The sequence below is a fragment of the Candoia aspera genome, chromosome 4 (genome assembly GCF_035149785.1).
Source record: "Candoia aspera isolate rCanAsp1 chromosome 4, rCanAsp1.hap2, whole genome shotgun sequence".
NCBI classification, from domain to species: domain Eukaryota; kingdom Metazoa; phylum Chordata; class Lepidosauria; order Squamata; family Boidae; genus Candoia; species Candoia aspera.
Genome location: NC_086156.1, coordinates 530079 through 663855, shown reverse-complemented (window position 1 = coordinate 663855; position 133777 = coordinate 530079). Strand labels below are relative to the sequence as shown.

The 133777-nt window shown below is 55.7% G+C and overlaps 12 protein-coding genes across 20 annotated transcripts in view; 5 read left to right on the top strand and 7 right to left on the bottom strand.

Moving 5' to 3' along the window:
* LOC134496115 (uncharacterized) overlaps positions 1-2281 on the top strand; it is a 19101-nt gene extending 16820 nt beyond the window's left edge. The window contains exon 10 of the mRNA XM_063301870.1: positions 169-2281. Within this exon, the coding sequence (XP_063157940.1) occupies positions 169-872 (704 nt within the window). The 3' untranslated portion in view covers positions 873-2281. The remainder of the gene's footprint in view (positions 1-168) is intronic.
* Positions 2282-15356: 13075 nt separating this feature from the next.
* On the bottom strand, positions 15357-26237 carry LOC134496151 (NAD(P)(+)--arginine ADP-ribosyltransferase 2-like). The gene is made up of 4 exons (XM_063301907.1): positions 26214-26237; positions 24511-24588; positions 19547-20231; positions 15357-15524 (listed from the first exon to the last, which is right to left on the bottom strand). The coding sequence occupies exons 2-4, from the start codon at positions 24577-24579 to the stop codon at positions 15427-15429; spliced, it is 852 nt and encodes a 283-aa protein (XP_063157977.1). The 5' UTR covers positions 24580-24588; positions 26214-26237; the 3' UTR covers positions 15357-15426.
* An 18640-nt stretch (positions 26238-44877) lies between these two features.
* LOC134496150 (enkurin-like) lies at positions 44878-48813 on the top strand. Its single transcript, XM_063301906.1, has 4 exons — positions 44878-45029; positions 46772-46998; positions 48109-48255; positions 48589-48813. The coding sequence occupies exons 1-4, from the start codon at positions 44918-44920 to the stop codon at positions 48760-48762; spliced, it is 660 nt and encodes a 219-aa protein (XP_063157976.1). The 5' UTR covers positions 44878-44917; the 3' UTR covers positions 48763-48813.
* A 1319-nt stretch (positions 48814-50132) lies between these two features.
* LOC134496114 (succinate--CoA ligase [ADP-forming] subunit beta, mitochondrial-like) lies at positions 50133-51395 on the bottom strand. Its single transcript, XM_063301869.1, has one exon. The coding sequence runs from the start codon at positions 51342-51344 to the stop codon at positions 50133-50135; it is 1212 nt and encodes a 403-aa protein (XP_063157939.1). The 5' UTR covers positions 51345-51395.
* A 2706-nt stretch (positions 51396-54101) lies between these two features.
* LOC134497512 (succinate--CoA ligase [ADP-forming] subunit beta, mitochondrial-like) lies at positions 54102-55331 on the top strand. Its single transcript, XM_063303200.1, has one exon. The coding sequence runs from the start codon at positions 54132-54134 to the stop codon at positions 55329-55331; it is 1200 nt and encodes a 399-aa protein (XP_063159270.1). The 5' UTR covers positions 54102-54131.
* A 3931-nt stretch (positions 55332-59262) lies between these two features.
* Positions 59263-64462, bottom strand: LOC134497511 (verrucotoxin subunit beta-like). Of its 2 annotated transcripts, XM_063303198.1 has the most exons (3): positions 64318-64462; positions 62133-62267; positions 59263-61332 (listed from the first exon to the last, which is right to left on the bottom strand). In XM_063303198.1, exons 1-3 carry the CDS (start codon positions 64352-64354, stop codon positions 59312-59314), a joined length of 2193 nt encoding a protein of 730 aa, XP_063159268.1. In that variant the 5' UTR covers positions 64355-64462; the 3' UTR covers positions 59263-59311. The 2 variants fall into 2 exon arrangements, with proteins under 2 accessions (XP_063159268.1, XP_063159269.1); XM_063303199.1 differs by lacking the exon at positions 62133-62267 and having other exon boundaries at positions 59264-61332; positions 64318-64461.
* A 6425-nt stretch (positions 64463-70887) lies between these two features.
* LOC134497510 (gastrula zinc finger protein XlCGF57.1-like) lies at positions 70888-78373 on the bottom strand. 2 transcript variants are annotated; one of them, XM_063303196.1, is made up of 7 exons: positions 78245-78373; positions 76374-76574; positions 75984-76089; positions 75612-75737; positions 74199-74312; positions 73957-74058; positions 70888-72695 (listed from the first exon to the last, which is right to left on the bottom strand). In XM_063303196.1, exons 3-7 carry the CDS (start codon positions 76024-76026, stop codon positions 71344-71346), a joined length of 1737 nt encoding a protein of 578 aa, XP_063159266.1. In that variant the 5' UTR covers positions 76027-76089; positions 76374-76574; positions 78245-78373; the 3' UTR covers positions 70888-71343. The 2 variants fall into 2 exon arrangements, with proteins under 2 accessions (XP_063159266.1, XP_063159267.1); XM_063303197.1 differs by lacking the exon at positions 78245-78373 and having other exon boundaries at positions 75984-76084; positions 76374-76704.
* Positions 78374-80267: 1894 nt separating this feature from the next.
* Positions 80268-80939, bottom strand: MRPS12 (mitochondrial ribosomal protein S12). Its single transcript, XM_063301905.1, has 2 exons — positions 80856-80939; positions 80268-80756 (listed from the first exon to the last, which is right to left on the bottom strand). Exons 1-2 carry the CDS (start codon positions 80884-80886, stop codon positions 80410-80412), a joined length of 378 nt encoding a protein of 125 aa, XP_063157975.1. The 5' UTR covers positions 80887-80939; the 3' UTR covers positions 80268-80409.
* A 58-nt stretch (positions 80940-80997) lies between these two features.
* LOC134496113 (uncharacterized) lies at positions 80998-83133 on the top strand. Its single transcript, XM_063301868.1, has 6 exons — positions 80998-81078; positions 81125-81250; positions 81568-81621; positions 81711-81947; positions 82422-82532; positions 82833-83133. The coding sequence occupies exons 1-6, from the start codon at positions 80998-81000 to the stop codon at positions 82917-82919; spliced, it is 696 nt and encodes a 231-aa protein (XP_063157938.1). The 3' UTR covers positions 82920-83133.
* A 2964-nt stretch (positions 83134-86097) lies between these two features.
* ABCB8 (ATP binding cassette subfamily B member 8) lies at positions 86098-97215 on the bottom strand. Of its 2 annotated transcripts, none has more exons than XM_063303189.1 (16): positions 97007-97215; positions 95212-95515; positions 94929-95078; positions 94666-94760; positions 94202-94307; positions 93856-94017; positions 93293-93378; positions 92760-92857; positions 91892-92018; positions 91774-91807; positions 91469-91605; positions 90487-90581; positions 89842-89975; positions 88458-88605; positions 87685-87935; positions 86098-86392 (listed from the first exon to the last, which is right to left on the bottom strand). In XM_063303189.1, the coding sequence occupies exons 1-16, from the start codon at positions 97123-97125 to the stop codon at positions 86315-86317; spliced, it is 2124 nt and encodes a 707-aa protein (XP_063159259.1). In that variant the 5' UTR covers positions 97126-97215; the 3' UTR covers positions 86098-86314. The 2 variants fall into 2 exon arrangements, with proteins under 2 accessions (XP_063159259.1, XP_063159260.1); XM_063303190.1 differs by having other exon boundaries at positions 91892-91997.
* Positions 97216-97410: 195 nt separating this feature from the next.
* Positions 97411-106691, top strand: ATG9B (autophagy related 9B). 4 transcript variants are annotated; one of them, XM_063303186.1, is made up of 15 exons: positions 97411-97510; positions 98436-98758; positions 98846-98891; positions 99369-99431; positions 99859-100041; positions 101127-101268; positions 102202-102950; positions 103598-103751; positions 103846-104025; positions 104258-104497; positions 104577-104794; positions 105189-105291; positions 105471-105525; positions 105934-106077; positions 106317-106691. In XM_063303186.1, the coding sequence occupies exons 2-14, from the start codon at positions 98641-98643 to the stop codon at positions 106044-106046; spliced, it is 2364 nt and encodes a 787-aa protein (XP_063159256.1). In that variant the 5' UTR covers positions 97411-97510; positions 98436-98640; the 3' UTR covers positions 106047-106077; positions 106317-106691. The 4 variants fall into 4 exon arrangements, with proteins under 4 accessions (XP_063159256.1, XP_063159254.1, XP_063159257.1 ...); XM_063303184.1 differs by having other exon boundaries at positions 105186-105291; XM_063303187.1 differs by lacking the exons at positions 97411-97510; positions 98436-98758; positions 98846-98891 and having other exon boundaries at positions 99363-99431; positions 99863-100041; positions 105186-105291; positions 106317-106690.
* Positions 106692-107438: 747 nt separating this feature from the next.
* NOS3 (nitric oxide synthase 3) lies at positions 107439-132655 on the bottom strand. 3 transcript variants are annotated; one of them, XM_063303181.1, is made up of 26 exons: positions 132511-132655; positions 130561-130663; positions 130247-130392; positions 128182-128344; positions 127612-127703; positions 127384-127525; positions 126757-126896; positions 126154-126328; positions 125534-125635; positions 124664-124858; positions 123748-123821; positions 123362-123506; positions 122720-122824; positions 120012-120079; positions 118213-118329; positions 117026-117200; positions 116641-116770; positions 116073-116151; positions 112900-113087; positions 112203-112372; positions 110177-110387; positions 109952-110039; positions 108559-108680; positions 108330-108478; positions 107759-107953; positions 107439-107615 (listed from the first exon to the last, which is right to left on the bottom strand). In XM_063303181.1, exons 1-26 carry the CDS (start codon positions 132621-132623, stop codon positions 107490-107492), a joined length of 3513 nt encoding a protein of 1170 aa, XP_063159251.1. In that variant the 5' UTR covers positions 132624-132655; the 3' UTR covers positions 107439-107489. The 3 variants fall into 3 exon arrangements, with proteins under 3 accessions (XP_063159251.1, XP_063159252.1, XP_063159253.1); XM_063303182.1 differs by lacking the exons at positions 107439-107615; positions 107759-107953; positions 108330-108478; ... (2 more) ...; positions 110177-110387; positions 112203-112372 and having other exon boundaries at positions 113000-113087; positions 116037-116151; XM_063303183.1 differs by lacking the exons at positions 107439-107615; positions 107759-107953; positions 108330-108478; ... (5 more) ...; positions 116073-116151; positions 120012-120079 and having other exon boundaries at positions 116647-116770.
* Positions 132656-133777: the final 1122 nt, after the last annotated feature.

Sequence of the window (133777 nt, the reverse complement as noted above, 5' to 3'; positions counted from 1 at the left end):
CAGCAGGTGAAGTCCTGAATCCCGGCTGATGGGGCTACGTGTGCGTGCTGGGTTGTTGTGTCCGGCTCCCCTTGCGCTCTTGGGCTGCCCCCACTGACGGTGGATGACCAACGGCCTTGCGCTGCTGGACGTGACCCTCCCTCCTCTCCCTTCCCTTCTCTAACGCAGGGCCGGAGCTCAGAGTTGTCCTTGTTGGAAAAACTGGAGATGGGAAAAGTGCCACAGGAAACACAATCTTGGGAAGTGAATGTTTTGCATCTAAGATGGGAGTCCACACAGTAACTAGAAGATGCCAAAGGGGGGGGACGCTGCTGAACGGCAGGAACGTTGTGGTTGTCGATACGCCTGGATTTTTTGACACAGAGCTTTCAGAGCAGGAAACTGCTGCTGAGGTTAAGAAATGTGTGCAGTTGTGTCTGCCGGGCCCCCAGGCCATTATACATGTACTTAGGATAGCTACTTTCACCAAGGAGGAGAAGCAGACCATTCGGTTCATCAAAGACATTTTCCAGAGTAGCGCCAAGGCCTACATAATCATCTTGTTCACCAGGAAAGAGGACCTAGAAGGTGAATCTCTCGCAAGCTTCATGTCTGCCCAAGATAAAGAGCTGATGAACTACGTCGCTGAATGTGGGAACCGGTGCTTGACTTTCAGCAACAGGGCCGAAGGGGCAGAACGAGAGGCTCAGGTGGAGGAACTGATTCAGATGATCGATGGTCTTGTTGAAAAGAACCAAGATGCTCCATATTACTCTGAAGAAACTCAAAAAGGGTCCTCATGGAAGTTTCCCCGTTCTAAGGGAGAAAGCAAAGCCTCTGTAATTAAAAACGTGTTGGAACGTACAAATATTCCCAGCATATTCAAATATTAGAGGAAGACAGATGTCTTAATGAGCATATTGTCCAGCGTGTGGACTGGTGCCTGGCTTTCAAACCCAAAGCCGAAGGAAGGGAGGAAGAAGGGGCTCAGGCCGAGGAACTGTTTCAGTTGAGGAATGGACTTGTGGGAAGAAACCCTGCCTCCTCCTCTCGGGCTTGGAAATCTTTGGGTGGCCCTCTGGAGGGGAATCATCTTCTTCCTTTCAAGTCCTGCGAGCCAGAAAAGCAGCCCACGCATCAGCAAACCTTCAGCCCTCCCACCCCGTCTGTAGCAGCTTCTCCCTTCCTGGGCTCTCTTTTAGGGATCACCCCGAACGGGAGTCCTCTCTCCCCCACCAGGTGAGCATCTTCCAAAATGTGTCTCATGATGGACTTTTGCATTTGGCCAGAGCGCCATCCTCTGCCACTCCTCCCCCCTCCTCCCCCCCCTCCGAACCCATCAAGTCTACCCAAGAGAAATCTTTCTCCATCCATTTTCAGAGCCGGATGCTCAGCTGAGCTACAGTCTTTAAAGCTGCCGTAAGGATTAAGGCAGGGCGGGGATAGCCGCCTTCTCGGACTCACGCTGGCACCGGGCCATGGGTCTCCAGGTTGCTGCTGCCACAGATAGATGCTCCCTTTCTTCTCCCACCCTCTTCCCTGCCTGCCCTGCTGGAACAGAAGAGTCTTGTGAGGCAATGGCCGCATCTCCCCGAGGGGCCTTGCCACAACTCCCAAACACCCTGGAAGTGGCCCTCAAGCGTCTCTGCAGCCCAGGAGGTTGGATGAAGCCAGAAGCCAGCGGGTGCGAAGGCCAAATTCTCAGTCCTGCTTTTGGGGCATGAATGTGTGGATTGATCCTGCAGGAGGAATCCTGTGGAATTTGGGTTCCGTTTTTGGCCTTGCTTACTGGTGGATGTAGGGAAGACCCTGAGGCCGGATTGGACCAGAGACCCAGCCTTCTGGGCCTTGCTTTTGGTTTGCGGGGCGGGGGGGGGGTGCAGTTAGTTGGGAAAAGGGCTTATTCGAGTGACTGGGCTAGGGTGTGACTCCTGTCGGGGAGTTGGACGGAAGGGTCAAGATGGGCTGGGTGAAATGCATTGATGAATCGTCAAAGGCTGGGTTGCACCCCGGGCACGGCCAGAGCAGAGTCGGCAGCATCCTGTCCTGCCCGCCATAAAGAAAGCAACATGGTTCTGCCCTCCAAAATGTGAAAGGAAGTCTTGGCCACTAAATAAAATCGGGGGGGAGGCAAATAGCACCCAGCTTTGCACAGGGCCCGACACTAGACAGTCTAGCTGCAGCTGTGCACAAAGCAGTTGCACATTTGCATCGTGTTGCTTGGAGATGCTGTCGAGCACTCTGTTGATTACCACTAGGCGCTGCTTTGTAAGTAAGATTAAAGATGGCAAATTCAGACAAAGGTGGAGACTTGGACGTTGGTTCAGGCTTCATTAGCTGCATAGAAGCTTACGAGCCTTCATTATATGTTGGTTTACTCACTGAGTGAGCACGAATGCCTGGCTAAATATGCTAATTTCAGAGGCAAAGGTGATGCCAACGCCCCTCAAGACCTCAGCAGGTGATGCCAGCGCCCCGCCTGATGCCCGGGCGGGGGGCCTTGTCTTCAATCACGTGACTTCCAGGCAGCGCAGGCCCCCGAGCCCTTTCGCTTTCCCGTTCCGGCTACAGCGCAGTATTTAAACGCAGCGGGCTGCTCAGTCCCGGGGTGGGAGGATGAGGCGGGGAGTTCCCCCCGGGATCTAGGTACAGGCGGGGAGGTGGGGAAGGGGCGCAGGTGGGGCAGCCCGTAGGCAGGGGACAGAGTGGGGCCCTGGGGAGGACAAGCAGAGCGCTCGCTCTCTTCTTCCCAAGCCCATTGACCCGACTTTCCAGTGGTTGCAGCAGTGCAGGAACCCTTGCTGAGCCCAGCATTTCTCATCCCCTTCCGGTGAGCAAAAGTCTCATGGGCATGCTCAGCCTTCCCTGCCAGCTGTATCCACTCATATAGGGTATCTGGGTCGTCCCTGCCAAGCAACCACCTCAGGACCTCCGTATTCAGACCGTCCTTAAAAAGTTCTATTAGTGTGGATTGGGACCAATCCTCAACCTTCCCAGCCAGAGCCTTGAATTCCAGAGCGTAGTCTGCCACCGACCGTGGACCCTGGCACAGCTCCCTCAATGCCCGTTTTGCTCTTTCTTTAGCTAATGGGTCTTCAAAGTGTAGTTTCAATGCCCACAGGAATTCCTCAAACTCCTCCAGCTCAGGGGCCTCCGATTGACATAACTGCACATACAATCGGCCGCCCGCCCCTTGAGCTTAGTGGCAATGGCATTAATCTTGGCTCTTTCTGAGCAGAAACACTGTTCCCATTCGTCCATATAACTCCTTGCATTGGTAAGGAAGAACGACAGCTTAGTAGGATCTCCATCAAATTTAACGGTAAAGTCCTTAACCCCCGCTCCGGGTGGTCCCTTCGCCACAGCTGGGCGGTTGGGCTTCCTCTTAGCTCCCAGGGATTTCCTCTCTGGAGGAGGGGACCTTGAAATTCTCACCCTCGGCGCTCTTACTTCCTCTCTGTGCCGGGTCCTACTCCTTTCCTCCGGGGAAAGTGGGGGCAAAGAAGGAGTTGAATACCTATTGCTGGACTCCTCTCTCCTCCTCTCCCGGGGACCCCAGTCCATGGACATTTTCCGGAACATAAATTCTAGGGACTCCAATTTGGCCTCCACCAGTTTTATACGATCGGGGGTCTGGGAGTCCTCCTTTCCCTCCTGCCTCACCACGGTTGGGGACATCAGGTATCGTTGCTTCCAAGACATTTTAGATGCCCCTGGTAGGCTTCCGTGTGTTTCATCCCAGGTGATCAGCTCGCCTGGTGACTCACCGGTCGGTTCAGGGGCTCTTTTACCTCCAACCTCCTCTTCTCCTAGGCTGGAGCTCGACCCCTCTCAAACTTCTGAGGACTCTCGAGGAGGGACTCTCCGTTCTTATTACTGTAGAGTCGGGTTCCCCCTCGCTTGATTCCTCGCTTTCCGTGGTTTGGGGATTTGGTTTGCTCATCGCTAGCACTTCCCCTCACAAAATAAATCTGGAAAGGGGCTAACGGAAAAATTTTTGGATTCTCAGCTTTATGTAATGATTGCCTATCCCAATGGACTCAGACTCACAAGCAGGTACTTAATGATATCTGGTTTATTAAAGAATAGTATGCAAATACAGAGAAAGCTGAGAATGAGTAAAAACGCACCAAATACAAACTAAAAACCCTCGGCTCAAACGTAATTCTTCCCCTCGCCCTGCCGTTGCAAACTCCCCCCCCCCCCAGGTGCTGGTAACCGTTTCTGCTGATGTCCTGGGAAAGGAACCTTGAACACACGAGATAACCCAAACACATTCCAATCCAGCTGCCAACATATAACAATCCCACGAGATGGAATCCTCCTCCCTTCCCAGATGAAACATGCATCAGCAAAATGACATGCAAAACGTTACGATGTACCAGCAACATTGGAACGGTGAACATGACACTCCTCTCCTGCCTTTAAGGGGGTCTTGAGGCTGTCCTCCTCTGTACCGGCATCCTGCCCCCCCATGTGAAATTGCAGCCTGGAGGCCGTCAAGGCTCCCGAAGCAGCAGGGAAAAAAATTGGGCACCCCAAGAGGGTCTCCTTCCCGGTGCTCCCACCCGATGGCCCAGGAGCAGAAGACAGCTACTGGGGGGGTTGGCCCCCCCCACACTTTTGCAAAGACTGCTGAAAGCAAGACCATGTAATACACAGGATTGGAGCCAAAATTTTCTCTCCCCCTCCACCAGTGTTCGGAATATTCAGATCAATAGCAAAGGAGTATTTTATGGCATACGGGACACTGCTGTGTTTCCCACCTTAAAATGGCCAGGAATGGTCAAGGCCCAGTTTGAGGGGCAGTCCGGGGATGGCAAAAAAGGGGTTTGGGGTCCACCCTAGATTTAGATCTGCAGTTTGCCTCCCCCACCCCACCCCCCATCTAGGGCAAAGGATGTGCCCAGAGAGCTGGCAAGAGGACAAGGGCAAGCAAGTGCAGCTAACCCCTTTTCCTTTGGGGCGGAGGGTCTCTTGCAATCCATGAATGCTCAGAAGCGGCAGGTCTGGCCTCCTTTTGGCTTCGCCTGCTTAGCCCTTGAGGCTTGAATCTGTCATAGCCTTTTATTTCCTGTTCCTGTTTTTCAGTTCTCTTAGCTGCCTTCAGTTCTGAGCAGAGCAAAGGCCGGGTATCAAAAGGAGGTGGGTGGGCAGGAGGGCGGGTGGGCAGGCAAACTTCCCCTCTGCTCTTCTGCTGCCCCCTCGCTTAAAGTTTCTTGGGCAGCAAAGTGGCACAGGAGGATGGCAGCTTGTCTTGTGGCCCCGGCAGGCCTGGAGGGCACAGAAGCAGGGCGGGCCTGGGCAAGGCCAGGACTCCTGCCAAGAAGGCAACCTTGGCTACCCCCTCCTTGGCCACCCACTCTTTGCCCTGTCCCCCCAAACCCCCCTTCCCCAGAGGGGAAGCCCCAAGAAGGAAACAGAAACATGCCTGCCTGCGACAGGCAGCTCCGGGCACTCCGAACATGGCCCACGGGACGGAGGGGGTGGGAGCTTGCTGGCCCTTTGCAGCGTCTGACCCCGACTGGCTTGTAAAGGTGAGAGGGAGGGGCTGACTCCAGGTGCCCTTGTGGTCATGGTGAGCAGCTGCAGCAGAAGCCCCCCGGGAAAGGAAGGGGAGGCAGGCTGCTTGGTGGCATGGACAGCCGAGAGCCACTCTGGTGCCCCTGAGAGCCCCGGAGCATCTCTTCCCTGGTGGAGATCAACCTGGCACGGTCTAAGCCCTCCGCAGGATCCCGGCCTTCCTTGCACCCGGTCTCTCTTGGGTGCACCTGTCCCCAGAGATCCAAGACAAACCCCTCAGGCCACTGCCTGAAGCGGCATTCCTGAAACATCCAGGGGTGTCCAAGCTAAGCAGTGGGTGGAGCCAGAGGTTTTGGCACCTGAAACAGCCCGTGGGTGCTGCAAGGCCAGGCCAGGGCGAAGTCTGACTCATCCTCATTTGTCTGTTTTTTAATTTTATTTTTAGATTTGAAGACTGCCTGACTCCCGAAGAGCTCTGGGCAGCTGAAAATACCAAGAAAAACCCAGCAGTAAGCAATACATCCATCCAGAGAAATGAAACAACAAGCAAACGTACCCCAAACCAAGAAAATAACAGCCAGTAGCTCCCCCCCACCAACCCAGGCCTGGGAGCAGAGCCACGTTTTTTACTATGTCTGGAACAGCCGCGGGGGAGCTGTCCAGATCTTTGGGGACACGCGTGGGTGAAAATCTCCGGGGGGGGGCAGGACTCCTGCCCCTGCTTTCCCAGAGGTGCCTGTCCTGCTCCCGAGCCCCCCTCCTGGGCTGGGCTGCATGTGGCTCCTGTTGGCCCCAGTCTGGCCGGCCCTGCCACGGCCACGGAGCTGCTGCATTTCCCCCCCCCCCCAAACGACTGAAACGCCTTTTCACCATCTGTATGGAAGGGGGAGTTTGGAAACCTGCTCCTCGATGGTCACCCTCTCCCCCTCAGGGCTGCCCTTTGGTTTGCCAGTGGGGGGTGGCGGGAGAGGAGGCCTTTCCACCGGCTTGCCCTGACCACCCCAAGGAAGAACAACCTCGGCTCTGCTTTATTCCCCAGCTGAGCCCAGAGAACCCGCCCAGACCACCTCGGGTGCCCCCACAAGAGCGGGTTGAGGCGGGTCTCCTTCAAGTCCAGCTCAACCCCGGCCACTTCTATTTATTTATTTGATTTATTTTCTACCCTGCCTTTATTATTTTTATAAATAACTCACGGTGGCGAATATACCTAATACTCCTTCCTCCTATTTTCTCCATAACAGCAACAACCCTGCAAGGTGGGTTGGGCTGAGAAAGAGTGACCCAGCCGGCTTCTGTGCCTAAGGCAGAACTAGAACTCGCAGCCTCCTGGCTTATGGCCTGGTGCTGGAACCACTAGACCAAACTGGCTCTCACGTCCCTCCCGCTTTCCTGGCACGGGGGCGAAAGCGGGCCGCCTCTGCCTTCTTGCAGGATGTCCTTCTGCCTTCCCAGTTGGGCAACAACCCCCAGTTTGTGCTCATCTGCCAGCCACGCGCCCACCGGGCCTGGCCTGGCTTGCCCTCTGAGCCCGGAAAATGTTTCCAAAAAACGGGCGGTGCTTTGACGGCACCATTGCGACTGCCGTCTCGACTTTTTGGACCATACACTGCAGACACCCCAGTTGTGCTGATGCTGCTTCCCACTGAGGTGTTTAACAATGCAAGGCCAGGGGGCATTTACAGTTACTCATAGTTGGCGCCTTGACAGGGCCCTGGGAAGTTTTTATTGAGACCGTTGCTTCGCCATCTTGGATTTTATATTTTATATTTTACATTTTTATGTTTATGTATATTTAATATTTTCATAATGAATCTGTTTTTAGTGATATTTTAATCTTTCATTCTTTTAATTTGCTTGTAAACCGCCCAGAGTCATTTGCACGAGATGACGGGCAGTGAAGAAATATGATAGATAGATAGATAGATAGATAGATAGATAGATAGATAGATAGATAGATAGATAGATAGATAATAGTTACCTCCTTGAAACTGTTGTCCCCAAAAGCTCTGGGTTCGTGGCCTGGCATGCAATTTTGCCTGATGAAACATTCTGCACAGAAGATGCAAAGGGAATAATTTTCCAAAGCCGAGCACAAATTCCACAATTCGGTGGAGTTCCCCAGGCTCATGGTTCTGGGGGATTCGACCTGCCGTCCCTGGGGCGGGCCTCGGAGGCAGCCCGGGAGTTCATGGCCACCATGGCGGCCATGGGCCTGACTCAGATGACAGGGGACCCAACTCGAAGCAGTGGCCTCACTCCAGACTTAGTTTTCTTGTTGGAGCAGCGGCAATGCGATCTGAGGGGAGAGTTACATCTTTCCCCTTTGTCATGGTCAGATCACGCGCTGGTGGCCCTGAGATTCTCATATGCCACCCCCCTCCTCAGGGAGGCAGGACCCATTCGATCGGCCCACCCTGGCAACTAATGGAGCCAGAGTGGTTTCAGAGGGAGCTGGGGGTTATCCCCGAGGGTCTGCTGCACGGTCCAGCGGAGGCCCTGGCTGCGGCCTGGAATAGGGAGACGGCCAGGGCCTTGGACAGGATCGCGCCTGTGCGGCCTCTCTTATCCCATCGAACCTGACACTCCCCGTGGTTCACGGAGGAGCTGAGAGTCCTGAAGAGGGTTAAGAGACGCCTGGAGCGCCGCTGGAGGAAGACGAAGGCCGAACCCGACCGGACACAAGCTAGAGCCGTGATTAAGGCCTACCTTGTGGCGGTAAGAGCGGCGAAACGGCAGTATTTCTCTGCTCTTGTTGCATCTGCAGATTGCTGCCCGGCGGCCCTGTTTAGGATCACCCGATCCTTGTTGGGGAAAGGGGGTCCGGAAAATCATCTACAGGGCCGTGCGGAGGAATTTTCGGAGCATCTGCAGGATAAAATTGCTTGGATTCGCTCTAAGTCGGACTCCAAGCGTGAGACAGGGTCTGTGGAGATGCCTGGGGAATGTATTTACCCAGTTATCTGGGAACAGTTTGGTCCTGTTGGACCTGAGGAAGTGGACAAGATCCTCCGACTGTAAATGCCACCACCTGTCAGTTAGATCCATGTCCCTTCTGGCTGGTGAAGGCAGCCCGGGAGGTGACATGTGGCATGTGGTCCAGGTGATGGTCAATTCATCCTTGAGGGAGGGGGTGTTTCTGACTGCCTTTAAGGAGGCACTGGTGCACCCCCCCTCAAGAAGCCATCCCTGGACCCTACTATACTGTCTCCCACCTTCCTTTTTTGGGAAAGGTGGCTGAGAAAGTGGTTGCATTGCAGCTCCAGAGGGTCCTGGAGGAAATGGATTATCTGGACCCCTTTCAGTCAGGTTTCAGGCCCGGTTATGGGATGGAAACGGCATTGGTCGCACATATGGATGTGGTGGGAGTGGGATGGTGGCAGTGCATCCCTCCTAGCTGTCCTTGACCTCTCAGTGGCCTTTGATACCATCAACCATGGTATCCTGTTGGGTTGGCTCAGGGAGTTGAGGGTGGGTGGCGTAGTTTTATGCTGGTTCACCTCCTTTCTCCAGGGCCAGTCCTGGTCGGTGTTAGTAGGGGAGGAGAGGTCGGGCCCACGGCCCCTCCTCTGTGGGGTGCCGCGGGGCTCGGTTCTCTCTCCCCTCCTATTTAACATCCACATGAAACCGCTGGGCAAGATCCTCCGTCCCTTTGGGGTGAGGTATCATCAGTATGCGGATGATACTCAGTTATACATCTCCATCCCGGGGGAAGTAAGTGATGCTGTGGCTGCCCTTTCCAGGTGCCTAGGGGCTGTTGGGGTCTGGAAGGGGAACAACAGGCTTCAACTGAGCCCTGGTAAGACCGAGTGGCTGTGGGTTAACGGCCCCTCTGCTCCGAGGAATTTGCCACCTTCAGTCTTGGATGGGGTTGCACTGCCCCAGACAGACCCGGTGCGTAACTTGGGGGTCCTCCTGGACTCACGACTCCTGCTCGAAGAGCAGGTGGCAGCCGTGGCCAGAAGGGCCTTTGCACAACTTTGTGTTGTACGCCGGTTACGCCCCTTCCTGGAGCGAGAGGCCCTTCGAACGGTCACTCACGCCCTGGTCATCTCCCGTATAGACTACTGCAATGCGCTCTACATGGGGCTACCCTTGAAGAGTATCCGGAAGCTACAGCTGGTCCAAAATGCAGCCGCGCAGGTGATTTTAGGTGCTTCAAGATCAGCACACGTAACTCCTTTGCTCCGCGGGTTGCATTGGTTGCCAGTTTGCTTCTGGGTCCAATTCAAGGTGTTGGTTATCACCTTTAAAGCCCTGCATGGCATGGGGCCAGGTTACCTATGGGACCATCTCACCCCCATTACATCAGCCCATCCCACCTGATTGTGCAGAGAGGGCATGTTGCGGACCCCGTCTGCAAGATAACTCCATCTGGCGGGGTCCAGGAGGTGGGCCTTCTCTGCAGTAGCTCCCGCCCTTTGGAACATCCTTCCCCCAGAAGTGAGGTTAGCCCCCTCCCTCCTGGACTTCAGAAAACAGCTGAAGACCTCGTTTTGCCACCTTGCCTGGAATAAGGAGGGGAAGAGCCATTCTTGGGGCTGGCTGATTCCCTAGTGCTGCGGGGACCAGTTTCATGCCCTTATGGTTTGAATTAGATCCGCCATGGCTTGGATTTTACTGCATTTTATTCTGATTGATTAATGGCTGTATTTATGATTTTATGGAAAATTTAATTGTTTTTATTGTGAACCGCCCAGGGTCCCCCGTCTGGGGGAGATGGGCAATGATAAAAATTTGATAAATTAAATAAATAAATAAAATAAAAGTTTTTTCTTCCAGACTTCCCCTTGATTTCCCCACCCCCCACCCCACCCTCCATTTTTATTCTGAAGTGTTTAGGTGCTTTTAAAATCTCTTTAGGGTTTTCTGCAGGAAGAAGTGGGGCAGAAATACTTGAAATAAATAAACTTGCGCAAAGCTGCAAAAGGCAGACGGCAGAAGCACTGGAGGCTTTCACACAGGAAAAAGAAAGTTCAAATCGACAAGGGCAACCCCTGCCCCTGATTCAGATTTGGATTAATACTTAATAGGGCATCACATCCTTCAGCTGAAGCTGCCAAAGGCCCGTCCGTTGCAGAAGCTGCCTCCTGCTCCCCAGGGCCTGGGCAGTGGCTAGGCTGCCTGCCCCTGGGAGCTGGCGGCCTCATTGTCAGGGCCAGCCTCGCTTCACAATAAGACACAGACTCACTTAATGGGTATTAAGGATTTCTGGTTTATTGGAATGATAGCTGACAGAACGAAAAACGGGAACGGGGTAGGTAGTGTGGGGGCGCACCTTTTATACCCTCCTATATTGCCCCGGGCTTCCCCACCCCTCAATGCCCCGATCCCTCTTGATGGGACCCTTGATGGCTGCTTGGGCGTTTTCCCCAGTGTCTTCTTTGTCTCCCTGCGACGGTTGTGTCCTCCGGGGCACCATGTGCGTCTTATCTTCATTCCTCTGACGTCTCTCTTTTCAGTTGCTTATGGGTCCATGGGTGTGGGTGCCTTTGGGTGCTTGTGTTAATCCCTGGTTTGATTATCTCCTTCCCCTTTTCCTTAATGATCATGATCACGTTGTGAGGCTCCTTGTGCCTTGCAACGAGGTCATGACACTCATGCCCGGGGAGTCGCCCTCCAACCCGCTGCTCTCCAGGGACGGAGAGGCCATCTCCAGTCCCACCACCCGGGTCCTGGGTCCATGCTACCTGCCACTCTTCTGCATGGGAGTGAGATCAAAAATGGTGTGTCCCGGGTTATGTAGAATTTTAGGCTTTATTGTTGGCATTTAGCGTGGCACCCATACCTCCTTTGGAAGATCAGGAAACCGTGTTTTTCCTTTGAGCCCAAACCATTTCCTTTGATGTGCAGAAACTGCCTTTTCAGAAACCGAACAAGAGGGCTATATTCTGAAGTCCTTGAGTAAAGTTGCAAGTGTTAAGAAAGAAACAAACCCGGGGGGGAAAGGAGGAGATGCACCATACAGGTAGTCCTCGTTTAACAACCATTTGTTTAGTGATGGTTCAGACTTATGATGGTGCTGAAAAAATGGCTTGTGACCGGTCCTCATATTTTCGGCCATCGCAGTGTCCTGTAGTCACATGATCACCATTTTCGACCTTCCCCTCTGGCTTCTGACAAGCAAAATCAGTGGGGAACTGCGTAATTCACTTAACCACCACATGGTTTGCTTAACACCCGTGGTGATTTGCTTAACAACCGCTGGAAAAAAGGTTAAAAAATCGGGTTGGATTTGCTTAATGACCGCTTCGCTTAGCAACCAAAGTTCCAATTCCAATTGTGGTTGTTAAGTGAGGACTACCTGTCTTTTCTCACATCTAACAAAACAAAGCCTTTATTGCACATTGATGACTTTTATTGCTTGATTTGTTGCTTTCTGATACACCCATCATATATCAAATATCTGTAATCATTTGTCTCCGTACCCTGTATAAAGACTTGACCCTCCCTCAATAAATGCCTTTTTGGGTCGCCTGAAGCACTTGTGGTTCATTTTGTCAAGGGGCCAAAAAAACCACTTTTCAAAGGTATTGGGTGTCTCTCTCTCAAATTCAGGGGCTGGGTTCTTGCCAGCTCCATGCCAACTCAGGTGCCTGAGCTTTATGGGCAACGCCAGAGTCCGGCTGTCCCCAAACTCACTGAGTCAGGCCGGTGAAAGGCCTAGTGCAGTAGTCGCATCTGCACAACTGTAGCCACGTTCGGTGGCTGTGCAAAGCTAGCCTTTGCTTACGCTTCAAACACCCCATTTGGGTATCATTGGCAGATACAAAACGTGCATTATCTTCGGCCTGAACTTTACCCAGATGATCTGAAATCATCTTTGCAGAACTGCATCATCTGAGAGCGGAATGTTTGTCCTTTTTACTGCTTTATCCCCAAGAACTTCTCTGCAGGCATCTAACTTTGCTACTTTCCTCAAGGAAGGGTTTTTACTCTTAGCCACCCTACAAGAAACGTAGCAGGACCCTGAATCTGGCAATGGCCCCCCTGGATTGCGGTTGCCCGTTGGCTGAAGCTGCCAGAAGTGCTTCCCATTAATAATCTCTGAGGTCTTCCTGACTGGCATCCCTCAGTTGGATTGGTCCAGCTTTCAGGAAGGAAACTGACCTTTTTTAGTCTGTCCCAACTCTTATTATATGGCAGATAAACAAGGTCACAGTGAAAACAAATATTTGCCTCATACATTCAGTTGAAATTAATAGCCGGATGTTGTTTCTGGTTTGCTTTTGCTTAACAACAGTCTTTTCTTCCGCTCCCTCAGTTTGGAAAATGTAGGACTGTGTGCATTTGCAGAACCCATTCCACGCACACAAACTCACACACATACCCTGTCCCACCATTCTCATCAAAATGAATTTTTTTTTCCATTTTATTTTGTTTGGCTCTTAAAACAGCCCCCCTTTCCCAAATAATGACGGGGAAAAGAACTGGTGTGAAACACTTGCCTGCTAAGCCCAATTTCTCCCACTCCCCCCCACCCCTGACCCATAGATCAGACAAATAAAGAGAGCAAAGTGGTACAAACCATTGCTTTATTTATTTTTTTGGCTCCTAAGTCCAAAATCCAAAATACATGTAAATAATGAGACATTTAATGAGCTGAAAAAAATTGTTTCAGAATCTGGAGTAATGTAATGGAGCTACATTTATTTCAGTCTAATTACATTCAAATCTCTTCTTTTACTGTAGAAATCTGATGGAAGAAAGCAAAGGAGAAATACTAACATGGGGGGGAAGGGCAGACAGTGATTTGTCAGGGATACAATCCTTTGGAATCCTTGGTGCTCTTTGAGCTTGGTGCTTTGCTTGCAGATGTTTCCTTACCTGACTAGGTAGTGTGGGCAGATTGCTTGGAAAGCATTTGGCCCAGGAGAGATCAGAAAAGTCACACACCAGGCATTTCTATGAAAATAATTTTATTTACAGAAAGCAAACATATTTAAAAGCTTCTGCATTCTTACAGGCTCTCAGTGAGAGCTGCTTAACTCTCTCCATGCCTACACAGAAGGGAAACTGAAACTAAAACAAGTCCAGGCAAGTTCTTCCCCCCAGGTGCAAAAATAACATCCGAAAAGGGGACAATTAAATTCAACCTCTTCACCTGGCCAAAATGATTAGTTACCATAGTAACCTTAATCTGTAGTAGAAAACATATTAACAGGTAGCATCATCGGTGCTGGTGAGTGTGGGATATAAGTTGTGGTATATAAACAGGGAGCAAACCCCATAATCACCAGCACTGATGATGTTACCTAGTTGAGTACAGGTGTTGTTGTTTATTCGTTTAGTCGCTTCCGACCCTTCGTGACTTCATGGACCAGCCCACACCAGAGCTTCCTGTCGGTCGTCAACACCCCCAGCTCCCCCAGGGACGGGTCCGTCACCACTAGAATATCATCCATCCACCTTGCCCTTGGTCGGCCCCTCTTCCTTTTGCCTTCCACTCTCCCCGGCATCAGCATCTTCTCCAGGGTGTCCTGTCTTCTCATTATGTGGCCAAAGTATTTCAGTTTTGCCTTTAATATCACTCCCTCAAGTGAGCAGTCTGCCTTTATTTCCTGGAGGATGGACTGGTTTGATCTTCTTGCAGTCCAAGGCACTCTCAGAATTTTCCTCCAACACTGAGTACAGGTAGTCCTTGCTTAACAATGATTCATTTAGTGATGGTTTGGACTTACAACGGTGCTGAAAAAAAAGACTTATAACCTGTCCTCACACTTATGACCATCGCAGCATCCCCTTAGTCAACTGATAGTTGGCAACCAGTTCACATTTACGATCATCACAGCATCCCATGGTCATATGATCACCATTTTTGACCTTCCTGGCTGGCTTCTGACAAGCAAAATCAATGGGGAACCATGTGATTTGCTTAATGATCACATGCTCACTTAATGCCCACCATGTTTCACATAATGACCACTGCAAAAAAGTTTGTAAAATCGGGTTGGATTTGCTTAATGACCACTTTGCTTAGTAGCCGAAATTACGGTCCCAATTGTGGTACTTATGCAAGGACTATAATGAAATGTATGCAAGCAAATCACCAAGCTCAGAGAGCACCAAGGACTCCACAGTTTAACTCTGAGCCACAGAGATTCTCTTCTATTGATACAATTTATTTATTTATTTATGTATGTATATTTATTTATTTATTTATTTAGCACATTTTTCTACCACCCATCTCAAACACGACAATCCCTTTTTAGAAGAGCTTTATCAAAACTGAAAAAGGGACAGAGGAGAAGTGGGCAGCCAGCTGCCTTGCATGAAGAGAGGAAGACCCCACCACGTATGGCATGGAGCTCCAACCTAGAGATCACCCACTTGCTGCTCCATTTGCCAGCATCCCCAACACATTCCTGAAAGCACTGGTGAGATGCCCTTTGGTTTCAACACTGCACCATCCACCTTATCTGCTTTCGACTCTCTTCCTAGGACTTTTGCACCGCTGCTCCACCCAAGCTTTCAATTTTCTTCTGCGATGGGGGGAGGGGGGCAGGAGAAGCTAGCACTGTTTAAACTCAGAAGGAGCCTGATAGCGCCTTTTCTGACTAACAGATGTTATGAAAGGGGATAACCTCACTTCATCAGACGCATAGATCTTAGGCCTTTTCATAACATTTGCTAGTCAGAAAAGGCGCTACCAGACTCCTGATTTTTGGCTATCGTATTTGATACTGATATGTGATCAATTGAACAACTAGATACAGATGAATTGCTGGTAAAAAATTGGACTCTAGTGATTGACGCCATTAATAATTAAAGAAGAAAAGGAATAGCAAATGGCCCTTCAATCCCTGCCAAGGGTGTGCTGGTTCAAGGCTGAAGGAGCAAAAACACATTCAGGTGTCTTATTGTTTTGCACATTAACCCTGTTCTCCTCCCACTATACAAATGCACTATCCCAAGATGGCCTGGTTGTCAGAGGCTTCCTAGAGGCCCAAGGATGCACCAGGTCAGAAGCAGTCCCCACAGAAAGAAAGGCGTCCCCACAGGAGTTAAGAGGCTCTGACCCGCAGCTGTGAAGACAAAAAAATGGGGTGAGGGGTGGAGAGGTTAATGTTGCAACCAGTGTCCCAAAATGCTACCTTTGAGACCTGAGTGTTTTCATCAGCAAATAGCAAAACAGAAGGAGGTACAAGCCAGTTCCTTCCCCAGAAAGGAAAACACAACAGCTTAAGTGACTGCATGTTTGCTTCAGCATGGAAAACGTTGGGGTGTGTGTGTCAGGAAACCAGGCAAGACGAGGGGGTCCTTTGCTGTCCTTTGGCACCATCCACCTTCAAAGCAGAGGTCAGTTTGGGGAGATGTTTGTTAAAGCTTTTCCAGGTGGCCATGGAAAGCAGGCCTGGGCTGATTGTAAAAAGTTAAGCAGAAGAGAGTCAGAATATCTTGCGGGGGAGGCTAGACTGGGCAGTCAAAAAACTCCTGAAGAAGAGAAGGTCAACCTGCTTCTGGACTGCTCTCAAGGAACTGTCCTGGGGACATCTGCAGGGCATGGTGAAAACCTTAAGATGCAATGCACATAAAAAGTGGGTGGGGCGTCGGTCACACTGTTGCAGTCACCATCTTGAATTCTTTGACCGTGCCCTGCAGATACCCTTGAACTGCATGGACATTTTCATGAGGCATCAGGGGCTGAGTTCAGCTTGAGGGAGGCCTTTCCGCCCAGTTCGGAGATCTGCGTATGTGCTGGGATTGCAACTCCCAGAATTTCAGGCCCATTTGACTGGGCAGAGCGCAAGGGTAATCTGAACATGAGCAACACCTTCCACACAGTCACCAAGCATCTCACAGGGATATTGAAAGGAAAGTGCTTTCTACCCCAAACACATGGGTACCTGCCATTCTTCCTCTAGAAATACCTTGGAAAACTGAGTTTTCACAACTGGGTTTGCCTGACCCTCCCAACCTGGGCAGTGTCTGCATGGTGCAAAGCACTAAGCTTGGTTAGTATTGACCTTGGTTTAGCTTCTAGGCAGACTGGTGTGCTGTGCAAACAACCAGTTTAGTCCTCTGAGGATTCCATGTATTGCACAAACCCAGCCAAGGTATGTGCCTGCAGCAACAGCCCAGCCCAGATGGGCTTCAGAAAGAAATGTTTGCATCTCTGTCCTTTCAGTGCTGGCCACTTGGGAGACCGAGGCTTCCTTTATCTTGCAGGAAGAGGCATCTCCAAGCCCAACATTGGCCCTCCCGGACCCAGGAAAAGGGGCAGGGTGTGTGCCTAGCCCAACCTCCCCCAGCCAGGGCCCATCTCTGGCATTTTGGTTTCCCACTGGCCTATGCCAGTCCCAAATCTCTGCCTAGAGGTGGCTTTCGACAGCTAAGGAGTGGTGGGCTAAACGTTCCCTAAAAGAGGAGCCCCAGCTGACTTAGCCAATCTGCACCAAGGTGGCAAAGTCAGGCCTGGTGGGATGGGAGACTATGAGGAAATCCCTGGGCTGCAGGCCAGACTGGGACCCTGAAAGACTGTTTGTTTGTTTGTTTATCTAATTTATCCCCGCCCATCTCCTCCCGTCGGAGGCCTCTGGGCGGTTTACAACAAGTGATTAAAACCATCACAATAATACAAAAAATAAAATACAGTAAAAATACTATAAATAGAAATTAAAAATAAAGAATAAAAAATCCAAGCAATGAAACATCTAAAACAGTCCACGTGTGGGAGGAGTGGTCTATAACAACCATCCCCATGTAACTCTATTCCCCTCTCCACCCCAAGCGAGGCAGCAGAACCAGGTCTTCAGACTCTGCCAAAAGGCCAGGGCCAATCTCACCTCCGGGGGCAGCATGTTCCACAGGGCAGGAGCTACTGCGGAGAAGGCCCACTTCCTGGACCCCACCAGATGGAATTCTCTTACAGACGGGGTCCGTAGCATGCCCTCTCTGCACGATCGGGTGGGACGGGCTGAAGTAGTGGGGAAGGGGCGGTCCCTCAGGTAGCCTGGCCCCATGCCATGTAGGGCTTTAAAGGTGATAACCAACACCTTGAATTGGACCGGAAGCAAACTGGTACGCAATGCAGCTCGCGCAGCAGTGGTGTTACATGTGCCCTTCTGGGGGCGCCAAAAACAGCTCACGCAGCCGCATTCTGGACCAGCTGAAGCTTCCGGATACTTTTCAAGGGTAGCCCCATGTAGAGTGCATTGCAATAGTCTATCTGAGAGATAACAAGGGCATGAGGGACTGTTCGAAGGGCCTCCTGGTCCAGGAAGGGGCATAACTGGCGCACAGCACGTAGCTGCACAAAGGCTCTCCTGGCCACGGCTGCCACCTGCTCTTCGAGCAGGAGCCGTGAGTCCAGGAGGACCCCCAAGTTACGCACCGGGTCTGTCTGGGGCAGTGCAACCCCATCCAGAACCAGAGATGTTAATGTCCCAGATACGGAAGAACCATTAACCCACAGCCACTCGGTCTCACCAGGGTTCAGCTGAAGCCTGTTGTTCCCCATCCAGGCCCCCACAGCCCCCAGACACTCGGAGAGGGTGGCCACGGCATCGCTTACTTCACCCGGGATGGAGATATACAACTGAGTGTCATCAGCATACTGATGATACCTCACCCCCTGGTGACGGATGATCTCGCCCAGCAGTTTCATGTAGATGTTAAAAAGGAGAGGGGAGAGTACTGATCCCTGCGGCACCCCACAAAGAAGGGGCCGCGGGGCCGATCTCTCCTCCCCTATCAACACTGACTGGAGGCCCTGGAGGAAGGAGGTGAACCAGCGTAAGACTACGCCACCCACCCCCAGCTCCCTGAGCCGCCCCAAAAGGATACCACGGTCGATGGTATCAAAAGCTGCTGAGAGGTCAAGGAGAGCCAGGATGGATGCACTGCCCCCATCCCACTCCCACCAGAGGTCATCCATATGTGCGACCAATGCCGTTTCCGTCCCATAACCGGGCCTGAAACCTGACTGAAAGGGGTCTAGATAATCTGTTTCCTCCAGGACCCTCTGGAGCTGCAACGCCACCACTTTCTCAGCCACCTTCCCCAGAAAGAGGAGGTGGGAGACTGGATGAAAATTGTCCAGAACAGTAGGGTCCAGTGATGGCTTTTTGAGGAGGGGGTGCACCAACGCCTCTTTAAAGGTAGCCAGGAACACCCCCTCTCCCAAGGATGTATTAACTATCACATGGACCCAACCACATGTGACCTCCCGGCCTGCTTTTACTAGCCAGGAGGGACACGGGTCTAGATGGCATGTGGTGGCATTTACTGTCTGTAGGATCCTGTCCCTCAGGTCCAACAGGGTCAAACTGCTCCCAGATAACTGGGTAAGCCTGTTCCCCTGGTATCTCTCCAGACCACGCCTCACTCCTGGAGTCCAACTTGGAGTGGATCCCGGAAGGCAACAGCCAGCTCCGGCCAAGACAAGGCAGGGAAACTGCACTGCCTCCTCCGGGGAGGCTCCCCAGCTTGAGCTCCAGGAGTCTTGACGGTCCCCCGTTTGGAGGGAACGGCTGCTGCTGTTGCTGCGGCTACTCGGCAATAAAGGTCGGTTTGCTTATTGTGGAATGTATGCACCACCTTGTTGCTTGCATGAACCTCAAGGCAACAACAGAGCGACATCCAAAGACAAAACCTGCCAGAGAAACCAGTGCTATTCACATCGCCTTCAGATCCTGTGATCACACTGGGCACCCTCGGCTGCCCTAGAGAGGCGCTTGCCCAAAGAGAGTCCTGGCATACTTTCTGCCCACGCATTTTGCCAGTCCTCCCAGCCAGACATGGCGCTCCCTCCAGAATCCCCCAGGGGCAGCCCAAGCAGCTCTAGGGGCCACTCTCCCCACGCCTCCCCCGGGGCAAAGCATCCCCGGTGGCCTCTCTTCTGCTGACCCTTGCCAGGTCGGCCCCCCCAGGTGCACCCCTTCAGCCAGGATGTGGGGGTGCCGACTCAGCATGAGGCAGAGAGACTTGGTCCACCTGGAACTGACGTGGGACCTGCTCCTTCGCTGGCTCTGCAGCAGCCCCAGGAACGGCAGAGTGGCTCCCTGGGACCCCGAGCCCCAAGCCCTTGGCTGCCCCGGCTCCTTACCGCTCCTGACTCCACAGTTGAAGTTGCTGAAACGGCCCTCAGACTCCAGCCTGATGGTGACTCCCCTGGGGCTCTTGCTGTGGTTGGCTACGCTGAACACCTCATAGGGTGGGATGAGGACTTCCTCCTGGTGTGGGTGGAACGAGAGGTCATCGATTTGCACCCCGTGGCAGGTTCTGATAAGGAAGAAGGTGTCTTCGCCGAATTCCTGGGCCACCTTTTTCTCCAGTGATGAGGAAGCGAACTGCCCGAAGCGGACCAACTTTTTGGAGACAGTGAAGTGGACACCGGTTATCCCGCGGAAGACCTCGTAGCAGCTGGGCTTGGTCCCCCTGCTCTGAACAGCCTTGGTTAGGAGGAAGTGGAATTCGCTGAAGGTGAAGGACTGGTAAGAGGATTGGGACTTCCCAGCCTCCCGTACAGCTGCATTGAAATCGCCGTACAGGTTGTCGCCAACTGTATAGGCCACAATTGCAGTCCCGTAGGTCGGATTGAAACTGCCGGCAGCTTGGCCAAGCTGGGCCCAGTGCCGGCTGGCATTTTCCCAGGTCTGCCGATACTTCTCCTCCAAAGGCAGGTATCCCTGCTTCTGCAGCCTGGCCTCCCTCGTGGGGCTGCAGTCAATGTACTGGTCATCCACAGAGTCATCGAACATGGTGAGGGGAACCTCTAGGAGGCAGCACACCTGTCCAGGAAAAGGGAAGGTGAGGAAGGACACAAAGGACGGCGAAAGAGCCCAATGGCAGGGGCAGCCAATCTGGCCCCTGTTGCCTTCTTCAGCCCCCAGAGAGGGCACACGGGGGGAAGACCAATAAGAAAATACAGGTAGTCCTCACTTAACAATCTTTTGTTTAACGATAGTCCGAAGTTACAACGGCCTCATAAAAAGAGCTTTACGGCCTGTACTCACACTTACGACCTTTGCAAACCATTGCACCACCCCCACGGTCATGTGATCACAATTTGGACACTTGGCAGCTGGCTCGCATTTACGATCAGCTGCATGTCCTGAGGTTATGTGATTCTGATTTGCAATCTTTTTTTGCTGGTTTCTGTCAAAAAAAATCCATTGGGGAGCTGGATTTGCTTAACGACTATCATAAAAATGGTCATAAAATCGGGTCTGGTCACATGGTGACTCAGTTAAGGATCACACCACTTAACAACCAATTTTTCGGTCCCTACTGTGGTCATTAAGTGAGGACTACCTGCAATTGTATTTAATATTTTACATGATATAAGCACCCAAGAAACTTTCTGCTCCATCCTTATATCCTGGATTTTGTCCAACGCCCATCTCGAAAACAACTGAAGCTACAGCACGCAACCATTTCCCCCATGAAGTGCAAAGTCAGAAACCCACCTCTCCCAGGACATGTTGTTTTGCTCACTGGACCTTCTGGCTGGGGATTATGGAAGCTGCAGGTGGAGGGAACCGGGGGGGGGGGTAGGGTGGTGAAAATACGGTGGTCAGGGATCACCTCTCTTCCAGTTCCCTGAGGGTGGCGATGAAAAACTGCAGAATTTTGGTTTTGAAAAAGGAAAAGCAGATCCCTGTGTATATATGAAGAAGGACAAACAAGGCTGTATGTATCTGTGCATTTATGTTGATGATTTGCTGCTGTTCACATCAACAGAAAAACAAAGGCTTGATTCTGAAGCCTGCATGAAAAGCCATTTCACATTAAAAGGCCTTGGAAATATAACAAATAACCTAGGTTTGGAAAAACACAGGGAGAAGGATGGTAGCTTTCTGTTAAACCAAAGGGGAGATAATGTTAAAATAATGTGAATGGAAAGACATACAGAGTTGTCAAAGAAGATTGGTTGGCATCTTAATCTGTAGTATAAAAAGGGGAGTGTTAATGTTTCCTACTGCAGATTAAGGTTGCTATAGTAACTAATCATTTTGGCTGGGTGAAGAGGTTGAATTTAATTGTCTCCTTTTACGTGTTAAATGGTTGCATCGCCTGGGGGGGAGGAACTTGCCCGAACTTCTTGTTAATTCCTCTTTTCCTTTTGTGCAGACATGTAGAAAGTCAGGCTGCTCTCACTGAGAGCCAAGTCTTTTAAATATGTTTTGCTTTCTGTAAATAAATTATTTTTATAGAAATGCCTGGTGTGTGACTTTTCTGATCTCTCCTGGGCCAAAGGCTTTCCCAGCAATCTGCCAACACACATGCCTGATGGTTGACTGTCCGGGAACCTGTCCTTGACCTCTCTGGCCTTTGGTTCCATTTTCAGGTGACTTTTGCCCGACCTTCCATCAGATTCTCCCCTCCCGTCACTTAAGTCCAGGAGTCTCTGTAGGTGCCTTGGACCTTCCTTTCGATCTTGCTTTGAATCTTCCTTGTATATGCCTCTGTCTTCTCTTGAGAACAGAAGCTGTGTCCTGCTGGACCGGACCCCTGTCCTCATGCTGCTGGACCAGGTTCAGCCCGGGCTGGGGTCCCCATCCAGCAGGGCACGGCTTACATTGCCCTCTCCAGGCCAAACCTCTGCAGCTCTCTAAATCTCTCTTCAGTCTGTCTGAAGAACAGGAGGAGTGCCAGACGCAGGGAGGAGAGCCCACCTTGCTCCTGTCTTTTAAAAAGGGGGAAAGTGGACCCAGGAAACACAGACCAATCAGCCTGGCACCAATATCTAGGAAAATCCCAGGAAAGATCATCAAGCGGTGGGCTTGCATGCACTTCTTTTCTAAGAACAAGGTGGTCACTAGAAGCCAGCCTGGGTTTGTTAAAAATAGGTCATGCCAGAGATATCTTATTGCTTCTTTTGAGAAAGCGGCTAGGTTAGTAGACCAAGGGAATATTATGGATGGATGTACCTGGACTTCAGTATGGCACTTGATAAAGTTGACCACTGCCTCCTTTGGGATAAATAAACCCATTTGGGACAAAGGTTCCCCCTACCAGAAGGATTCACGGCTGGTTAAACGACCATACCCAACACACGGTCCATAATGGATCTGTGCTATCTGTGCCTGTTATAATTACCTATAACACCGCAGTATTCCAGGTGGGGTCTGACTGCTCTGTTCTACCCGGGTCAGGTCACACCTGGAATACTCTGTCCAGTTCTGGTCACCATGAAGGAACTGGAAACAGTGCAGAGAGGAGCAGCAAAGGTGGTGAGGGGCTTGGAAGCTACACCCTACGAAGACCGGTCAAAGAAACTTGGTGCGTTTAGCCTAAAGAAGAGAAGGTGGAGGGGAGACATGATGGCCGTCTTCCAACACACGAAGGGCTGCCACAGGGAAGAGGGTGGGGATTCATTCTCCAGAGCACCTGAAGGTAAGAGAAGAACCAACACTGGCAGCTTTGTAGCAGAAGATCCAAGCTTGAAATGAGGAGGGATTTCCTGACTGTGAGAGCTATTAAGCTGTGGGACAACCTCCCTCCTGAAGCCATGGGTGCGCCATCCCTGGAAGTTTTCAAGAAAAGACCGGACAGCCATTTCTCGGGGATGTTATGAGGATTCCCGTGGTGGGCAAGGGGTTGGACCAGAAGAACTCCAAGGTCCCTTCCACCCTGGGATTCTAGGGTCCAGTGTTTGTGTGGAGGGAGGGATGCAGTGGGGGAACTCGGGGTTCTGTCCTGAGCCCGCTGCTCTTCAACATTTCCATCAATCACTTCCGGGAGGGGATAGAAGAGATGCGCATCAAATTTGCAGAGAACTCAGAGCTGGGGGTTGGGGGTGGGGAGAGAGGCTCGGGGTTCAAAAGGGTCTTGATAGGCTTAGCCATTGGGCCCTATCCAACAAAAGGCACTTCAGCAGTGAGAAACAGGGGGTTCTTAACCGACAGAGGAGAAGCCAGATGCACCGGTACAAGACGGGTGGTCGTGGTACTTGGGGGAAGGATTTGTGCATCCTGGTAGAGCACAGATTAAGATGCAGCAGGGCGCTGTGGCTGCCAAGAGAGCCAGTGCTATCTTGGGGTACATCAAGAGCCTATGAAGAGCACTTAGAAGAATTGGGTAAAGGAGATGGGCAAGGGGAGGCATGAGGGCAGGCTTCCGATCCTTGAAGGGCTGTCTAGGGAAGGGGGTGGATTTCTTCACGGGGCCTCCAGCTGGGTAGCAGGCCTGCTTTGGTTGTTCCTGTCAATTGCACTGTCGTGGCAGCCATCTTGACTTGTTTGACCATTCCCTGCAGACACCTCTGAATCCTTCTCCCTTTTCTCCTTTCTTCAGCACTAGGCTTAGTTTGATGAAATGAGGGGATAACAGAACCCCTGTGCCTTTTTGGAGAGACCAAAGAGCCTCTGCTGGTAAAGAAAAGCTGAACTCCATTTCTTCGGGCTCCTTAACACGGGGTCTGCTGTGGGGGATGCTCAATCATATCCAAGCCAGGGGGCATCAGCCAATGGCAAAAAGGTTATGGGGCTCTGAGGTTTTCATCTTGATTAGCCCCTCTTTGTTCCTTTCTGTACCGCGGACTTTGATGCTGCTGTGATGGGAAGATCTGGGCAAGGAAATCAAAATGGAAATGTGCCCCGAGGCACCCAAAAGCGGGGGTGGGGTGGGAGGAGGACGAGGAAAGGAGAGGCCGTGCCTTCAACCTGAAATAGCAGGTCAGGCATGAAGAGGGTGGAAGAAAGAAAGTACAAAGTGAGAGGCGAGGTTTTGGAAAAAGCCCTGTGACCTCCTGGACAGATCTAGAAATGTATGACACCAAAAACACTCAGCCCCCTTTGGCGAAATAAACTCAGAGCAGGCGCCATCGCAGCCCGAGAGGAGAGGTGGCCTCGCGGGGAGGAGAAGGAAGGAAGGAAGTTGTGGCCTCGTGGGGCCCCTTCCCGGGCTGTGCCTAGTTTGGAAGGCCTCGCAATGGCCCTTTCCTCTTGTCGTCTCAGGCACAACCGAGACCTTAACAGCAGCAAGTGGCTTTGGGGGGCGCGGTTCTGCAGCCCGCCTGTTTTGGCTCCCCCTCCCCATTTAAAGGGAAGGAAGCTCCCTCTGTACCTGGAAAGGTCCTGTGAATAGTCCCATCAGACACAACAGCAGAGCCATCCAGAGAGGTGGCGTCTTCATGGTCTCTTCCTGAGGAAAGAAATCCACGAAAAAACCTCAGTGGTATCTGAAACCCACCCCTGTCCTTGCAAAAATGTCCACAAATTTGAGTCCTCCAGCCTTTGGGGGAAGAGAGCTGCAGAGGTCGACGGTACCCCCAGTCAGGAGGGGTCTGGAGCTGTTCCGACTCACAAAGGCTATTAAAAGCAGGCGCTTTTGTGAGCAGCAGCCCCTTCCTTGAAGGCGGTGGGTGGCTGAAGAGATGCCAGAAGGGCCTGGGGGGCCCTCCAGGCCAAGGCGGCCATGGGGTCTCCAGTTTTGGCACCGTCTTCCTTCCCCCTCCTGCCCCCACTTCTCCACTGGGACCTGGCCAGAGGTGATTTATCCAAAAGTGGCCAAGCATTTTTGGCATTGTAATCCTGCACTGGGCAAGCCACTCTAGGCATCTGGGAAGTGAGCCATGGCTCACAAAAACTTATGGTTTTTTAATAAAATGTGTCAGTCGGAAAAGGTGCTACCAGACTCTTGATTGTTTGCAGTCAAGACTGGAAATTGGAGAAATATAGGGGCAATTTAGCCAGTTAGCCCATTAATCCAAGATCTGAACATCAGGTTGCTTCATTTTGGTCTGAAACTTCCTCTTTATCCTCCCGCAGCAATAACTGTCAATATATATTATTCTGAACAGTGTGGAACATTTGGTCACACTTTGAGAAGAAGAAGTGACTTTTGCTGGCACCAAAGAAGGGGACTGAGTAACCATTTGGCCAGTCGCATTGACCATTTGGATGTGCCCAAGACTGGCCAGCCCAGAGGAAGAGAGGCGAAGGCCCCGGCCACCCTCATGCCCGCTCCTAGCTTGATGCCCTCCAGGTGTATTGGAGTACCCCTCCCGTCATACCTCCCGGCCCCCGTCTACATGGCCACGCACGGGGAGGGCGTCTGATCCGAGAAGCGTGATGCGAGTCCTCTTGTCCTCTGGGATGAGGACGGTGGCCTGCCCAGGAGGATCAAGAGGGACTTGGGCAAGGGAGAATCGGCAAGCAAACGGAACTACGCCTTCCAACTGAACCAAATGAAATGGTGAAGAACGGAGGGGGGTTCTCCTGTAGAGCTTCAGTTAGAAACTCCACCAGCCTCCCTCAGGCGAAGACCCTCTAGATATGCAGGATGCATGCCCCCCCCCCCAGTTCCCAACCGACATGGCCAGACCTGGGAAGCGCAGTATAGTGGTCCTGCGGGTCACCGGACTGGGGGAGATGGGAGAGGTGGGTATGCAGGGCAGCCTACAGCAAGAGGCCAGGCTGCACCGGATGGATCAAAGAGGGTCCTGCTGTGTGGCTTGGCATCTGCTGGAGGAGGGAAGCAGCCCCATGCCAGCCGTCCTTATTGCCACCTTGGGGCCTTAGTTCAGATCATGCTCCAACCAGTCATGGCCTCTGATCCAGGAGAGCAAAGCTGGGATTCTCTCTGATGGCCACAAACACGAACCCAGATAAAGATAACCTGGGCTTGACTTCTGCCTGCCCACCATTACCGTATTTTGGAAAGCCACCAAGAGCCATTAAAGGTGCCTCAGCATCTTCTAAAGAAAGGAAGAGACAGAATAAAGGTGCAGGGCAGCAGGCAGTCAGATGAGTCTAATGGGCACACACCTCACTTCCTTTAAGCCAGAAGAAAAGTTAAAAGGGGCAGGGTGGAAACAGGCAGAGCTGAAGTCCAGCTGAAGCTCCTCTGAACCAAGCTCACTCTCACAAAAGCTCCTGAAAAGGTAAAACAGGTCCATGCGATTCTGCGACGGTTGGGGAGATGGAAGAAAAGGAAGAGAAGACGGCACAGAGCATGTTCGTGTCTTCTCCTCCATTCCTCACTTTCCTCTGAAGGAGCCCATCCCAGGGGAGCAGCATTCATGCAGGCCTCAGTGAACCCCAAGCCTGACCTTGGTGGTCCCCACTTCCTGACCACTTTTAAGCTTCCATTCCATCGTGCAACATCTGTTTTCAAGCTTCTTGAAAAAAGAGGAGGATGTAACTTCTCGGATCTTTGTGCATTTCACCCACCCCACGCAGGTACCCAACTTACGATGGGGTGCCGCCAAACTGGAGCTCTTTCTAAGGTCCTCGGAGCAACAGGAACTCCCTTCAGCTCTGCAGGGCTGTGGACACCTCCCACAAGGGAGCTGCTAAAAAGGGACTTCAGTGGCCCCTCCCAGGTTGGGTGGCTGCCAATGGCCAAGGAGCCGCTCAGGGCCCTGCCACCCATGCAGGAAGGGCATCATCAGAAGAGTAAGCTGTGGGGCAAGAGGAGGAGGGAAGATGGTGAGCAGACCGTCCTGAGGTGCAACCTCAACGGTGCAGGCAACCGAAAGGGACTGCCAGTGCTTGGAGAAGAAGGGTGCTTTCAAACCAAGCAGGAAGAAAGGTAGAGAGAAGATGTGCAGAAAACCACAGTTGTTGTTGCTTTTTAATTTGGTCTTCACTGTGAAAAGAAATGTGAAGAATAAAGCACACCTCTTGAAGGCAAATGCCAAAGACAAGCGGTGCTTTCGTGAAGCCACCCTGGAAGAGCCCCAGCTGCTCAAAAAGGGCATGTTTCTAAGTGAAATGTGGAACGTTGTAGGAGCAAACACTTCTTTTTAATCTGAGAAGAATGAGAAAATGTTATAAATTAACATTATTATCATCCTAATTAGAACCTTTCTTCCTCTCAGGGCTTGTGAAAGAGCAGGCCAAGCGAAACGTCTGTAGAGCGTTTCTGAGAATCCTCGTGGTGAGAAGGAAAGAGGAAGGAGGGCTGCTCACTCGGCTGCAGCGGAGGAGAACTGGCGGGGGGCGGGGCGGCCCGAAGGTGGTCTCCTCCCCACGCAGGATAGACGGTCCTCCCTTCCCCGCAGGGGACACAGCAATGTTGCAGAGGGGTTGGCTCGTCTCTGGCCGACCTGGTCCCCGTTGCGCTGACCATCCACACGATGTCCGGGCATCTCAGGGAGGTGGGCTTGGTGTGGGGCGTGTATGGCGGGTGGTGGTTAAGCCAACTGGCCAGACCCAGGGCTGCTGAGCAGAAGGCCCAGATGTCTGGACTGGCCAGCTGCTTGAAGGATTATATGATCAGGCCCCTTGACCCAGGGGAAGGAAGGAGAGAGTTGGGGGCCTGGAGGGACAAGCAATAACATTATGATGGTGATGGGCAAGGGGAGAGATGGCCGGAGAGAGGGGCGAGCACCAGCAGGGAAGGCGGCCTCCATGTTTGGTACCCATTCCAGTGCCCTGTGCCCTGCCCCACTGCCCAGTCTTCAGAGCTTCAGTGCCCCAGTTTCTGGTGGCTGCAACTGCTGCTTAATGCCAGGTCGGCCTCCCCCATCCATGACTTAATTATGGATGAGGGCTGACTTGGTATGTGTCACCAGGATCTGGCTGGGCAGAAAAGGCGGGATGTTGTTACACACACGTGCTCCCAGGTTTGGCTTATGGTCAGTCACTCACAGACTCACAGTCTGTTGAGGCACGTGGATCTTGTCAGCCCCCCTGGCTTTCTGCCTGGGTTTTCCAGAGAGGTGTGGCTTGAGCAGACAAGACCCACAGCCCTGGTCAGCAGCCGGGAAGTAATTAGGGACACACACAAATAACTTTCAACCGAACACTGAGTCCCAACAGGTTCTTTGAAATACACGGAGACCCAGTGGATTTAAAGTAACAGCAAAACTTTACTGGTTGCAAGGTACATTTGCTCTTTCTCACACGCACACGCGTGCACACACATGCTCATCCACACTTACCCAAGTCCACCTAAGCTGCCAGGCACTAGCTAGAGGGAGGGAAGCCAAGTCTAGATCCAAAGATGACTCAAGGAGTGGGTGGGCTTTGGGACCCCTTTTATCCCCAGAAGTCCTTGCTTTGAAGATTCACAAATTTGGTAGCTGTAGATGGGATTGGGGGTGTGGTTCTCCATGTGCTCAGGCCCAGCTTCCTTTGTCTGGTTCAGGTGACATTTTTCCTTTGTCTCCTGAAGGACTTGCTTCCTTCTTATCTACCTCCCTGAAGGGATCTTTTAGACAAGATTATTCCTGGCTTTTGTCCTCTCTGTCTGCTCCACCTTTAGGTAATGGCAGCTTCAGCCTAGTCTTAAGTGGCGGCCTGGCGCCGTGGATCCCAGGCAAGGGAGGCGAGCAGCTCTTCGGACCTGGAGGTTCTCTGGCCTTGCTCCATTCTTGAGGTGGGCTTGGGAAAGAGGTGGGGTTGCTGCTGCTGCACCCACCTCCCTGCTGTATCGTGGCCAGCTTGGGCCGCTGCTCAACTCCACGCTTGGAGTGGGGGTCGAGCTCCCCAAAAGTTTTGGCCCCGGGGGCTTAATTGGCCTTCCCTGGGTGCAGACTCAGAGGTGGATGGGGAGTTCGTGGCCACCAAGGCCACCGTGGACTTGGCCTGGGTCCCTGAGGGCTCAACGCAGATTAGATCTGGATTCCGTCTCAGGGCTGTGCGATATGGGGGGGGGCGGGTTTACCATCGGTCCCTTGTGTTGGACCGCTGGGCTGATGGGGTGAGTGGCTAAAAGGGAGCCCTCTCAAACGCCACCAAGGCTGAGAACAGCGGCCAAACTCTTGGTGAAACCATTATTTATGTGGTGCCTTTGAGTCAGCGCTGACTCCTGGCGACTGCCTGGACAGGTCCCTGCAGCTTCCTTGGCAAGGTTTTTCGGAAGTGGTTTGCCATTGCCTCCTTCCTGGGCTGAGCGAGAGTGGCTGGCCCAAGGTCACCCAGCTGGCTTCGTGCCCGAGGTGGGATTAGAACTCACGGCCTCCCGGTTTTTCCCATGCTGGCTGGGGAATTCTGGGAGTTGAAGTCCACACAGCTTAAAGTTGCCAAGGCTGAAAAACGCTGCCCTAAATTATTCAGCCAGTTTAGAGCCTTATAACTCCTTGACTCTCTCACCATTTGAAACTGAGGACCCCAGGAACCAGGCTCCCGGGTGACCCTGAGCCACAATCAGGACCCTCGGTTAAAACAAACCATGGCTTAATGCAGGGTGGGAAGCAGTGCCATGGATCTCAACCATCTTTATGGAGGGCGCTGCTGCCCCCCCAGACTTTACAGGGTAGTCAGGGTGCCTGTCGCCCACGAGAAGAGAAATCTTGCAGCGAAAAGCAGACTGGGTGTTATCCATTTCCTGTTCCGGCAGCCGAGGAGCAGGTAATCGGAAGAGCTGAAGAAGCTGGCATCTCTGGAAGAAGAGGCTGACTGAGAAATGGCTGCAGGCCCTGGGAAGAGCATGTGCCCGGCGCCCGCCTGCCCGCCTGCCCCGGGCATCTTCCCTCCAGGCCCCTCCTGCAGAAATCCTCCCCGCCTCCCCACTACCCTTTCTCTTCAGCGGTGGGCTTAGGCATGCTCTGATGGAGCAAAACCCTCCAATGGGGGCGGGCGTGAGCCCTCTCCCTTCTCCGGAGGGGCCACAAGAAAAGGGGGATCGGAGTGTCATGTTCGCCGTTTCAATGTCTTTCATGCATCGTAACGTTTCGCATGTCATTAATTGGATGCGTGTTTCATCTTTCTCGGGAGGATGGGAACGGTTATCTTTTGGCTTTGCTTTGGAATGTATTTGTATTATCTACTGCGCTCAAGGTTACTTTCCCAGGCTAGCAACTCTGACGATTGCTAGCACCTGTGCCGGGCGGGGCTGTTACGAGGGAGGCGGGATACGTTTGTACCAAGGGTTTAAGTTTGTATTTGGCGCGCTTTTGCTCATTCTCAGCTTTCTCTGTATCTGCCTTTAGTACTCTAAATAAATCAGATTTCATTTAGCAGCATCTTGTGAGTCTGAGTATTTGGGGCTAGGGCAACCATTACATAAAGCTGAGAATGCAGGGGACTTAGCTGGCGGTTTTCCGGGCCGTTCCTCCACCTTTGCCTTCGGGCATGCTGCCACTCTATGCCCCTCCTTACCACATCTCAGGCACAAGCCTTTTGCGTACCGCTTCTCCCGCTCCTCGTCCCAGGGTCGTTGTCCCGGTTTCCCCCCGGTGGTCGATGGGCGGCTGGGCTTCACCTCTCGCCCCGACTTGGCGGTCCTCCGCTGGGCAAAGATCTCCTGGGCATGTTCAGCCCTCCCCGCCAGCAGGATCCACTCATATAGCGTGTATGGGTCGTCCCTCCCCAGGGACCAGCGCAGCACCTCTGTATTCAAGCCATCCTTGAAGAGCTCGATAATGGTGGCTTGGGACCAGTCATCCACCTTCCCAGCTAGCGCTTTAAACTCCAAAGCATAATCGGCCACTGATCTGAACCCCTGCTTGAGTTCCTTCAGGGCTCGCTTTGCTCTCTCCTTTGCTAAGGGGTCCTCGAAGTGTTGCTTCAACGCCCAGAGGAACTCCTCGAGACTGTCCAGTTCGGGCGCCTCCGACTGGCACATCTGGACATACCAGTCTGCCGCCCTCCCCTTCAGTTTGGTGGCAATGGTGATGATCCTTGCCTTTTCCGATTGGAAAAACGCCCCCCATTCTTCCATATAGGCTTTCGCGTTCGTCAGGAAGAACGAGAGTTTGGTCGGGTCCCCATCAAACTTGACAGGGAAGTCTCGCATGCCGCCTCCCGCCGCGCTGCGCCCCACCACCGGTGCTGCCGCGGCTTGTGTTCCTCTAGCTTGGGGCGGCACGGGGCCCCGGGGCGATCGCCCTGGCGATGCTGCGATTTCCATCCGGACCGACTGGTCCCCTTTGCGCCTCCGCACCGCCCGTCGCCGTTCCGGGGACAGCCCCTGGGAAGAGGGGGTTGAATGCCTTTGGCTTGATTCTTCCCGGACCTCTCGCAACGAGGTCACATCCAAGCTCAGCTGTTTCAATATAGCCTCCAACGAATCCATTTTGGACTCCAACACTCGGATCCGATCCGGAGTGGGTGAGCCCTCCGTTGGCTGCACCTGCACCACGTTGGGGGACAATGGGTATCTCTGCCTCCAGGAGGGACCACCCGCTGCCGTGGCATCTCCTTGGGTCGTATCCCAGGTGAGCAGCTCGCCCGGAGAATTTACGGTGGTCTCTGGGGCCGTTTTCAGCCCCCCGGCTTCACTCTCCGACTCGGAGCTCGCCTCCTCTCGGATGGCTGACAGCTCCCCACCTTGGGACGGTCGGCCGGACTGCCTCACGGTCGAGTCCGGTTCCCCTTCCTCCATCATCATGATGTCGGGTTCAGTCATCGCGGGCTCTCTCCCTCACAGGGTTAGACGCTTGTCTTTCCTGGACAGGGGCCAGCGGAGTTAGGAACTTAGATTCTCAAAGAACTGAAAACGGATACTTGGTTGCTTGCAAATAAAGACAATGTTACTTTTGACAGAGGTTTTGCTTGGAAATCCGACCGCCTCTACGTCCCTGAAAGCCTCAGAAAAGATGTCTTACTCCGTTCACACGATGACAAACTTGCAGGTCACTTCGGGTTTGTAAAAACCTTGCACCTCGTTCGGAGGCAATTCTGGTGGCCCACATTACGTAAAGATGTCAAAGACTACATTGCCTCCTGCCCTGTTTGTGCAATGTCCAAGCGCAAGGTGGGCAAGCCCCAAGGACTGCTGCAACCGGTGGCAGCCCCTTCTTCCCCTTGGGAGGAAATCTCCATGGACTTTATTGTCGAGCTCCCGCCCAGCCAACGCAAAACGGTCATTTGGGTGGTCAAAGACTATTTCTCCAAACAGGCTCACTTCATCCCTTGCGTGTCCATTCCGTCGGCCCGTCAATTGGCTCGCCTATTCCTTGTACACGTGTACAGGTTACACGGATGTCCCTCCCGCTTAATTTCGGACAGAGGTACACAATTTACCTCGCAATTTTGGCGGGCGTTTCTCAAGCTGTTGGGCACGAAACAAGCCCTATCCACGGCTTGGCATCCTCAGACGGACGGGGCCACTGAGGCGCTTAACTCGACTCTAGAACAGTACCTTCGAGCTTTTGTGAATTACCAGCAGGACAATTGGGTAGACCTCCTACCATTTGCTGAAGTGGCTTACAACAATGCAGTGCATCAAAGCACTGGCCAAACCCCCTTTCGGGTTGCCCTCGGTAAAGACTTTGTACCTATCTCTGATCTACCACAACCTCCGGCTGGTGCAGTCACTCCAGATGATTGGACAACACAACTGGCTGACTCCTGGCCAATGATTCAAAAGGCATTGGCAGATGCCCAAGCAGATTATAAACTATATGCTGATCGGAAGCGGGCCCCCCAACCGGCATTCCAAGTGGGGGACTCTGTGTACCTTTCAACAAAGTTTATCAAGTCATCCCAACCTTCAAAGAAACTTGCACCTAAGTTTGTGGGTCCTTTCCCGATTGTCGCTCAGATTAACCCTGTGACTTTTAAACTTGACTTGCCTCATAACCTTAAACGCTTACACCCTGTTTTTCATTGCAGCTTACTCAAACCGACTATTCCTTCTGACCGATGGCATCGTCAACCTCCACCTCCCACCCCCATCATGATTGATGGTCAGCAACACTTCGAAGTTAAAGAAATTCTAGACTCTAGACGCCTTCGCAATTCTTTGCAATACTTAGTTCGTTGGAAACATTTCCCTCATCCTGAGTGGGTCGCTGCACCAGATGTGGCTTCCCCTGTTTTGGTAGCCCGCTTCCACTCTGCTTATCCCACAAAACCGGGTCCCTAAGTGTATTTTTAGGAGGGCGGTATGTCATGTTCGCCGTTTCAATGTCTTTCATGCATCGTAACGTTTCGCATGTCATTAATTGGATGCGTGTTTCATCTTTCTCGGGAGGATGGGAACGGTTATCTTTTGGCTTTGCTTTGGAATGTATTTGTATTATCTACTGCGCTCAAGGTTACTTTCCCAGGCTAGCAACTCTGACGATTGCTAGCACCTGTGCCGGGCGGGGCTGTTACGAGGGAGGCGGGATACGTTTGTACCAAGGGTTTAAGTTTGTATTTGGCGCGCTTTTGCTCATTCTCAGCTTTCTCTGTATCTGCCTTTAGTACTCTAAATAAATCAGATTTCATTTAGCAGCATCTTGTGAGTCTGAGTATTTGGGGCTAGGGCAACCATTACACGGAGTCCTGCATCATGGCAGGGGTGCTTTCACTTTCGTGGAGCCGGCTCCCCCCGAGGCGATGACCTCTTCAATCCTCTCCCCCCAGAGCCTCTGCCGTTGCTCAGTCACAGATTTTCCAAGCACAGCAACTCCTCAGGTGTTTCTGCAGCTCCTTCCTGCTTGGGGGTTGTCTGTGTCTGCTTCATGAAAAATTTGCTCAGGTTGAAAATGGAAACTACAGATGCTGCAAATCATGTGGCCATGGTGTGTTTTTTTCGCTTCAAGGTCCATGAGATGCTGTAACGGTTGCCTAATCCCAAATACTCGGTCTCACAAGCCCGGGCTTAAAGATAACTGATTTATTAAAGGAATAGTATGCAAATACAGAGAAAGCTGAGAATGAGCCAAAGTGCGCGAAATACAAACTAAATACCCTCGCTTCAAACCCAATCCCGCCCCTCGCCCCACCATAGTAACCACCCCCTCCCAGGTGTTGGCAACCGTCACACATCGGCCTGGGAAAGCAACCTTGAATACATGTCATAACCCAAACATACATTCCTGCAGAACAGCAAGGAGATTACAGCCTGGCACAGCTGAAATTCCCCTCCCCGCAAATGACAGACACGGAACAGGAAAGTGACATGTGAAACGTTACGATGTATTCAAACCATTGGAACGATGAACATGACAGATGCACTTGCTGGCAAGATGGTGGAAAGTGGGACAGGGATATTCTTGCTGCGCGGATTCCTGGCTGGTTAAGAGATCGTACCCAAAGAGTGTCAGCAGCAACCCTTTGTCACTCCAGGCTCTGGAGAGAAATGGCAACGAAACTCCACGGCTCAGCATTTTAGGAGTGGAAAAGACAGGGGGCCCATTGGCCCTGCGGGTCTGGGGTGTCTGCAGGGGGGTTAAAAGTCAAGATGGCAGCTGGGAGCGTGCAAGCAAAGCCCCGCCCCTCCTTCTGCGTTTGCATCACCTCGTTTTAAAGCACAGGTGCCCTTCTACAAAAAGGCAATGATGGAGCCCCAGCTCTTTGTACAATCTGCACCCAAACAGTCTGAACAGTGGTGAAGGCGCCAGAGACCCAGGGCAGATTCCCCTCTTGCCATGACATCATCTGGCCCTGGAGAGGTGCTCTGCTTCTCAGTCCCCTCCTGGGGAGACCATTACACAAGGCCAGTTGCCCCATGTAATCTCCCCTGCTCTTGAGGAGGCTTCAGAAGGGGTTCTTCAAGAGTCAATCTGAGGATCACTCTAATAAACGGTTGTCGTGAAGATGTCACCTGCATGTGATGCAGGCAGAAAAGGGGCAGGGCCACCATGTTGACTTTTTTGCCCCCCAATGCCCCTGCAGTATCTGAAAGTAACGTTCCTGAAATCAGAAGGAAACAACTCGTCCCAATACCTCCCTTCCAAAAAGGGAGTGAGCATTTAATAATATCCAGATTTGCACCAGCTGGTTGTGGCCATGATGCTCTCCATGGCCTCGTGCCTGGCCATCTCAGGGGCCCGCTCCCTCCCAGGGCTTCTGCCCACCCAGGGGTTTGGGTTGGGGTGAGGGTTGAAGACCAGCTCTTTCTGCTTCTATTCCACCCTTTTATCTATCTATCTATCTATCTATCTATCTATCTATCTATCTATCTATCTATCTATCTATCTATCTATCTATCTATTTATCCATTCATTCATTCATTCATTCATTCAATTTATATTGCCACCCATCTCGAACTAGTGACTCTGGGTGGCTAACAAGACAGTTTAAAAACTTTCTCTGTGATGAGGATCCTGGGGAAAGCCCGATTCACTTAATGTCTGTGGTGATTTGCTTATCCATCGTAGTGATTCATTTAACCACCACCTCACTTAGCAACAGAAGCTCCAGTCCCAATTGCGGTCGTAAGTCGAGGACTACTGTAGTGGAAATGACCAAGGCCTGTGAAGACCAGGACAAGAAAAGGACGGCCACATTCTCCGCTGCACTGCTGCCCCATTGCAGAGAAGCCAAGACAGAGTCTTCATCCGGCCCAGGCAGGAGACTGTTCGGTGACCCCTCGGTCAAGCCAGCTTCCTGGCATCATTACCAGCCCTACTTTCTGTTTCTGCATTTTACTTATTTATTTAATTAATAAATCATTCAAAAAATTAGCACAGGCTTCTCAGAAATGCTCCGCAGAAGATTTGACTGACCTGTTTCTTTGTTTGCAGCTGTTGCCGAAGCTGTTGTTGAAGGGGAGATCTCACTTTCTTTTTCAACTTCTTCTTTTTGCATTCCCCGCATGGAAAGGGAAATGCCAGATGCTCAAGCTGACCTTAGAAAAGGCCACGGAAGAAGAGACGTTGTTGCTGGTGCCTGCTGGATAATTGAGAAAGCCAAAGAATACCAAAAGGAGGTCAATAGAGAGAGAGGCCCTTGACTGTGTTGAGCAGGTCAAGCTCCAGAAGGTCCCCAGGAAAATGGGAATCCCGGAGCTTCTCACTGGAATCTGTGCACAGGGCTGGAAGCCGGGTCTGGACCAAGCACCGAGAAATAGACCGAGACCGAGACGCATGTGTCAGCGGGAAAAACCTCCCTGAAGAATTCCAATCACCCAGGTTCGATGATACAAAGAAAGGAGTTTATTTGTAACGCGTTTGCAAAGGCGGGTCCCTCCGTGCAAGAAGGAACCCTGAACGAAGTTAACCCTATACCTTTATACCCTCCTTGCCTGTCATCCCCCTCATTGGAGGGTTCAGCTCACATTCTTCCTGTTACCTTGAAGTAGCCACTCTGATTTACAAATTTACAATGCCAGCAGGATGTCAGGATGTTCCTACAATCCTTATCTTTGTTTTTGACTCGGATGGCTCACCAGATCCTAGTTTAATTTACATAAGGTCAAGATAACCGTGATTGCCTTTTTGTCAGGAAGAGGAAAAACAGATATGTGATGGAAGTAATCAACACCTCCTTGAGACATGTATGGTTATCGATCACATCCTCAAGAATGTGTTCGACTCCGTGCTAATTTTAACATTTTGATGTATATCAGGGCCTGTATTTCCTCCTTACTTCACCAGAAAGTCTACACAATCCCAACAATTCCTCCCCCGTTGTATAACCTTGCTGGCGCCAGTTATCACCCATTATCATCAGCTACAAATTCTAAACCTAATGACTGTTTTAGCACCCATTTTCCTTCCTCCCCCTCCTTCCTTTCAGGCAGTTCTTTTTCTCTTTTAGATGAGTTTAAGGCACATTCAGGAGTTCTGTGAACCCCTGCTTTTTCCCCCTCTCACACATGTAAACACAGGCAGAGGCTCAAGTGCAGCACTGGGGCCGCCATCTTGACTTTCTGACCACATCCTGCAGACGCTCCTGAACGGCAGGGTACTGTGGACTCCTTGGTGCCCTCTGAGCTGGGTGTTGGCTTGCAGATGTTTCACTATCCGCCTAGGAATGAGACTTAGAGGGCCTGACCAAGACAGGAGTATTGACTCCTGAGATCTGCAAACTCTGTTAATGCTGTCAAAAGTTACACTAAGAGAATAGAATCTCTGCAGCTCAGGGTTGAACTGTGGAGCCCTTGGTGCTCTCTGAGCAACCCCTGAACTAAGTCCCCCTCATACGCTCCTTTTATGCAGTTAAAAGGTGGGGGGGATCTAGCAGACACGCGGCAAGGAGGGCAGAGATCCACCTCCCACCGGGACTCCTGATTCCTCCGCCCAGGTGAGGCCCCCAGAGGTGCCGCCACCCAGGGCTGGCATTTGCTGGGCAGCGGCCTCTCCGCCAGTGCTGCGTGGGGTCGGGCAAGGGCAGGGCTCCTCGGGGGCATCGGGCGGAGAGCGGCTCCCTCTCGGGCCGGGTGGCTCGGCAAAAGCTGCGGGAGCCGCTCCATTTCCACGGCGATGGGGGGATGGCAGGCGGTCCCTCCTCTCTGGGAGCAGCAAATGGAGGGACGGGACAGCTGAGACCCCAGGGAGGAAATGCGACTGGAGGTGGCGGGAGGGGGGGGCTTTTTCGCATGAACAGAAGAGCGGGGTTGTAGCAACAAGGGCGGAAAACGAGCCAGCCTCACCGGGATCAGAGATGCACCTGTGTGGCGGGGTGCGTGTGTGTGTGTTCCAGTTAATTTGGGGAGGGCTGTTCCTCCTTTTCTGGACGCTCCTGAATTGCGCCCCAGCAGCCAAACAAAAAGAGAGCCTCCTGCCAGCCCTCCGTTAAGCCCCTCAATAGAAGATACCTGCAGACCCCTGGCATCCTGGACATAAACTGCTTCAACTTCTACCATCAGAGCAGCGCTACAGAGTACCGTCTGTCAAAACATCTAGACATCGGAACAGTTTTTTCCCTCGTGCCATTGCTCTGTTGAACTCCTAATTAATGTAGCCTGATATAAGGATTGACAATGTATGGTAAGACACGACTGCTGAGATGTGACCAGTTAACCTCTGTTAAATGCGAACATATGTTGGACAACAGATGCAGTATATTGTCCCTTAATTCTCCCTTTAAATATGAGTGCGTGTTAGTTAATAGCCGTAGTATTATTCTCCTTCAATTCTTTTTCTTTCTTGATTGTATAGTTTTGGTAAATAACATTACTTTATTATTGTTTATTTTCTGATGTTATGTAAATATATTGAGAGCCCTCGCACCGAAGTCGAATTCCTTGTATGTCTAATCATACTTGGCCAATAAAGTATTCCATTCTATTCTATTCAATCCCCCCCCGTCGTCCCCCCCCGTACTTTTCCAGTGCGATGCCGAATTCTGGCCCCGAAAGCGGGATCAGGCTGCGCTCTCGGCGCTGGGGTGTGGGTGTTGCTGGGCTGGACCCCGCAGGCTGCAGGCTCCAGGAACCGGCTTTCAAAGAGTAGCCCACCGAGCGCCTGCCGCGCTTTGCCCCTCCTCCCCCGAAGACTCGCGGCGGCTTTGGCGGGAGCTCCTGCGCTAAAGTGCCCGCTCGAGGGGGGGAAAGGAGAAAGTCTGCGTCCGTGTGCTTGCGTGCCCATGCCTGCGTGCGTGCGTTCTCGGGCAGGCTGGGGTAACTCCAAACCGGCTTTTATCGATCCCAAAAGAAAACCTAGACTTTGTATTCCTAGGTGCAAAGATTACTGCAGATGCTGACTGCGGTCAGGAAATCAGAAGACGCTTAATCCTTGGAAGAAGAGCAATGACAAATCTCGATAAAATAGTTAAGAGCAGAGACATCACACTGACAACAAAGGCCCGCATAGTTAAAGCAATGGTGTTCCCTGTAGTAACATATGGCTGTGAGAGCTGGACCATAAGGAAGGCTGAGCGAAGGAAGATCGATGCTTTTGAACTGTGGTGTTGGAGGAAAATTCTGAGTGCCTTGGACTGCAAGAAGATCCAACCAGTCCATCCTCCAGGAAATAAAGCCAGACTGCTCACTTGAGGGAATTATATTAAAGGCAAAACTGAAATACTTTGGCCACATAATGAGAAGACAGGACACCCTGGAGAAGATGCTGATGCTGGGGAGAGTGGAGGGCAAAAGGAAGAGGGGCCGACCAAGGGCAAGGTGGATGGATGATATTCTAGAGGTGATGGACTCGTCCCTGGGGGAGCTGGGGGTGTTGACGACCGACAGGAAGCTCTGGCGTGGGCTGGTCCATGAAGTCACGAAGAGTCGGAAGCGACTAAACGAATAAACAACAAAAGAAAACCTGGAGATGCTGCCTGACCCTCACCAGGGATCCTTATTCTCAGAGGGAAGAAATAAGTTCTCTGGATTCTCTCCCCCCCCCCCCCTGCACCTCCTCCGCACCCGGTTCCAGTCCCCCAAGATTCCCCAATGCCAAAACCCAGGCAGCCTTTGCCCTATCGGGAAACAGTCTCAGCCCTGCACCGCCCTCTCCTGGTGAAGAGAGGAACTGCATCCATTGCAACTCCCACCTAAAAGAGTAAGAAAGGAATGATGAGGCTCTTAAAAGGGCCCAATTAACATAATAAGAACCATCTAAAGGGACGGGGGGCCCCGTCCGCTTTGGGAGGGTGTCCTCAAGGTGCCCCACCAGTCAAGAAGGGAGATAACTTGGAGTTCAAGTTTTGAAGCCACATTCCTGGCCCCGTGGCCCCCAAAGGGGGCTGGCAAGGAAGGGCTGACCGAGCAAGGCTCTCCAGGCCGGCGGGGAGGGCAGAATCTGGATCTGGGTGCCTCTCGAGGTGGCCGTTCTTCGGATCTATTTCCTCCTCCCGCCTCCCATCTGGGCAAATACATCTCTATTGGCTCAAATCCTAGGCCTCAAACCCCAGCCTGACGGTGCCCAGAGTGTGATGAGCTACTCACAGTTCGTCCTTGCCCAGCAACATGGGGCTTGTAGTCCAGACGGCTGCCCCAAGGAGCCTTCCTGTCCCAGAGAGACCGAAGGGATCCGCCTGCAGGTCCTCTTTAGACTCGAATAAAAAGGGAAGCGCCTGCAGGCAGAAAATGCACAGAGGCTTCCAGACTTCTGGCAGGAACAGTCTGGACTCACGCCTGGTATGGAAGATGCTGACCTTTATTCAACGTTATGTGTTTTCCCCCTTTCCATGTACCCTGGAATGGCACCCAGGAAGAGCCTGGCATCTAGATGGTTACAACTCTGAGACCCTGGATCAAGACTTCTACCAGGCCTCCCGCTCAGCCCATAAACAGCAGGGTACGGTCTGTGTATTGCTGACACTGTGCCCAAGCAGGGCTGTCTGCAGGGAGGTCAAAGAAGTCAAGATGGCAGCCACCACCATGCAATACATGAGTTGTGACGTCCTCCCTGTGGACACCCCTGACCCCCAAGCCATCAGTAGCATGTCTTCAGTGGCCTTTGCCCTATCAGGAAACAGTCTCAGCCCTGCACCGCCCTCTCCTGGTGAAGAGAGGAACTGCATCCATTGCAACTCCCACCTAAAAGAGTAAGAAAGGAATGATGAGGCTCTTAAAAGGGCCCAATTAAAATAATAAGAATCATCTAAAGGAACAGGGGGCCCCGTCCGCTTTGGGAGGGTGTCCTCAAGGTGCCCCATGAAGCCCGCGGGGGGGTTCTTGAGCCGACACAAGGGTGCGACCCTGACCAGAACTTGCTCCTGGCCCAAGGGATGCCCATCGAGGGGACCACCGCTCGTCCGCGGAGCTGCCCCTCTGGGGACCCCAGGAAGGCTTCAGCCATGCCGCCAGCTCTGCGCTGCGGCTGCTGCTCCTCCCCGCTGCTTTCTGAGGAGCGGCCCCTGCTCAGCAGACCCAGCACGGGCTGTGCCACCCACACAGCCCTCCCGCTCCAGAGACGGAGTGGCATCGGCGAGGGCAGTCCCGCCGGTGCCTCCAGCCTGCCCCTGCAGGGGCGGGGGCAGCTCTGCCTGCTTGTCCAGCAGCCCTTTCTGCTGCGGTGGAGGTGGCCTGCAGCCTCCTGGGGTCTGGGAGGGACACTGGATCGAGGGCCACCTTCTGCAAGCTCTTTACAGGGTGTGCCATTTGGGAGCAGCGCTGCCCACGGCCCTTGCCTTATTTGGCACAGAGTTCCAAGAGCTGTCGGATGTCGGAGAGGGGGGCGCTCCGGAGGAGGGGTGTTCGGGAAGGGGCACGCGCTGTCCCCCAGCACACTCCACAAGAGCCCCCTGTCCATCCGCTGCCTCCACCAGACAGTTGTTCTCTCTTGCAGGGCAGCGGAAATGTCAGCAACCTGCAGGAGCCAAGAGGCATAGAGCAAGGCAAGCTGGTTGAGGAGCAGGTCAGGGAGTTTTTCTCCGCCCCAGGGGGCGTTGACCACGTTGATGCAGTCTGCTTCGTGGCCCAAGCCTTCTTTGCCCATCCAAATCACACCCAGAAATGCGTGTTTGATTCCATGCTCTCCATTCTGGGAGAAGACATAAAGGATAACATCCAACTCCTGATCACCTTTGCCGATGGGTTGACCCCACCTGTTCTGGAGGCCGTCAAGGAAGCTGGCCTGCCATGTGCTCAGGATGAGTCGGGAATCCCGGCGCACTTCAGTTTTAACCATTCAGCTGTCTTTGCTAGCCATCTTCAGGAAAATGGAGGAACCCATAATGCTGCTGAAATGTTCTGGAAAATGAGTGCTGTGAGCATGAAGAGTTTCTTTGACTCATTAAAGATGCTGGAAACAAAAAGTTTAACCTTGATGGTGGAGGTCCTCAAGGAACCTCAGGAGCTGGAAGCTGCTCTGGAAGGGCTCCAGGCCCCAATCCAAGCCCAGCTGTTGAAGCTGGAAGAACTGAGGGAGATCCAGGGAGCACTAGAGCAATACAAGAACAATGTAGTGGCCAATCAAGACTTTGAGTATGAAGTTGAAAAATCTCCATGGTAAGGGTAGCTTTGTATGGTGTAATACAGCTTGTCACAATAATTGTGGGCTTAATAACTCCACAGAAGTGTATCATTGCAATGTTATGAACAATGCAGGAAACTCCCGTTTGCCCTGGGCACTGTCCTTTGAGTGGTCACCAAATCCAGAATTACTGCACGGACGCCACAATTGTAAAAGAGGGGAAGGCCCATGAAGAGTTGAAGAGAAGGTGTTACTTGGAATTTTAGGCTTCCTTATTAGTTTTTTAATAAAGGTAATATTATCATTTAAGCATGGCATCCATGCCTTCTTTTCAAGTTCAAGAAACCATGTTTTCCTTTTACCCAAAACCCTTTCTTTCTTTTACATGCAAAAAACTAGCTTTTTCAGCAACTAAACAATAGAGAGCATATTCTGAAAGTCGTTGAATACACTTGCAAGTTTTAAGATGATACAAACCTGTTGGTATTTGGTTGTTTGCAAGGAGCAAGCCACTAAGTTACTATGGTAACAAATCACTTTGGCAGGGTGAACAGGTCAAACTTAAGTATCCTCAGGTTGGGGTGTAAAAAAGATGACCATATAAGCTGAAGCTGCTGATTGCCTGGAGGAACTTGCCTGGACTTGTTTAGTTTCCTTTTTTGTTGCCTTCTCTCCAGTCCAGCTCAAGCTTTTGAGCCTATCCATTTCTGGATATGGAAACCTGTTTATGTTTTATGCTTTCTGTAAATACGTTTATTTTTATAGAAATGCCTGGTGTGTGTGTTTTCTGATCTCTTGGGCCAAACGCTTTCCAGCACTCTGCCACAAAACCCGGCTGGGAAAGGGAGTGACATAACCCATACGTTTGCCAGTTGTGGAATGTTATCTAGAATCAATGTTTTCTATTGTTCAATTCTCACATGTAATCCATGTCTTTTACTGTTTGATTACTTGCTTTTGACGCATCACGTATACCAAATGCATGTATCATTTGTCTCTGTACCCTACAAAAGGACCCCCCCCTTAATAGAGGCTTTTGCTTTTGCCTGAATTGCTGTATGTTTCCTGTTTTTGGGTAGGCAAAAAGCCACTTTGCAAAGTTAGTCCCCCTCCCAAATTCAGGGACCAAGTTTTTATCAGCTCCACGCCAAACTCAGGGTGCCTGAGTTTCTAGGCGACAACAATAGTTGTGGGCTTAATAACTCCACAGAAGTGGATCGTTGCGATGTTATGGACAATGGGGGAAACTCCCGTTTGCCCTGGGCATTGTCCTTTGAGTGGTCACCAAATCCAGAATTACTGCACGGACACCACCATCGTAAAAGAGGGGAGGCCCACGAAGAGTTGAAGGGAAGGTGGGAAGAGGCCAGGGCCAGGGAGGAGGCCCTGGAAGAAGAAGTTGGAGGCCATTAGCAAAGCACAGCTCTAACGGCCGTTAAGAACCCTGGGCACAGCCTGGGTTCAATAGGAGGCCAAAGCTGACTTGTGGCCGCCCGGTGGGTGGGTGCAACTCCTGCCCCCCCCCCCAGAGTGTGTGGCCAGCCGGGTGGGTTGTAGTTCTGGCCCCCACCAGGAAGCACCGCAGCCCTGTGGGCGGGGCCACTGCACGCTCCTCCCCCTCCCCTTGGAACCAACTGCCGCTGCAGGGTCGGAGCCACCCCCACCCCGTTCCTTCCAGCAGTGGGGAGGGAAGGGAAGGCACCTCCTTCTCAGAAAGACAGGTCCAGATTGCTCGCCTCACCCCCGATGCACTCTTGCCTCCCCCAGCAAATTCCAGGGTTCTTAATTATGAGAAAACGGAATAATTGGTCCTGTTTGGGGCCCCCCTGAGGCTTCCTCCTGCTTTGAGTCTCGGGGCTTGTTCCCCCCTCAGGAGCTGGAGGGTCTTCAAGCATCCCTAGCAGGGGCCTCACCCCTCCCCCTTTGGAAAGCCCTCCTGCTGATGATTTGAGATGCCCTGATGTGGGGGGGGGAGAGCAGGGCCTTGCCCCCTTTTGCTCTTCCCAAGGGGGGACGGACCCTTCTCCTAAGCCGGCTGCCGCCCCACCATTTCCTGCCCTGGGAAGCCCCAAGCAGGCCCCTTTGCTCCCCTGGCAGTTCACGCCTTCTGCCCTGTCTTTCAGCCTTTCGCACTGCAGGACTGGGCTGTGATGGCAGAGCTCTGCCCCCAGAAGGAGCTGGAGCGGGAGGAGAACATCTACCACTGGCTGCCCACCACTGAGGTGGCAGCACCCCGCAGGCTGCCACTCAAGTAGGGGCCGACAAGGCATCACGGGAAGGGAAGGGCAGGGAAGGGCGCTAGCAGGGCCTGTGGACGTTGCCTTCTGAGAGACATGGGCACCACCTGGGGGCACGTCCTCCAGAGGACTTGGGCCACAGTGCAGCCCTCTTGAGGTCCCTGGGTCCCCCCTGCCAGTTGGGGGAGGGAGATTTGGACCCGGGGGAGGGGCTTCTCCCGCTGGGCCCCCTTCCTCGGCGTTCTGAGCCAGGAAGTGAGTGGGAACAATCCGCTGCTGTGATGCTGCAGCAGATGCCCATTCCAGGGGATGTCCTGGGAGCAACGGGTACTGGGCTGTCTAGTTCCCAAGGCCCCTGTCAGATAGCCATGAGAATGTACATTTCACCCAATTCATGCCCTGCCCCAGGAAGGGAAGGGCCCCAGGCTGAACAGCTGCTCAAGCCAGAGGAAATCTTAGCAGCAGGGACAGAGCGTCTGTCCTCAGTTCAGAAGGGGCCAAATATCTGGGCTAAAGGGACCTAACAAAGCTGACTGGTCTGCACTGCAGGAGCATTGCTGTTAAAAGCCATCTCTCTGGCAGAGGCTGCATCTGATCTGGGCGCAGAGGCCTCAATGTGGACACGTTTGGACCGGCTCAGGCCGGAGGTCAGCCTTCCCCAGCCCCGGCTGAGCCGGGTGCCCTGCAGCAGCCTTGAACGAACCCCGCCCCACCCCCAGGCAGGGTGGGGCCTCCAGAGACCCCTCTCTTTGGAGCTGCACCCATTGCCTCCTTTGTCCTGTGCGGCAGGTACACCTCCACTTTCCACTCCTCTGTCAAGCATGAAATGCAGGAGCAGAGGAAAGCACCGTGCCAGACGATGGGGATTCCGAAGCTCCAGGTCCCCACCCCGAAGGAGTATCTCCGGAAACATTCAAAGGAGCCGAAGCTCCCCAAATGTACGTCAGAACACCCCCTCTCTTCTGCCACACCTCGCCGGCCTCCCCGAGAGGAAACGGGATGGCATCCTTCCTGGAAGCAGGGAGGAACAGGGTTCCCAAAGGCTGCTGAGTGCAAACCTCTTTGTTTGGTCTAGTTGCCGGTGAACTGGGGGATGGGGCGGAGCGAAGCCCTGTCCAGCTTACGCACTTCATCCAGGAAGCAGCCTGGTGGCCGGGGTAGGGGCAGGATGTGGGCTGGCCAGGCCCTGGTCCGGCTTCAGGGCAGCTCTGGCCTTCCTTACCCCCTGGAGCAGTCCAGGATGCTGTTTCTGGCTGGCCTCCCTGTTTTTTTCAGGGAGGATCCAATGACCTCACCACGTTTGGGAGATTTGTTAGATTTATAGCCAGGAACTCAAGACATCTCCCCCTCCAGAGGTGCCCATAATCCTGTGCAGTTGGCTAGGCTGAGAGTAGCCTCCCAACTCCCCCAGGGGGCTTCCATGGCTGAGGTGAACTTGAAACTGGGCGTCCTTGACCCAAGTCCAGCACCTTCACCACTACCCCACACTGGTTCAACACTCAAGGTCTCAGGACATCCGGGCATCTAATGTCCAACCACAGAAGAGGCAGTTGTCCTTGCAAAGAGGCTTCTTCCTGGTGAGAGAGAGAGGGAGAAAGTGGATCTACTTCTTCTGAAGTCCTGAGACCTTTCAGCGAAGTAAGAGAATCTCCTTTTTTGGTACTGAAAAGCAGCTCTTCATTTGAGCCTGGGCCCAGAAACATCTGCTGGCTTGCTTTCAAAGGTTCTGAACCCCACCACATCACCAGCCCCCATTTCCAGGGGGTGGTCACACATGTAGATGAATAAAATAGCATCGGTCAGGGTGGAAGTCACCGCAGCCCTGTATCGCAGCCGTTGGCTCTTAGGGCTAACCTGGCATGTTCCTTGGAAGTAAATTCTCATGACCTCATTTGGGTAAGTGAAGTAAACATCAGTCTGCACTACCTGAAACCAGTCGGTGCACCAGACCTTGTTTAATGGGTGTGTTTATGTCTGCGTACACGCACGAGTGCTCCTTTTAAAAATCATTGAACTCGAATTTTGAAAGTAACTGATCAATTCTGCAAGGATTCACATTACTCTGTTAGAAATAATCTGGAAAGTTAAACCACACCTGAGGCTGCTGGTATCTTCTGCAAGTTTCCCAGGGAAGTCTTCTACAAACAGGGCCCCACCGCTAGAAAAAGACCTCCTCCAGTGTTCACCCAATCACTGGGTGGAATTGGGTATCTGATGGAGGGGACCCCAAAGGAGGTCTGGAAGGCTAACAGGATCCCGTGGAGGGTGGGATTCCCTCGAGTGTATTTGCCCCAAATCTCCAGCGCTTGCAGGTGACAAGGAGCCCGTGGAGCTTGGCCCAGAAACCCAGCAGGGCCCAACGAAGCTGTGAAGAAGAGCTGCCAGGGGATCCCTGCGGGCCCAGGAAAATCACGGCTGCTTTTGACCTGTCCTGTCAATTTTGGAACTGCCCAGAACGGCTCCCCCCTCCCACCGTATGGACGTCCCATCTCCTTCTCTGAGTGCGAGTGCGCATGTGCATGTCAGATGTATCCTACAGCCCACCCACCCCACCCTGCTATTTGGTTCTGGGCATCGGGTGGCTTCCCAACAGGCCCCACCCACTTCCAACCTTCTGACACCGCTCTGAGGCGCCTGGCACTGCACACTTACACACTCACATGTTTTGGGCACACCCCAGGCAAGAAGGTCCGGGACCGGAAGCTGCCATGCAAATCGCCGGTGCCCCTGAAGTCCAACCAGCCCCTCATGGGCATCCAGAGCCAGAAGAACTTCATCACCACCAACATGGCGGAGGCCATCATGGCGGTGGCCAAGAAGCCGCTTCGTGCATGTGTTGACCAGCGCAAGGGAGACAAGTTTCTCCTGGACCAGTCGGGGCTGATCCAGAGGTTCCTCAAGAAGAAGGTGTGTTTCGCCCCTGGCACTGCCAGCGAGGGCGGCCTGGCCTGGCCGACGCAGGGCTCAAGCTGGCTTTGCGGGACACAGGGGGTGATCTCTGCAGAGCTGCTAAGGGGGGTGGGGGGGTGAAGCTATGAAGGGACGGCAAGCGATGCTTTCTTGGCCTACTAGCTGATTGACCGGGGAAGCCTTTGACTCAGTACAGGACGTTTATTCACATGAGAATTAAGGCCCTGTCCCACTGTTGCAACCGCCCCACAAGGCAGGAGGGGCCCACTCTGCTCTCTCTGAACCCTGAACACGGCAGGCAATTCACCCTCTTCCTACTGTTTCCAAATGCGTTGATGGGGGGAGCTGCTGCCCCTTTACTTGTCCATTATTCTTTATGCATTCATTTCCTAGATTTATACCCCACTTTTTGTTCAGGAACCTGAGGTGGGACTCACTTATTTATCCCACTGGCACATTGCCACCTTTGCTTTGTACTTTACCTATTTTATGGTGAGCCACCCAGAATCACATATGTGAGATGGGTGGCCATATAAATTGAATAAATAATAATATAAAAACTATAATAATAAATAATAAATGCATGACCCAAAGTTAAAACCACCATGGTAAAAAAAATGCAGTTTGATAAAGTAGATACAGAATTCAAATTCAAATTATACTGCGCTGATGGAAAACTAGTAACAACAGATCACATCACCTACAGAGCATGGCTTCCTCCTATTTCCTCCCACAACAACAGCCCTGTGAGGTAGGTGGGGCCAAGAGAGAGGACCTGGTCTAAAGTCACCCAGGATCATCCAGGGCCAAGAGGGGGCTTCTGTCTGGGCCTCCCCTCCCCCAGTCCAGCACCTTCCCTGCACTGCCACCCTGGCGATGCTCCTGTGAACACTCCTGTGGGCTCAGTTTGGGGCAGGGCATCCCTGCGGAGCACCCGGCCTTTTGAGGGGCAAGGTGGGAAGGAGCACCCAAAAGGGCCCTGTGCTACTCCCAGGTGGCACCCTCCCTCCCCCACTGAAGGGAGCCAGCTCTGAAAGGGAGGGATGGGGACCGTGTGCACCTCTGCCCCCCCCAGGGGGTTTGGAGCATCAGCCTCCTCCTTTGCAGGACTTTGGGGTTACCCCCAAATACATCAGAAAGCGGAAGAAGGAAGCCAAGCAGGCAAAGAAAGAGCGAGCGCCTGGTCGGCAGGACGGCCTGCAGCAGAAGGGCCTCACCCGCCTCTCTGCCCAGGAGCGGGAGAGCATCTTGGAGGTAAGCCACCAGCCCCACCAGGCACCAAGCTCCATGGGCCGCCTTGTCGGTCGAACCAGGGCAGAGCCAGGATTGATGGGCTCGTCTGGCGCGTTGCTTGCTAAGCATTCTGGCTGTTCGGTGAAATGCACCAGGGGCACCGGGTTGGGAAAGGGGATGTCAGCACCAACGGACCTTTCTGGTACCCTTAAAGCTTACACTTTTATGTCTCTCACTTATTAAAAAAAATGAATTGGTTAATATGACTTTTGTCAACTATTTCTATCCTATATTGCTGAACAGAAAAAAAAGTGTACGAAACCAATGCATGTGCGTTTCATATAATTCACGCAGGGTCTCAAGAAAAATTGGGAAGAAATCAACACGGAATTCCAAAGCCTTTCAATAGCGATAGATACCATTCCCAAGAGACTTCACCAAGAGAAACTGGAGGCGGAGATGAAGCAGCTGGAACACGACATCAGCACTCTCGAGAGCCACCAGTTTGTCTACATCGCAAGCGAATAGGGACGGGGTCGGACCCGGGCGCAGTGAGCCTGTTCCGGAGCGCCCTGGGGCCGGCGGCGGAAGAGGCCAGCTCGGCTCCTGGTTTTCCCGGTAACGGCAGTAATGCCGGGCGCCGGTTTCTTCCCACTTCACAGAGCGGGGCCGGGGGCGCTGTGGCCCTGCGGACGCGGCAGGGCTCCGAGCAGCCGGAGTCGGCCACAGCACCGGGAGCGACAGCCGTTCTCCGCCCTCCTAAACGTGTTCACCCTCAGGGGAAAGAGTTAATTTCTAAGAAGTTGCCCGTAGTTTTAAGAAGGTTCTGCAAAAGTTACATAATGGATCTTATTTTATTATTAAATAAAGTACATTATTTACCAACTGTTATCACTCTGTGTGCGTGTGCGTGTGTGTGTGTGTGTGTGTGTGTGTGGTAGATACGGAGTCTTTTGGAGTGGGGTGGCTGTAACAAATCGTCGTCGTCGTCGTCATGGTTCTCATGAAGCAGAGCCGGCCTCGAAAACGGCCCGGCTCTGGCGGCGCGGCTGCCGTTCCCGGGCTACGAACTCCAGAGGCCACGAGAGGTGTGCGGGCATCTAGCCTTGGCCGGAGTTCTGCAGGGAGGGGGGCAGCCTCGAGGAGACCGTGCCACCCTTGGTCGGTTGCCCTTGACCGGCCAAAGGGACACCCGCCCCACCTCAAAGGGTTAGGGTTGGGGTTGAGGGGCCCGGGGCCCGGGGCCCAGAGCAAGAGCGAGGCTCTCCTGCGGCGCCCCGACGCGCCCTTCCGTCCCGAGGCGGCGAGGCTGGGGCCGGGGCGGCCTCGGGGCCGGTCACACACGCGGCTCAAGGCGGCGCTGAGGGCGGAGTCGAAGGGGCGCTGCGGACTTCCAGAGAGGTCGATCGTCGCCCGCTCCCCCGCCGTTCTCCCGGCAAGCGCCCCACGAGGCAGCGTTGGGCTGGGAGAGAGGGACTGGCCCAAAGTTGCTCGGGGATGGCGGGGGCGAGAAACCGGGCCCTCCCGGTGCAGTCCAGGACCTTCCTCACTAGCCCTCTGCGCCTCTCCCTCGGCGGAGCAAGAGCCCCCTCGGCCGATGGAGCAGGGCTGAGCCACCAGCAGATCAGTGCTCAGCAATCAGGGAGACAAATGAAACTCTCTGTTAAAGTCTTGCTTTATTTTCAGCTTCTAGTTCTTCTGGACAAGAATTTTTCCCTCCACTTTATATGGCAAGACCAAAGGGTGCAAATAAGAATAAGGTTAACCATAGAATACTTTGCACTATTTTGCACCATGTTGAAACTGAGCAGTAGGTTGGGGCAATCTAACCCCCTCCCCCAATATGATGGCCCCAGGGAGGAAGCATTTGAGAAGGCAGTGCCACCTGGGAATGGAAGCTAGGGGGGCAAATGAAACTTAACATCGATCCCCACCTCTTTTGCTAAACTCATGATTTCAGAGATTTTGACAGCCATTTTTGCCGCCTTATCCAAGTCGTCGCAGGCCAGTATCTTCAAGCCGCTCTCTGCAATTAGGATTTTGGCATCGGCCACTCGAGTTCCTTGTAACCGGACCACAATCGGTATTTTGAGCTCCAGGTCTTTGGCTGACATAATGATCCCATGTGCGATGACATCACATCTCATGAGACCTCCAAAGATATTGACCAGGATAGCCTGAACGTTTTCATTGGAGGTTATCAGCTTGAAGGCCTCCGTCACTTGTTCCACCGTGGCCCCCCCACCGACATTGAGGAAGTTGGCCGGGGTGCCCCCGTGGAGCTTAATGATGTCCATGGTGGCCATGGCCAGGCCGGCCCCGTTCACCAGGCAGCCGATGTTCCCGTCCAGAGCGATGTAGTTGAGCTCTGCGTTGGCGGCCTCTCTCTCCTTCTCGTCTACCTGGGTCCAGTCCTGCAGCTCAAAGACCTTCTGCTGACGGAAAGCCGAATTGCTGTCGAAAATGATCTTCGCATCCATGCACATCACCCTCCCCGTGGAGTCTTCCACCATGGGGTTGATCTCCACCATGACGGCATCGTACTTAATAAAGAAGTTGTAGATCTTGATCATGTTGTCAGCTGCTTCTTCGACCACCTGCAAAGGGAATCCCATTTTCTCAGCCAGCTGACGGGCCTTCTTCTTCTGGAGACCCTCCACGATATCCACAGGCTCCTTCAGGATGGTCTCCGGGTGTTCGGCAGCTACGTCTTCAATGCGGACACCGCCCTGAGAACTGGCGATAATCACCGGCCCCTGGAAGGCCCTCTCCATGGTGATGGCAAAGTAGTACTCCTTCCTCAGGTACCTGCGCTCACAGACGAGGACCTGGTTGCAAATCCGGCCCCTTTCCCCCGTCTGCTTGGTGAACAGCTTCTTCCCGATCATCTGGGCAGCCACCTCCCTGGCTTCCTCTGGAGAACACACTATCTGCACGCCTCCCTTCAGGCCCCCTTCAAAGGTCCCCTTTTCCCGCCCGCCGGCTAAAACCTGGGCCTTCACCACAAGGTCGTTGGTCCCAATCTTTCTTGCCACCTTGTAAGCCTCCTCTGGGGTTCTCGCGACCAAGCCATAGGGAACGGGGATGCCGGCTTCCTTCAGCAGCTTCATGCTCAGGTACTCGTGGAGAGATAAGTGACGGAGACGCTGACGCTGCAGCTGCAGTCCCAGACATGTTGTGGAAAGTCTCCGGCTTCCCCCCAGCCCTGGTGCCCCGGTGCCCCACCCTACCCAGCAGACCTTTGTCCCCGTCAGTCTGGCCCCTCTCACTGCCTGTGCCCAGAACATGGGGGCAGCTTGATCCCCTGCTCCCAGGGGTAACCTCCTGGGGTCTCTTCCAACAGACCTTCCAGGTGGCTGTTACTGTTTGAAAAAGTAAACCCGCTGCCCCCTCCTGGCTTCCCATTGGCTGAAGAAAGGGGTTCCATGACCTCACCGACCTCCGCCCTGCCTCCTCTACGCCCCCAGAGGAGCCCCCAGTCATGGAAGCCCTTCTTTCCCACAGGACAAACATTGCCTGATCCTGGAGCTTCTCTTGTTCTGCCATAAAAAGGTTCCCGAGAAACAGATGCTAATTTCCATCTGAAAAGGAGAGAGTGACTGTTGCTATCAGTGCTGTATTTAGTAAAAGGAAGTTGCCCACAGGCATTGTGAAGTGGGTGGGCACAATGCCCACCAGAGTGGAATCCTGCAGGGAAATAGATGTTTCGAGACTCATTTCAACTTTGTAATATTTGTTTGTATTTATAAATAAACAACACAGAGAGACTTGTGTTAAAAGAAAGCTAGCCAAGGGAACCGCTCACCTTGTCTTCATTCATTATCAGCCTGAGCGGTCCAATGCAGGATGAAGACCTCTCCACCTGCTCTCTGAGGGCTTCAGCGTGGCTAACACCCTTGAATGGAGTTACATCGTCTACCTGGTGTTAGTTTGGGCATTTTCTGGGTCTTTTAAGGTCAGTGGGAATCCAGTATGGCCCAGCGTTGATCTGTTCCTTGGGCCATATGGCCAGCCCGTTGCCATTTCTGTGAAGCTCCATTCTGTCACGTGCTCAACAATACAAACCACCAAGTACTTCAGGCAAAGCGAAAAGCATTTTATATGGGGGGGGGGTGTCAAGTCTTTATATAGGGTGCAGGAACAAATGATACACACATTCGATATATGTGATGCATCAGAAAGCAACAAATCAAACAATAAAAGACATCAATTAGGCGTGAGAAAAGACAGACACCCGTAAAATACTGTATGTTGCATCTCCTCCTTGTTTCTTTAACACTTTCAACACTCAAGGACTTCAGAATATAGCCCTATCGCTTGACTGACGTCCCTGGGAGGGCTACTATTTGCACATCAAAGGAAGCGGTTTTGGCTAAAAGGAAAAAACGTAGTTTTCTGAACTCCAAAAGGAGGATGCCATGCTAAAATGCTACTATCACCTTTATTAAGATGCTAATGATGATGATGTTATCCGTTCAATCGTGTCTGATTCTCGGCGATTCTGTAGACCATCTCTCTCCACAAAGCCTAAAATTCCAGGTAACACTGGCAGGTCCAATGGTGCTTTTCCTGTCACGCCTGTCCTGTGTTAAGTGTTGGCTGTTCCATGCTTCTCCGTGGAACTTTCGCCTTCTGAAACTGCTTTTGTGTTCGATGTCCACCCTTTGCCACCTCCAGTGACTCACATCCACCCCATAGATTGCCGAGGAAATGACCCTAGCTTGGCAGCGCTCAGGGCAGATCTTCTTTTTTGGTTATGCACTCACATCAGCCTGGTGCCTGTGTGCAGTAACTTTTAATGCACTAAATGGAGTTTGTCCACCCCAGGTCTCAGTGAGAACCGTCAAGGCGATGAAGGGTGCCTACAAATAAATTTAACTGGAACCAGATAGGAAAAATGGCTGCAGAAAGTAAGTTTGGCAGATTCTTGGGGAGGGAAATGGTTGCTGTTTTCCTAGCAGGATGGGAGAGGTCTGGGGGGATCTTTGGCCTTGAGCGCCAAGAAAACTTGGCTGACTTGACTTGGGAGAGGCATTTCCTGCTCTGCAAAACATTGTGGCCCAGTCTAGCTCCTGTACTTTGCAAAGCCTCTACTCTCCATATTGCATTTCCTTATTGTCAAATTTAAACTTGCACAGTCCTGGCACCCCAGCCCACAGCTGTTTACCACATAACTTCAAAAAATAACAGCAGCTCTATAAAACAGTACAAAAGTAAATACTACTACTTAAACGAGTATACCTAACACAGCCATTGAAAACATACGTCATAAATAATAGTTAGCTAGGTAGAAGTAGCCAGCTGCAAATGTATATCCTCCCGGTACAGATGTTTCCCTTGGTATAGCTAACAAGGACTGAAACCAGCACCAAGTAAGATCAGTGAACAAAGTAGAAAGAAAAAAAAAGGGATTCTGCAGAAGAAGCTGGCTGATACAGTGGATAAGACAAGAACTTGGGGCAGGCATAAGGCTTCCCACAGAACCCGTTGCTTCTGAAGCAGGGTGGCCTTAACCAACCAGTACAGGAGCATCTGGGCATGGAGCCCCATGTCACTGCTGGGGGCAGAGCCTGACCCAGAGCCCCTTTGCCACCTGGCCAGGCCCAGCTGGTGGAACCTTGCCCTGACCAATCGCAGGCCAGGCTGCGGGCAGTTGGGGAAAGAACTCTGGGAAATTGCCTTTTTTTTTCCTGTTCAAAAGGGCAGTTGGAGATCTGGGGAAGGCAAAAAGGCTGGCGAAAGTCAGTGGCAACTTCCCCATGATTGGCCACTGGGCAGCAAGGGTGGCAGGATGGATGGGTGGCAGAAGCGGCCTGGGAGCCCTGAGTGCCGCTGCAGGGCACCTCGGGCTCTCGGGGCCACAGCTAAGGCACTTGTCGCTGCATGAATACCTGAGCATGAGGCTGCTGAAGGAGGCCGGGGTGGCTGTTCCGAACGCGTTGGTTGCAAAGACACCAGAGGAGGTGTACGCTGCTGCCAAAGAAATAGGGACAGAGGACCTAGTGGTCAAGGCCCAGGTTTTGGCAGGCGGGCGTGGAAAAGGGATCTTCGAAGGGGGTCTGAAGGGAGGCGTGCAGATGGTGTGTTCCCCTGAGGAAGCCAGGGAGGTGGCCACCCAGATGATCGGGAAGAAGCTGTTCACCAAGCAGACGGGGGAAAGGGGCCGGATTTGCAACCAGGTCCTCGTCTGTGAGCGCAGGTACCTGAGGAAGGAGTACTACTTTGCCATCACCATGGAGAGGGCCTTCCAGGGGCCGGTGCTCATCGGCAGTTCCCAGGGGGGTGTCAGTATCGAAGACGTCGCTGCCGAGGACCCGGAAGCCATCCTGAAGGAGCCTGTGGATATCGTGGAGGGGATCCAGGAAGAGCAGGCCCTTCGGCTGGCTCAGAAAATGGGCTTTCAGGCTAAGGTGTCGAGCGAAGCTGCCGATACCATGGTCAAGCTTTACAACCTTTTTATTAAGTACGATGCTGTCATGGTGGAGATCAACCCCATGGTGGAAGACTCCACGGGGAGGGTGATGTGCATGGATGCAAAGATAAACTTTGATGACAATTCGGCTTTCCGTCAGAAGCAGATCTTTGAGCTGCAGGACTGGACCCAGGAGGATGAGCGGGACAGGGAGGCCGCCAGCGCCGACCTCAGCTACGTCGGCCTGGACGGGAATATCGGCTGCCTGGTGAACGGGGCTGGCCTGGCCATGGCCACCATGGACATCATTAAGCTCCACGGGGGCACCCCAGCCAACTTCCTGGATGTCGGTGGGGGGGCCACGGCGGAACAGGTGAAGGAGGCCTTCAAGCTGATCACTTCCGATCAACGGGTGCAGTCCATCCTGGTCAATATCTTTGGGGGCATCATGCGATGCGACATTATCGCTGAAGGGATCATCCTGGCGGCCACTGAGCTTGAGCTGAAAATCCCGGTCGTTGTGCGGTTACAAGGCACGCAAGTGGAGCAGGCGAAAGTTTTGATAGCCGAGAGCAGCCTGAAAATCTTGGCCTGCGACGACTTGGACCAAGCGGCCAAGATGGCCGTGACCCTCTCCGACATTGTGACGTTGGCCAGGCAAGCTCACCTGGAGGTGACCTTCTAGTGGCAGACCAGAGGGAGCTGCTTTTCCATGATTCCCTGAAATCCTCCTGAAACCCTCCCTCCTTCCCCCCTGCCCCCACCCACCGTTCTTTGTGGTGCCCGGTGAGGAAGGCTCGTCTTGGGCCTCCACCCCATGGCCGATGGCACAGCAGCCTCCCACAGCAGCCAGGGCCTCTCTTCCTCCCGGTCGCGGCAGCAAAGCAAAGGCATCTGCAGGAAACCTGGAGGTGGGCTTGGCTGGCACCTCCCTGTTCCTTCCATATAAAAGCCTGGCCTGGCATGGACGGTGGTCTTTGCCCCCCTGAATCTTACACTGGGACGTTAGTGGGTGCCATCCCTGGGGGTCTCCCTGACTGTTGCAGAAAAGTCCAGGAGCCGCAAAGGGGATGTAGAAGCCCTAATAAAGCACCAGCCTTCCTTGGCCACCATCGTGCTCATATCCAAGGAAGACTCGTGCGCTCATAACTACCTCGGGGGAGAGGGCATCACAGCTAATGTTCCCCAGTGCTCCACTTCGTTTGTTCTCACAGGGAAGCTGAAGGAGTTGACATTTGTGTCCTGCAGTTATGCCTCAGCTGTTAGCCAACAAGCCGGCTTCCTAGAACCTGCAGAGAGGAAAGGCCCAGCGAAGTCACTGGCTCAGTCCTTTGGTGTCCAGTGGCTGTTTTGTCCTCCCGCTGCCCCTCATCCGTGCTGACATCCACCCCACTGCCCACTCTGGCTGTCTTCAGGCCACTGGCACCCTCAGCCATTTCAGTTACAAACTTAGCAGCTGCATGGGCAGAGTAACCTCAACTTGGTTAGTTTTAACCATGGCTTGCTTGTTTTGTCACTTAGCTTATTATGGTGAGAGCAGCCGGTCTGGGAGGTTCATGGTTCAAAGACTACTAGCATAATGTTTCTGGCCAGTAGCCACGGTTCAAGTGAAATATTATCTTTGTTCCCTTGTCATTGGATCTCAGCTGCTTCATCCTGATGGGCTCACGCTGCCCCAAATCCACCACAGACGCATCAGCATTGGGACAGTGTTGTGGAGGCTGCTCTCAGCAGATAAAACTGGCACTTTCATCCCCGTTGCATGGAGGAATCAGCCTTCAAAAGGGCCCTGGGCATGTCTGAGGTTGACAGGAGGCTGAATGAAGCCACGGCTACTCCTTCCTATCTGTGTCGAATTCGTATTTTGTACCACCCCTTTCTCTCCCCCCCCAATACACATTGCCAGAAAGGTCCTGTAACACTTAACGATTTCTAGTTTTGATTAAAGACAGAAATCAGTCTTGCTTCATGGAGGAACAACGCAAATCTAATTTTTGTAGCCCATGCTTCAAGAACAGGGTAAGAGCCGAAACGGGAAGAAAGGTGGTATTTCCACCTACCCCCAGAACAGACAAGACCCAGTGACCGCTTCTGGGAGCCATGACCTCCCCCGCCACACCAGCATTGCTTTAGCTGCTCTGGTCTTGAAGTAACGTCCATCGGATCCCCAGCGTGATTGTTACTGCAGACACGCTCACTAACTGTCCTGCTGCTGCTGAGGCTGGGTGGTCCCTGGGGCAGGCACAACCTCATCTCTCCAGCCTCCAGGTCCTGTTCTCCAAGGCTTTCCCCCTGCCCCCCACCCCAACCCTGGGTGAACCTGGCTTGAAGATCGGGATTGGCCCAAAGAGAAGCTGACTGGGGTTGGTCACAGGGTGGAAGCTGCGTGGGGCAGGATGGGGCAGGGGAGAGAGCGCGCGCTTTCTTTGCTATTTCACAGCACAACCTTCGGGACGCTTTTGAAGATGGGTCCAGCACTCTTCTAGGAGAGCGGTAAGCCCATGTTTATACGGAGCCTATCAGCTACACAGGCAGCCCGCCACTGAAGGTGGGCTTAACGCTCTTCTGGAAGAGCCCTAAACCTGGGTTCAGCTCATTTCAAACATGGAGTCAGTGTTCTTCTGAAACAGTGCCCAACTGCTGCACAAAGGGAGTTCAACTATCCACTGATAGTTAGATCCCTTTGAATGTGCCAGTAAAAACACCTGCACCAAAGTAGAAAGAGTTTTGATAAGTGGCTAACCCCACCAGTCGAGCCGCCTCCTCATTGCAGGCACATTAAGGAATTATGCTGGCTGGTGTTAACCCACCAGCTGGTGACATTTGGTGAGAGGAGAGGGGAAAAGGCTGGGAAAATCCACCCATCCTGGTCCATAACCTGCCCTGGAAGCTGTAAATAAGGAGAACATCATCTGCTAGCAGCATGCCGGTGGCAGGATCGGGAACTCAGTGGGCGCAGCAGACTGCATGCTTAGCACAGTTTTCTGCAGCACTAACTCCACCACAGGAAGACCCCTGGCAGGGAATCTCAGCAGCCAGGCCGAGGAGGAATCGTACGGGAATTGGCCACTCTTTTCATTGCTGTCTGGCCATTCCTGGCCCTTCAAACTGCTCAGCTGCTGACAGTGCCAAAGGAGGGGGAAGCAGGATATAATGGCTGGCTCCAAAGAGCACTGCCGAGAGAGCTTTATGTCACACAGACACACGCTCAGCTTTACACACACACACAGGGCAAATCCATATTTTCCTCAAAAGGATTTCTGGGTTTCTCTATAATTACACGACTGTACAGTACATCTGGGAAATGTGGCGGGGTGGCGGCAGCATGGACCTTGTGCCGAGCTGGAAGAGGCTCCAGACAAAGTTACTGCTCGCATTTCTACCCAGATGCTTCCTCTTGCTGACCGGCCCATTTTCTGTGTGCCCCACTCGGCCGGCAGCTGCTTTGACGCCCCTCTTCCGGACAGTATTCTGTGTAGCTCTTTGGAAGAAGGACGCCCTGAATTCAGTTGGGGGAACAAACACAGGGCCACGGTGTTCCTGGATACTAAGACTTCTGACCTTTTCCATCAAGGCAATTGCTCAGCCAAGGAAGGTTTCCTTCTGTGAAATCTGGAATGTGGTTCAGTGCCCCCAGTGACTCCCCCTGTGTTTCCTTTCTTGGTGGAGAAGTAAAAGGAGTCCCTCATAAGCTGCCCAGAGTCTAGTTCAAGTGGATGGCCATTGAAATCAGTCAGTCAGTCAGTCAGTCAGTCAAATAAGGGTGTTGCAAATTCACCTGCCAGAAAAGATGACAAGTGTGCTAAACCACCACTGTGAGGCATATTCTGTCTCTGACAAAGTTGCCCAGATCTGCACTCCAGCTGAGCAGGTGGGCCAAGACATTGGGGGTGCCGTCTGGTAGTGGGATCTGGGATGGATTTGAGCTGGCGACTCTTGAGGAAGTAGACAGGGCTCTCTGCGCTGCTAGCTCGGCCGCTTCTTGGTTGGACTCAGGCCCTTCCTCAACTGTCAGGGCGGCCAGGTGGTGACCTGCGGTTGGGTCCATGCGGTGGAGCCGGATGGAGCTCCTCTTGTTAGAGGCATTTGATACACACTGTGTATGTGTCTGGATGGCCGCTTTGTTATTTCCTCTGTTCTATTTTTTATTTCTTCCACTGCATTTGTACTTTGTTCTTCATATTGTGAGCTGCCCAGCTCTCTGCTTCCCTCTGAGACCATCCTCCTCCCTTCCTGAGTTTCGGCCGTTGACCAGGGTGCCCCCCACCTGTCGCCCAGAGCTGGAGTCGTGGCAGCATTTGACTCTGCCGTCTGTCACGCCCCTCATTCTTTCTGCAGACAAGTCACAATGCCTCTGCTTTTCCAAACGTACAAAGCCACCCTCCTTCCTCTCCCTCCCAGGCAAAGACCCTGGAGGGCTGAGTTCAGGTGGTCCCACCAACATTTACCACCCACCAGAGGGAACGATACAGAGTACTCCTAAGCTACTTAGGAGGTCCACTCATTTCCAAGCAAGCATAAAAATCTTTATTTATTCAAAAAGCAAATGCATGAACTCCAGAGGACTCCGGTCTCTCGAGAAATTGGTCTGTCCTAGAGGACCTGAGGCAGAGGATCCACCAGGTCGCAGTGCGCCAAAGCGCAGGAGTGCTACCTGCGTACCTCCTAAAAGTCTCCCCAGAGGGCCTCCTCGCTGGGGTCACTTTCCAATCTGTCTTCATAGACGGCGATCACCTGCAGGGCCACCATGTTCCTTACGATGGCCCTGGACATCCACACGCTCTCGGTTTTTCCCCCGGTCTTGTGTTCGAACCACCCACCTTCGGCTCGTTTCCGGTAGCGGAGCTTGTATTCCTTTATAGCAATGCCATCAGCCACAAAGCTGGGGTTGCTCCAGATAATTTGGACTTGAAAGCCAAAGCAGGAGCCCCCCAACACCAGGGTCGGTTTCCCTGGGGGGCTTGAACGGAGGGTGGTCTCCACCACTCTGCTCCCATCACTGAACTGACTGAGTCCCAGTTTGCTCTCCACGGCATACCGAAATTCGTATTTAGTCTTTGCTTCCAGCCCCGTCACCCAAAACGTTTCCTCTGTCCCTTTTACATAGGCAAACTCCCACGTCTCCTCCCCCAGGACCCTGTGCCGGACGTAGTAACCCGTTATCACCCCTTTCTCTGGCTCGGCTGGCTGGAAGGTCAGCTGGAACCGGTCATAGGACACAGCGTCAATGAGGGGTGGGAGGGGCTTGGACAGGACCTCCAGCTTGGTTCCTTCCAGGGACCCACTGCAGTACCGGAAGATCTCCGCGCCCGGGTTGCTCTCGTCGGGCTTGGAGGTCACGAGGAAGCGGATCTGCACCGGCTGATGGTCCAGGGAGAATCCCGCAAACACCAGGGCTGCGTTCTGGGCTCTCTCCAAGACCTTTTTGTCCTCAAACCAGGGAGTCGGGTCCTCCTCCTTTACCGAAGCCGTGGGCACAGAGCCGGAGGCCTGATCCAGGAGAGCATTCAGCTTTTCCAGGAAGGGTTCCCTCGCTTGCAGAGACGTAAAGGTGTAGGCGATCACAGCATCAATTCTTGGGTCGAGAACCCTTTTCACTAGGTCATCCTGGGAGGAGACCTTACCTTTCGACAGGCCCAGGAAGAATTTGACAAAATACATCTCACGATACTTCAGATCCAGGAATTTGTTGAGCGAGGAGGTGCTGAAGGCCGATTGCTCATTCTTTCTCAAAATGCTCAGCAGGACATCCTCCCTGGCTCCTCCGCCACGGATGGAGGGCAAGACCTCGGCCAGCTGTCTCTGTAGGCCAAGCCGGTACTCCTCACACAAGTCTTTGAAACAGAAGATTTTCTGCAGGATTTCCGGGAAGATGGTTGAAATGCTGTCCCTGAGTAGGTCGTTACACCGCTTGCCAAGTTCCATGAGTTTCTCCAGGGCCTTCTCAGTGTCGGAGATCACTTTGGAACTGACCTCGCGAACCAGCCGGGTGGCCCTTGAATTCAACCGGCTCAGGGGGAAAAGCCACACCGTTATGGGCACAGACTTCTCCCCATCGCTTCCCAACATTTTGGGAAGTTTGGAATATATCCTTAAGGCATCCTCATAGGTTGTTGGGTTGCGGTCAAGGGCAAAATCCCCATAGAAGATGCAGCTGAACTTCTCCACGGCGGTCTTTTCTTGCTCATCCAGGCAGATCTCTCCGCCGTGTCCTGCCTTGGCGAAGGACAGCAAAGGCATCTTGGTCACCATGACGTGGAGCTTGGCTTGAATATTCTGCAAGCTGTCCGAGGAGGACGCCATCTGGTCAAAGATGAAGAAGGCATTGGCTCCATACAGAATCCCAACAACCACGTGGGTGGCAATGCCTTGGTCAAAGACCTCTGGGTACATGATGTGCTGCTGCCCGATTTGGCGCATGGTCATTTGCTTGAAGTGAGTGGTGGCCGAGTACTTGAGGGCCACACGGGCCTGGTAGGTCGATTTTGGGGTGTCACAGAGATATTTGGCTGCTCCATCCACCGTCACCAGCCCTCCAAGAAAGCTTGCCTTGAGGGCGGCTGAGATGTTCAGCGCATGGGCTTTGTCGCTGATCTTATCAAAGGCGATCACCTGGGTTTCTGTAGTGGCTTGCAGCCGGGTGTCGATATTCCTGGTTAAAACTCCGGGGTCCCATAAGGTGATGCCTGCCACCAGACAAGAGAAGGTAAGACAGCCTGTAGCAGAAAAGCATGGCATGCGAAAGGCCAGAGAAAAGGCGCATCCAAGGGGAGAGGAGGGCTCCTGCTTTTTAACACCATTGCTTCCCACAAGGCGGCAACACGCCAGCTTCTGGCCAAGGACTTGGGCTGTCCACGGCTTCAACAGGAATTTCTCCAGCTGCTGACTACTGTGACACTTCCCAGGATTCCTAGCAAAGTGGGTGTGGCTATAGCCCAGGCACACTCCCCAAGGCAGTGTTTCTCAACTTTGGGAACTTGAAGATGTGTGGACTTCAACTCCCAGAATTCCCCAGCCATCATGATCCCAAGGGATCCGCATGGCATCCTGCAATGTTCCAGGGGCTCTTGCAGCAGGCGCCTTCTCTCAAGGGCCGGCCTCAGGACTGTCCAACCCACAGTGCTCTAAGTATGAGATTGGAGTCAGAATTTGTAAGATCAGCTGTGGAAGCGGGAGGCTGCCGGGAGACCATCCAAGGTTCATTTGCTGCAGCTGGACTGGATGACCTTTACAACCCCTTAAAGTCTCCTGCTTCGGTGGGACTTCTGCCGCTGAGAGATTTCGCACGTACAAGGCAAGAAGGGAGGACACGCTTAAGCAGGGAATCAGTACCCACTGCAAAGTGGAGTTAAATAACACGGCAGCCCCACCCCACTTCACATGCACACACACACACACAGCCCTGGTGTTTGCTGCCACCCCCCTGGCCCTGCTGTGGAGAAAGTCACCGGCCTCCTTGGCCTGGCAGGGTGGGGGGGCACCGTACCTGGGACGAGGGCGTCGTTTCGGAGGTCGTACAGCATCCCCAGCTGGAACGGGCGGCCCAGGGTGGCCATCTGGATGGCCTGTTCGGGGACCAGCGTCATTTCGCCCTGGCGAGGTGGGTCCTCTCCTGCCCTGCCTGCAAGAGGGGAGGTGGGAGAAGATGTTTGGGAGGGAAGGCCCACCCCCATTTTCTGGGTGCCCTCGGCAAGCTCAAAGGCTGCTCTGCTCAGAGGTGGAGCGATGGAAGGAAGGGAGGGCCTTGCGGGCTGACCCCAAAGAGCAGAGCAGAGCCAGCGGGCACTGGGCCATTGGCTGCCACCCAGGAAGAGGCCCTGCTGCCCTGACGAGTCCGGGCTAGTTGGCCTCACCGACCCCGACCCCGGGAAGATGGAGCTCTTTTCCAACCCAGAAGCAGGAACCCGGCCAGGTCACCCCGCAAGGGCCTCAGAGAGCAACTCCAGACCACTACCCCCAGCTGCCTTTGGGAGCAAGGCTGAGCAGGGAGCCAGCTGTCTTCCCCATGTAGGTGTGTTGGACTGCAGTTCCCATCATCCCCAGCCAGCCCAATCAAATGGCGTCGATGTCCAGGGCAGCCGGAGGGCCCTGATGGGACGGCAGAGGAAATTTTAGCGAAAACCTGGAGACCCAACTGACTGTCGAGCACCTCCTAGTCCCGGCTGGCCCCGCCTTGAACGGGCTGGACTGCAACTCCCAGGATCCCCCAACTCGGGAAAGATGAAAGGTTAAGGGAGGAAAAGCCGTCTCTTCGGAGGAAAAGAGGCTTCTTCAGCTGGTTTCCCTTCAGGCTCGGCTGGAGCCGGCCTCTCTCCTGGGCACCCTCCGGCCTTCCTGGAAGGCCAGCCGCTCCCTCCCCGCCCCCAGCCCCGGGGCGGAATGCAGGTGTTTGCGGCGGCCGCCGGCAGTTCAGGGGCACCTCCCCCCGCGCCTGCAGGGACTGTGCGGCCCCGGCCGGCCAGACCGCCCTCCGGCCACAGAGACCGACAGACCGGCCTCCAAGCTCCAGCCCAGGCCGGCCGCCCGCCCGCCGGCCGCTTCTCCGCCGGAAGCGGGTATGCAGGACCCGCAGGAGGGGCGCCCCCGCTGGGCCTGGCCTCCGGGACGCGGGCTTCCTGCAGGTGGGGGGCCGCCCGGCGGCGGCGGTAGCAGCGGCCTCTCGGGGAAACCCGCGGGCCCCAGAGGACTCCGGGCTCCCCCGTCCTCGAGCCCAGCCGCGGCGGGAGGGTGGCCCGCTCTGTCGCTAACGAACGGCTCCGGGTCGGATCTGCCGCCTCCCGCCTCTCACCCGGATTCCGGCCTGATCTGGAGCGGCTGGACGATCGGACCGAGGGGGACGGGACGCCCTTTAACGGGGAGGAGGGGAGGGGGCTGCCTTTCAGGGGGATCCATGGAGGGCATCCACGCAGGGCGGGAGATTCGCACGAGGTCAGAAATGGCGCGGGTGTGGTTACCGGCGGCCGGCTGGACGCGCGGCGGCCGTCAGCAGGGCCGAGGCAGCTCCTCCGGGCTGCGTCGAGAAGCGCCGTATCGAAGGCTCGGGAATTCCCCCCCCCCCCGCTTTCCCTGTGTCCAGAGCGACGGGGGCAGGCTGGGGAAGGGGCAGGGCAGGACAGGGCAGGGCAGAAAGAAGGCGGCGGTGGACGGGCCGAGGGACCGGGGCCGCTGAGCGCGGCGGGGAGGCGGGACGGCCGGGCTCGAGGCGCGCAGGGGCGATGGCCGGGGCCGCTGCTCCTGGAGACAGAAGCCAGGATCGGAAACCAGGGCCGGAGCCGCAGCTCCCCGGGTCTCCTTGGAGCGCAAGGAAGTCGCTTCCTACGACCCGCGCAGGAGGGGCGCAGTCGAGGCTGGGGGTTCCCCCTCTCTGCGCGGGTCCGAGAACGGGCCGGACAGCCGCCTCCCGGGGGTGGCTTCGCTGGTTGTCCTGCGCGCTGCGGCGGGCTGGACTAGATGATCCTCGCGGCCTCTTCCGGCTCCACAATTCTGTGACTCCTCCCCTCCCTCCCAGCAGCAGTGGAGGGTCTCTCGGACCCCTCTTCCTCAGGCCTGGACTCCACAGGTCTTGGCCCCCACGCCCAGGCAAAGGGAAAGCAGTCCATGCTAAGGGCCACTAGACCTCGGCCACTTCCACGGATGGAGACATTGAGCTCCTGAGACGCCCCGGCCCTTACCTGGGTGTTTGGGCCTTCCAGCCTGGCCTTCCCACATGAGGAGCCCACAAGGATCCACAGCTAGTGCCAAAGATGCCCGAAATGGGGCTTAGTTGGGTTCTGCTGCAAACACCCTCGGAATGCACCAGCGCAGCGTCACAGCATGGGCTCCACGGTGCTCTGGACTGCCCCGCCCCAAGAGTGTTGCTGCCTGATAAGGCCAGTGGCTCAGCCCAGCTGCTCAGGGCAGGCCCATCGTCCCTTGAACACGGGCGGAGAGCCCTTCGGAGGCCACTCTGAAAGGCAGAGCCCTTAGATTAAGACATTGGCAGACCTCCCTCGCGAAGGCCACGCCAGAAGTCCTCCATGTCTCATCTTGGAGAAATGGGTTGGGGAAGGGCAGCCTTCTGGGGTATAAGCATGGCTCCTACGAAAAGGGGAAGGGCCTGTGGAGGGTCTGTGTGTGTGATGGAAGCCCCTTGTCCCAGGACAAGGTCTGTGTCTGCCGTTCCCTTGTCTGTTCTTCATGGAGAGGCCCGGATCCAGTGACCAGAAGAGAAAGACCATTCCTTTCTTTACTTGCCTGGAAGCTGCTGCAGCATGAAGGAGATCCCCAGCAGATATTGTCAGCCCCAAATCAGCTGATCAACCTCGTTGTGTCATTGAGAATTACCTAGAAGTCAACCTAAATCCCATGACGGGGAGGGGGAAATGGTTGATTCTGGGGTGACTGTGGGCAAGCTGTTAACATCTTGGGCACAAACAACCAATGGCCATCATAGAATAGGCCTGGTTAGATGGGCCACTACTGGCTTGCAATAGTGGTTATCTGCAAGAAGCATGGTATTGGGTCAAGTACACTTTGGGAGATCAGCCTGTAACGTTCTACCCCACGCGTGGGGTACTGGGACTCATCCAGAGGCTCTGTAGCAGATGGGCCTGGCCCAAGGGTCCTCCCTTGCAGATCAATGGGTAAGGTAACAACAAAAACAATGCTCTTGCTTCCCTTGAGGGTAAGTGTAAACTGGGTGGGAATCTTCCTGCGTAGCACAACACATTCTGAACTCTCCTCTTGGGTCAGTGTGCAGCAGGGAGCCATTCTAGGCAATTCACACCTTTCGTGCTCTCTGGAGAGCTTCCTTTCCCTCTGAGAAACTGAAGGTTGGAGCATTTCAGAAAAAGAAACCAGGAAATACGCTGCACTCGGTTAACATTTGCAAAACTATTAAGGCCCTTTCATTCTTTAAAAAAGTCCTGGTTTACGCACCAATAGAATGAAGGGTGCGTTGGAGGAGGATGCAGCCATTACAGAGGAGTTGAAAAAAAAATGTTTGCATCTGGCTTCACCCTGGAAGATGTTGGCAAGATACCCATCTTCTAGAGGCATGGAAGGATTCTCCAAGGTCATTTGGTCCAGGCCCCAGTCACTGAAACAGGTCACAATCCAGCCTTTGCTCTAAAGCCATTAATAAAAAGGAGGCCACCATTTTCCCCGGCAGAAGGCATCCGAGGCCAGCCAGACATGCGCTCCTCCTCTTCCTGCGAAGAAGGCTTGGCCAAGGAATTTGGCACCTCAGCCACAGAATGGGCAGCTGGGCTGCAAAAGACGTTTCTATACCAGGTGCCACGTCCCATCAAAATGTGCCTGCCTTCCGAGGTTCAGTTGAAGTACCTCTTTTTGTAACTGAGTCACTGGATTTGAGTTACCATTTTCTGCGGGAGCAACACAAAAGTTTTTGAACCAGGATTTGAAATATTTGATGATGTTGGTTTTATTTTATTCTGCCTTCCCTAAAGCCTCTTTATTTTCAGACTGGACAGCTAGGCCCCAGCCAGTATGACAATATCCAGGGCCTGAAGAACTATTGTTTAAAAGATACAGATGTTTTAAACTATTGTTTAAAAGGTACAGCCTGATCAAGGTGTCTTGCACGTGTGCGTGCGTGTGTGTACACAGACATGGTTATTCCCCTTCCTCGTGAAATAGTGCATAAACCTGCTGTTGGCACATCACTACACCATTGTTCCACCTCAAGATCCATCATTCCACCTCAACCTGCATACAGAAGCGAAGGAAGGATGCTGGAGAAAGGGTGAATGGAGGATAAATCATTCATCAAAACCTGATATTGTTTTTGAATACTGGGAAGCCCTGAACTGTCTGCGTTTAATTTTGTAAGCTGCCTGGAGTCACCATGTGTATGTTGGGTGGCCATATCAATTTGTTAAATAAATAAAATAAAAAATTAGAAACTAAAAGTACCAATGTTATACTCCTTACCTTGCACAGAGTTGAAAACTGTCCCATTGAGGGAGCACAGATTGCCCAATTTATGGGGCTGTTTTTATGTGGAGGGAGGATCTGATCTCCCTGGAGAAGACATGCTTTGCCTGAGGTGGTCCTGGGTTCCACCTCAGTTAAAATCACAGAAGAGGCAGAGGGCTGCTAAGAATCGATACCGACTTGAGGGCACATCAGCAGCATCTCCACCACCATCGCGACCATCATCAGGCAGTGCTGGAAAAATGGGCTGAGGCCAGGGTGCTGTACTGGTGCAGGCATCAGGCTCCCTGCATCAGGGAGACCCAGGTTCCCTGGGGGACTTTGGGCCAGGCCCTCTTTTCAGCCGAACCCACTTTGCATGGGTGTGGCTTTGGGGAGAATTGGAGGCAAGCGTGCCAGGGAGGAAAAGTGGGATATAACTGCACCAATAAAAGAATAGTAATTGGCTTTGACCCCCCACAGTCCTGTTGTCCAGCCTCATTGTGGTGTGTGTGTGTGTGTGTGTGTTCCTGGCAGGGATGAGCAAAGAATGTGGGGAGAGTAGGTCAAGAGAATATATTCCCAGCAGGGTCACCCAAGGTGTGGAGGTCATCCCAGCTGCCCAGCTAAAGCCAGCAGGCACCTCTGTTGGGCAGCAGCGATAGGGGAAGATGCTGGAGGCAGAGGATCCTTTTAATGGCAATGGCAAAGCCATCAATTCATGCTGTGCAGGAGAAATAAATGGCAAACCACTCCTGTATTTTACCAAGAAAAACACATGGATAGAAGATACAGTGCCAAACGATGCCCTTCAGGTCAGATGGCACTCATGCTACTGAGGAAGAGCTGAAGATCTTTCGGGATCCTAATTGTGTTTACAATGTCGCTAGATTAAAGCCTTTGGGATGTCTACTTGCTGATGTTGCCATGCAGGAAAAGAAAATCTGAACCTGCAAAGGTGGAATTACTATGGGAACATGGAACGTAAGAAATGAACAAAGGAAAGTTCAACACACTCAAAGATGAAACGAAATGACTACAATTGACATCTTAGGCATCAGCAAATTGAGATGACTGGGATCGGACACTTTCAGTCAGAAGATCACACTCAGGACATGAAAAACGAAGAAACGGTGTTGCTTTTGTAGTTAGGAAGGGTATAGCAAGAACAGGACTTGGCTACAATGCAATCAGTGACCAAATAATATTGATTAGACTTTGTGGACAGCCCTTTAATATGACGATCATTCAAGCTTATGCTCCAACCACCAACGCAGAAGAAGAGGAGGTCGATGAATTTTATGGTCAAGTTCAATTTGAAATCAACAGAACATGCAAGCAAGGTGTGCTGCGTGTGTTTGGAGACTGGAATGCCAATGTTGGAAACCTAGTATCTGCCTGGCCGATTCAATCTGGCAGGGTTGGCGCATTCCAGGTTCCTTCAGTTAAGCAACGCCATCCATCGGGACCCCAGAGGTGGAGGAACTCAATCACAGCACCAAAGACACGGCTGGGGCTGACTGTGGAACCGGACAAGAACTGCTCATGGGCGAGCTCCACGTTAAGCTGAAGAAGAAGAGAGCCAGTCAGTTTCCATGATAAGATCTTGAGCATATACCCACCATTCTCAGGGAGAATATCAGGAATTGAAGTCCTCGACTTCACTGATAGAGGACCGGAGGAATTATGGAATGAATGTAAAGAAATAATTAAGGATGAATATGAAAAGAAACTGCCGAAGATGAAGAAAAAGAAGAAAGCAAACTGGATGTCAGAACAAACCGTGGAAATTGCCAAGAAGAGAAGAGAAGCCAAAGCCAAGAAAGACAAAAATCTCAGGAAGGAACTTAACAAAAGAGTTTCAGAGAGCTGTTAGAAGAGACAAAAAGCAGCTTACAACATCTGTAAAGACAATGAAGATGGAAACAGACATGGAAAAACAAAGTCTTTCAAAAGATTTCTGAACTCAGAAGGAAGTTCCAACCTTGAACTGGTATGCTAAAGGACGCCAACAGGTAGACATTAACCAATTCAAAGGAGATCCAAGGAAGATGGAAGGAGTATATTGAAACACTCTACAGTAGAGCTGTCAACATCCAAGATGCCTTAGTTGCTATTTCCTACTTACAAGAATCTCTAGTCCTAGAAGAAGTTAGGTCAGCACTCCAGCCATTGCCAAGTCAGAAGGCTACGGGAGGCTGACTGAGGGAATAGCCACAGAACTATGGTACGGAACAGAAAAAGACTCAGTCAAGCTTCTAATCAAACTACACCAGCGAATCTAGAGAACGTCACAGAGGCCAACCGACTGGAAGAGTCAACCTACATTCCAATACCAAAAAAAGAGACTTAACAGAAGATGCAAACTACCATACAGTATCCTTAATTTCACATGCTAGCAAAATAAGCTTAGGCTCATCCAACGCAGCTTAGAGCCCTACGTGGAAAAAGAGATGCCAGATGTTCAAGCTGGCTTTAGAACACGAGACATCATTGCTGATGCTCACTGGATAATTGAGAAAGCCAAAGAATACTAAAAAGAATTCAGGATGTGCTTCATTGATTATAGAAAGGCCTTTGGTTATATCGATCACGTCAAGCTGTGGAACGCGCTCAGAAAAAGGGGAATCCCAGAACATCCCCTTGTCCTCGTGAGAAACTTATGTACAGGCCAGGAAGCCACAGCACAGACAGAACACGGCGAAACAGTCTGGCTCCAGGCTGGCACAGGAGTGCCCTTATTTACTCAACCTATACGCTGAATATATACTAAGGGAAGTTGGATTGGAAGAAGATGAGCGTGGTTTTAAAATTGGAGGAAGTAACACCCATAACCTGCGCTATGCTGATGACACAGCCCTGATAGCTGAAAATGCAGAGGATCTGCAAGCCCTGGTAATAAAACTCAAGGAGCACAGTGAAAAAATGGGACTAAAATTAGACATAAAGAAGACCAATAATGACAACAGGTAGAATAACCAGCCTTGGAATTGGCAGTGAAGGCATCCGAGTGGGGGAGAGCTTCTGCCTTTTAGGATCAACCATCAGCAGTCAAGGAACAAGCAGTCAAGGAACGCAACACAGACTGGCACTCGGTAGAGCAGCCATGAAGGCCTCAGGGAAGGTATTTAGATGCTGTGGTGTGTCTTTACCTACAAAGATCAGAATCGTGCAAGCCGTGGTGTTCCCTGTGAGCCTCTATGGAAGTGAAAGTTGGACTTTGAAGAAGCAGGAGAGGAAGAGTACGGATGCCTTTGAACTTGGTGTTGGGGAAGACTCCTGAGGATACCACGGACAGCCAAGAAAACAAACTGATGGGTCATCAAACAAGTCAACCCTAGCCCCTCAAGGCACAAATAACCATGCTCAAATTATCTTACTTTGGACACCTTATGCAAAGATCTAACTCTCTGGAAAAGTTTCTAATGCTGGGAAAGGTAGAAAGAAAGAGGATGACCAGCATCAAGGTGGATGGATTCAGTTATCGTGGTGACAAGTACAACACTGAAAGACCTGGAAGACCAGGTTAGGGTCATCATGGAAAAAATCTATGTGGTTACTAAGAGTCGACAATGACTTGATGGCACATCATCAGTCAATAAATCAATAGGTGTTGAGAAGATGCTGAGCAACAGAGCTTGTGAAAGGAACATCAGTGGTTCCAAATACTGCAGAAGAATTGGTGGGCAACCATAGGAGCCTTCAACAGAAAGCAAGGCTGGGGAGAGAGCTCCCCCACTTAAACGAATGGGAACATGGATCCACCTGGAGGTTGGGGTCCTATCTGCGGGGGGGGGGGCATAGAAGACCCAGGAAACTATTTTTTATTTATTTTTTAAATTTCTATCACCACCCATCTCCCCCAAAAAGGGGGACTCTAGAATTTTTTCACAACTAGAACTCTAGAAAACTAGAATTGTGAAAAAACTAATGCTGTCAAGGAGAAGGGGGTGTCCTAAAGTAGTCAAGCTGAGCTTTGCTGTGGATCCCAGCAACACAGCTGGAATCCAGAGAGAAGTGCCAAGGACTGTCCTCTTGACTCTTCCATCCAGCTGTAAGGGGTCTACATCCCAGGTGGGGGTTGACCAATGCTAACCCCACAGAAGAGCTCGATCAGAACTCCCAGCGTCTCCCCTCTTCTCAGCATGGCCCCCTCCTCCCCTGAGTGACCCCCAGGGCCCACAGATTCAGCGTGCCCCTGAGAACACCCCTCCCTGCTGCCAGACTTGCACCTCAAGGAGCAACACCAGCCGCTTGCTCTTTAGCCACTGGACTTTATTGGATTTTGGCTAGCCTAACAGTTGCACCCGGAGGGCACACCCCAGCCTCCCTTTCGGGAAGGCTGCTCCATACTTGGCTACGTTTGTTGTATGTTGCTTCCCCCTATTCCTGTTTCTTTCAGGGGCTCAAGCCCCCCCCCCCTTGAGATGGGTAGGGTAAAAAAGAAACGTTCCTGATAACAATACGGCCTTTACTCTTTCAGAAGATTAGTCTCATCTGGATTTTGAGCTACAGTGGCAGGTTGTCCTTCCCGCTGTTAAGAGCCCTTCCCCTCAGGGACACCTAACGCCAGCTTGCTACACTAAGGATCTGGAAACTGCCCCTCTGAAATGCTCGGACGGCTCCCTTTGCAAGAGGGGCTGCCGTCTTGTGGCAGAGAATCCCCCAAGCAGCGTCCTGCTCCTCTGCTTCTCCGGAGTGGAAGAGCCTTGTTCCCCACAAAAACAGAGTCCCGGAGATAAATCGCACAGCACCCCCCCGGCCCCCAAGTCTGACCCCGGGGCCTAGGCATCAGCATCCTCGACTTTGAGGCCTTTGCAGCCGGCTTCCTGCTTGAACTTGCTCAGGGCCTCCAGAGGCATCGGAAGTGGGGGGCAGGAGAGGAGGAGGGGGCGCACCTGGAGGAGGGGGTTCACGTTCTCTCCATCGTCCCTGTAGCAGGGCAGCAACTGGTTCCCCGCGTGGGCCGCCTGGTGACCCTTCAGCTCTTTCCGCTGGCTGAAGATGACGCCGCACTCCGTGCATGGGTACACGCGCGCCACCGTGTGCGTCAGGCGGTGTGTCCGCAGGTTCCCCTTATACTTGAAGCGCTTCCCGCACTCTGGACAGGCAAAGGGCCGCTCCCCAGTGTGGATGCGCCGGTGCTTCATCAGGGTGGTCTTCAGGTTGAAGGTCTTGCTGCACTCGCCGCAGACAAAGGGCCGCTCGCCTGTGTGGATGCGCCGGTGGGTGACGAGGGTGCCCTTGCGGTTGAAGCTCTTCCCACACTCGGAGCAGGCGAAGGGCCTCTCCCCCGTGTGAATGCGCTGGTGCTTGATCAGCTCCCCATTGTGGCTGAAGCGCTTCCCGCAGTCGGCGCAGGCAAAGGGCCGCTCGCCAGTGTGGATGCGCCGGTGCCGGGTTAGGTCCCCGTTGCGGCTGAAGCTCTTGCCGCAGTCGGGGCAGCCGAAGGGCCGGTCCCCCACGTGGATCTTCTGGTGTAGGACGAAGGTCTTCCTGGCACAGAAGCCCTTGCCGCACTCGCTGCAGACGAAGGGCCGCTCGCCCCGGTGGATCTTCTGGTGGGTGACAAAGTTGGCCTTGCGGTTGAAGGCCTTGCCGCACTCGGCGCAGGAGAAGGGCCTTTCCCCCGTGTGGATGCGCTGGTGGAGCACAAAGGTCTGCTTGGAGCAGAAGCTCTTGCTGCAGACGGTGCACTCGAAGGGCTTCTCCCCTGTGTGGATGCGCAGGTGGCGCATCAGGTCCCCCTTCTGGCTGAAGCTCTTCCCGCACTCCACGCAGGGGAAGGGCTTCTCCCCCGTGTGCACTCGCAGGTGGGTGACCAGGTTGCCCCGGTGCTGGAACCGCTTCCCGCACACGCTGCAGGCAAAGGGCCGCTCAGCAGCATGAGTCTTGGGGCGCCCGCAGGACTCCGCCGCACCAGAGACTAACAGAGCCGGCTTTTCCGCAGCGCCGCTGGATCCTCCGGGAGCAGGCGCCGCATCTTGAACCCCAGGAGTGCTCATCTGCACCCACTGAGCTGCGCTGCATTTCCTCTTGGAGGCACCCTGGGAAGGACTTCCTTCTGGTCTCCTTCTGCCTGGTTCCCGGCCCACCTTCCCGTGCGGCACATTGGGACGCAGCTCCGAGCAGCCAACTAGCAGAGAAGAGAGAAGAATTAGCAGGATGACCTTGGGTGTGAATGCAACATCGCATTCTGCTGCTGGCTGGTAAAGTTGCCAACAAGATGTCCAGATAGGGAAAAAAGCAAATGCAAATGGTCAACGGCAGGAGCATCGTGGGAAAGACCAACCGTAAGTTTGACGGTGCTGAGGAATCCTGCTGGGGAAGATAATTTGATGTTCTTACTGACAAAGGAGAATTCAAACGCCACTCTGTGAGCCATGTTGGTCCCAGACTGTGAGAAGCAAATGGGGAGGGGGTGTCTTTGCAAAGGGCCCTGGTGGCAGAAAAGAGGGCAGAAAGTGGAACAGGATCCCCGCCCACCAGCCAGACAGCCTGGTTCCACACAGTGCCTGCTCCTCGGGGGGGGGGGGCTTTGCTTTAGATTGAGGGATCCGCAGACAGTGGGGTCTTCTTGTGGTCAGCAACCCAAAGTCTTGACAACTAAGCAACATCCACCCCACCACCTGTCCCCTCCCAATGGCTCATGCCCCAGGCGTCTCCAGGCAGGGGCCCACAGCAGCATCTCATTTATCCCACCCTCCGCCAGTTTCCGCTTCTCTGACAGAGAGCTTTACTTTCATAGGCTCATTATCAAAACGTGCATGCTAGACTAGTGCTTACGCTGATTAAAGTAATCTGATCTTTTACTCAACATCTCTTTTTACTCCCTGTTCATCTTTTCTATTACGGGCGCATCATTAGAATTTACTTCGCTTCTGTACTTGCTCTCTCTTCGCAACCGCTGGCCCTTACCTGAGGGGAAAAGGAGAACGCTCAAGCCCCCTCCTTGGGCCAGAAAGAGGAATCTCTTTTTCTGGGCTATGATCAGCGCTGAACGTGCACGCTATCTTTAACCAGGCTGTGAGCAGAGAGGGGAAGGGACTTGAGAGGAGCCTTGAAACTCGGGGGGGCTTGGGAGCTGGACCAAGGGAGGCCTCCCAACGCCCGCTGCACGTCTTCCGTCTGGACTACCGGTAGCAGGGCAACAGAGCCTTCCCCTTCGGTACGGCCGTGCGTTTGGTCCATGCCGTTTTAAACAAAGTAATCTGCATTGATTGGGAGTGTCCACACGGTAGGGCGAAAAAGTCAAGATGGCAGGTGCCGGAGTGCAGTTGAAGCTCCGGCTGTTCTTGATGCGCAGCGCCTCTGGACTGACCCCGCTTTCAGCAGCTACTTGCAGGGCAGAGGCACTCACAAGGACCCCCTGGTCTCCAAGAGAGGGGCACACTCACCCAGAGGAGCAGGCCCAGGGGCTGGGGAGCAGCCGAAGCCCCCCTTCTCCTCCTCGTCCTCCTCCGGCTCCATCTTCACAATCACCTCAGGCTTGGTGTCAGCTGGGTGCGGGAGCAGAGCAGTCAGTCAGCAGGGGAGGGGGAACGGGGGCAACCCCAGGCAGCCCTGCTCCTCCCCCAGCCCTGCCTGGGGAGAGTCTGGTCCCAGCCTCTTCAGAAGGAGAGCCAGCCAGCCAACTCACAGGAACCCGCGCTGTCCCTGCTGGACTCCCCATCACTGTCACTGTCCCCCAAGGGGCCTGCGCTGTACGAGGTGTCCTCCGGCTCCTCCTTGATCACCATCTCTGGCCTGGTCCCTGAAATGAGAGGCACAAGTGGGCTCCTGCTGCTGTGCCCTCACTTGCAGTGGCAGCAGCCTCCCCCTGAGTCCCAGGGGCCACCTTTCCAAGAGAACTGGGGCCACCCCTGGGGCAAGCACCAGGTGCCAATCTGGCATCTCTGGAAGGTGGCGCCCAGCCACCAGGCGCCACCTTCCAGAGGGGACTGTCTCCCATCTCTCTAGGCAGTGATGCTGCTTCACCAGCCCGGGGCTCCCAGGGTGTGCACTCTGCCAGGAATGAGCAGTTCCCCAATCCCACTCGGGCACTACATGGGGCAGCCAGTGCAGTTGAGTTTCCTCCAGCTGAAAGCTTCTGGGATCCGAGCGTCACAGGGCCAAGGGCAATTATTTGCCCTGAGAAACGCTAACCGTGGAGTCAGGGAGTTGTGGAGAGGGAAGGTCACCCCATCCCGCCCCCACAACGCACAGGGGACACACTTAAACCAGCCCTGGGGGTGGCTGTCTAGCCTCTTCCTACGGAGGACCAAGCTTCTGTCGGCAGCTGGTTCCACCAGTCTTATTCTCAGGAGTGGCCCTGTTTCTAAGGCCTTGGGACCCATATGAAGGATGCTGTTCTGGGGGCAGGTGCAGCAAAGGAGCATTTCCAGGGCCTACCAGGTGCAATTGTGGAATAGGGGGAACCCGGAGTGCTCCCCCACCCTCTGCCTGATCATACCGAGCAGGCAGAATGATTGGAGATGGGCAGTCCTGCAGATAACTTGGCCCTATGCCGTGCAAGGCTTTATAGGCTGAGCGTGGGCAGCTTCGGGGGGGGAGGGGCAGCAGTGCAGCTTCTCCATGCGTTCAGGAGGGCAGGAGGCCAAGGATCCCCACTGGGGCTGAGTGGGAGGGAGCAGGAGGAGCAGTGCTGAAGTGCAGCCTTCTCTGGTCTCCCCAAGGCCCTGCCCCAATGCACCCCTGGAGCTGCCAGGGTGGAAGACCAATCTGGATCCCAGGACGACTTTCCCACCCAGAGGCTCTGCAACAGCCTTGACTCAACGCACAAGGGCATCGCTTCAGATGGTCTCTAGAATTTGGGGGCCACACAAGAGGCCACGAGGGTGACTCTCACGAACCATTAAGGTCTACAACCATGAAACGGGGGGAACACAGACCAGCCAGACCTTGGGGCTGAAACCTAGAAGGCAGATGGGGGTCCCTTCTCATTAACCACCATACGCCTCCCTGGGGAAAAGGAGCTTTGTGGTGCAAATTGGGGACTCTGGCAAGCTCCTGGGCTCTCCACTGCCCAAGGGAGCAGGCCGGATCCTCTTACCTGCTCGGGTACCAGAGGGCGACAGCCTCCCTGCCTCTGCCAGGCCTTGCGGGCATCCGATGCACAGCTCCTCCCCTGGCTCCTCTTTCACCACCACCTCCTGCCCAGGACAAGCCCATTTGGCTCCTGGAGGGAGGGAGCGAGCCACAGTCAAGGGCACTGGGGCCACACCTACATTCCTTGTCTCCCCCACTCCCACTTTGAGGCCAGGGGTGCCACAACCATGCAGCACCCAGCAAAGCAAATGGCCCCATTCCGCCTCCTTTGAGGGACCTCAGAACAAAACCAGTGGAGTCAGGCTGTCAGTGGCCAGGCAGGAAGCAAGTGCCCCACGGATCAAATTGCCCAAATGGTGATCCGGCAGTCGCTCACCTGGGCTGGCAGGGTTGGGCTCCGGCCCCGTGGTCTTCATCATCTTGCCGTCAGGTGTCCCGCCTCTCTGACGAAGACCTGGAACTTTACATCAGCACAACCTGTCCTGGGCAGGGGAGATGGCATGAAATGAAGGAGGACAAAGCCCCCCGCAGAGCCAAGGAGAGGGCCCCCATCTCACCTTTCCCCCTAGAGACCTCCCAACCCACCAGCATGCTCTGCATGAAGGCCCAGGGCATCAGAGCCCAGAAGTTGGAGCTGTCCTTGCGCTGGACGGATTCTGAGCTGGAGCAGGCCTTGCAGGATCTCTGAGCAGGCCTGGCCTCCCCCGGCCTTCACTGGCAGAGGGCGCCAGTGGCACGACTTGCGGCAGGCCCACGCTGCACTCACCAGGGAGGGCAGAGGAGAGGGCAACCCAATGGTTGCGGGACCACTTCCCAGGGATGCAGCAGTGGCCAAGGGCCTTTCTCATGAGGGCGCTGCCAAGGAGGGAGCCATGACCCACTCTCTTGACCAAGGTGCTGGTGCCCAGGAGGTGGCACCTCCACACGGCTCTGCTCTGGCGACTTCTGGGATTCCAGACTTTCATACCTGCCAGGAGAGAAGCAGAGGCCTTGAGCATCACGGCTGCCAGTGCAAGGGGAGGGGGGAAGGGAGTTGATCAAAGAGAGAACTGACTTGGGAAGACAGCAGCACCCCAACCCTCCTCCCTGTGCAAGGTCATGGAAGTGTCCTCTTCCAGAAGAGAGTCACAAGCACAGGGAGGTCCAAGCTGCCAGTGTCAGGCCTGGGTCTGCTGTGCTTCCGCTGGGGGCCTGTGTGGCCTCGGCCCTTTGCAACTGGGCTAAGGGCAGGGGACTCAAGGAGGCATCCGAGTATTCCACGCTTGCTCGAGAACCTTTCTGGCCCCTGCAAGTTCATCTGAAGGTCCTCCTGGCCTCAAACTGTTGAAGAAATCGACTTTCCAGGAGAATACGCCGCCACCTCCTTTGCTTTAACGTGCCTCTCCCGGCCAGTTCAGAATGTGGAATTTATAGAGAAAAGAAGGGGCAGACGCAAAGTGAAATGGCCTAGATCTGAGGCATCTCTGAGCTTCCCAAGCACAGCCACAGCTCTGGGCTTCTCATCCTCCAGAGCATCTCTGGGCGAGGACGCGGAAAGACATGGACAGGATCAGGACCCGCCTAATGTTTGCAGGACAGCGTGACTGGAAGAATATCTAGACTTTGGGGGTTCTGAGAGTGGCTCGTGAACAGGGAGTCTGGGCCTTTGAAACAGCCGGTGGAATTTGCCTCTGGGGGCTCAGGACCACCGTGGAACAGACCAGGCCACCGCACTGACTGACAGGTCAAAGACAACTGAGAAGCAGCAGCTGCCCAGCCTCAGGACCACCAACAGCACTTGGAAATCTCAGCATTTTATCGTTCCTGGGCAGTGCCCAATGCCCAAACCCTGGCTGGGTGGGATCCCACCTGGCCCATTTCTTCCCCCTGCCTCTGGCTTTAATTTCAGGGCTTAGCAATCAAAGGTTCCGAAATGATGGATTCTGTAAACAGCCACCAACCACAAAATGGGAGGGACTTGGGAGGAGGTGAACCCAAGCGTGGGGGGGGGGGATCAGGAAGGCCCCTCCCCTCCCCTCCCGGCCCCAGCCGCAGAAGGGGGCTCCGCTGGAGAGAAAGGAGAGCCACCACCGCAATGCTTCAGGCGGGAGTCCTGCTGGGGCCGCGCAGAAGCCGCCGCCCGGGGTCCGCTCCAGGGGCGCGGCCAGCCTCGCCTTCCCGGGGTTCGTTCCGACCGACCTCCGCGCCCTCGAAGCGGCACAAGCGCCGCCTGCACCCCATCCCGCTTCTCCCCGAGCCCTCCGGAATACGACCGCGCTCGCTCATGCGCGGGGGCGGGGGGAGAGCCAGCGGGGAGCCCGCTCGGGGCAGAGGCGCGAAGCCTGCCTGTCCGCATGCCCGGCGCGTGTCCGGCGAGTCCTCGCGGGGCGCTGCAGCCCGGAGCCTGGAGGCGCCAAGGGGGCAGCGGGAGGAGCAGGTGCCCCCTGCGGGCGGCGTTCCGGGTGGCGCCCCTTCAGACGCCTTTCAGGCCCCGGGCTGCGCCCGCGGGGCTCCCCGGCAGCCGGCCCCGCGCTCGCACCGGCCCCGGAGCGGCTTCGGGGTGGAAGGCCGCCGCCAGGGCGCGCGACGCAGGCGGACAGGCGCCTCCCCGCGCCGCGCGGCGCCCTCTCCGTCCCCTCCGCCGCGCGAGATGCCTACCTGGCCGGCCGGCCGGGCCCCACTGCGCCCGACGGGGAGGGAGGGAGGGAGCGAAGCGAGGCCGCCTCGCGGGAGGACACCGGGCGGGCAGGGCGCTCCGGGGCCGGTGCCCGCTCTCCCCGCCCGCCGCCTTTGTTGCGGGAGGGAGTGGGACTACGACTCCCAGAAGCGCCCTCGCCGCTCCGCCTGGCCCCTGCGCCGGCCTCCGGGGCCGAGCGCCCCCCGCCTGGCAGGCGGCAGCGCCGAGCATCGCGACTGCCCTCCCCAAAAGCAGCTCCGCCCCGGGCCGCGGGAAGGAACCCGGGCCACGCGCCCCCCGTCCGGCCGCCTCCCCTCCGGCAGGAGGACCTCGGGCCGCCGACCCCGGCAAGGGCGCCCCAGCTCTCCCGCGCAGAATGCGGGAAGGGGCGGGGCGCCGGGCATCGCCAGCCCAGCCGAAAGGGAAGGCGAAGAGCGAGCAAGATGCGCCCTAGCCCAGCGCTTGCTTCGCCCGGTGGAGCACCTCGGGGTGAGAAAGGGCCAGACTGCCACCTCCAGCACAGTGGCCCCGGGGCTTCGCTCCCGAGAGGAACAGCAGCAGGAGAGAAGGCATGATGCTCCTAGGCTGTCTGTTGCCACGTTCCCCCCGGACGCCTGCCGTCCTGCCGAGGGCAGCCCACCCTGAGAATCAGGCCTTCCCCAGGGAGGCAGCGCCCCCTCCTGTTTCTGGAACGGGATGCCCCAGAGTGGGGCTGTTGCCTAACAGGAGGGACCCAGAGCCCTAGGATTTCCAGCCTTGAAACCCCACTTCCTCTAAAAAATCTGTAATTTTTTTATTATCCCACCTTTATTATTTTTATAAATAACTCAAGGCAGTGAACATACCTAGTACTCCTTCCTCCTCCTATTTTCCCCACAACCCCCCTGTGAGGTGGGTTGGGCTGAGAGAGCATGACTGGCCCCTGGTCACCCAGCTGGCTTTCGTGCCTCAGGCAGGACTAGAATTCTCCGCCTCCTGGATTCTGGCCCCGTGCCTTAACCACTAGACCAAACTGGCTTTTTTTTGTCTTCCCCATTGCTTGGGGTTCCTCTTTCTTGTAAAGCAGGCACCCAACCATTATTGAATAGAGTTGGCTGTTTTCCCCCCATGTTGTGCTCCTTCAGACTTTTCCACAACACCAAGAACCAGGTGCCCCTTCCAACCCTTCCCAGAGAGCTGCTTACAGTCAGGGTGAAAACCAAACCTGCTTTGCACATAGAGGCTCGAGTGACTCTTGTGGCATTTCCAGATTGGCCTGACAAACTGGCTGGAAACTCTGGAGAGTAGTGGCTGCTGCCATTGCCGCTGCCTGTTGAGGTCCATCACCGGGCCACGTGGACCAGCTGTCAGGCACAGCACATGCCTAACTTTAAACACAGCTGCTGTGTTTACATGCCCAAATCCATCAACCTTGCCACTGTAATTCAGAGTACTGGATACATGAAGATGAGGGCTGCTTCACACAACAAGGTTAACCAATAGCCTGTGCACACACACACACACACTCCACACAGCAATTTCCTGGCTCGCCGTGCCCCTCCAGCTCTCCAGTCCTCAACAGCAGAAGCCAAGCCACTGCCCCCACCCCCAGCCAAGGGAAGGATGGAGAGTAAGGAAATTGCTTGCCGGGGCTTTGGAACTGCATCCTGGCGCCATGCGTCCTGGCTGGATCCTTTTCTTTAGCGGCTGGGCAAGGATCAAGGATTTACGAAAATCTCAAGTGTGGCTGCTGCTCGTTTGGCAGGCAAACTTCCCTGCAGCTGTGACTCATGGCCCAAATGGAAAAGAGGCTTGTTCTAGGAAGGAAAGTCGATCCTTTCCAGATGTTTGGGCCACAGCTGCCTTAATCTGTTACTCTTGGCCACGATGGCTGTGGCTGACAGGAGCTGAGGTCCAAAATATCTGGGAGGTTTCCTGCCCACATTTTACCCCTAAAACCAAGAGGGGTTTAAATAGGGCCCAAAGGCATGCTCCCTTTCCTTTCAAGAATCAGAGAGATAAATATGGGACTGACATCCACACTGTTTAATGTTCATCTCCAAATTCTGTAGAAGCGGACGTCCGGGGCAGTCGTTTCTTTAGGCAGCCTGGTGGATTTCCACCCGCTGCCAACAGCCTGCCCCAGCCGGCCCGATGCAGCCCTCGGCTAGGCCTGCTTCTTCTTGACGTGGGCGCAGTCGTACTTGCCCCGCACGATGCGCACCTTGACGCCGGGCAGGTCCTGCTTGCGGCCGCCCTCCACCAGCACGGCCAGGTGCTCCTGCAGGTTGTGGCCCTCGCCCGGGATGAAGCAGACCAGCTCCTTGCCGGTGCTCAGCCGCACCAGGGCGCACTTGCGGTTGGCCGAGTTGGGCTTCTTCGGCTTGCGAATCAGCGTCTTCAGCACCACGCCCTTCACCTGCGGGCGCCCCTCCAGCGGGCCCGGCGGCGGCGGCGTGCGGCGCGGGCGGCCCAGGCGGTGCATCTGCGTCAGCGTCGCCATCCACCGGGCGCCTGCGGGGACAAGCGGCCGAGTGACGGGACGGGACGGGGCCCGGCTGCCCCCGGCCCTTCCCCGGCCCCTCCCCCCGCCCCCCCCCGGCCCCCACGCACCTCGGCCCAGCAGCAGCCCCGCCAGCGCCATCCGCTCCCGAAACCGCGGGGCTCACGCGCGGCCGGAAACGAGGGGCGGCTCCCCGCGCGCCGCCACGCCGTGCCGGAAGTGCGAGTCCGTCCCGCTGGTTGGCCCGCGCAGATGCTGCCCAGGAAGGCGGGTCCGGAGCGTCGAGACGTGATTGGAAACCGGCTTCCGGCCTCCCGGGCGGGCGTCTCGCTGGTAGCGCGGCGACGGCGCCGTCTCGCCGGAAGCGGCCTGAACGCAGGGAGCCCGGAGCCTGCCTGGAGCTGTGTGCGTCGGCCTCGGCCTGGTCTTGAGCCTCCAGGAGATCGAGGCCTACTATTTCTACTTCGAGCAGAGAAATGGAGCTCCTTTCTGGATGGGCAGCCTGGTGAGCAGGGGAGGGGAGGGGAGGGGAGGGGAGGGGGGACAGCCACCCTGAGTCTCAGCTTGCTGCCCAGGAAGCTGCAGCGGAGGACGTGGCAGGGGAGGGGAGCAAGGGTGGCAGGACGCCCTAATGCCTGCAGAACCTGGGCCCCATTTGAGGCGTCGGGCTGCAGCCTTGCAGACTTCCCCAGGAGTCAGTCCAGGGCATCAGGGAGGTCCAGACGACGAGGCCGGGGGCAGCGGGGCAGAAGGGGCTTGCTTCCTGCTGGCGGGGAGGCCCAGCTAGGCGCCACTCAGCAGGCTGTTTCCCCCCCTCTCCAGTTCATCCTCTCCGGCACCTTCTCTGTGGTGGGCGAGCGACGTGGCAGCAAGTGGGTAAGTGGGGGGGCCCTCGGCCCCAACCGGCCGCAAAGACCCGGTGCCCCGGTGCCAATTCTCAGCTGTGCCCCGCCCCTGCCCCTCAGGTCCACCTGGCCACATTCCTCAACCTGGCTAGCGTCGTGGCGGGCTCGCTGGCCTTGGCGGTGGGCGTGGCAGACATCCCATCCCTGACTTACCAGCCCTACTTCATTGGGGAGCTGTGCAAGCACAGAGAGGAGGACCTGCCTTACCGACCGTGGGAGGCAACAACCCATCCTCCGTACGACGAGAGGGACCAAGAGCAGGCCAAGCGGTGCCAGGAGGTTCTGTGGGCGCTCGTGGTGAGTAGTGCGTCTTCCTCCGGCACAGCCAGAGAGGGAGGAGGGAGGCCGTGCCCCTTAGAAGGTCCCCTCCTGGGATGGCCGTCTTCGAAGGAACCAGCCCCCCCTTGCCTGCGGGCCTCTCTCTGGCACAGGGACTGGGCACGTCCTGAATGTCTCGCTCAGGGGGACTCACCCCCCCCCCGCCATCAGGCGGCTTCAGCACTGGGAGGAAGGGGACGTACACGACTGTGTACCGGTCCCGATAGAAAGGGCACCCTCCCTCCACGCCACCCACCCTCTTCCTCTTCCTGCCTCCTCGCTGAGGAACTGGCCTGAGTACCCGGCTGGTCCAGACAGAGGATGGGGTCCCGGTGCCGGGAGGCTTTGGCAGCGGAGGGTGGGGGGGGGTGGGCCCTCCGGGGGAGAAGGCTTGGCAGGCCGGCCAGCCTCTCGCCTCCCTCTCCTGCTGATTCGAAACCTGCTCCCCCCCAGCGCGTGTTCAACAGCGCCCGGATCCTCCTGCTGACCGTGTCCATCGCCGCTCTCAGCATCGCCCTCTTCTGCTTCGGATACGGCCTCCGCCTCCTGTGCTGCTGCTGCTGGGTAGGTCAAGGGGAAAACTGCCGACATCCAGAGACACAACGGGGTTGGGCACTGGCAGTCAGGGTCAGCGTGGTGATCCAAGGGAGGGCTGTGTGTGCCTGGTGTGTCGGGTGCTCTCCAGGTGACCCCCCCCCCAAACACAAAGGGTCAAATGTTCAGTTTTGCTGGTGGTAAGAAGCCAGTGCCCCTCTCTTGCCACTGGGCACCTTCCCTCTAGAGGAAACCGCAGAGGGCTTGCTGGCTGCCAGCCAGTCCTAGGGAAGCCGCTGCAAGCCAGGCCCACCTTTCTTTTTCTCACAGGAGGGGTGGCAGGAGTACGTGGCCCTGGGGGACCCTGACACCTCTCCTGCCCCTGAAGAGCCAGGCAAAGAGGAGAACCTTACCTGAAGTTGCAGAGGAAAGCCCCCTCCCCCACCCTTGGCTCTTCCCAGGGGCCGAATGCCAGCTGTCCTGCAGTGGGCGACGCTTTGCGGGGCCCCAGCACTTCCCTGCCACGACTACCAAACTGAAATGCTCCTTACTTACGCATCACATCGCCTCTCAGGCCAGCTAACTGTTCTCTTGCACACGGGATTAATTAAAGTGGCTTTTCTGCAATTCACGTTTCATCTTCCGTCCAACTGCTGGCTCAGCCAAAGCAAAGGGCCTGTGGCGTGCGCATGGGTCTGCTGTGTGGACCAGAGGGACCTGGCTGCCCAGAGAAGGGTTCTTTCCCAAGATGTCAAAAAGGAGCCTGAGGAATCCCGGCCTCCTGGCCCTGCTTCCCCTGGCCAGTCCATTGCCTCGAGAAGGCCTTGCCCGATGCCCAGCCCTGCCTGTTTCCAGAACAGGCAGACAATCCCGCCAGCAGAGCTTCCCAGAGGCAACCTGCCATGCTGGCTTCCCCCGACTGCCTGGCCTAGCGTGGCATCTTGCCTATGGGGAGACATCTGGGTGTGTGTATTTGTGTGTGTGTGTGATTGCTGGAAGCACCCTGAGGGCCACCTGTTCCTCCTGCTGACAGACACCCTTGGCGGCCCCAAAGGTCCTCTGCTGCTGGTCGGGCTGACCTCACCTGCAGGAGAACAGCTAAATGCACCACTGGGGCTGTGGGTGAAGTCACGCGTTTGCCCTCCCCCTGGAAAGGCCCTGCTGAGGAGGAGACTGGGGCATGGGGGTCTGTGGCCCTCTCCTGGCTGTGCTGGATTTCCTCCGCCTGCTGGGTCTCGGCTTCTCTGTGTGGCTGGAGGGGTTGCGCGTCGTACCTGGGACAGGGTTACCTTGGCCTGCTCTGCCGTGGCTAATGGCTGTCCCCACGAGGGTTCCTGCTCCCTCCCTCCCTCCGTGTGGAAGGCGGGGGAACACCCAGCTGGGCAGAGGAGCTGGTCCTGGCTCCTGAGTTAACCCCTTTCTGCCCGGTGCGGGGCAAAGCGTCGCAAGAAAGGTTTTGAGGACCCGGAAGATGTTTAAGAAAGAGCAACGAAGACTGGGGTGGGGAACGGGAAAGGAAGCCTTGCATGGAAAGGCTGAGAGGAGTGGGTGTCTCTAACTCTAAGACGACCACAGGGGAGGTGGCCACGCCCTTCAGGTGCTTGTGGGGTTGCACAAGGTCGAGACATCATCCCAGGAAGACAGCAGGACACAAGGATTCCTGCAGGGTTTCGCTCAGAACCGGGCAGAGCCCACTTGAGGGTTTCAGAAAATGTCTTAATGCGAAAAGCAATCCAGGGGAACCATTGCCTGGAGAGCTGACGGGCTCCCATTCGAGACTAGACTGCCGTCTGTCGGGGATCCCTGGATTCGGCCGCCTGCACTAAGCAGGGGTTGGACCTCATGGCCTCACGGCCCCCCTCCAACTCTCAGGCTCTAAAGAAGTCAATGAAGGAACGTTGGCATGTTCCCCCCCAGGAAAGCGAACAGGCCCGATGCTGGCTCCACTGCCACCATTGCTGCTAGGTCTTACCCTGGCTGGGTTCTGGGTGACTGATCACAGGTGGCTGTGCCCCCTTCTGCAGCACCGTTGTGGCAAAGCACCCTCTGTGCACGGACAGATGCTCCAACCAGCCCAAGCCTTCTTAGAACCAGGATCTGCACACTGCATTGCAAGGCTGTCATCGGGCGTTTCGTGCCAACTTATGCAGAAGGGTGCCGCTTACCAGCACAATTCCTGGCGCGGTTTTGTCATCCCAGGAAGAGAGGGCATGTAGAGGCCAAAGGGGGCGAGGCAGGGCCAAAAGGAAGACCGGGCAGGCTGCTGCCCAGCAACTCCTCTGCCAAGCGGCAGGAGAGGGGTTTTCCTTGCATCTGCAAACTCGGCTCTGGTGCATGGCCATCAAGAGTGCAGGCCTGAAGGGCACCAGGGTAGCGTCCCTGCCTGGTTCCAACGGGCTGCCTGTGCTGGCCTCCGAGGCACGAAGTGGCTGCCAAAGCACTCGCAGGGCACCATGGCTGCTCTGCCAGCTGGTGCAGAACCAGGGGCAGCTCCACCAGGGCCCTGTAGCTTCTCTGAGTCCTCAGGCAGGGCCAGGGTGGCCCCTGGGGAGTCTCTGCTGCACCTGCAGTCTGGCTGCACCCCAATGGAAGGGGACCCCCCTGCATGGCGGCTGGTGCACTAGGGCTGAGCAGCTCCGCTTCTGTCAATTACACGGGGCACTACTGGTGTGCTACTGACACCTCCGCCTGCCGTGTTCTCCCAAGTGAGCACAGCCACCCTTTGCAGAAAACGCCCAGGCAGGGAGAGCAGAGAGGAGCTCATCTCAGTCCCTTCTCCCCCACTGCCGGGGGCTGGGTTTGGGCAAGGGGGCCTCATTTCCTTCCCTGGGCAGCTGCTCCGCGGGGCATCGAGGAAACCAAATGGCAGCTGAGCAGCAGCTGAGGGAGCTGCAGCCCTGAGAAGCCCAGGGGTTCCTGGCTGGGGAAATCCCTGTGGGGCTCCCCCCGGCCCAGGCCTTCTCTCTTCTCTGGGGAAGTGCCCAACGCAAGGCTGACTCTGCCCCAGCGTTGGGGCCCAGGGGAGAAACCGTGGAAGAAAACTGGCGAGGCATCCGTGCAGGCGCTCTGTGCTTTATTGTCAGCCACCGATTCACATCCCCTGCTCCCCTCCTCGCCAGTGCCCTGATTTCAGCAGGGTCTGGAGGCCTCACCCCGGCTGATTAGAACTAGGGCCAGGTTCCTGCTCCAGAAAAGCCCCAGCACCCTGCCCTGGCTTGTTACCACCTCCCACCAGGCACTGTTGGTCCAGGGTATCCCAGAAATCACTGAGATAATTGGGGTATCCTGGTTCAGACCCCCAAAGGGATGAGCAGTGCGTCAGCCTCAGCCGCCGCCTCCTCCACCCCTTCCCTTCGTTTTCAATTGTGTTGATAATCTGTTGCTGTTTCCAGTTGCCAATGCTTTATCAGCAGCATTAGAAGTTTCCCAAATGCTGCGGATATAGCAGATCAGAAGCCCAGGCACCACACTCAGAACTCTTGAGCGCGCTCCCCCTTGCCCAGCGCTCTGCTGTCCACATTTCTGCCTTGCCTTACCCAGCATTCATTTCAAAGCAGCACGTTGTGCCCCATTATAAAGCAAAGACAACACACCATCCAAATATAAAAGGCTGTATTTGAAACTTGCACATGGCTTCCTTCCACGTTGGGACAGTAAAGCAACGTTCCCTGAAACCTACAATAGGGCGTCCCAGAGCAACAGGCTCTGGGCCTTCCCCTGAGCAACCAACTCAGGTGGGGCTGCTGCCGGATGCTGAGCAAGAGAGGGCAGAAAAAGGCTCCACGTCCAGGAACTGAGCAGCTTTGCCTTCTTCAAATATCCTTGGTTTGGCGGCGGATCAGCTCTGCATAGATGCCGCCCTTCCGTAATAGCTCGGAATGTGTCCCAGCCTGGAAGAGCAGAAATTCGGGTCTTGGGAAGCAGGACTCAATCAATCCTTCCCATGCCTGGAAACGGCACTACCAACTTGCCAAGGACTACCTGGATTCACAAGTACTCAATTCTGCACAAAGCTTTGAAAGGGGAGGGGAAGGGGAGAGCAGGGCCCTCCCACTAGCAACAGTCAAGACTTATTTCTCGCTATTCTTGCACACCAGTTGGGCTTAATGAGGACCTGTTCTGCTTGTTTTACAAGCTGTGAAATTTTCCACGTTCCAAACTGCCTTGGGGTCCTTTTTAAGAGCCACCAGAGCACCCTTTTGTTTGGAAAGAGACACCCCAATGGGGAAGTGCTCAGCTAGGACTTATGGCCAGACTGATCCTGTCAGTGGCTATTAGTCTTGAGGGTAGAATACGGCCTTCATGCTCAAAAGGTGGACACCCTAAATGCCACCCGCTCCTGTGGAGCAAGAGTGGAAGCTCTTCCAGGGAACCGCTGACAGCTCAGTCATGACGTTTTCCCTGACGCCTAGCCTGAACCTGCTTCCTTGTACTTTTAGCCACTGGTTCTGGCGCTGCCTCTGGGGCAACGGAGAATAATTCTACTCCCTCTTCTGTCAGATATTTGAAGGCTCCTATTGTATCTCTGTCCAGCTGTCTCTTTGGTAAGCGAAACATCCCCAGATCTTTAACCTCATGGGGCTTGGTTTCCAAGCCTGTCACCATCTCAGTAGCCCTCCTCTGAACGTGCCCTGCTTTGTCAGTCTCCTTTTTGAACTGTGGTGCCCTGAATGGAGACAATGCCCCAAATGGGGTCTGACCAAGGTAGAAGGGAGGAGGAGGACGACTCCCCGTGGTCTGGATTCTAACGTCTTTCAACTTTGTCTAGAATCAAGAAAGCCACAGACATTCCGTTGGCTGTTTCTTATGCTCGGCAGCCTGGTATGTCTTGTCTCCCTCCCAAGAAAGGATAAGACAAGACAAGCAGAGACAGGGCTTGTTCTAAAAAGTGAGGAAAAACTATTTAGAAAGTAATTTGCTTATGAACGTTTGGATTGAAACTGGCCAGCCAGCCGACTGCAGGTCAGTGAGGCCCACACGCACTTATTCTGACCTATGAAAAGTCAGCCCAAAAGATCAGAGTGCCGTTTACACTTTTCTCTCCTGCAAATGAATCACTCCTCACCTGTCTAGAAATGAGCAAGCATTTCAGAACAGCGCCGCGTGCCAAAGACCCCCACCGCGCTTTCTCCCATCTCCACCCGCATTCTGTTTCTAGCTTTGCCTGTTACCCGGGCCTCACCTCAGCCACGCGGCCCTTGGACAGGACCACGATGAGGGCTGCGTCCTTCACCGTGCTGAGGCGATGGGCGATTATCAGCACGGTGCGACCAGCCACGGCCCGATCCAAGGCCTCTTGAACCACATGCTCCGATTCTGCGTCCAGGGCGCTTGTGGCCTCGTCCAAGATCAGCACTTTAGGATTCTTAATCAGTGCCCGGGCGATGGCGACTCGCTGCTTCTGTCCTGATGACAAAGTCACTCCGCGCTCCCCTGGAAGGGAAAAAGGGATGCCGAAATGCAAACACGTTATAGGGTGGTGACTTTCAAGTGCACGTGCAGGGGTTCTGCTTTTCACTACATAGCGTATCTTAACGGCGTGAGACGCCTTCGTGGTCAAGAGGCCCAGAATTCCAAATTTGTCAGGAAAAAGCTATCTGCTGCATATTGTTCAGGTAAAAAAGTGGTGCGGTTAGTTCCAGAGCTCATCACCCTGAAGATGCTGAATTCTGCATTTTCAGAGATGACGGCCCATTTAGAGCAAGGGCCAGGGATCTGGATAATACTCTTTACACGGACTGGCTAACTGGCTAAAAATAAGCCCGCATATTTTAAAGAAAGCGTAACATCTGTTTGGTACTGAGGCTGCTGGGGAAACCGGAGTGCAAAACCTCCAGGAAAAAGCAGGCAGGCAGGCAGCCCCCCTGAACTGCAAGATGCTGCTGCTGGGTCAGAGATTAAACTCTTTCTTCGTAAATGATGTTTCAGTGCCACAGGAGGCCAGCTTCAGCTCACCCACAGTAGTGTTGTATCCATCGGGAAAACTGCGAATAAAATCGTCGGCATTTGCAAGACGGGCCGCAGCATAAATCTCTGCATCAGATGCGCATAGTTTGCCAAAGCGGATGTTCTCCATGATGGTTGTGCTGAATAGCACTGGCTCCTGAATGAGACGTGGGTTTTTTTTTGTTTTTTTTAATTTATTCATCAAATTTGTCACTGCCAATCTCCTCCCACCAGAGGGTTCCAGAACTGGGCCAGAGGCCAACTGCAAGCAGTCTGCCCTGCCACTGCTGCCTCCCCAGCAGCACCGTGTTTCTTCCCTCTCCCAGGGGCAGAGGCTGGGCTCTTGCCTGCTTCGCTCAGCCCAGCCCAAAACAATTCCACAGAAATTCCAGGACAACCTGATGGGATCAGATGCATGTTTAACGCAGCCAGTTCTGGATCGCCGAGAAGCATCAACCTCTCCTGCGATTAGGGAGGCTCACAGCAGCCACCCCCCAAGTTCCGTTAACAGCAAACTGCGGCTGAGCACCAAGGCTTCATTTCTTCATGTCACAACTCTAGCTTTTACAAAAAATGTATCTCCGCTCTCTTATGGTGATCAGTTCCTTCCAAAAATATACTTGTTTTTTCATAACTTGTTGCTAATCCAAATCCTGGTGCTTTGGAAGAAAGAAACACTTCCTGTCTCCTAGTTATTTTTTGTTTCTCTAAACTCAGCCATCTTCTTTTCTACCCATTTAATCCTTTCCATATTACGTATCACACTAAGCAGCGAGATGGCTGTTTCTAGGAGTGTGCAAAACGTTCTGTGCACAAAGCAGCTCAATATCAGAACCAAATTATATTTTGGATGCTCTGGTCAGCATACAGGCTGAAATGTGGTTGTTCCAAGAAAAACTCTTGGGGGGGTGTAAGTGAAAAATAAGGACGTTGCACGCGGCGAAGGGAGCAGCTGCGGGAGGTGGGGTGGACGGAAGGAAAGCCCCTGAGAAGGCTGGGAAGAGGACAGGGCTGGTGGGTTATGCTGCTGTGGGAGCTGCTAACAAGAACGTGTGGGCAACACACACAGACCCACTGGTCTTGCCTTACGTGTCCCCTAAAATAAATCCAGGATCCCTCCAGATTTCGTCTGGCTAAAACCGAGAAAACCAAAATGTTCCAGGGTTTGATTCTGCTTGACTGTAAACAATTTGACAGAATTTCTGGGTTGTGGTAATTTTTTCCAGGTTCAAAGTAATACACCATTGTGATTCTGCATTACACAGAAATCAGGCTGCTGTGTTTTGTTCAAGAAACTGTGGTAAAAAAAAAATTCTGTCTTTATGTGTGAAGCAGGCCAACTATTTTATTCCATTCTAGGCTTCACTGGTTGTGTCTGTTCCGGATTCTGTACCTGGTTAATGAACCCAATGACCTCTCCCCGGAGCCAGGAAGAGTCAAGGGTGGAAATATCACGCCCATCCAGAAAGATGGTACCCTTCGTCGGTTCATAGAACCGCTCCAAGAGAGCCGCCACAGTCGACTTCCCTGCACAGGAGAGACAACGCAAAGGGGTCTGACACGTCCCGAACGTTCACACGCACATGTGCGCACAACACCTGTCTAGCCAGTGAGCTGCCAGCTGACATCCAAGGGCAGGAGGGGGAGGAATCTCAGGAGGTGGGATCCATTCAGCAAATTGCTGCATATGCTGGTGGAAATTTGCATTCATTACACAGGGGAAATGCAACTATATGCTCAGCATGGTCACAAGGGAATCAACACTGGGACAGAACGTAAACGCGGAGAGGGTCCAGTAATAAAACAAAATCAGGAAAGGACAAAAGAAGGCATAGGAATGAACGGTCAGTAAGGCAGCACCACACAGAATGACTGACTGAAGCATCAGAGGGACCCATTTAAAAAAAAGTTTGTTTTATCACTATTCCAAACTCAAAGACCAGGCCCCAGGCCAGGCTTGTACTCCAGCACAAAGGGCCCAGGCCCTGCCGAGCACCTGCTGCCTCACTGCCACTCAGGCAAAGAGAGCGTGCCTTACCGCCACCAGACTGTCCCACGATAGCCACAGTCTTGTTAGCAGGGATGGAGAGGCTGAAGTTCTCCAGCACCTTGTAGCCTGGCCGGGTGGGATAACTGGCAGCAGAAGAAAGAGATCAGGACTTGGGGTGGCACCTGATGCCCCATTAGCCCCGAGGAGGCTGCCTCACCTCCCCGCTTATCACTTAAGGACAGCCATGTGAAGCGAGTCACAGGTCAGCTTCACCAGGGAGGTGAAGGGGATGCTGGGGCTGCGGCAGGGAATGGAATGGGGAGGAGGCAGAGCTAAATCATATGGAGGGTGAGGACGGATGGTGTCTCGTGTGCGCCCTGCCGCTTCTCATAAAAGTGGCACCTGCTCTTTGGCAAGTGTGTCCAGAGGCTCTTTTTATTGTTTAAGGAATTATTAAGCCAATAACTTATATGGCCTGCAGAGAGATGCACCTGTATCTCTCCAAGCTCAACAATTTATTTATTTAGCAATTTGCATGCTGCTTCATCAGAATAACTCTAGGTAGCTTGCACATTAGACATAAAACGGCAGCATAAAAATAGGAAAAGAACAAGTACACAGCAATAACACAGTACACCATAGTGAAGGAATTCCATCATGAACAAAGACCAAAATGCACTGTCAGGGAGTAGGTCACCTCCCCCTCTCCCCAGGCCTCCTGAAAGGGCCAGATTTTTTGCAAAAGCACAGCGGCTTTAGGCCATACGGACCTCAGGGGGAACACCATTTCATATTGCTACACGAAGACTGCGGAGAAGGGGTCACTAGCCCCTCACTGATTACCGTAACACTGTTCCCTCTTCCTTAAAAAACACAGAATACTTTGCAAAAAATAAAACTCAGAATAAATAACTGAAAACCATGCAAGTCTGCATAAGAGATACCGTATGCCAATTTAGCCTAAAATGTTTTCCTAGCCCACTTCCGACTTGCCCTTGCAACCCGGGAACCTTTCTGCCTTGAGTCTCACCTGAAGTTGACATCCTGGAACTCGATGTGCCCGTTTAGCATGCTACAGGCAAGCAGCTCCCTCTCGCACACAGGGGTCTCTGCCGACAGGTTCATATATTCAAAGACGCGGGCCCCGGCACTCATGCCCCGCAGCACCTGCAGTTGTGAAGAGAGGGGCCCCTGGAACAAGCAGTCGTGTTCCAGGCCCTCCTGGGGAGCGCCAGCTCAGATGCCCCAAGACGGCTCACCCCCCCGGCCAACAAACCCCCGAGGCGCATTTTACCTTGTGTTTGATTGTCCCAGGAATCCCCTCAGCCCACCTACCTGGCCAAACAGCACAGACATGCTGGCCATGGACCTAGAGAAAGAGAAGCAGGCAGCTCTCGGGGGCAGCTGGCAAGCCTGCCCTCAGCAAAGGGGCCGGGGCTGGGGAGGGTCTTACCGCTGCACAGTCTGGGAGGAAACCAAGAAGGACATGAGGTCCCCGGGTGTCATCTCTTGCCCAGCCATGAGGGAGCCACCTACAAAGATGGTGCCTAGCACAATACCTGGCAGATAAAACAACGTGGCTGTAGGGGGAAGCCGCAGAAAGAAAGCATGCACTGGGTTGAAATAAGGTTGGCCGTTTGTCACACAGGATGTTGCGGGAACCCTACCATTATTTCAGCATGAACCAGGCTGTCCTTGGGTCTGTTGGCGTATTATGTAAATGTAATAATTGTGCTCTGCCAACTGGGGGTTAGGATTTGGTGCAAAGCAAGCCTTGGGGAGTGCAGAATTGGTAGTTTCATGCATTGCTTTGCAGCCAGTATCTCAAGTTAAGCTGAATTCCCCTCAGCAGTGAGGCAAGAGAAGGAAACAGGTAATTTGGCAGTGCTACCATAGCATCTAACACAGATTAAAGCCCGATTTAAGTGGAGCCTAAGCGTGAAGAGCAGAAAGGTGTGGGGAAAAGGGGGAAGGACCAATGCCAGGGCCACGGTGTGGAGCACACAGTTCCCAGCGAGGAACACATCTTTCTCAGAAGCCATGCAAAACAGAGGCAACGCAGAGCCGTTGGTCTCAATCTTCCCTCGGCTCCAATTTTTTCTGGCCAACCAAGAATTCAATCCCAACAACTGGGCCTGGTTTGGAGAAAGTGTCCACGAAGGCCCTGGGATTCCTGCCTCAAGATGCAGCAGTGTTAAATCATATAAAACAGGCTGTGCATGGAGCCTCCCCTGAAACCACCAAAGAGGTTGTGCCAACGCTCTCTTGGACAGAACAGGAAATGGGGAGGCAGCAGCCAACGCAACTGAGCTTCTACTCACAATTCAGGGCCACATTGGAGAGCCCCTGGAAGAAGGCAATGCCCAGCCCCAAATTCATATTGAGGCGGCTGGAAATATCAACTTCAGCTGAATATTGTCTGCAAGGGAGGAAGAAAGAAAAGGCGAAACCGACAGCTCAGCCAGGGCCGTTGCATGACCAACACAGCGCTTGCCACATGTTGCACGCAAGAGCTCTGTCGTGAAGGTCAGTCAGGCCAGTGGTATTTCTCACTGGCTGAAATGCACGACCTTAAAGACACTCAACAGATTAAAGCGATAAGTAACCACACAGAGACAACTGTCTGCGTGTGGTTACTTATCACTTTAACCTGTTGAGTGGGGAAGCCTGGGCAGGGCCAAAGGGGAAGGACCACCAATGAGGCATTATGAGAACTAATGTGCACCCTAAACCCAACCACATCTCTCCCAAGTGAAGCAGAAAACCACAAGCTTCTTTGCACCCTCTGAAAGAGTAAGGAGAAAAGCGCATTAGAGAGAGAAGGGTGTTGAGAGCTCTCCTTTGTGGTACTCACTGGACCTCTTTGGGTTCCATGGCAAAGGCCCTCACTGTCCGGACATTACCCAGAGCCTCGTCTGCCACAGCTGTGGCCTTGGCCACCTGCACGCCACAAGGGAAGAAGGAAGATCGCTCAGGGGCTGGCTGGGCATAAGCAGAATGGGCTGCAGCCAGATGCCCCACGATAAAAGCTTCAATGGAAATAGACAGGTTTAACCAAAACAAAGCGAGAATAGGAAAAAGCAAGGGCTGCATCGAAATAGAACGCACAAGGTCTCTTGGGCAATGGGAAGACATTGGCAACCCAGAAAGGACAGTTGGAGCTTACCCCCTAAGGACACCCCACCACGTCATGCCACCCTTAGAAGAGGGGAGGAATACCAGTCAGTCAAAGGAACGAAGCCGCTGAGAACCGCGGGATAGGCTTAACAGCCAAAGATACTAGATGGAGCAGAACTGGAGAAAGCAGAGAGTTCTGTGCCCTCCCCAAGCACGACCAGCAGAACCAAATAAAGGTTGGTCCAGGGAACGTTCACGCTCACTCAGGCAGCTTACAGACACCAGCCTGCTTCTCCCTACCTGTTCTTGGGCTTTGCGAGAGAGCCTGCGAAGGGAGGTGCCCATAAAGGTCCCGATCCCCACCAAGAATGGCATCACCACAACAAGCAACCCAGTCAGCTTGGGTGAAATCAAGTAGAGAGACACGAAACAGCCCACAGTCTGAGTGAGGCTGCGTAGACCCTGGAAGGTCGGGGGTGGAGAGAGATGACAGCAAAAAGGAGAAAGAGACACGCTGTTAAAGAAAGAAGTGAACCCCCCTGGCCTGTTTCAGTGTTCGCCATTCTAACGAAGCAGCCTTAATCAGAACAAAACTGCTCTCCGCTCAGCAAACCACATCCCAACCTCTTACAAGTGTTAGCCAAACCTGAGAGATGACCAGTTTGAAAGAAGATTTGAATTCTTGGATATCCGCAGTCAGGCGATTCACCAGCTGCCCGGTCTGATTGGCATCAAAGAAGGCCACCTCTTGCCTTGGGAAAGGAGAGGACCAGACCCAGTGTCATTTGGGGCTCATGCAGCCAGTCCTCCTCCTGCAGCTATGGCAGAGTTGCTGGAGTGGAAGACTAGCCTCCCCAGCCAAGCTACCCCCAAGACAAAATAGCCTGCAACCAAAGAATACTTTGCGGGGTGGGGGTGATGTTAGTCTAGCTTAATTTAAATGCAAGTTGCTGAATTTATCATCTGAATTTGACAGCGCAACACAGCTACCATGTTCTCTGCTTTGGATAATTCAGGGTCTACCCCCACCCGCTTCCCCTCCACCAACGCCCAACCCAGCCTTCCCTTGGATGACATTTCCCACTTGCCACCCGTTTCCCGACCAATTACCTGAGGAAGGAAGAGAACAGCTGCTTCCGCATACTGCTAGCCACCTTCTCCCCAATCCATGACAGCAGCAGGATATACCCAAAGGTCATTGCGCCCTGCAGCCAGAGGGGAATAGAGAGCTGTGCATTTCCACCCAGTCCTAGGACAGAGCCCCCTGCCCCCAACTCCAGCTAGCTGGCACTGGTGTGCTCTAATCCTAGCTCAATTGCAGGGACCTAGGAAGAGTCTCACCCACAATCAGTCAAATAAGCCAGGAAGCCAACCTGCAGCCCATAGATGCTCAACAGGCGCAGGGCAGGTTCACGCACTAAACGCAGATAATCGCCTACACGCATGTGCTTTGCCACCACGTTCACCATCTGGCCCAGTAACAGCGGGATCTGTATGTTGAGGAATGCGGCACCGAAGGCAAACTGTAGTTCAGGAAAGAGGAGGATTGAAAAACACATTCTTCCTTCCCACCCAACAGTCCTTTTGACCAACAGGCTAGGCTGGCCTACCTGCACACCCCTTCCCCTGCTCTTAACCACGGGGAAAGACTCTCACCAAGACTGCTGCTGTCAGTGCCAGTAGCTGAGGACGCAGGAACTTCCAGAACATGGCCCAGTCGAAGGGTGGCTCTTCAGGTGGGGGGACACACACCACCTCAATCTTTTGGGCTTCCTGGCAGAAGACCCTCTTGCTGAAGCCAGCCCCCAGTCCCACCAAGGCTGGCCCTGCCCACAAGGCTGCCACCCGGCCCAGTGGGACAAGGCTGCGGGGCAAAACCAGCAGCACAGCTGGGGACAGCTTGGGCAGGCTGCGAGGAACCCGCAGAAAGCAGGAGAACCTGGCATGGCTGCCAGACTGCCTGTGAGGAGAGAGGAAACGGAAGGTGAAGGCCAATCGCACACATTCATTGTGAAAAAAATGGAGCTCTTCCAATCTAAAGAGGATGGCAAAAGTTGCTTGCACGTGGTGCCATTCTGCATCTCTGCCTACCCGCCCTCTGGTACCTAGGCATCCAACTCACCCAGTGATTCCCCCAGACCAAACTTCAAGCCTGCAATCCAAGGTTCGGCACGTAACACGTAGGCAAAAGCAGAGAACTGATTGTCTGAATGGGTCAAAGCAGATGCCACGTTTTCAGGAGGCTAATATACAAAGCCCAAATTTAGCTCAGTGTCAAATTGTTTCACCTGAAAACAAGCACTACAGCTAGGATCCTGCCAGTCTCACAGTTGCTGGCTTTACATATCATTGCTTAATTGTGGTTTATTGAACCTTGGCTGCCTGGGCTCAGGCTCATCTGTTTGTCAGTACTACTCTGAAACTGACAAACCGCCAGCCTGACTCCTCTCCACAGCTGAGGCAGGCAGTGCTGCAGTGTTTTGGAACAGGGCTCCGTGCAGAAATTTTCTTCAGACGAGTCTTTCTTGGCACCAAAATCTCCCAAGCGGGAAAACAGAGCGCAAGCGCAACTCACCCAGGCTTGCCAAAGATCCCTATCTGAGTGGCATCTGAGGTGCCTGCTTTTCTTGTCTAGCTAAACTCTGGGAAGCACTTTGTACTCTGGCATAAGCACAGAACACACAGCACTTTCTCTATGGCTAGGAAAGTAAACAGAATGAGGTCGCTTGGGGTGCAAGGGTGAGACAGTGAAACCTAAGCCTCCCCAGCTGCTGCTCCTGCAGTTCCTCCTCCTGGTCCAAGATATTGCCCAACCCTACTGCTCCGAAACTCCAGGGCGGGGAGGGCAATGCTGCCTTCTTGAGGGTCCCCAACCTGGGGCTGGTCAGACTGGCCTGACCTACACTGCGCCGCCGCCGCCACCAGAAAGCCGTGCGAGCCCAGAGGAAGGGCGCTCCTCCTCGCCGCGACGCTGCCCCAGACAACGAAGGACAGGTCTCCTCCCTGGCGGCTGCCCTGCTTGCCAGGCTCCAGAGGCTCAGCGGGCGGCCGGGCAACCCGCTTCCACTCCCTGGGCGCGCCAACTGGACGGGAGACGGCGCGTCTTGTGCGTACAGACGGGACGGGGAGCGGGCGACGCGTTTCATAACGCTTGAAGGTCGAGCCTCCCCAGCCAAGAGAAGCTGCGCCGCGGGACCTGCAGGGAACGGGCCGCGGGCGCAGCTCTGCCGGCCTCCTGACCTAGCCGCGGCGTGTCTCGCGCGGCGCCGAGACAAGGGGAGGGGAGCACGTGCCCGGCTCGGCGGCGGCTCCCCGGCGGTCGGGCCGAACCGCCGGCGCCTCGCCCGGGCGAAGGACGGCCTGGGACTACGGCAACCAGGATGCTTCGCGAGGCGGCCCAGCCAGTGCAGGAGACGCGGCTCCCGGCCTGCCCCGCGCGGGCGACGGTTACCTGGCAACAGGCAAGACCCGCGGGGGGCTGTTCTTGGCCGCCTCCGCGCGGGGCAGCCGGCGGCCGTAGCAGCGCCCCCAGGCCAGCCCTGGCCGCAGGAGCAGCAGCCGCGCCAGCATGACGGCGAGGGAAGAGCGAAAGCGGGACTCCCACGCCTTTCTGGCGGAGTGCCTCAGGCCGCGCTCCGAACCGTCGCCGCCCACAATTCCCCGCGCGGGGCAGGTGGGGCGGGGCCAGGGCGCGAGCCAGAGCCCCGCGCAGGCGCACTGCGCGCCGGCCGCGGAGCCGCGCGGCTGGGCCCACGGGCCGCCCGGCCGCCGGTGAGACTGTCGCTCCGCCCCGGGAGGAGGGGCCGCAGAGCGGCCGCGGGGTCGGGAGCGGCGCCCGCGCGGCTATTTTCGCGTCGCAGGCGCCTCCGGCCGGGCGTGACTCAGGCTCCGGGGCGGGCCCGCCTCCCTCGGCGGATACCCCAGCAGGGCGGCGGCGGCGGCTCTTCTCGGCGCGGTGAGCGGCCGTCCCCCCTCCGTCCCTCCCTCTCCGGGACTCAGGGTGGGGGCGTCCGGGGGAGCCTCCGCGCTGCCCGGCCACCTGGAGGCTCCGAGGCCCCTGCCGCCTGGCCGCGGCGCTCGGGCTACGTGGGAGCCGGGGAAGCGCCTTTCCTGCCCGCGGCCCTCGCTGGCTGGGGCTGCCGGGCCGTCCCCCGCCGCGTTAGGGAAGGGGCTCAGGAGCGCCGGCCAGGGCGCTTCCGGAGGGAGGCGGGCCGGGGCGCGGGCAAGCCGGGGAGCGGAGATGCCGGGTCCGGCCCCTGCACGCGAGCCCGGGAGGGAAGGGAACGGGCGGCCCGACGGGGCGCTTGAGGCCGGCAGCGGGAGCGACGCGGCTCCTCGGGATGGAGCCGGGCACCGCCTCGTCCTGTGCCCCCGTGGCTGGCCCGAGAGGCCCCTCGGCCCTAAGCCCCCGCCCGCTTGGACGGCTCAGGCGCTCTGCGCGGGGCCACCCTTGAAAACCTGCTGGCGGCTTCAGCGGGGCAGTGGAGGGATAATTAGGGGCGTTTCTGGTTACGCCCGTGGAACGCCCCTGCTCCGCCGGCTGCACCGGCTCCCTTGGGGTTCCGGGTGCTGGTCGTCGTCTTTAAAGTCATGGGGCCCGGGTATGGCGGGGGAGGGACCGGGTGTCCCCAAGGCCCCTGGTTGAGACAGTGCCGCCTTTTGGGACCTCGGAGGGAGGTGTGCCTTCTGGGCGGGGGGGGGGGGGCCGCTGCTTTTTTGAATAACCTGCCCTGCGGGTCTTTGGGAAGCAGTCCAGCCTGGCCCTGGTTCTGGATGAGAGGATTCCAGTCGGTCGTTGCCTCGCCGTACATTGTAGCCTGGTCACGTTTTCGGGGTGTAGTCATTTTCAGTGTATTGTGGGGCTTTCTCTGTGTTTGCAGTTACTTCCAGTAAGCCACCCGGAGTCACTGTCTTTGAGTTGGGCAGCCATGCAAACGCTGTGAAGGAACGAAAGGGCAAGCCGCAACCCCTCAGAGAGCTTCGGGGAGGTGGCCACGCTTCCCAGCCAGGGTCTTGAGGGAATTCCCCATCTTGGCTTTCCTCGCCTGCCAGGGTCTGTGCGGAGTGGGGCAGCCCAGCGACCCCATGGCGGGCAGCCAGGAGCACTTTGGCGACTACCATCGCTTGCCGGACTACGAAGACGACTCCCCGCCCGAGGAGGAGGAGGAGGAGCTGCTGGTCCATGTTACTGAGGGGCTGAAAGGTACCCAGGCCCGGGGCTTTGGGGTCGCCAGAGGGGGTCATGCGGGAGAGTTCTTGCGGCCAAATTGTCCTTCTCTCCTCTTCCCAGATTCCTGGCATCACATCAAGAACTTAGACAACTTCTTCACCAAAATATCCTTCAGGGCCATGTTGATGCTCTCCAATCAGAAAGCAGCAACCAAAATACTCCTTCCCCGGATGCTGCTGCTCTGAGTTACTGGTTTAGATGTGGGGCGTTGCAGCATTTCATGAGGCTCCTGGGGACATCCCAGCCCCGGAGGGAGGGAGGGTGGATAGCTCTTTGCTGCTTGCTAATCTTACTGGGATGGGATGGGGGGTGAGGATGGCAGCTAGCCAGCCCTGAAGCTGCTTTTTGTGGGTGCCTGCCCATATCACAGTAGGGTCAGGGGAACCAAGTGGGTATTGTGGTCACCTAACACATTATGCCAGAACAAGCAATCCGTATTAAGGCTTCCTGAAGTACCCAACGTCATTGTGGCTTCATCTGCTGTGCTTGTTAAGCCTATTGCGCAAGTCAGGCAAAAGGATGGCAGGATTCTCTCAGCCCTGTGTGGCAGCCAGTGTGTTTTCCCTTGACAGCTTTTGCACATCTACCATTTTCACCAGAAGAACGGCTTTGGTTGCATGATGCTTTCGGACATCTTTGAGCTGGTGTAAGGATGCCAGCTATGTCCCGACTCCCTCCGGGCAGGGTGGTGGGAGGTGGCAGAAGGGGGCAGGTGTTTGGGGAGGGGGAACGACACTCCCTGCCTGGGCAGTCTGCCCCCCACTCTCTTCTCCCAGTCTTTGTCAGGAGCGCATTGGAGCTCAGTTCTGGCTTCCTTTGACATCTTGGTGAAGGGGGGCTCTTTGCCAGGCCTGCCCTTCTGGGGGCATTCTCCATGGGACTCAGGATAAGCTTTGAGCCACCTTGGAGGACTTGGGGCCTGGAAAATGGGGAGGCCTTCCACCACCAAGCCCTCCCATGCCCCCAGTTTCCCTGCCTGTAGCCCTCCGCAGGGACTTTGCCGCCTCTTGTGGTGGTGTTGACCAGCCTGCCTACCTGTGGCGGCAGATGACCAAAGAACATCCCCTCCCCAGGCAGTTCCTGTTTGTGGCCACTTTTTCCACCTTCCTGCTCTGCTGCGTGGAGTACGACATCCTCTTTGCCAACCAGCCAGTCAATCACACTCACCAGGGAGGAGGCGGTGGCCGTCTCATGCCCGACTGGAGCAAGGTGACGCTCCCCGATGCCATCCTTCCAGCTTCTCAGTGTGCCCAGAGGTGAGCAGCGGTGGGCAAAGCAGGGCTCTCGGCTGCTCCGTGGCCTCTGGCTCCTCCAGCTCTTCTCTTGTCTAGGAGCCTAAGGAGGCGTCTGCTGTTGTGATGAACTGACGGGGCTGTTAGTCCAGGAGGCTAAGCCTGGAATCGGAGGGCTCAGCCTCAGCCCAGCGGCTCTACTGCCATCCATCCATCCTGGGACAGAGAGGCTTGGTCCTTTGGGAAGGGGCCAAGGGGCCGGTTGAGGTTAATCTAGGCAGCAGCCGAGCTCTGTGCCTGGATCAGGGCTCTGCCGGAGGCTCTGCTGGAGAGGCTTGCTAGCTGGGGCAGCCCGGTCTCTCCTCGATTCCCCCTGGTGGGGGGGCCAAGCGGAGGAGGGCAACAGAAGCCCTTTGATGGCTCTGCCCAGATGCCCCTCTTGCACGCAGTGGCGTTGTGTTTGCAACAGCCGCTGGCCAGGCAGAAGCCGGAGATGATGCCCAGCCGGCCCTTTCCTTCTTGGTGCCTTATTGGTCAGGGTGGAGCGCCTTAGAATGCGGAGTTTCTCTTTTTCTGCCGTGGCCGTGCCTGTGGTTGACAGTCCTGAGAAATAGCTTCCCTGTGCAGAAAGCGTCTTGGGATGGTGGGCCGTTTATGCAGGGCAGGTGGGTGAAGCTCGTGTCCTCAGGTAGCAGGATGGCTTGCGGCCTCGGCGAGCTGGTGCTGGCAACCCTGGGTGGGAGAGATTTTTCTGTTGAGACGGGACCTGTCCGCAACCAGCTTTTGCTCAGTTTGGAAACTCATGTTCGCTAAGCACTTTCAATGAGTTTGAAACCACTGTTTCTGTACGAGAGCCTTGAGCTGCCTCCAAGGCTGCAGTTCTGCACGTGGGGAACATCTGCAGCCAAGCTGCCACAGAGAGCAGCAGGCTCACCTCTCCCCGCTGCTCTTGGGCTCTTTTGAAGCAGCCCTGGACCCCCGGCCCTTTCTGCGTGTCTGGTGGCTGGCTTTGCGTTCCTGGAAAACATTCCCCTCTGGCCGTGTTTGTGTGCAACTGGAGATGCCCCTTGCGCAATGGCCCTGGCTGACGCTCCTGTTCCCTCTCCCAGGATCCAGGCCAGCAGCGGGGTCATCTTCCTGCTGGTGATGGCTGCCACCTTCTGGCTGTACCGCCTGGCGAAGGTTCTCTGCAGCCTGCTGGGCTACTGGGAGATCCGCTCCTTTTACACCAAGGCACTCAAGATCCCTTCGGTACGTTCGTGTGGACTGGTCTGGGCCTGGGGACCCTTCCTGCTGCATTCCCCTGTCCTTGGTGTGCTTTGTAGGGGGTACATGGTCTGGCCTGCACAACCCAGGTTTAAGAGAAAAGTGTCTTGCGCCACCTGTGTTTCTGCGCTGGGTGTAGAGGAAAGAGGCTTTGTCCTTTCCGAGGCTGAACAGAAACCAGGTGGGCAAGCTGGACCTCCTGCGCCCACTCATTTGACCATGCAATAAGGGAATTTCATGCGCTCCCATGCCAGGACTCCTTGCCCTCCGTGGTGCTCAAGCTGCGGAGGGAGCGTGCCTCTGCCTGTGTGCAGGCAGTACCAGGAGCCAGGGGCTGTATTGGCTTCCACCCAGCGCCCTCCAGAGCAAGGCTGTCTGGCATTTCCATGAACTGGGGCAGGAAATGGGGCCGCTCTGCTGAAGGACCCTGGCATTTCTCTTCCCTGGGTTTGGAAGCCCGGCCTCTGCCTGTCTGCCGGAGCGGGACTGTCCTCGACGATGGGAAGGGGCGTTCTCATTCTGCCAGCATATGAGGAAGGCAGGCGACCTGTAGACAGGCAAGGGGCCCTGGTGGGGTGTCTGCTTGGTCTGGCCCAGGTCCTCTGCAGCTGCCCAGGTTTCTGCCGGGTCCTTCTCGCCCCTGTCTGGAGAGGCTGCCGGGAATTGTGCTCATTGCAGCTGAAGCAGGAGCCTTTGCGGGGGGCAGGGGGGCGGGGGGGCGGGCAGGACGACTTCTCCAACAGTCCAGCGGGGCTTCAGCCCTTTTCTTGGGGAAGGGGTAAGTTGGCCTGCCGGGCGGCCCTTCAGTCACTCGGTGAGGATGTCTCTGCGGGGGCTTTGAGCCGTGAACCCGCGACTGGGGAGTGGGCCTCGGGCCAGGTGCAGCCCCTCCTGACCCCCACCCCGCCCCCCCGGCAGGAGGAGCTTTGCAACTGCAGCTGGCAGGAGGTGCAGGCACGGCTGATCTCGCTCCAGCGGGAGCAGCAGATGTGCGTCCACAGGCGGGAGCTGACGGAGCTGGACATCCACCACCGCATCCTGCGCTTCAAGAACTACCTGGTGGCCATGGTGAACAAGTCCCTGCTGCCGATCCGCTTCTGCCTGCCCCTCCTGGGCCGAGGGGTCTTCCTGACGCAGGGCCTCAAGTACAACCTGGAGCTGCTGCTCTTCTGGGGGCCGGGCTCCCTCTTCCAGGGCAAGTGGAACCTCCAGCCCCAGTACAAGCGGGCCGGTGCCCGCCTGGAGCTTGCTCGCCGCCTGGAGCGCAGCCTGCTTCTGCTGGGGCTGGCCAACCTGCTGCTCTGCCCCTTCATCCTGGTGTGGCAGGCGCTGTACGCCTTCTTCAGCTACACGGAGGTGCTCAAGCGGGAGCCTGGCAGCCTGGGGGCCCGCCGCTGGTCGCTCTACGGCCGCCTCTACCTGCGCCACTTCAACGAGCTGGACCACGAGCTGCAGGCCCGCCTGAGCCGGGGCTACAAGCCGGCTTCCAAGTACATGAACTCCTTCGCCGGCCCGCTGCTCACGGTGCTGGCCAAGAATGTTGGCTTCTTTGCCGGGTCCATCCTGGCTGTCCTCATCGCCCTCACCATCTATGATGAGGACGTCCTCACCGTCCAGCACATCCTGACTGCCATCACACTCCTGGGGCTCATCGTCACCGTGGCCAGGTAGGGATGGGGACAGTCCCTGGGCACGGGGCTGCCTTCCGCTGCTCGGAGGGGGGATGCTGCTGCACTGAGACCTGGCAGGGGGCCCCCAGAAGAGGCCAGCGAGCTCCGTCGCCAGTCAGCGATGGGCTGGGGCTGTGTGCATCTTCTGGTGTGGCCCAGGAGATCAGCCTTGCAGCCTTCGTTCTTCTCTGAGCTGGCCGACTTTCCACGGATTTTCGTGGAAGTGCTGGTCTGTGCATCGGGGCCCTCCCCCCCTTCCCTTGCCCCTTCCGGCAGCCGTCGTGCCATTCGCTCAGCAGCTCCTCAGCCGTGGAAGAACCTCTTCAGCTTTGAGGGGTTCCTGTATGCCGGGAAGCTTCCGGGATTTGGGCCGAGGTCCGGACGCTTTCTGCATCTGGCCTCTGGAGCCCTCTTGACCTGGGCGGAGGAAGCTCAGGGACAGTGGGGGCTTGGGGGCGGATGGACGGGCGAGGCCCTTTGGGAGGGAAACCCCGGAGCCAAAACCTGGCAAATGGGCTGAGAGCTGGACGCTCCTTGAGGAGCTCCCAATGAGGCAGCGGTGCGGACAGAGGTTCTGGACCGAGCAAGGGGGCTCCGCGGCTCTGCCTTTCGGTGCCGTTCTGATGATGACCCCCCCCGGGCAGGGCGTTCATCCCGGATGAGCACCTGGTGTGGTGCCCGGAGCAGCTTCTCCAGTGCGTCTTGGCTCACATCCACTACATCCCGGACCACTGGCAAGGCAACGCCCACAAGTCCGAGACCCGCGAGGAGCTGGCGCAGCTCTTCCAGTACAAGGCAGTGAGTGGGCTGGGGGGTAGGGGCCGCCCTGGACCAGCCCCCAACTCCATGGCCGTGGTGCCCCTTACTCCTTCCTGCCGTCTGTCCCTCCCAGGTCTTCATCCTGGAGGAGTTGCTGAGCCCTATCGTGACGCCCTTCCTCCTCATCTTCGCCCTCCGGGCCAAGGCCCTTGACATCGTCGATTTCTTCCGCAACTTCTCCGTCGAGGTGGTGGGGGTTGGGGACATCTGCTCCTTTGCCCAGCTGGACATCCGCAACCACGGCAATCCCCAGGTGCGGTGGGAGGCATCTTTGCAGCAGGGAGGGATTGCCCCAAACGTTTCTTGGCTCCTTTGGGGGGGCGTTGCTCTTGAAATCCAGTGGGGCCTGGGGATTGGGGCCCTTCCGGGGACCCGCTGGCTCCTGTCCTGCACCCCCTCCGCCAGTTTGGAAGAACAGGCCTTGGTGGGACAGGCGTCTGGAGGGGAGTCAGCTCCTATCTTCCCTTCTCCGTCTCCCCCACAAGTGGCTGTCCCAGGGCCGGACAGAAGCATCCATGTACCAGCAGGCAGCGAACGGCAAGACGGAGCTCTCGCTGGTCCACTTTGCCATCGCCAATCCACGCTGGCAGCCCCCCCCAGAAAGCTCCCTCTTCATCGGGCACCTGAAGGAGAAAGTGCATCACGACGCCTCCCGTGCCCAGCGCCTCCTGGCTGAGGGGCCCTTAGGAGCCTCCCTGCTCTCCGACGAGGGCCCCGGCCCTGGGGTTAGTTGGGGGCAGCTTTGGCTGGGGGCTGGGGGCTGAAGCACCTCCGTGTCTCTGGCTGAGCACTCTCTTTTTGCAGCCAGATGCCCTCCTAGCCAGTGTCCTGGCCAATCCTGTGCTCACAGCGGGAAGCCTGGTAGCCTGGGCAGACCGTCGGCTCCTCACTCAGCCTGCCGGCACAGCCAGCACAACTGCCAGCGTCTTGGCCTCCCTCTCCCGTTCCCGGCTGCCCCGGCGCGGGAGCCGCCCCGGAGAGGCCTCTGTGTGCAACAGAGAGAGCCCCCTTCTGGAGGACAGGTATGGGGTGGGGGTGGGCCGGGCAGGTGCCCCCGCAGCCATTACGTGCCAGGTCAGGCCACGGTCCATCTGGCCGAGCCCAAGGTGGCCCCTGGATCCCGGCCCCTGCCCTTGGCTGTTTCGTAGGAGAGGACCCCTCTGGTGCTGCAGCCTTGCAGTCTCTATCGGAAAAGGATCCTGCACGTGCTGGTAGCCCAGCAGCACCAGCCGTTGAAACTGTTTGCCCAGGGCCCTCCCTGCCCCTGGCAAGGAAATGCCTGTGCCCCTCCTCTTTGACCAGTGTTCCATGGTTGAATTCCCCTTCCTGGGTGGGTGGGGAATGTGGAACAGAGGGCTCAGCCGTGCGTGGAGGACTGGGGGGGGGCTAACTCTGCTTTTGCCCCCTCATCAGCAGCGCCACCCCATCTGCAATGCGCCCGGCTCCCCTCACCCACTCGGTGCTTCTGTCCGAGTTTGCCTTGGCTGAGATGAGCCTGCACGCTATATACATGCACGAGGTGAGCGGCTGCATCTCCATCTGGGGTGCTTGGGGCACAGCGTGTTCCTGTGAGTGGCAGGGGGGAGACTGGGCTGGCTCAGCTCAGCCCTCTCCTGAGAGCCCCCCCATGGCTTGTGCAGGGGGAAGGAGCCCCCTGTCTTTGACCGTCCACCCTTTCTTTCTCCTTGTGCCTTCCAGCTTCACCAGCAGCAAGCAGCAGCCCGCCTTCCTTCGCAGCCTTCAGCACATACAGGTCAGAGCCCGGGTGGGGACAGGACTGTACCGCACACAGCCCCTCCTCCCCCGAGTGGTGGTGGGCTGCATGGAAGGCCTCTACCGTCAGGCTGCACACCTGCCCTAGGGCCTGTGCCCATTTCCTGGAGGATGGCTCCAAGTGGATTGGTGCCCCCCAAGAAGTAAACCCCTCCTTGCCCCCTTCACATCCGAGGTACCAGGGCAGGATTGCCGCCTTCTCCCAGTTGGGTCACGAGTCAGGTCCTGTGCCATGGCGCAAGGAGCCGCTCCTTGCATGCCCACCAAGGCCAGGCTGTGCCCACATCGCAGGGTAGATGCCAGGGTCCTTAGCCCTGCACTTCAGTGCCCTGGAGGCGTGGGTGGTGGGAGAAGGGGTGCAAATCTGGTCTCCCGTTTCTTGGTGCAGTATCCCCTCGGCACCCCTTCGATACGCATGGCCAGGATTGCTCCCGAGGGGGCAGGGAAGAGGAGCCAGCTGAGACCCAGCAGCAGCAGCAGCAGCAGCAGCAGCAGAGCTAGCGGGAGCCCTGCCCTCCTCTCTTCCTCTGGCGTAGGTGTCTCCCACTGACAGGGCCCTCCTTCACCCCTGCTCTCCGGCAGGATGCAAATCGCTCCCTCCCGCGAACCTGCCGGTTCCCGTTGGCTGCTCACACCCCCATCTCTGGCTGGGCCCCCCTCTTCGGTAGCCGGTCTGGGGAGGCCCCAGCTGGACGGAGGGCTGATCAGCCTGGGAAGGAGGGGAACCTCCTCTCTGGGCCCCCTGACTGGGACCTTCCTTTTGCCCTGCAGGTTTCTGGAGAGCTGGCACTGTCAGGGTCAGTTTGCCAGGATGGCCCTTCTGCAGACAGAGCGTGCCTGAAAGCAGAGCAGCCGCGCTTCTCCCCACTGCAGCAGGAGCAGATCGTGGCCACGCCTCCTTCGCTGTGGACTTGGCTGCGACAAGGAGCCTCATCCGTGAGGCTTTCCGGACCCTCTGTGGGGGGGGGGGGGTGCCCTTCTCAGGGGTGAATAAGCTTTGGGGCTGGATCAGGCCCTACATGGTGCTATTTGTATTGAGGGGGTCCCCGTGCTCAAGAGAGAAGTGTGCGGGAGACACTCTTCTCCCAACCCCGTGCTTTTCCCTCCCTCCGTGTCATGGGGCTGCCCACCCCCTCCACTGTGCGTGCCATGGCGGTTGCACTGCAGGAGAGTTGGGGGCAATAAACGTTTACAGAAACGACAAGCAAAGAGCCCCGGTTGCTGTCCGTGGGGGTGGGAAGAAGCAGCAGGGGCAAAGAAATCCCCCCACTTCGCCCTTTGGGGAAGAGGCCTCTAGTCACCAAGGCGCTGGGTGGGCAGGCAAAGGGCTGTGGGCCGTCTCCCTTGGCCGGGGGGCATGTGGTGGAGCCGGTTCCTGTGGGCTCTGTGACGCTGTTGCGGGTGGAAAGTCTCGCGAGGTTCCTTGCCCCTTGAAGCCCCGGAGGCCCTGCCCCGTCTCTGCCCCGCGTCCTGTACACTGCACTTTGCCTGAGAATTCCTTCTGAATCAAGGTATGCTTGGCCTCCACCTGCAGTCGCCTCTCAGATTGTTCCAAAGCAGATTAACTCACTGAAAAGCAGGAGACAGACCGAGATACACTTAGTAACGGTGGCTTTCAGCAGGTTCGCACAAATAACCTGGCTTTCTGCAGCTGCCCCCCGGGGGCGATTGGGGTGAACTTGTGGCAGAAACACATTGCTGGGGTGCTGCATCTTGAGTGCCAAGGCTTTGCGTGCGCATCAGCTGCAGATCAGTGGCCTGGGAGGCTCTGATTAGAAAAACGAGGGTCTGCCAGCCTGTCCCCAAAAAGACCCTGTTGAGACAGCCCATGCCCCTGATCTGCCTTCCCACCCCTGGAAAGAAGAACGGTATGTGTCAAAATGAAGGCTTTAATGGGAATCTTGAGAAGAGGGGGAGAAGAAGGGGGTCAGAAGACACCAGAGCTCAGGGATCCACGCCGAGGGAGCTTTTTCGGCCCTGCTTGGAGAACGACAGGCTTCGGATGCGCGATGCCACTTCCTGCGTGCGGAAGGTCAGGCCGAAGATGTCTTCATGGTAGCGGTTTTGATCCTGGGAGGCCCAAGGACAGAAAGTGGGTCGGCCTGTGAGGCAACTGGGCAAGGGCCCTCCTGTCCCCAAAGTCAAGGCTGAGTGGCAGCTCCCTTCTCCCCATCCAGGGGGGTGACCCTGCCTGCCCCTTACCCACCCCTTACCCGGAGTTCGCTGATCATGTCGCCTGCCTCGACCAGCGACATCCTCCCTTGGTTAGCCAGGATCTGCTGAATGGTTTGCAGAACGCCAGTGGCCATGGTGACATCCCCGCAGACATACATGTGGCCCTCTCGCTGGCTCAGGACCTCGAAGACGTACTCTGCCAGCTGCATCCGCAGCAGATCCTGAACGTAGGTCTGGGGGTGCAGAGAAAGAGCTGGTGGGCCTCGGCCTGTGGCAGACCCACCCGGGAGTTCTCGAAGCCAGCAGCCGCCCATTGAGGAAGCTGCATGCTCGAGTGCTGCCCCTGCCCAGCCAGGAGCTCAATCTCTCGTGCATCGGAGCAGGCAGTCGTCTTCTGACATAGGCGCGTCACTTGGGGGGGTACACCCCAGGTGTGCTTCTGAAGCCCCAAGGACACGTTTCTGAGCCCCTCCAGTGGGGATTCAGCCTGCCAGGGACCTGTTTCTGTGCTGCACCTTGCTGGCAGAGGCTGCTTGGGGTGCAGATGGCCCTAAGGCAAGGCGGAGATGGATGCCCCTAGCGGAGGGCTGACGGTTCCTGCTTGGCTACCTTGGGGTAATCCGGGTCCCGGGAGAAGCCAGCAAGGACGCGGCTCAGAGCCCCTCTCTCCTGCACCTCCTGGATCTCCTGGCAGTAGATGTGGTCATGGCGGGAGCTGCGGCAGCCAAAGACCAAGGTCATCTCGCCCGGGGACAGGCCTGGAAGGACATTAGGTCAGAGGGCTAAAAGGGCTCCTCGGCTCACCGAACCCATCCTGGGCCAGGGACCCTCAACTCACCTTTCGTCTCGATATCGTGCTGCCGTTGCTGCCAGAAACCCCGGAAGGGGGCAATGCCAGTGCCGGGCCCCACCAAGATGCAGGGAGCCACGGGGTCCTCCGGCAGCTGGAAGTTTGGGGCGCTGTGTAGGGCCGAGAGAGGAAGCAAGTTATCTGTGGGATACCGAGGGGGGAGGGGCGGTACCCGAACAGGGCAGGAAGAGCTGTGGCCCGCTTTAGAAGTTGCTCATGGCAGCTCTTCTCTTCTGTCGGCTGGCTGCCCCCTTGGCGCCCCATCCCTCCTGAGGGCAAGCTCCCTCCATGCAGCAAAGGGCCAGCACCCCTCTCTGGTCTATGTGGCACCCAAATGTAAGCAGATATCCCCAGGAGAGCCCCTTTTGCTCTGTGGACTTGCTCCCCAGGTTTGAGGAAGAGGCTGCGTGTATTGCTCTGCAGCCAAGAAGGGACTGGGTGCTGGGTAAGGACTTCTTAATGCTCTGTTTTAAGACTGCATTTTACAGCACTATTTAGGCTCTGGGGGCTTCATCAACCCCCAGATTCTCCCATTGGAAGGAAAGCGTTTGGGATAACAGGGAGGCCTTGGAAGAAGCTTCTCTTCACTCCTGGGGCCCAAAGGGATTCCGGAGCCCTTAATGCACTCATGCCCAGCATGCCTCTTGGCAGGCTCCAAACCTGGTGGAAACACAGCAGCTGCCTTCATGCAACACGTTTAACTCAGTCAGCGAAAGACACAGTGGCAGAATGGGCAGTGGGGGTGGGGGTCAAGGCTGCCTGTCTCCCTCCCTGCAGCCAGAAGAGCTCAACCACGGGGAAACCCTCTGCCCTCCTATGGGCCGGGGTGGCGCTGAATTCTCCAGTCTGACGTGTTGGATCGCAACCGCTGTGCTGCCTGGGGTTAAGTGTTCTGTGTCCAGGGTATCTGGAGGGCCCTGTGCAGGGAAGGCAGCATGAAGTCGCCCCCGAAGTGCACGTTTGGATGGCTGTGCTCCAGCTCCTGCCCTGGAGATCTGGAAGCGAGGCGGTTGGGAAGGCTGTAGCCTGGTTTCCAGAAGGGTGTGGGAAAACATCTCAGTTCACAAACGCCTTTCCACCCGGTTGTGTCTGAAACTTCCCAAATGCCCTTCGTTCCTCCACCCAGTGAGTCACTGCAGCTTCAGCCCAATTCCTCCAGGAAAGGGACGATGCGCAAAATCACTGCAGCGTTTGCTTCAGCTGTGGGCCAAATCCTGAAATGTATCTGCCCGGGAGCAACTGTCTCAAAGAGAATCCAGCCCCCCTCACTGGAGAGAGTCGCAGCGCAGCTTCCCTCAAGCGTGGATGCGTGGCTGTGTTGGGGGGTGGGAGGAGAGCGAATCCAAGAGTCCTGGTACCCATCTCTTGGGGGCTCCTTTACCTTCGCACGAATGCTGGCACCATCTTGCCAGGAGACAGCTGGGACAGCCACGTGGAACACACCCCATAGTGCATGGGGCCCTTTCCGTCTGGGGGGCAAAATGGGAACATCGTGAGCCCCATGGAATTGCCCTCCACGTGCCAGGTGTGCCACGTGGCTGTGGGGCCCAGCCCCCCAATCCTGGTTGGCCTCCAGGGTGCCCTGATTTCCACCTGCCCCACTCACCCTGGCTGTGGTAGTTCAGCACCGCGACGGTGAGGTGCAGTTCTCCCGGGTGGGCATCTGGCGCGGAGCTGATGGAGTATTGGCGGGCCTGCAGCAAGGGCAGCTGGGTGAGCAGCAGCGAGGTGGGCAGCGCCACCGAGGGGAACTCCTCTAGCAGCTCCACCACCGTGGGGCAGCGAAACCATTTCCACTCCTCGTAGAGAAGGGAGTCCTGCCAGGCACAAGGGTGGGCATGCAGTCAGCACAGGCACAGAGGCGTGGAACCAGGGAAAACGGGCAAGGGTCACTTTAACATAGGGTGCATATTACGTATTCAATTAAGGTGGTATCCCAAGCTTGCTGGGTGGGTTACTGAGAGAAAAGGGGGAAAAAATTGGTATGAGATAATGTACTAACAACAACGAGGGAGAACTCCAGAGAAGATCCTCCCCTGCCGTTCTGGACCCCTAAAATAAAGTGAAGCCTGGTAGCCACGCGGGTTCTAGGGGCTTCTCGTCTGGGTGGGAGGTGCAGCTGCCTTCAAGGCACCCGGTCAGCTGTCGACTGTCCCTGGGGGCCGGCTGCGCCTGTTGCTTTGACACCTTCCAGCTCATTCTTCCTGCCTATTGTTGTTTGTAATGGCCTGAGCAGGGGCTAGAGAGGGCACTGGGGGGGGGGGGGCGCTACTACTCACTCCTTTCCACATGGCTGACCAGCATGGGGGGCAGAGTGAATGAGTAACTGGGGCAGATGGCACTGCCAGATCAGTCCTGCTTTCCTGGCCTGCCCTAGAACTCAGTCTGTGGGTGGCAGCAGGGAGGGAGGGTGAAGCTGCCTTCTTGGCTGGTCAGCCCAAACATCTGGGCTGGAGCTCTGTGTAAACTCCTCTAACGGTGGTGCTGGGGGCCCACACCAAACCATTGCCTGCCCCTGGTGCCACGCAAGCCCAGCCGCTGAGCTCGGGCGCCCTCTTCACCTGAGCGGCAGGGAACCAGAGCCTGGGTCTCCAAAGAGCCTCGGGGGTGGGCTTCGTTCACATAAGATACTTAAAGAATTAGCTAGTTTTCTGGCCCTGAGCAACATACTGGCCCACCCCAACCCAGCAGGCTGAGCTCTTGCAGCATGCTAGGGTGTCAGAGACAAGCCGCAACTCAAGTTGGGGGGGCACAATGTGCTGTGTGAAGGCAGCCACTAGGGCTGCAACAAGCCTGCCTAAGCGTGGCCTTCCTGAATCGACCCAGCCGCACAGCCACGTCACGGCCATGCCATCCAGCCTGTCCTTAATAAGGGGGCAAATCAGACTGCACACCGTGGGGCACTTGGTCAAATACTGTCAAATGCTAATTCTGAAGCTGATCCATCAAGGACACTCACTGGCTAATCCAAAAATGGGGTAAGGTTAATCTGGCAAGGCTTGTGCTTGACGGAGCCATTTCAATTACCACGTTGCCTCCAGGGACTTCCACTTTGATCTCTTCAGGGTCTGTGCCAGAACACGGTGTGGCATCAATGGCCAAGCTGGCCATTTGCCTGGCACCTCTGCTTTTCCCTGCTGGTGCATCCATTTTGCCTTGGTGTCTTTTAGCTGGTTTATTCTTGCCAGGTTTGCAAGCCACATGCCAATGCCACGCTCTGCGCTTATGACTAGAACAGCCTCCAGGGTGGGGGTCTCGCTGACTGCAGGGACACCTCCAAGTAGCTTTGCTTGGGAACCGCTTGCTGTGGCTTTCTTTGCGGATGCTTTTCCAGCCTCCCAGGCTGAATTTATTTATGAATGAATGAATGAATGAATGAATGAATTCGAGTGAACTCTAGGAGACAGTGGAGGACAGGAAGGCCTGGTGTGCCGTGGTCCATGGGGTCATGAAGGGTCGGACATGACTTGACAACTGAACAACAAAGCCTAACTACGGTTCATGCATCTCATCCCAGCGTGAGGCGGGGCTAATTCTGCTTACGAGCAGCCCAAGTCTGTGGACTGCTGCCCGGTCCAGAGGGAGGGACGCGCCTGCTCCCCCCACGGGACGGGGACACCTGCGGTGCCTACCTGGCTGAGGCGCCGTAGCTTCTCCTGTTCGGCCCGGTCTTCCGCCAGGGTGGCCAGGAGTTGGAGCAGCTGGGGGCTGGGGGTGGTGGTGATGTCCAGGAAGTAGGTCAGGGCCTGGCGCAGCGTGCAGGGTGGCAAGCAGTTGTGGGGGACCCACATGCGCTTCACACCTGGAGCAAAGAGGCATCAGCAGCCAGAGTGAGACTGAGTTTGGGGGCCAGGAGCAGGGGGAGAGCAGCTGCAGAGAAAACGCAGCCTGCAAGGAAGTGGGGAGGCTCTGCTCAACTGGCCTGCCCCGTTCAGTCCAGCAGGCATTCGTGCCCATGAGTCCACTGAGGGCAAGCCAGGCTTTGGCCTCCATCCGGCACCTGCCTCTTCCCCCCCACCCCACCCCCGTCCCCAGCCAACCCCGGAGAAGCCAGGCCTCCTGGGGGTGAACGAGAGGGCATTTGCTCACCTCCCAAAGTGGGATTTTCTGGCATCACCACTGGCTTGATTTCACCCCAGGGCACTCTTTCGGGGGGGGGGGGATTCCTGCCACTTGCTGGAGGGCAGGGTGTACCTGTGGTGCCAGATCCCACCCTTTCCTTGCCACCTTTGCATGCAGGGAAGGCTCGTATTCAGCACACAAACCCGGGCAACGGCCTATGGGTCAGCACTCCTCAGCGATCAGCAGGGAGCTGCCCCTTGCCCTCACCCTCTGTGCCTGCCTGCAAGGTCTCCACAGCCACAGGCTCCTCTGCAGGGGGTGGGTCCTGGACCAGCCCCATCAGCGCCTCCACCAGTTCTGCTCGGTTGGCGGGGAAGATGCTCACGTGGTCGCCCGGCTGGTACTGCAGCTCTGGCTGGTCTCCCGTTTGCAGCCTCACCAGGATCGTGGCCCGACTGGTGGGGAAAGGCAGGCGAGCCGTTAGGTGCTGTGCAGCCCTTGCCCACCCACCCTCTGAAACGGCTGGGGAACACGCTTCGCCCGGGTTGCGCGAGGGTTTCCAAGACGGCGGTGGCTGCGGAAAAACTGCGGAGGCCAGGAAGGGCAGCCCACCCTTGGCACGTTTGTTGCGCAATGCCTCACCAGGAGCAAAGGGCCGGGTAGGTTGGCCTCGGCAAGGCCTCTGCATGGACTGTGGCAGGGCTGGGGGGAGGCAGCCCACTCCAGCCCTGCCCTTCCTTTCACTGCTGCTGAGCTTCCCGTGAGGAAGAAGCGCCACAGGAAAGATCCGCCTGCCTGGTCTTCCTCCCCTTGCGCTCCGACCCTCTGACTGGCAGAGGGGCCGCCTCCCCCGAGGGAGAAAGGCAGGAGCTGGAGCTGCCTAGACTCTGGGCTGGTACAGAATTATTGAGGTTTCCATGGAAATTCCTCCAAGGTTCCACGGAGGTGACATTTCCTTGGCTGAGAGCAGAGGAAACCCACCGGCACAGGCAAAGACAGTCTAGCAGGATCAAGCGGCCAAGCCTGGGTCCCCAGCCAGCCATCAAGCTGCTTTCCCATCTGATTCAAGTTTTCCTGAGCCACAAACAATAAAATGGGAGCTAGCATGCCACAAAGCAACATGCCAGCCAGAGTCAAGCCTAACCTTTGTTTCCAAGAGGGTGCCCAGGCCCAGCAGATACCAGACCAGACTACCGTGCTTGGAAGATGGCTCTGCTGCCCAGTGAAAAGACAAAGGGGGAAATTTTGGTGGAAGGGAGGACTGGAGAGGCATTCCAAGGATTTGGGGGCAACCTCCCCAGTTTGCCTTCTAGCAAATCAATGTTTTAAGACACTTTGCACCCACCACGGTTGCCATTTTGTGAGAAAGCCCCTAACAGTCTCTCCAAAGTTGTCCACTGGAATGGCAAAGTTGGGGGTCTTACTGGAAAATATTACAGCTGACTATCCAGCTGATGATTATTCATGGCCTAGAGTCCATCCTGCCAGCTGCTTGCAGCCAGAAGACAATGTGATCTAGGCACCGTCAACAGTTTGCAGGGGGAGAGAGAAAGGAAAGTAAAAAAGAATTATCTTCATGAGCATTAATGAAGCAGCCGTTAGGTGCGGCCTTTGCCCCAATGGGGGGTCAACTTAGGGAGCATGATGGGATGTCTGTTCAATCCATCGGAACTAGATTCAAGATGAGCTTGAAATCTTACTACAAGGTATCAAAAATGACCAAACCTGGTAAGAGGATTCCCAAGGCTGGAATATGACAGCTGAAGGGAAGAATTTGTTCAAAAGGAATAGAAGCAAAAGGAAGGGGAGTTACATGGTACATTAAAAGCATCCATTCCTGTTCAGAAATCCAAATGAATGAACTTGACAATGCTATGGAGAGCTTCTGGGTTAAAATAAGCAGAGGAACCCATGAAAGCAATACTGGCATCAACTATTACCCAACCAGTCAAGGTGAGGATGGTGCCTTCCAAAAGACATGCAAACTGCAGATCTTTCAAAGAGGCACAAGTTGCAACGAAGGGAGACGGTCGCCTGACATCTGTTGGGAGAGAAACGCCGCCGAGCCTGGTCCGTCCAGGAAGTTCCGGACTAGCCTTGCTGACCGCTTCATTCTTTCGGAGGAGGAGGAAGGCCAAGAGGATTGCCTATCCTTGACTTGACCATCATCAGCAGGGAGGCTTTGTTGTGCAATTGGAAGCAGCAGGAACACTGGGGAAAGGGGGCTGTGTAATGCGGGAGTTCCTGAGCGTAAGGGAACTGAAGCTGAGTGCAGCTGAAAAACAGAATGTTGACTTCAAGGAGAAACATTTTCATAAACTTAGAGATGTTTGAACGAAAATTCCATGACAAGATACACTCTTGGGAAAAGGAGCCCAAGGTGATTAGGAAACGGAAAGCAGAATTGGGAATAATTAGAGAAGGGGGGAACGGGCAAGACAGTAGAAGAAGACAGTTAAGGCACTCAAAAGACTTGGAGGAGCGCAGAAAACCAAAAAGGAAGCCTCTAGCAAAGAGTTGTAGGCAGGTGGCCTAGAAGTACAGCATGGACCAGTGTTTTTCAACCTTGGCCACTTGAAGATGGGCGGACTTCAACTCCTTTGCTCCTTTGCTTTGCTGGCTGGAGAACTCTGGGAGTCGAAGTCTGCCCATCTTCAAGTGGCCAAGGTTGAGACACGCTGGGATAGACCTTTCTGGGGTCAGAATGAGCTGAGTTAAACAAAGGACGCTAAAACAGCCCAAAGAGTGATGGAGATGCTTAAAAAGCCAATGCAGTTCTACGTTTTGTCAGTCGAAGCACAGTTTCTAGCCATGGGATGTTACGCCCTAGTCTCAAGGACAGGGTCCAGGTCTGGCACCACATTTAAAAAAAAAAGAGACTGGAACAAGTTCAGGGGATGGCAAGAAAGATGATCAGGGAGTCCCAAAAAACCAAGCGCCCAGTTCAGCCATGAGAAAACCGGATGGAGGGGGATATGGCTGTTCCTGTCAGATGCCGTAGAAGAAGGCCAAGGCCTGGTCCCCACCATCCCAGCATCCTGGTGGTGGAAGAACAGCCTGAACTTGCGGGAAGGCAGATTCCAAAGATCCAAGTAAGAAGAGTTTGAATTGATGACCAAGAGAGGTGCCAGGGCTCTGCACTGTGTTGAAGTGGATGCTGGGTGGGCAGCCACTCTTGGGGAGCCTTAATTTGGATTCCTGCCCTGAGTGGGGTGGGGGGTGGACTCACGGCCTTGAAGGCCCCTCCCGACTCTGGGGTTGCAGGAGAGCTGGGTGAAATCTCTTGATGGCGTTTAGCTCAGCCATTTTGGGATGAAACCAGGAGTGAAGCGGGGCTGGCAGGGCACATGTCATTCAGAAGTGATTCTTCTGCCAAGCCAACGTGGGCATCGCTCCTTCTGTACCTGCAGAGGGGGCCATGTTCCTTCTAGGGCTCTCACCTGGAATCCGAGCTCTGCAGGTTCTTGACAGAGAGGACGTAGCATGGAACCACTTTGCGCTTATGCATCTTGGTCAGATCTGACAGGGAGTATGTGAAAGAGACATTTTGGGGGGTGGCTGAGGGTTGTGCTGCCCCCCCCAAGAGGGCTTTCCATGTTGCAGCCAGAGTCCATGGGGGGGGAGCAAAGGACCTCCTGCCCACGGAGACTGCCACCCTAAAGCTCCTCCAGCACCATTTGTGGAGAAGGTGGACATGGCATGACCCTGGGGCGGCCATGGGACGCCGGTGGCGTCAAGCAGGGTGCTGTTTGGCATCGGGTTTTCAGGAGCTTTGGGGGAGATCCCCTAAGAACCCCCCAAACAGTTGCCTGGTTTCCCTCCTCCTGCCCCCCACCTTCAACACTTTCCATTAACCTTCAGAGTTAATGAGCATCTAGGATTCTGCCGAGCACCACCAGGGGAGGGGCGGGCAAGAGCTCGGCCAAGTGTCCGCTGCTCCAGAAAAGAGAGCCAATTCGCCAGGCTGCATTGGAAGGGAGGGACGGGAAGTGTGCTCTGGCCTTGTACCTGCCAGGAGGTCAAACGCGGCACCGGGGTGGGCCAAGAGGCGGTGCCGGTTGCGCTTCCAGCTGCAGCGGTTGGAGAAAACCTCGGTGGGCACAGCATCCAACTCCACGCAAAAGGTGTCACAGGCAGCCTGCGGGGAAGGGGCCGGAGATCAGGGGAAGAGGCAAGGGGCGCGCCGCAGCTGGAGCTCCTGGGCAGAGCAAGAGACAGGGGACGGCTCGTGCCCCTCCCCAGCCGGCCACCAGGTGGCAGTGACGCCCCGCCCGTCCCAAGGAAATAGGGGGATAGATAGCAGGAGCCGCGGGCGCGCCGCTTCTGCGGCCGCGAACAGGAGAGCGGCCGAGGCGCGTGGTCGGCTCCGCCGGCGCCAGCCCCCCGCACGCACCTTGAAGACGCTCGAGGCCCAGATGCGGAAAGCCTCTTCCTGGCCGCAGAGCTCGTCCCCCTCGCCCAGGGGCACGATCCGCTCGCCCCCCAGCTCCTCCAGGCGCGTGTCCACGGCGCGGGCGAAGGCGCAGAAGTGCGGGTAGGCGCGGGAGCCCAGCCCGAAGACGGAGAACCTGGGGACCGGCAGGCAGCGGGTCCGGGAGCTGCTCCTCCCCTCCGGGAGGCCCGGGGAGAAAGCTCCCGCGGCGCCTGGGCGCCTCTCTCCCCGGGGGCCAGCATCCCGGCTCAGCCTCACCCCGCCCCCCCAAGCCTGGCCAATCCCTCCATTCCGTGGACCACCCGGACTCCAGCGGCGAGGCGGCGGCGGTCCCGGCTTCTGCGCAACAGTTGCTGCCGGCCCAGCTGCCCTGTGAAGGCTCCCTGTGGCCCCCCCCCCCGCCCTTGTCGACTGGGAGCCTGGGGCTGCTCCCCCAGAAGCGTGGGCTGAGAAAGATGGGGTTGCAGGGCTGAAAGGGGGGCAGCCTTCACAGGAAGGGGCGGGGATGCCCAGCTGGCCAGACGGCAATTGCGGCCCAGCCCTTCCACCTCCTTCGGGGAAGGGCCCCTTTGCCAGGGCAGAGTGGGATAAATCGATGCCCCCTTTAGCCAGAATGAAAACCAAGAGGATCTGCCCACGACAGCCCCCATAACCCAACGTTTGTCTTGAACCCCTAGTCCAAATTCTTATTCAGAGAGTTCTCATTCAGAGAAACCACTTGCTGGCCCGGAAAATATTTAATTAGGGGAGTAAAATTAATATTTTGCACTAACTTGGCCTTTCTGCTGCTGTTTGAATGCTTTTGATTATTGGTGGACCTAAACATGGCTGGGAATTACATGGCCCCTGTAAGAGTGGGACTGCTGCGAAAGCCTCCCTGGCCTGACTCTCCCAGCAAAGCTCCGCTGATCAAGAAGGCCCAGGAGCTACCCCCCCCCCCCCCGCGCCAGGATGGTGGAGATGCTCCCCCTTTTCCGCCCTCCTTTCTGGAACCCAGGGGATGCCAGAGGGAGAGAAGGGTTGTGCGGGCCCCCTGAAATGTGGTGCGGCAGCAACCCCAAATCCCCTGTGGAAAGCCCCTCCAGCCTTGCCCCCCAGCAGGACCGAGGCCGGACCTGGCTCCCCCCCCCCACTGCCCAGAAGCCCACCTCAGCGTTCCCAGGGCACCGGCACTGTCCGTGTTGCTGGACTCCCGGCGCTTCTTCTTCCACAAGGCCACCGATGGGTCGGACTGTGAGATGCTGTTGAAGCGCATCTTGTAGCTCCTGGAGGACGAAGCGCAGAGAGTGGAGGGGGTGTGTGCAGAGCCCTTCGTCATCCTTTCCGACAGTTGGAAGTCATGACCGTTGGCTCTGCCCTCTGTGCCCTCTTTGAGCCCTAGGCTGCCTGTGGCCCCTCCCCCTGTGGCACACAAGCCATGGGGGGCGTGTCCTGGGCCCAGGACCTGCGCGAAGGCGAGGCACTTCCTGTGGATCAGGGCAGACCCGAGCCTTTGAAAAGGGAAAGGCTGGAATGCGGTCTGGAGTTAGGATTGCACCAAGCTAACCCGATCTTTCTGCACTGGCTGGGGATGAGGGGTGGATGAACCGGACTGCAACCAGAGTGCTTAGTAACTCTTCTTACCCTAAGTAAAAATAAAACTAAGGGAGGTGGGAGAAGGGGGCTGTGCTAACAAGCCTCTTGGGAATTTTCTCTGGGCAACGCTGTCCAGGGGGGATTCTTTGGAATTAGCCACGTACATTAGGACCCTGTAAATGAGGCCAGGCCCAGAGAGAAGAATCCCACCTTCCATTAGGGCAGCATTTTCTACTGTGATCCAAGGACCCCTGTGGGTCCCCCAAGACCCTCTCGGGTCCACAGAATCAAAATTATTTGCCAGATATTAAAGATACTTGCAAAAATTTAAAACTTTACTCATTTTTTATTGTTAAAAAAATTGGGGTTTTTCATGAAAACATGACACATTTTAATATCTAATGGGTTTAATATTGTTACTTTTACATGATCCAATAAATATTCTATGAATGCATCAATTTTAATTTTTAATGCAGTAAATATCAATCGATATAACCCATGCAGATAAAAGCTCTTTTGGGGTCCTCCATAATTTTTAAAAGCGGAAGGGGTCCTGAGAGAAAGAAGTTTAAGAAACACTGGGTTAGAGCATTGCTGCTGATGCTCAGTCTTTCTGGGGGACTGAGAGGCCAAAGCGGCATCCCTTTTCTGGCCCAGGGAGTGCCAGCATTTGGAGGTAGCTTTGGCCTTAAGCTAAGGTGGAAAGTAAGAACGCCATCTTAGAGGGCTCCCCCAGATGTTTAAGAAAAAGGAGGGAGCATTACGGAAAGCAGGTTATGACAACACAGGTCTCTGCAGGAGGCCACCTTCCCAATTGTGTGTCCCCCAGTTGAGTTGGACTTCAAATCCCCATAAATGTGGATGGGCTTCCACCACCTCTGGGGAAGGAAGGCTTCCCTAATGCCACTGATCTGCTGCAACATGGAATGGGGGCTTTTCATGTTTCCTGATGCAATCCTGGGTGGGTTGACTCACAGGGCACCCCGCCAGCGAGATCCTGTGGCTTCCTTCAGGCCCACAAAGGGCTACAGCTCAATTCTTTCCTTGCCACATCAGGGGAAATGCCCCCTTGCTCCCTTCTCCAGAATGCTTCTTCACTGGGGCTTCACATGATGTAAAGTTATTCAAACATGCTGATTAAATCAACAGCCAGGCTCCAAGCCAGACCCTCTGAAGACCTTTTCTGTAGAGACCTCCCTGCCCATACAAGGGCCGTAAGCTGCAGCTCCCATGGCTGAGAAGGCCTGAGCGGGCGGAATCTCCACCAGGCTTCAGCAGCTGAGCCAGCCGCTGGTTCAGAGAAGACCTCAAGGCCTAACTGGGAGAAGAGAGAATTGGCGGAGAGGCAGGCAGGGGAGATCGCAAGGCTTACTTTTGAAGCTCCGGCTGGGCAGCTCCAAGATAAGGGCAGGACATCTCCATCAAGGCCTTGGCAAAGCTCTGCAAAGAAAAGGAGACGGGGCAGACTCGCAGGGTCTCCTTCTGTGGAGGGAGGACCCTAGCCAGCCTAGGTTTTCTGCAGAAGGAGGCTGGTGTGAAACTTGGTCCTTCCAGAGGGAGCAGCCCTTGCCCAGCAGCCAACCTCCTCTGGACACATCACCACCACCCCTGGGGAAGGTGGCAGAAGGAATAAGGTGCAGCCTTATCAGAGGCTGGGGGGGGGGGGGCAGCTACTGCTCAACATATTCCAGGCTGCCCTTGCTAAGAGGCCTGATGGGATCACACCCACTTGTATTCTAAGCCTGGCAGAAATACATGTGAGAAACCTCAATCTCGGGAACGATAATTGGCAAGTTAAAAAGAGCCAGAGAGGACCACCTTCTCTTCTGCAGAGAAGAGATCAAAAGCAGACCTGGAGCTGACTGTAGTTCCGATCACGAACTTCTTATTGCACAATTTAGGATCAGACTAAAGAGATTAGGGAAGACCCACAGATCAGCTAGATATGAGCTCACTAATATTCCTAAGGAATATGCAGTGGAGGTGAAGAATCGATTTAAGGGACTGGACTTAGTAGATAGGGTCCCGGAAGAACTCTGGACAGAAGTTCGCAGCATTGTTCAGGAGGCGGCAACAAAATACATCCCAAAGAAAGAGAAAACCAAGAAGGCAAAATGGCTGTCTGCTGAGACACTAGAAGTAGCCCAAGAAAGAAGGAAAGCAAAAGGCAACAGTGATAGGGGGAGATATGCCCAATTAAATGCAAAATTCCAGAGGTTAGCCAGAAGAGATAAGGAATTATTTTTAAACAAGCAATGCGCGGAAGTGGAAGAAGACAATAGAATAGGAAGGACAAGAGACCTCTTCCAGAAAATTAGAAACATTGGAGGTAAATTTCAGACCAAAATGGGTATGATCAAAAACAAAGATGGCAAGGACCTAGCAGAAGAAGAAGAGATCAAGAAAAGGTGGCAAGAATATACAGAAGACCTGTATAGGAAGGATAACAATATCGGGGATAGCTTTGACGGTGTGGTCAGTGAGCTAGAACCAGACATCCTGAAGAGTGAGGTTGAATGGGCCTTAAGAAGCATTGCTAATAACAAGGCAGCAGGAGACGACGGCATCCCAGCTGAACTGTTCAAAATCTTGTGAGATGATGCTGTCAAGGTAATGCATGCTATACGCCAGCAAATTTGGAAAACACAAGAATGGCCATCAGACTGGAAAAAATCAACTTACATCCCCATACCAAAAAAGGGAAACACTAAAGAATGTTCAAACTATCGAACAGTGGTACTCATTTCACATGCCAGTAAGGTAATGCTCAAGATCCTGCAAGGTAGACTTCAGCAATTCATGGAGCGAGAATTGCCAGATGTACAAGCTGGGTTTAGAAAAGGCAGAGGAACTAGGCACCAAATTGCCAATATCCGCTGGATAATGGAAAAAGCCAGGGAGTTTCAGAAAAACATCTATTTCTGTTTTATTGACTATTCTAAAGCCTTTGACTGTGTGGACCATAACAAATTGTGGCAAGTTCTTAGTGGTATGGGGATACCAAGTCATCTTGTCTGCCTCCTGAGAAATCTGTATAACGACCAAGTAGCAACAGTAAGAACAGACCATGGAGCAACGGACTGGTTTAAGATTGGGAAAGGAGTACAGCAGGGCTGTATACTCTCACCCTACCTATTCAACTTGTACACAGAACACATCATGCGACATGCTGGGCTTGGGGGAATCCAAGGCTGGAGTTAAAATCGCTGGAAGAAACATTAACAATCTCAGATATGCAGATGATACCACTTTGATGGCTGAAAGCGAGGAGGAACTGAGGAGCTTTATGATGAAGGTGAAAGAAGGAAGTGCAAAAGCTGGCTTGCAGATAAACCTCAAAAAAACCAAGATTATGGCAACCAGCTTGATCGATAACCGGCAAATAGAGGGAGAAAATGTAGAGGCAGTGAAAGACTTTGTATTTCTAGGTGCGAAGATTACTGCAGATGCTGACTGCAGTCAGGAAATCAGAAGACGCTTAATCCTTGGGAGAAGAGCAATGACCAATCTCGATAAAATAGTTAAGAGCAGAGACATCACACTGACAACAAAGGCCCGCATAGTTCAAGCAACGGTGTTCCCCGCAGTAACATATGGCTGCGAGAGCTGGACCATAAGGAAGGCTGAGAGAAGGAAGATAGATGCTTTTGAGCTGTGGTGTTGGAGGAAAATTCTGAGAGTGCCTTGGACTGCAAGAAGATCAAACCAGTCCATCCTCCAGGAAATAAAGCCAGACTGCTCACTTGAGGGAGTGATATTAAAGGCAGAACTGAAGTACTTTGGCCACATCATGAGAAGACAGGACACCCGGGAGAAGATGCTGAAGCTGGGGAGAGTGGAGGGCAAAAGGAAGAGGGGCCGACCAAGGGCAAGGTGGATGGATGACATTCTAGAGGTGGCAGACTCGTCCCTGGGGGAGCTGGGGGTGTTGACGACCGACAGGAAGCTGTGGCTGGGCTGATCCATGAAGTCACGAAGAGTCGGAAGCAACTAAACGAATAAACAACAACCCACGCTTCTCTCTCGGCTCGGAGCGAGAGGACGGGGGAGATCACCCCAACAGCACGGAGCAGCCGTTACCTCTCCATTCTCAGGAGGGTCTCCGTTGCCAAATGTGCTGGTTACCACCAGAACAAGAGTCTCATGCTCCAGGGAAACCACATCGTATTCATCAAGGCACATCACCTGTGGAAGAGTGCAGGAGAGATGTGGAAGCACAGTAAGATGGAAACACAAATGCCCCCCCCGGCCCACCAACTGGGAAGACTTGCTGCTTTCTGCTGAGGGTTCAGATGAAGCAACCCAGCTGGGGAGGGGGAGGCCTGTTCTCTTTCCTTATTCCCTGGATGGCATCACCAGAGGGATGCCCTCCTGAGCCAGGCAGATGGACACTTATAGATTTACAGACACACTCTGTAAGAAGAAGGGGGCTCCACCCCAGAACTCAGACTCAAAAAAAGGATTAACCATTTGACAGGAAAGGCCGATTTCTGTAAACACCGACGCCGCCTGGCCGTGGGCCTTCTCCGCAGGCTCCCCCTCACCAGCCCACCCTTGTCCCACAGCTATGGAAGCGGAACCCCAATGGGGGATAGGGGACGCCTGTCCCGCCAGGGGCTCCCTGAGCCTAGACCACAGCCCTCCGGTCGCAGAGCATGGAGAGGCCCGACACATCCACCTGCACAGCTTCCCAAAACGAGGGAGCAGCCATGGTGGGCTTACCTTGGGGGCGAAGGCTGACTGGAAGAGCTCCCTCAGGTTGAAGGCATAGGCCTTGGACTTCCCTGTCTCAGAGGCATACAGGATGGTGGCCTTGACCCGCTGTGCCATCACGTGGCCCATCAGCTTTGCTGAAATCTTGACTGCGCTGCAGAGGCGAGGAAAAAGGGCTGCAGGTGGAGAAGGCCCAAAGATTCCTGCCTGCCTGCCTGCCGCTGTGGCTCGGGGCTGCTGGGCCAGTGGCCAAAAGGCAGCCTCGCTCTCCTGTGCTTGGCCTCCCCAGCCCCCGGGCTCTGTGCGTGAGCTGAGCACCACATGCTTTGGAGGCTCTTGCAGGAGGTACCGCCTCGCCTCTGAGGGACGCCGGCTCCCCTCCCCGCAGTGCTCACTTGGCGATTTCCTTGAAGGTCTTCTTGCGCGTGATGGTGGTACCTTTGGGGATGTAGGATTTCCAGGGGTCAGCCTGTGGGGACAGCAGCTCTCTTAAGGGGTGACAATGCAGAAGTCAGCTCTAAGACCCTGACAGCTCTCCACGGGGATGATGGGGGGCTGCTGCTGCTTGCTGTGGAGGAGACAGGCCGCCTCCTTGTGTGCAGGTGACCCTGCTTTGGACATACCCTTCAGGCCACAGGGGTTCTTAAGTTAACCCTGCCCCGTGGAAAGGTCTGGGGAGACCAACAGGGAAAGTCAGCAGCTCAAGCAAGGCAAATGTCAAGGGCCGCTGAGTTTGGAGAAAAGGGGGCTTTCTGTCAACGCCCCTCGGAAGCCCCTGAGGACTGAGGCAAGCAGAGAGAAGCGGCCAGTGTGATGCTGATATTCTGGCCCCACCCAAGGAGGATGCCATGGCCCCTCCCTCCAACCTCCTCCCTCCTCCTTCCTTCCTTCGTAACAGCTTCTGGTCTACCCATCTGTTCTCTTTCATGGGGATCTTCTCTTTTTCTACCCCACAAGAGTCTTTCAGATGTTCTCTAAGCTGCTGGGGCAACCCCTTCCCCTCTTCCCCCTTCCCTGCCATTGGAGTGACTGCTGAGCGTAACATGTCCAAATGCCCTGGGCATGCAGAAGTGGTGCAGGCATAAAACCCCAACGAGGTTACAACTAACCAAGGTAGGCGTGTGGCCCTGGCCCTCACTGGTGCTCCCCAGCATGTTTAATTAATTAACCGGCATAGACTGCTGCCCAACTCAAGCCATGTGACTCTGGGTGGCTTACGACCAAAGGCCAGCCATAAACCCCCAAAGGGGCCATGTGACATTAAGAAGGCGCGCCCCCCTCCCGTTAGCGGCCAGGGCGGGAGGGGCCCACCTGATAGCGGAAGCCAGGGGAGAGCTGGTAGTTCACGAGCTCCTGGTGGAAGATGGGGGTGAGGCTGCCCGAGATGGGGGGCACAAGCCAGACCCAGTCTGCTGGGCACCCCCCTCGGATCCGCTGCTCATTCTCCAGGTGCTTCATGAAGGATTCAGCCACCGCGTGGTGGTCCACAACAGTCACCTTGGCAAGCTGGAGAGAAGGCACTGCTCAGAGAGGGCTGAAGAACGGGGCCCAGTGAGCTGCCCAAGGCCCCCTCCCTCTTCAGAGCCATGAAGGATCGAAGGATCAAAGGAGAGGGGATGGTTCTGCTCCTCGGCCAGATTTCTAAAACCACTGGGGCTGGGTCAGCAGGACCAACCCCAGGATGATGCAAAGGCTCCCTGCCCTGGAGCTGTGGCATATGCTTCTTGGTGGCCTGGCCTGGCCTGGCCGCTGTTCTGCTGGCCTGAGCAGCCCCTGGAGAGAAGAGGGAGGGAGGTGGAGAGAAGGGGGAGAAAGCAGGAGGGATGGGGGGGTCACTGGGAGGGAGACCTCGAGGAAACCTGACACCAGGACTGTGTGGTATTAGCCCTGTGGTAAAAACCTGCTGTAAATATCTGCATGCAGTAAAAGGCCCAAATGCCTCCGCTGTCGTGTGTTTCTGTGTCTGTTGCCCCCTTTGCAAAGAAATGCCCTTCCCGTTCAGAAATGGACCTCATACCCGGTGGCAGCAGCACAGATTCGCTCAGGGATGTCAGCAGCCGCTTTCCAGTCAATCAGCCCCTCCGTTTATCACGCTCTGATCACACACCCCCCACTGTCCGGCTCTCTGCCCCCCCATAGCTCGTCCAGCATCCCTCCTCCCCAACAGCAACCCCCCCTCACCTGGAAGCTGTGCAGCACAGCCACGTTCACCTCCACGGCCGCCTTGTCCTTCCAGAGGGACAAGGTTGTCCATGTGTCCAGCCCCATTTGTTCGGCCACCTCCTGCAAGAAATGCTGTGGTTGGGGGTGGGGGGGTCCAATGAAGCAGGAGCAGAATTTGTGGATGAGGCCCGGGATGCCCGGCAGCCTCTGAACAGAGGGTCGGGGGGCTCTTTGGAGTGACTTGCTGGGGAAGAATCGGCCTTTTGCAGGCAGAGGGAGATGGGCGTGGGGTGGCAGCAGAAGACCTGTGTCTGCCACTGATGGGATGATGCGCCAGGACCCTGTAGACCCTCACAAGGCAGCCACTGAAGGCTCTTTCCCTCTCCTCCTTGCTGTGGGGGGAGCACAGCCTCAGAAAAGCTTTGGGGCTCCCCAGGCAGGTATAAGTGCCCCCCAGCTCTCTGTGGCTGCATATTTTCCATTAGAGACCACCTGATCCCGAGAGGTTGGACAGCCCTGCAAGCTGCAGCAATTCCCGTTCAGAAGACTAACCAACTGGGGGGGAGGGGAGGCGGCCTGAGAGGTGGCCCCTTTCACCCCTTGGGGGGTGCCCAGAGGGGCAGCAGAGGGCTCCCTACCTGCAGGAGGTTGTAGCGATGGGTGTCACAGAAGTTCCTCATCCCGATCTCGCAGCCCACGTACCAGCCGCTGAAGGGGGCTGCCGGGAACTCCAGGCCCCCAATCTCTAGCAGCATGTTGGCCACGGCTGGGAGAGCGTACCAGCGGAGGCCCAGGTCCTTGAACCACGGCAGCCTAGGGCAGATGCAGGGGCAACGGCTGAGGAGCGGGGCCTTCCAGTGTCCTTCCCAGCACACCCCACGGGGGAGGGAGGTCCTGCTGAGGCGCGTCCAGCCCTCGGAAGCTTCTCTTGCGTAACAGCTACCGAGTGGCAGAAGAGCCTTTGTGGCCCCAGCACTTGAGCAGCTTTCCTCAAATGCTGCCCTCTGCTGCGGCCCGGTCATCTCCAGCGTGCCCCCCCAGCTGTGCAAAGGGGAGTGGGCGATTCCACCCCATGGCTCTAGAGGGAGCTGGCAAGGGGGCCAAGCCCTCTACTGGTCTGGGTGGGTCGGCTCTCGCCAAAAGTCCGTGTCCCACATCCTCTTGTTAAAAGGGCTCTCCGAGACCCCCGGCCACTTTTGCGGCCCCATCCTGGCACACAGCCGCAGCCCAGCCATACTCACGTGGGGTGGGTGATGGGCACCTCCAGCACCAGTTCGGCGGGCAGGACGAAGAGCTCCGGGTCCTCATCTGGAGCCTGCAGCAGCAGCGGGAGCACGTCAAAGCGGCCATAGGGGGGTCGCCAGCCGTACTGGATGCAGAGCTGGGGGCGGAGAGGGCAGCAGTAGGGAAGGGGAAGAGTCCCCTGAGTCTCCTGGCCAGCCCTCCCCTCACCTGCTTCGGCAGCAGAATCCTGAGGCCCCATGCAGGCCACTGGGGGGAGACCCCCTGGCCAAGTTGCCAGTCTTGTCAAAGGCAGGGATTGGGACCAAGAGGGGGTGAGGATGCTCCACATATTCCACCTGCCTCTCCCCTTTGCAGAGAGGGGTTAGAGGCTCCAGCCCCTTCCTGGGCCTTGGTGGTGCCCAGCAGGGAGCTCCCCTGAACCCCCATTCACTCAGGGCACAAGGCAGAGGGAGGACGGACAGCTGCAGGGCAGGGCCGGGGGCCTTTCTCCCGGGTGGGTTCAAGTATTTCACTGGACTCATTCCCTGCAGCACAATGCCCTGTGCCAGGCCTGCTCCAGGGGGTGAGAGAGCCCAAGTGGCCTGGAGGGTGGAGCCTCGTCAGGGTGATAGACTGCTGCTCACCTCGGTGATCTCCACGTTGGCCGGGTCTCCCAAGACAGTGCCATCGGGCTGCTGATAGCCCGCATAGCGGATGAGCTGCTGATTCCAGATGCGGAAGTCCCCGCGGCCTGCCACCCGTGTGGGAAAGATGGTGATGGCGGACCTGGCGGAAGGAAGTGAGGGGGAGACCTCAGGGTTCGCCAACGGACCCTCCCACTGGCGGCCCCCAGCCCACCCCGCAGGGCTCACCGGAGGTTGCCACGGTTGGTTGCGTAGTTGATGTGGGTGCACACGAAGTTGAACATTTCCTGGGCACTGGTGATGTCCCGGGCATCAAACACCTGTAGGAAATGAGGGTCAAAGTGGGCGCAGAGGCTACCCCGGCCCTTGCCAGCCTTTCCTGCTTGCCCGCCTTTCTTGAGGCAGGGCTGCCAAGGAGGAAGAAGCAGGCCCAGGTGGGCAGCCAGGGGGTGCCGGCCTGGATGTTGCCTGCGGGGGAGGGCCTGCACGGGTGGGGCAGTGGCTATGCCCCACAGCCTTCAGGACTGCCCCAAAGGCTGGGGACCCGTGAGAGAGGTTGCTAGAGAAACAAAAGCAGGCGGAACTGGGAGGGAGACTGTCTCTGGCAGGGCTGGGGCAGAAAGAGCAAGATGGCAGGAACCCGGAGCCTGGTACCCCCCAGAGCTGCCCCTGAGGCCTCCATCTGGAACTGCCTGCTGGCTGGAATGTGGGAGTCAAGGGTGTTCCCAGGGTGGCTCTGCCTGCACTCTGCGGGATCCCTGGCAAGGCAGAGTAGGTGAGGCCTGCCCCCCACAGCACCTGCAGCTTGTTCCACTGGATGCGGCCCAGGCAGCGTGCGGCATTGCGCCAGGCGTGCTTGGCTCCAAAGACCAGCTCGGCTTCTAGCAGCTGGTAGGAGCCGGTGTTTGCAATCTGCTGCTGCACCTCCTGGAGACGCTGCAGGTGGGCCTGGGACTCAGCGCTGAGGAGAAGGGGGAGAAAAGCTGGGTCATCAGATGCCCATCCCTGCCTGGGAACTTACAGGGGCTCCTAGCTTGGAGGGCTTCCCCTGCACCCTCTGCATCCTCGGCGCAAGGAGGAAGGGCAGCCCCGGCTGGATGCCCTTCTCCTCTGAGCCGGGACCCATCCAGGCTCTGCCAGGCAGTGTGGGGCTGGTGAGAGCTGGCACCTCCCCCCTTCCAAGGCAGGGTCCCGGAGGCCAACTGAGCCAGCTGATCCCATCCCCGCCAGGAGGGAGAGAGGAGCTGGCCGTCTGGGGGAGTGCAGAGAACAACATGCAGCCGCCGTGGAGGCCCCAAACCAGGTGGGGAAAGCGGCTGAAACGCTCAAGGAGATCCGAGGAAGCCCGTCAGGGAAGAGCCTTGGCTCAGTCCCACGCACCGGCCAACTGCTCTTTCGGCCTCCTCTGACATTGTGATGACTGGCTCTGAACGATTTGCCTGATCTTTGAAATAAATTGGCCGCAGCGTCTCCTCTGGGGGAGACAAAGAATTGCCTGGCCCCTTCGTGGCCACCCCCAGCCACAGGCATCGTGGACTCCCAGCCTGAACCAATGGTCTTCCTGGGCCGAGAAATCCTGGCCTAGACATTGCAGGGGGAGGAAGTGCCAGTGGCTTGCCAGCTGCTGGGCAAGAAGAAGACACCCAGGCTCTCCTGCCTGCTGGGGAAAGGTGGCTGGGGGTGGTGGTGTCCTCGAGCCAAAGCGCCTCTGGCTAAGCGGATCTTCTTGGCTGCAGGATTGGCAAAGGGCTTGGAAGCTCCCTCCCCAGAGAGATCTCTCTCCTCCTTCCTTCAAGGGGCAAGGCTCAGAAGCCACTGGGTCCCCCAAGACAAATGCCAGGGGCTGGGGAAGGGGCTGTCCTGGCAGGCTTAACTTGGAAGGACAGCCTGGCGGCACAGGACACGAAGAGGCCAAAAGCCTGGCCCTGTCCTTCTTCGGGGCTCTTTGTCCAATCGTAAAGTTCAGACGGGCCACGAGGCTGGAGTTGGGCCTCCCCCAGAGGCCTTGGCTGCCCGGGTCAGGGCAGGGACGATGGGCCAGAGAGCTCTGTGCTGTGAGCCCTTTATTATTTATTTATGTTTCCATTCTCAGAGCGATAACATTTTTCAGAGCCAGGCTGGAATGTTTTTGCAAGGGGAGGAGAGGGGTCCGAAAGACCACGCGTGACATCCGAGGCCGGAAGAACGGCTGTGGGAGGGAGGGGGCTGCTGATAAGAGGCCCAGAACAAAGCAGCAGCAGCAGAGGCAGGTGGGGGCCTGAGGCACTCCTGCTCCAGGCGGGGCCGAGCGAGTGGGGTGGGGGGCCTGGGACAGCAGAGGGCCCAAACCTGGGCGGCCTCCCTGCCCCCTGGGCTGAGGTTCACGGGCTTTGGGGGCCTTGTGCCACTTAGGACCGGCCCTGGGGAGGAGGCTCCCGGGTGGGGGGCGGATGCAGCCTTTCCCTCCGGGACTTCTGCACCCCGAGAGCTCTCCAGCCTCCTCCCGGATGAGGACTGGCCGCCGGCTCTGCCCCCCCCCCCCGTCCTGCAGGCGCAGAGAAAGAGGGCGGGGTGTTGCCCAGGGAACTGGGGTGCGCGGATCCTGCCTGCTCAGTGCTGCTGAGGACCTGTCAGAAGGGGAGATTCCCAGCTCCTGGTGGGGCAAGGACAGGAGGGTGAGGCCCCAAGGTCAACCTGGCAGTGGGGACAGTTGGTTGGCACCACCGCCAGCACCAGTGGTGGCAGCAGATCCTTTCTGTGCTCCCCCTCCCCATTTCTGTGGGTGAAGCCGCCGCCCAGGAGGCAGACTGCGGCCGGTGACGGCAGGGCTGTGGCGGGGCTGGAGGGGGCAGCCTAAGGCTCTGCGGAGATGGACTCGACTCACCGTTTCATGCTGCTGTAGTAGAGGGTGATGAATTCCTGGGCCAGGGAGAGCAGCTCTTCCTTGGAGCGGGGCCCCTCCGGCCTGGCCAGCATCTGCTTGGGCAGCATGGCGGAGCCCAGGCAGCGCTTCCCATTGCAGGGCACCTCCTGGAAGGGCGAGGGACTCTCCGTGGCAGGCAAGGGGACAGGCCTGCCCTCAGCCCCTCTCTGCCCGCGGGGTTGGGCTGGCATGCCGCCCAAGAAGCTGCTCCGGGTGCCCCCACCTGCCCTCCCTGCCTCTGACTGGGCCCCTCCCACCGCCGCAGGCACCCGCACCTGTCTGGCCTGGGCGCCGAGCGTGTCATACAGGATGCTGCCGGTCTGCCAGTTCTTGATCCTGGAATACCGGGGTGGGTCTGCGGGGCGCTCGGCCGGCGAGCTGGGGAGATGAGGGCAGGTCGGTCCAATGAGCCCCTGGTGCTGCTGAGCCTCCCAAGGTGGGGGGACAGCTGCTACCCCACCCAGACCCTGGGCGGCTCGCCTTCCACCTCCGGGGCCTGCATCAGGGGCTTGGTGCCATGCTGGCATGAAGGTGGGTGGAGGGGCCTGGAGCGTTCAGGCAAAGAAGACCCGGAACTGAGTCACTGGAGAGCCAAGGAGCCCCTAGCCAGGGCACTTCCTCTTTCTGGGGGGGCTCAGTCTTCTCCCAGGGTGGGGAGCATCTCTGGCGCATGGCCCTGAGTGCTCCAGGAGTAGGTGGGGCATGGCCTCCTTGGCCAAGGACAGGCAGCCTGCTCAGAATGACCGCGCTCGAAAGCCATCAGCTGAGGAAGGCAGAGCAGGGCACCTTCCTCTGGGCAGCTGGCAGTCCCCGGACACAGGCTTGAGCAGTGGCACCTACCCCCACTCCCGCCCCCGCCGCTTGGGCGAGGAGGACTGCATGGGAGGGAGGCATTTCTTCTTTTGGGCAAGGGGCACTAATGGGGGGGGCACCCTTGAGGGCAGAGAAAGAGATATGGCCACCGCCCCCCTGCTGAGCTCCCGCCAGGTCTGGGGAGAGGAGGAAGCAGAAGAACAGGCCGGAGTGGGAGGGGGAGCAGAGGCATGGAAGGGAGATCGGGGCCTTCTGCAGGAGAACGGGGCCTGGAGCTGGTGGCCTTCTGCATCTGCCATGAATAAATGGTCTGGGCAGCCAGGGAGCAGGCCTGCTGCCTGGACACGGGTGGGGCTCCCCACAAGTCGATGGGGCCATGGTGCCACCCTCTTGAGGAGCACCAGTTTGGGGAAGGCTGGCCAGCCTGCTCGTTAAAAGCCAAGTCCCCATTTTTATTTAGTAATGCTGAAAAGTAAAACCTGTATCTTTCCTGCAGGAGAAACATTCCTGCCACCCTGGGCAAAACCAGAGGGGGCATCTAGGTCTGAACTCACCCCCCTCCTCCAGGGTTGCAGGTTGGCTTTTCTGGGCACAATTGGAGCGAACCCCTGGTCGAGGGGGACCCTGCCAAGCTTGCAGGCAGGACCAGCCCAGGTGGCCACTGCACGAGTGAAGGGCGCATGAGGAGGCTGCGCTGGACACCAGAGCCCAGAAGGCCGTCTAAGGAGCAGAGAGCACCTGTCATGAGCACTGATGGTGAGCAGGAGGGGGCCCCTATCCAGGGGGGGAAAACGCATGAGTAGTAGCAAGAATTTGAGCTGTCGTTCAAAGAGACACAGAACAGACCCGCCTTGACTTTTGGGGTTTATCTGTCTGGGTTTTCCCACGCTTCTTCAGTTTGTTAGGATTTTCTGTCTACTGTAGCAGTAATAAAACACTAGAGACCTATTCCTCGTCTCGGTGTGGTTCCTGCTTGTCAGGACAGCACCCCCACCCCGTCCTGGGTTGCCAAATGCAGCCTTCTAGCAGCTCCACCGGGCCTCTTCACAGGGGCAGCAGTTCAGCAGTGTGAAGCAGCCGGTGGGGGGGGGTGTCATTCCCAGTCACACGCGAGCCAAAGAAGGGCCTCCCGCTGCTGAACAGCCCAGCTTGAGCTCGACCCCCGCCAGCCGGTCTCAGCCCTCATCGGTCTCTCCCTCCCTCTCCCCCAGAGCAGCTCTGTGGGGTGGCCTTTGCTCCCTTTCTCGCAGAGCAGCCCGGCCCACGGCCAGAGGGCAGCACCTCTGAGCACCCGGGGCAGAGGTGGGGGCAGGGGGTCTGCCCACCCAGAGAGACCCAAAGCCTGCCTGGGCTCCCAGTCCTGGGCCTGCTCCTCTGGACACAACCCACCCGCGGCCTCCTCCCGCCCTGACCTGCTCTTGTGGACAGGGTCGCTCTCCTCCGACGTGGAAGCCCGGTGTCGAGAGCACAGTAGGTTGCACCCGCGGGCGTGGGGCTGCGAAGGGCCCCCAGGCCAGTTCCCCATGGCTCTGCTCTCCGACTCCCAGCTGCGGGTGGCTCTTGAGCAATGCCAGGAAATCCTGCCTTTTCCTACTGCAAGGAAAGATGGGCGGGAGGGGGCAGGAGAGCAAGTGGCGGGGGGGGGAGGCGGATCAGATCCTGCCCGGCTGCAGGCGGCACCAAGGCTTGCACGGCCACCCCACATGGTGGCCCGGGCACCCTTCGGCCTCCCAGCCTGGTCCCTGCCTCTTCCTGCCCCCAGGCTGTCCCAAGCCTCCACACAGCCCCTCCTCTGCTGCTTTCCAGAGGAGAGGGAGGGGAGGGGGCTCAGAACAGCCCCCCGTGTGCTTGGCAGGAACCACGGGGTTGGCGTCTCTGTGGGCCACAGAGGTCTCCAATGGCTCGGTCACCCTGGGACGCAACGGGTGGGGCAGCATCCCTGCCGTCTTTCCTGCAACTGTTCTCAGCCTGTTAGGTGGGGGCCCTTTGCCTGCCTTCCCCCATGTGTGTCGTGAGCAAAGCAGGTGCTTCAGCTGGGGGAGATGAAGCCTGGCTTGCTGGGGGGGCAGTGTTCACCCCCACGTCTTCCTGAGGTCCCACTTGTATCGGCAGGAATCCCCACGCTTGTTGGCAAGTGGGTCGTGGGGCTGGGCCAGCGCCCTGGAGGTGGGGACTGCTGGCCCATCAAAGGGCCCTTGGAGTGGCCTCTCGGGTCATCCAGACATGAACCTTACCTTACCCAGCCACTCTTAAAACCTGGGATAAAGACAACCGACACGTTACAAGAGGCCAGAGAAATCTTAAAATGGTCAAGCGGTGTAAGAATAGCTGCCCTTAGAGACCTTCTGGAATGATGGTTGTCCAGATACCACTTGACTTCATGGGAGCTTTTCCAATCAGAGATGTTACAGGAGATTTGGAAGATGGCTGTGGAAATCTTGAACAAGGTGAGGGCTGTTTAGCTAACTGCTTTGCGCTGGCTGTCTCGGTGGGGTTTAATTTATGTGTAAAAGGAAAATGATAGGGCTCCCTGGCTGGGCAAGGACAGGCCAGATCCCCTTGTCCCCAGCCTTGGGGGGAACCTGCTGGGTGGCGACCCTCTCCCCCATGAGAGAGGGAGGCCTTGGTGCCGGGGAGGGCCTGCCCCTCTGGAGCGCCCTCCCCAGCCCCCAGCCTTGG

Excerpts from the sequence above, each read along its gene's own strand:
- NOS3 (XM_063303181.1), bottom strand. The coding sequence starts at position 132,623 with ATGGGGAACTGGCCTGGGGGCCCTTCGCAGCCCCACGCCCGCGGGTGC. Across the intron at positions 122,825-123,361 it reads AGTCAGCCTTCGCCCCCAAG|GTGATGTGCCTTGATGAATA; the intron begins GTAAGCCCACCA and ends ACTCTTCCACAG. Across the intron at positions 107,616-107,758 it reads ACATGATCAGCGAACTCCGG|GATCAAAACCGCTACCATGA; the intron begins GTAAGGGGTGGG and ends TGGGCCTCCCAG.
- MRPS12 (XM_063301905.1), bottom strand. The coding sequence starts at position 80,886 with ATGGCGCTGGCGGGGCTGCTGCTGGGCCGAG. Across the intron at positions 80,757-80,855 it reads GGGGCTGCTGCTGGGCCGAG|GCGCCCGGTGGATGGCGACG; the intron begins GTGCGTGGGGGC and ends TTGTCCCCGCAG.
- ABCB8 (XM_063303189.1), bottom strand. The coding sequence starts at position 97,125 with ATGCTGGCGCGGCTGCTGCTCCTGCGGCCAGGGCTGGCCTGGGGGCGC. Across the intron at positions 95,516-97,006 it reads CGGGTCTTGCCTGTTGCCAG|GCAGTCTGGCAGCCATGCCA; the intron begins GTAACCGTCGCC and ends CTCTCCTCACAG. Across the intron at positions 94,308-94,665 it reads CTGTTCTCTTCCTTCCTCAG|GCAAGAGGTGGCCTTCTTTG; the intron begins GTAATTGGTCGG and ends TCCTTTCCCAAG.
- LOC134497512 (XM_063303200.1), top strand. The coding sequence starts at position 54,132 with ATGAGGCTGCTGAAGGAGGCCGGGGTGGCTGTTCCGAACGCGTTGGTT.
- ATG9B (XM_063303184.1), top strand. The coding sequence starts at position 98,641 with ATGGCGGGCAGCCAGGAGCACTTTGGCGACTACCATCGCTTGCCGGAC. Across the intron at positions 104,026-104,257 it reads GCAACCACGGCAATCCCCAG|TGGCTGTCCCAGGGCCGGAC; the intron begins GTGCGGTGGGAG and ends CTCCCCCACAAG. Across the intron at positions 105,292-105,470 it reads ACGCTATATACATGCACGAG|CTTCACCAGCAGCAAGCAGC; the intron begins GTGAGCGGCTGC and ends TGTGCCTTCCAG.
- LOC134496114 (XM_063301869.1), bottom strand. The coding sequence starts at position 51,344 with ATGAAGCTGCTGAAGGAAGCCGGCATCCCCGTTCCCTATGGCTTGGTC.
- LOC134497510 (XM_063303196.1), bottom strand. The coding sequence starts at position 76,026 with ATGATGAAGACCACGGGGCCGGAGCCCAACCCTGCCAGCCCAG. Across the intron at positions 74,313-75,611 it reads GCCCTCTGGTACCCGAGCAG|GGACCAGGCCAGAGATGGTG; the intron begins GTAAGAGGATCC and ends CTCTCATTTCAG. Across the intron at positions 72,696-73,956 it reads CCCTGGGCCTGCTCCTCTGG|TTGGCTGCTCGGAGCTGCGT; the intron begins GTGAGTGTGCCC and ends CTTCTCTGCTAG.
- LOC134497511 (XM_063303198.1), bottom strand. The coding sequence starts at position 64,354 with ATGTGGGAAGGCCAGGCTGGAAGGCCCAAACACCCAG. Across the intron at positions 62,268-64,317 it reads TGGAAGGCCCAAACACCCAG|GCAGGGCAGGAGAGGACCCA; the intron begins GTAAGGGCCGGG and ends CCCCTCTTGCAG. Across the intron at positions 61,333-62,132 it reads AAACGACGCCCTCGTCCCAG|GCATCACCTTATGGGACCCC; the intron begins GTACGGTGCCCC and ends GTCTGGTGGCAG.
- LOC134496150 (XM_063301906.1), top strand. The coding sequence starts at position 44,918 with ATGCAGGAGCAGAGGAAAGCACCGTGCCAGACGATGGGGATTCCGAAG. Across the intron at positions 45,030-46,771 it reads GGAGCCGAAGCTCCCCAAAT|GCAAGAAGGTCCGGGACCGG; the intron begins GTACGTCAGAAC and ends GGCACACCCCAG. Across the intron at positions 46,999-48,108 it reads AGAGGTTCCTCAAGAAGAAG|GACTTTGGGGTTACCCCCAA; the intron begins GTGTGTTTCGCC and ends CCTCCTTTGCAG.
- LOC134496113 (XM_063301868.1), top strand. The coding sequence starts at position 80,998 with ATGCTGCCCAGGAAGGCGGGTCCGGAGCGTCGAGACGTGATTGGAAAC. Across the intron at positions 81,622-81,710 it reads AGCGACGTGGCAGCAAGTGG|GTCCACCTGGCCACATTCCT; the intron begins GTAAGTGGGGGG and ends CCTGCCCCTCAG. Across the intron at positions 81,948-82,421 it reads AGGTTCTGTGGGCGCTCGTG|CGCGTGTTCAACAGCGCCCG; the intron begins GTGAGTAGTGCG and ends GCTCCCCCCCAG.
- LOC134496151 (XM_063301907.1), bottom strand. The coding sequence starts at position 24,579 with ATGAAGACGCCACCTCTCTGGATGGCTCTGCTGTTGTGTCTGATGGGA. Across the intron at positions 20,232-24,510 it reads TATTCACAGGACCTTTCCAG|GTGTGCTGCCTCCTAGAGGT; the intron begins GTACAGAGGGAG and ends TTTCCTGGACAG. Across the intron at positions 15,525-19,546 it reads CAACTGTGGAGTCAGGAGCG|CTGCGGGTCAGAGCCTCTTA; the intron begins GTAAGGAGCCGG and ends TTGTCTTCACAG.